Source organism: Miniopterus natalensis, chromosome 16, assembly GCF_054644295.1.
Source record: "Miniopterus natalensis isolate mMinNat1 chromosome 16, mMinNat1.hap1, whole genome shotgun sequence".
Classification (NCBI taxonomy): Eukaryota; Metazoa; Chordata; class Mammalia; order Chiroptera; family Miniopteridae; genus Miniopterus; species Miniopterus natalensis.
The window spans coordinates 3699252-3834699 of record NC_142096.1 but is presented as its reverse complement, the minus strand read 5'-3'; the positions used below and the strand labels follow the sequence as shown (position 1 = coordinate 3834699).

The 135448-nt window shown below is 41.9% G+C and overlaps 4 protein-coding genes and 1 pseudogene across 7 annotated transcripts; 4 read left to right on the top strand and 1 right to left on the bottom strand.

Annotated features, from left to right (window-relative positions):
* The first annotated feature begins 19255 nt into the window (after positions 1-19255).
* Positions 19256-62485, top strand: VIRMA (vir like m6A methyltransferase associated). Of its 3 annotated transcripts, XM_016209116.2 has the most exons (24): positions 19256-19345; positions 27076-27191; positions 27540-27626; positions 28954-29002; positions 30462-30630; positions 31978-32100; positions 34059-34328; positions 35651-36791; positions 39783-40274; positions 41225-41379; positions 43238-43320; positions 46086-46179; positions 46321-46865; positions 47410-47645; positions 48146-48398; positions 49457-49674; positions 51968-52100; positions 55298-55450; positions 55916-56076; positions 56275-56371; positions 58222-58388; positions 59628-59959; positions 61419-61562; positions 62133-62485. In XM_016209116.2, the coding sequence occupies exons 1-24, from the start codon at positions 19283-19285 to the stop codon at positions 62285-62287; spliced, it is 5436 nt and encodes a 1811-aa protein (XP_016064602.1). In that variant the 5' UTR covers positions 19256-19282; the 3' UTR covers positions 62288-62485. The 3 variants fall into 3 exon arrangements, with proteins under 3 accessions (XP_016064602.1, XP_016064603.1, XP_016064604.2); XM_016209117.2 differs by lacking the exon at positions 55298-55450; XM_016209118.2 differs by lacking the exons at positions 19256-19345; positions 27076-27191; positions 27540-27626; positions 28954-29002 and adding an exon at positions 29421-29504.
* Positions 62486-63805: 1320 nt separating this feature from the next.
* Positions 63806-63905, bottom strand: LOC148091325 (U6 spliceosomal RNA; annotated as a pseudogene).
* A 2367-nt stretch (positions 63906-66272) lies between these two features.
* Positions 66273-104327, top strand: RAD54B (RAD54 homolog B). Of its 2 annotated transcripts, XM_087825277.1 has the most exons (15): positions 66273-66340; positions 68355-68505; positions 69537-69705; positions 90526-90720; positions 91854-92132; positions 93980-94142; positions 94631-94856; positions 95123-95330; positions 96278-96417; positions 97761-98051; positions 98326-98501; positions 100477-100738; positions 102135-102201; positions 102388-102588; positions 103914-104327. In XM_087825277.1, exons 2-15 carry the CDS (start codon positions 68371-68373, stop codon positions 104123-104125), a joined length of 2724 nt encoding a protein of 907 aa, XP_087681403.1. In that variant the 5' UTR covers positions 66273-66340; positions 68355-68370; the 3' UTR covers positions 104126-104327. The 2 variants fall into 2 exon arrangements, with proteins under 2 accessions (XP_087681403.1, XP_016064605.2); XM_016209119.2 differs by lacking the exon at positions 66273-66340 and having other exon boundaries at positions 67526-68505.
* On the top strand, positions 72694-84301 carry FSBP (fibrinogen silencer binding protein). The gene is made up of 2 exons (XM_016209096.2): positions 72694-76233; positions 79775-84301. Exons 1-2 carry the CDS (start codon positions 75860-75862, stop codon positions 80316-80318), a joined length of 918 nt encoding a protein of 305 aa, XP_016064582.1. The 5' UTR covers positions 72694-75859; the 3' UTR covers positions 80319-84301.
* Positions 104328-122530: 18203 nt separating the features above from the next.
* On the top strand, positions 122531-133409 carry GEM (GTP binding protein overexpressed in skeletal muscle). The gene is made up of 4 exons (XM_016209120.2): positions 122531-123043; positions 128965-129041; positions 130152-130356; positions 132060-133409. The coding sequence occupies exons 1-4, from the start codon at positions 122716-122718 to the stop codon at positions 132335-132337; spliced, it is 888 nt and encodes a 295-aa protein (XP_016064606.2). The 5' UTR covers positions 122531-122715; the 3' UTR covers positions 132338-133409.
* The last annotated feature ends 2039 nt before the right edge of the window (positions 133410-135448 follow it).

The following is a 135448-nucleotide window of genomic DNA, read 5'->3' as shown; positions in this document are numbered from 1 at the left end:
TTCCCCCTCCCCCACGTGGTGCAGGTAAGAGACACCTGGCGGCGCCGGCCTATTGGCTCCTTCAAACCGAGACGTGGCAGCGGTGGGGGAGGAGGCCGCCTGGGGGAAGCGGGAGACAATGGCTGGATGAATGGAGAGGGGCGGCCGCGGAAGGCGGGGGGAGGCGCGCAGGGCGGGAAGAGGCGGTGGCCACCCGGAGGGGAGCTGACGCCAGAAGGGGAAAGGGCGAGGGGTGAAGGGTGAAGGGTGCGGGCCTCGGGGAGGTCACGCCTTTGCAGGCCACCGAGGGGCCTGGGGTCTTGGAGAAAGGCGGTCTGCGGGGAGCGGAGCCGGAGGTTCTCAGGGTCGGCGGCGCGGGGAGGCGACCGCGGGCCGGAGGTGAAGCCGCGGGGTGCGTGGCTGCCCAGGGCGCGGCGCCTCGAGAGGGCGAATCGCGGAGGGAGGGAGGGAGGGAGGGACGGCCAACGGCAGCCGGGAGGTGGCGGGGCCGTCGCCAGGTGCCGGAAAAGCCGCTCCCAAGCCCAGCACACCTTCAAGTGCAAACAGCGGGACCCGCGTCCCGCCCGCCTCCAGCTGGCGCCCGGGCGCAAGCGCCTCCAGACCCCAAGGTGCCGCCCCACCTTCTGGGGTGAAAGCCCTGCGCCCGGGGGCTGGATGACCAGCCGCGAAACGACGCCCAGAGAGGCAGCCGCGGCGCGCTAGGCAGCAGGGGGGTCCCCGGGGGGGGATCAGGCGCAGTGGACCCCACAGCCTTTCCTCCTGTGATTGCCACGTCTAGTTCGGTCCTGGCTGCCTGGAGACCGAGACCTCCTCCAGGGCAGGGGCGCAGCTCCTTACTGTGCCCTGAGTCCCAAACCAGACGCAGCTGCCCCGAGGACCGTGCCTCGGGCGGGAGCCAGGCCTCCCCGCAGCCCCCGGCTCTGGCCCCGCGCCCCTGCCCCACCTGCGCCTCTGTCCTCGGGCCGGTTTGGCCGAGTTCCCAAGCGGTTCCCTCTAGCTCGGCGCGGTCGGGCCCGGAGGCTGGGCGCCCGCCACCGCCCGACGGCGACGTGGTGGGACCCGCTGGGTTCTAGAGAGAAAAGCGCTCGAGGTGACGTTCCCTCGAGTTTTCCATTTCGAGCTGATCTATTCTCGGGGACACAATCCCGTCTGAATGTACTATTTCGACTCCAGGGGTCCATCCCTTTCTGTCCACGACATAGTCGGGTCGCTGCCGTGACCCGCTCCGGGTGTAGAACCGAGAACCTTGCAGGACGCGTGTCAGGGGAAGCGGGCGATCGCGCTTTCCCGACGGGGAGCACGCGCGGCCGGGTGGGGTGCGGGGGTCGGGCTGCGGGGAGAGCGCGGGCGGGGGTCGGAGCCTGGCGCAGCCGCCGCGTCTCCCGGCTACTGGGGTGCGGGCGACGCCGCCCCCTCCCGCCGCGCAGGTAGCGGCTCGGGTCCCCCGAGTGCGGGCGGAGGCCGGGCTCTGCGGTGCGGGAGGCGGCCCCGGGCCGCGGGACGCGGCGTCGGAAAGGGTCCCCCAGCCGCCGCCCCGCCCAGTCCCCAAGCTCGGAGCCACCCTCCGGGGCCGCAGGCGCCGCGGGGGCAGGGACTGGGCGAGGACCGGGCGGGGAGGGACCTGGAGAAACCACCCAGGTTGCATTGCAGCGGGCGAGGCCGCCGGAGGAGCCGGTTCCCCCGGGCCGCGCCCCGCGGGGCGCTCTCGGCGCGCGGTGCCCAGGTGCCCGGCCCTCCCGGGGCGGGGCGGCCTGGCGGGGGCGCGGGGCCGGGGGCGGGGCGGGGCTGGCGCACCCGGGCGCGTGCGGGCCGCGCGGAGGTGCAGCGCCGAGCGCACGGCGGACCGACGCGGCCGAGAGGCGGTGGGAGAGCCGGGGAGCCCTGCGGCGCCCGCGCCCCCGCCCCCGGGCCTTTGGCGGCGGGATGGACCGAGTGGAAAGCGCCCGGGAAGCGAGCCCGCGCCGGGCGGGTCCCGCAGCGCCCCCCGAGTCAGAACCGAGCCTCGGGGCTCCCGTCCGCGCAGAGCTTTGCCTTCTTCCTGTGTGAGGAAGTCGACCCCTGGGCTCTGATTCCTCTCATTTAAATTCTAATGTGCCCACCTGGGTCGCCGGCGCGCGGGCTCAGTTTTGTTTTTCTCTGCCCTCGAAGGTATTCCCAGGGCCTGGAAGGGAGCCCGACCTAGGCGAGGCGGTCCACGGATACACAGATGTATTTTATTTTTTATTTCTTGAAGGGGGGGGCAGGGCTTGTGGCTCCGCTGGCTCGCGCCTTGGCCCGCCGGCCCCCGTGCGCCCTGGCCAGAGGCGAGCGCCAGCCCTGGGCCGGCTGGGACGACGCTCTGACTCACCGGCTCCCGGCCAGGGCGCCGCGGATCCTTGTCGACTTAATTCGGGGAGCCACTCGCGTCCCTGTTCTGCAGCTCATCTGGGTTAGGGCCTAGCTCACCCCCGCGAAGGGGAGCTTCGGAAAGTGGGAGTCCGCCGGTGACTGGAGCCTCGGGTGCTTAGAGAGGAGTAGGTGCGACTTCTCAGACGAACCTGCTTTTGGAGAAATCCGACCCTTGTGAGATGCAGGGACGCCCAGGGGAGCCCTGTGGTTGCCGGCGCGTCTGTTCTGGACGCTCGGGTCCTGTTGCCCGCGGGTCCTGTTCCCGTCCCACCCGCAGAGAATTCTAACGCAGCAACCGCAACGCCCGGCCGGGGCGGGGGGAGCCTTGGGAAGAGGCGCGCTCTGCCTAGGCCTTCGCTGGAAGCCCCCCTAAAACTTCCAGAACAAATGTGAGGGTTTTGTTTTTGTTGTTTAAGTAACAGAGACCCAAATTGAGAGAGGGCTGAAAAGTAACGGGCCTGTTTTCTTAAAACTGTGAAGGTCATGCGCGAGAAACACAGGAGAACTAACGATTCCAGACTAAAGGAATTTATGAGACGTCACATCTAAACGTGGATCCTGGACCAGAAACACTCTATTTTTTTTCTTGCTTTACAGGACATTGTTGGGACAATAGAAGAAAAATTTAATAAGGTCTGTAGATTAAATAACAGTATGGTATCAGTGTTAATTGCCTGATTTTTGTAATATTGTGGTTTGGCAGGACACTGTCCTTCGTTTTAGGAAGTACCCAGTATTTAGGAATAAGGGGAATCATGTCTATAACACTTCCAAATGGTTCTGATAAAGTGTGTGTGTGTATATATATATAATATATACTCACTGGCCATATAGATATATGTATATATGTGTATAATATATACTCATTGGTTGACTCTTGTATGTGCCCCTGACCAGGGTTCGAACCAGCAACCTTGGCGTATTGGGATGGCACCCTAACCAAGCGGTAGCCCTCCGGCCACGGCCTGCCGTGTTACATCCTCACTATCTGCAGTGCAGCTCCCTCTTTATGAGGACAGTAGCAGCACTGCACTTGCCGGCTCCAGCTGATTGAGACCTCTGGGTCTTTCTTGGAGCTCTCAATTGCACGTTCTCTTGTAAGAAAACACGCTTCCAAAGTGAATCAAAGTATGAAAATGTTCTCTAATTAGACAGTGGTGATGGTTGCACAGACGTAAAATACTAAAAACCACTGAATTGTATACTTTAAAAGGCTGGGCATTATGGCATGTAAATTATATGTGTGGGGTTTTTTATATATACATGTGTTTTTATTGATTTCAGAGAGAGGCAGGGAGAGGGAGAGAGAGAAACATCAATGATGAGAGTCATTGATGGGCTGCCTCCTGCCCCCCCCCCCCCCCCCCGGATCAAGCCCGAAACCTGGGCATGTGCCCTGACGGGGAATCGAACCTGGATCTCCTGGATCATAGGTCAATGCTCAACCACCGAGCCACTCCAGCTGGGCTATATGTGTGTGTTTTTTTAAATCAAATCAAAGTAAAAGCCTGTGATGTGAGGCTGCCAAGCCATTGATATTTCTTAGTTACTTATATTAGATGCAGTTGTAAGAGAAATCACATTTTATAGTCCCTGGACAAGTCCAACCTCTTTGAAGTGAAGAGGTGGGGAGAGGTGATCGTCAAGATAACTAAATACATTATAGTTTTCTGTTGATTACTCTGTGCATTACACATATAAACAAATTACTGGTCTGAACTTTTATCATAGCAATTATTATAGACAGTCTGTGTGGACAAAGTATGGGTTTATTAATCAGCCCTGCCATTTACTACCTTGTGGCCTTGGGTGTGTTTTCTGGCCTCACAAGGACTCAGTTTCTCACCTGTAAAAATGGAGATGGTGATGATGTACACTTTCAGGGGAGAGGATATGTGTAAAGAAGTGTTTTCCTTAAACCCCCTCACCCCCACCCACACACACAAAAACCTGAGAACCAGGAAAGTTACTACTCAAGAGCAGTGATTTTAACCAGTGTGCCACAAGAATTTTTAAAACATGCAATACCTGCCTATTTAGTCAAGGACACTGACCTCTTTTACCTTATACTTTCAAATAAAAAAAATGACAACAGCCAACACTACAATAGCCATCCGGTGTGAGTGAATCAAAATTATACCTATTTTTTGGTCAGATCGGCAAAAGTGACCTATTTGCCCAACTAAGGTGACACAGCTAATTAGCAGCAGGACTGTACTTAGAGCTCAGGTCTCCTGGCTCCCAACCCAGTGCTCTTTCCCTGTTGTGTCCATGACTACCCAGATAGTATGCTCCCTCTGAGAATATAGTAGGCTTTCTAGATGGGACTTAGAGGTGTCTGTATAGCTAATTTTGGCTACAATTACCTTTCTTAAGCTTTTGGGAGGGAACAGACATCTTGATTCAGAGATCTTCATTGAAACTTAGGGGATGGAAAGAGGACTTGGGTGTTCCTTTCTGATGGGGACACACCTTTCTATTCTGGAATCTAATTCTGGAGCTACTGCCTGACACATTGAGGATTTAGAAGAGTTTTAGTGGGAGAGCAGGAGGTGGGAATGTGGATTTGGATGAGCCATTTAAGAAATAAAACCAGCCCTGGCTGGATAGTTCAGTTGGTTGGAGTGTCTCCCCGATTCTCCAAGATTGTGGGTTCGATGCCCACTCAGGCAGAGCACATACAAGAGTCAACCAATGAATGCATAAATAACTGGAACAGCTCTGCCCACATGGCTCAGCGGTTGAGCATCAACCTACAATCCAGGAGATCGTGGTTTGATTCCTGGTCAGAACACATGGCCAGGTTTGGGCCTTGATCCCCAGTGGGGGCATGCAGGAGGCAGCCGATCAATGACTCTTATCATTGATGTTCCTGTCCCTCTGCCTCTCTCTGAAATAAATAAATGGAGAAATAAAAATCCCTCTCTCCTCCTCCTCTCTCTCACTTCTCTCTCTCTCTCAAGTCAATACATTTTAAAAAATTAAAAATAAAATAAAAACTCTCCAAAGAAAGTTTAAGGGATGCATTCTTTTGATTTTTGTAAATCTCTGGACATGATATCTGCTGTTAAGGAGCTTGAAGAGGCAAAGCTCAAAGAACTTGCCTGACTGGTGTGGTGTGGACACCTTAAGGACATGGCCCCAGCCCAGAGCAAGCATAAGGAGCTTGCCGCAGCACATGGTCTGCACGGGATGCTTTCCTGAGCCCCAGAGTTGCCAGTATGGCTAACCCCATTCCATCTTCCTCATTAGACACTCAGACTTCAACTACCTGTTTCACCCTGCAGTGTTATCTCTACTGACTGACAGTCGGCCAGCAAGTTCCTCCCATGGTTTGGTGGGTGGCTTTTTACTTATTTGGTATAATGCCCTCAACTAACCTCCCTACCTCCCCTGCACTCAAAACAATGGCAGCAATAACCACATAGGAGGGGAGCAGATTATGTTTGATGAGCATCTGGATCAGGTATTCAGCATCTTGCCTCATCTATCTCCAGCCTGTCTTTCCAGGGCCCCCACCCTTTTTTTCTCTCATTTTTCATGTCCCTTATATATCAGCCATATAAATGAAACTCTTTTTTTCTTCATCCAGCTTCCTTGCTCTTCTAAGCAGAGCTGGCCACTTGTTCCTCTAGCCTCCCACACTGTCCATACTTCCTACCATATAGTATTCAAAGAATCCATAAGCCCAGATGGGTACCCTGGTGATTCTGCCAAACCTTTAAAGGGGAATTGACACTAATCATCCTTCACAAACACTTTCAAAAAAGAGGAAGGAACGCTTTCCCAATTCATCCTATAAGGCCAGTATTACCTTGATACCCAAACCAGACAAAACCATCACAAGGAGAGAAAACTACAGACCAATATCTTTTTCAAATACAGAAAATAAAGCAAACTGGATACAGCAACATATTTAAATAGATTATACTCTGTGATCGAGCGGGATTTGTCCCAGGAATGCAAGGTTGGCCCAACATACATAAACCGTTGTAATGCACCATAGTAACAGAACAAATGACAAGAACTATATGAGCATCTGTTACTATGGAGAAAGCATTTAACAGAGTCTAACACCCTTTTATGAGAAGAACACTCAACAAACTAGGAATAGAGGGGAACTTTCTCAACTTGGTCAAGAGTATCTTTGAAAAACCCACAGCTACCCTCATACTTAATGGTGAAAGACTGGATGCTTTCTCCCAAGATTAGGAACAAGACAGGGATGTCTGCTCTTGGCATTTATTTTCAACACTATACTAGAAGTTCTAGCCCAATAAGGTAAGAAAATAAAAGGCATCTAGCTGGGAAAGGGAGAAATAAAACTATTCATAGATGACATGATATTATATATAGAAAATACTAAGAAATCCACTAAAAAAAATAGAACTAAAAAAGTTCAACAAGGTTGCGGAATACAAGATTAACAGACAAAAATCTATTGTATGTCTATAGACAAGCAATGAACAATCCAAAATTGAAAGTAAAAACTGTTTAAAATCACAAAGAATAAAATAATTAGAAATTAATTTAACAAAAGAAGTGCAAAATTGGTACACTGAAAATGACAAAACATTGTTGAAAGAAATTAAAGAAGACCTATATAAATGGAAAGATACTCCATGTTCATGCATCAGAAGACTTAATATTGTTAAGATGGCAATACTCCTCAAGTTGATCTATGGATTCAATCCCTGTCAAAATCCCAGTGGCCTTCCCAGAGCCTCCAGACAGGAACTCAGTTTGGCCAATGCCGGGATTTCAGCTTCATGACACCTTGGGCAGAAACCTGGCTATGCCTAGCCGGACTTCGAATCTGTAAAACTGTGAGCTGGTACATGGGTGATGTTCGAAGCCTCTGTTTGTGATCATGTTTGTTATGCAGCAATAGAAAACTAATGCTTTCTAATGCCTCAAATATTGAGCAAAACATTATCTAACATTATGCTCAATAAACAATCATTGAGAAAACATGAATAATTGAAATAACTTTACCACCAATAAGGTCAAAATGTAAATTGGCCTTCTTTTTTATCAAAGTAAAAAGAAAATTTTTAACAAAGATATTCATTTGAAAAAAAAAAAAAATCCAAGTGGTCTTTTTTTGCAGAAACTGATAGTCTGATCCTCCAATTCATATGAAAGGTCAAAGCATCAGAATAGTTAAAACAATCTTGAAAAAGAAGAAAAAAATTTGAGTGGTCTCACTTCCTGATTTCAAAACTTACTATAAATCTATAGTAATCAAGACAGTGTGGCACTGTATATGGGTAGACGTATAGATCAACAGAATAGAACTGAGAGTCAAAAAAGAAACCCTTAAATTCATGGTCGGTTTGCCTTTTACGAGGGTGTTAAGACCATTCAATAGGGAAAGAGTAGTCTTTTCAAAAATGGTGCTGGGACAATGGATAGACATGTGGAAAATAATTAAGTTGGACCACTTCTAAAACTAACTTAAAATGGCCCATGAATCTAACTAAGAAATGGTTATATTCATACGACGTAATGTTTTCCAGCTCTATAAAGGAATGAAGTACTGATAGAAGCGACAACCTGGGTAAAACTTGAAAACATTATGCTAAATAAAAGAAGCCAGTCTCAAAAGACCACATATTGTATGATTTTATTTACATGAAGTGTCTAGAATAGACAAATCCATAGAGACAGAAAGTAGATGAGTGGTTTTTAGGACCTGGCAGGGAAAGGGGAATGGGGAATTTCTGCTAATGGACATGAAAGTTTCTTTCGGGGGTAATGAAATGTTTTAAATTTAGATAGTGATGTTGGTTTTACAACTCTGATATACAAAAAACCACTGAACTGGACGCTGTAAAAGGATGAACTTTATGGTGTGTGAATTAAATGTCAATAAAGCTGTTTATAACATAAGAACCTATCATATAGCATTAAAATTATGTCTTCATATGTATTTCTCCTCCTATAAGAATTAGACTATGAGCCCGGCCGGGCGTGGCTCAGCGGTTGAGCATCGACCTAGGATCCAGGTGATCAGGGTTCGATTCCCGGTCAGGGCACATGCCCGGGTTGCAGGCTGCAGCCGATCAATGACTCTCTCATCATTGATGTTTCTATCTCTCTCTCTCCCTCTCCTTTCCTCTCTCTGAAATCAATAAATATATATTAAAAAAATAATAATAATAATTAGACTATGAGCTCCCTTCAGCCTTACACACTGTAGGTACTCTGTGAACACAATACTTGTTGAGCCAGTAATTAATTCATTGACATCTTTGACAGAAGTTTAAGGCTTTGGCAGTTGGAAGAAAGATTATTGGTGGCTGAGCCAGAGGCCTGGAAAAGAAAAAGCACCAGGTTCGAGCAGCCAGAAAGTCCTGCCTGCCTGGGAGACACAGGAAAGGAAGCAGTCCTGATGTGGGCAGTCAAGGGGTACTACCTACTCTTTGTTCCATTAAAAAATTTTTTTAACTTAGAGAGAGAGAAACATTGATTTGTTGTTCCACTTATTTATGCATTGATTGGTTGCTTCTGGTATGTGCCCTGACCTGGGATCGAACCTGAAACCTTGGCATATGGTGATGACGCTCTAACCAACTGAGCTACCCGGCCAGGGCTGTTCCACTTTTACCTGTTGTTAAATATTGTTGTTAATTGATGGTGTTTTGCTAACTAAAAAACTTTCAGACAAAATGCTGATTCAACCTTTCTCCCCTACGCCTTTTCCTATCACCTTAGTTTAGTAAAAAAAAACTACAAGAGAGGTTGCTCCAATTAGAACAAAACAGAAAGAAAACAGTTTCATCTTTGGCTGCCACAAGCAGCTCTTTCCACTCTGGAAATACTGCTTTTAAGCCTACGGTGATCATCACGCTTCATTCACACAAATACCCTGCCCTACTTTCACACAGCTCTAAAGCCAGAAACCTACTCACACCTACCTGCCCAGCTTCATTCCTCCCTCCTTTCCTTCATTCAATAAATATTTTTCAAGCACTTACTTTTTGCCAGGTATTGTGCCAGGCACTGGATACGGCAGCAAATAAGTCAACTATGCTCTAGTATATGTCATAGTACCCAGTGTTGAGTTGAAGCATTTCTATTGGACTGTTTGTAGTGTGGACCCTGAGAAAGAAGATATCTACTAAAAAAGGCTCCCAGTGGCTACCTGGGCTCAAATTAAAAGCAAAAAAACACCAGAACCTAGCAGCCATTTTTACCCAGGGGCCTCTCTTACAAACTACACTTTAGGGAGAAGCCTGCACTGAACTATGGGCCTCTGCACTGAACTGCCTGCCTGCGCTGCATTTCTGCCATCTGAGCCAATCCTTATAAGAGAGTTCCTGGAATCCTATTTTAACCAAAAGACTGAGGCTTTCTCCATTTAGTCGAAGCTACACACATCCCCATCAACTTCCTCACTGACCAACCCCAGTGGCTCTATTCTGAGCTGTCAGGAGAGTGCCTTTTGGACCACACTGCATGGATTTGGAGTCCTTATTTGCTTGAGGACAAACCAATCAGGGAAGAGTTGCTTTAGAAGGGAAAGAGGCCTTCTAGAGCCTTGATTAAAAGGTACACTTGGGTCAGGGCACATGCCCGGGTTGCAGGCTCAACCCCCATCGAGGGTGTGCAGGAGGCAGCTGATCAATGATGACCCTCTCATCATTGACGTTTCTGACTCTCTCTCTCCCTCTCCCTTCCTCTTTCTGAAATCAATAAATATACTTAAAAAAAAAAAAGGTACACTTGGGAGCCCAAACTGGTTCTGTCTGCATAAGAACTGTGGGATCTGGAATGAGTCACCCTCTCTAAGCCTCACATTACTCATCTGTAAAATGAAAAATAATCATAGGGTTGTTGTGAGGCTTAAATGAGATATACTACCATTAGGGCAGTTAGCATAATGTCCAGTAAGTAATAGGTATTTAACAAAAATGTTATTTTCATTAAGGAACTTGGAAAGCTTGGAGGCTCTGAAAGATTTCAGGTTTCAGATGTAGAATGTGGGGGTGGGACCCCCAGGTGATGCTGAAGCATGTGCCCAAATCCCGAGAACCACATTAGAATCACCTGGAGCGTTTGCAAAAATTCCATCCCAGGCTGCACCACAGACCCATTAAAGCAGAGCCTCTAGGGCTGGAGCCAGCACAGGCCTCAATGTAGTTACACCTCCTCAGGTGATTCCAGTGTGCAGCCAAGATAGAGCGCTACCTTGGGCTCACACGAACATCATTTAAGGGCTATTATTTATTTAGCACTCATGTGCTGAGCACTGAGCTTCTGATTTATATTTACATATAATTCTCACATCAACTCTGGGACTTGTGAGTGTTATCATTCCCACTTTAAAGAAATTAATATTGAACCTGGCCAGCGTGGCTCAGTGGTTGTGCGTTGACCCAGGAACCTGGAGGTCACAGTTTGATTCCCCGTCAGGGCACATGCCCAGGTTTTGGGCTCCATCCCCAGTGGGGGGTGTGCAGGAGGCAGCCGATCAATGACTCTCATCATTGATGTTTCTCTCTCTCTCCCTCTCCCTCTCCCTTCCTCTCTCTGAAATAAAATTAAATAAATAAATAAATAAATAAATAAAAGTTAATATTGAGGTTTAAGGTTTTGCATCTTGCCCAGAGGCATAAACTTAGCAGAGCCAGAATCAAATTCAGAATTTTCGGACTCAAAATCAGGGCCACAGCTTCCTGCCCACTGCCAGATAATACAGCATTCTCAGAGCTATCACTAGTGTATGGGTCCTGGGGCAACGTGAGACTAGAGATTTCATAGTAAGTGATGGCTCAGGAGCTGCTAAAAAGAACCTACACCCCAGCCAGTGTGGCTCAGTGGTTGAGTGTCAGTCTATGAACCAGAAGGTCACAGTTCAATTCCCAGTCAGGGCACACGTCCAGGTTTCCGGCTGGATTCCCAGTAGGGGGCTTGGAGAAGGCAGCAGATCCATGACTCTCTGGTCATTGATGTTTCTCTCTCTCTCCCTCTCCCTTCCTCTCTCTAAAGTCAATAAAAACATATTTAAAAGAAAAAATAAAAGAACATACAAAGCTCGGGTTTAGGACTCAGACGAGCCCAGCTTTAATGCTGGCTTTGCCCCACATGCTAGTTTGTGACTTAACCTCCCTGAGCCTCCATTTCCTTGGGTATTAAATGGAGATTAATATTTGGTAGCGTTGCTGTGGAGATTAAATGAGACAACACCCATGAAAGTGCCTGGCCTGTACTAAGAGCCCAATAAAAGTCGTGTGTTCCTCCCCACAGACAAGCCCCTCCTCTGCTTTGACCCTAGCCTGTTGGGCAGGGCAGGGGCAGGGTATTCTTCTTGCTGTGGGAATGGGCCTCGGGAAGAGCAACTTCTCTTCATTGTTTTCCGCTCCGTACATTTTCTGCTCTTCACTCGGTGCCTGATGAGAGCCTTCTCCCTGCCGCTGTGAGTCACCCACGCACACCTTTGCCAGGGCGCATGAAAGAATCGCGTCCCTTCCCAGGCTGACAGTCACTCTGCGCTCGTCAGATCTCCCTTCCCCCTGACTGACTGCCCTCTCTGTGGTCCAGCCCCCGAGCTCTTGCTTGCTGCTAAGGAGCGAGTGTGATTACAGGGCTGGCCCGCACAGCGGCCCTGGGATGATGGCACATGGCTTGCTGGTAACTTCCCTGCCCACCAGAATACCCAGCCTCCAGGAAAGGCACCCAACAAAGTGGCCTAACTTCTCATTGCCCATCGAGATGGGCCGGTCTTCCTCCAGCATCTCACCACTCCTGGCCAGAAAGACTTGTTTCTCCAGACTCAGGCAAAACTGAAAGTGACTTTCGAGAGGGAAATTTTTGAGTCCTTTCCTTTTGTTTCGTAGGTGAGGGAACAAGCTGCTTGAGGTCAAAGTGGCAAGTTAGTGGTGGAGCCCAGACTGTAATTCAGGTTTTCTTAGGAAGCTGTTTCGTAATGGAGGCTGTTCTGGACTAGAGTTGCAGTCCTGTGACCTTGCAGCAACAACCGTTTTAGGCCTTAGTGACTGCCTTGCTGTTTTTTTTTAAGACAGGAGGTTTCACCGTATATTTTATATATTTAAAAATTTTTTTTTTTTATTGATTTCAGAGAAAGGAAGGGAGAGGGAGAGAAAGACAGAAACATTAATGATGAGAGAGTCACTGATCAGCTGCCTCCTGCACACCCCCTACTGGGGCTCAAGCCCACACTGGGACATGTGCCCTGACCCGAAATCGAACCGTGACCTCCTGGTTCATAGGTTGATGTTCAGCGGCTAAGCCACACTGGCCAGAAGCTATTTTTTCGTAGAGACTTTAAAATTCTGTGTTAATGAAAATGTGGTCATAGTAGAACAAGGTAGCAAAAAGAGGAAAATTAAAAATCACGAGAGAGACTGAAAAGAAGGTGGGGTAGGGAGAGCAGAGAGAGAGGCAGTTAAAGTCAAGTGGCAGGAGGCAGACAGAAGGAAAAGGGGGAATCGAGACTGAGGCTTGGGATGGCTGAGCATCCGGGCGCTTAGCTCTGGTTCTTTCACACAGATAATGACTTAGAGAAATTTGCTATTCCCACAAGCAACCCTAACTGCCCTGCCCCATAGATCTAGGGCTCTGTTCCTGTTCCCTTCTTTCTCAACCTTGAACACTGTCCCCATCAAAAGCTGAGCCGGAAAACTAAGGGAAAACTCAGGGTACACGTGTTGGAATAGCTGGCTCAGAAAAATAAAAATGTTGTGATGCTCCATCTAAAGTTTAGGGTGTTCTGGCTCCCAATTATGATACTCTGGAAGTTTAATTACTCTGGAGAACCTATTTTTTGGTCTGATTTAATAATACCTTCCAGAGTCAGATTTGTATATGCCCCCATCTCTAACTCACTCAAAGGGCATTGAGTCAAATTGGCAATTCCAAGAACAAGGACATAGCTCTTTCCATTACACGTGGGGAAGGAAAAGAGTTCTTGCACAGGCAAGAACCAGTAGCTAGAGACATACTCTGACTCATTCATTTTTTTTCAAATTGAAATTTTTATTGAGGTAATTACAGATTCATATGCAGTTGTAAGGCATGAAGCAGAGAAAATGTACCCTTTACTCAGTTTCTGCCAATGGTATTATTGTGCAAAACTGTAGCACAACCAGGATGTTGACATTGATGTCATCCATTATTCAGAATTTTTCAGTTCTGCTTGTACTCAGTTGTGTGTGTGTATTTAGAGCTATACATTTTCATTGCTCATTAAGGACGCATCCACCATGGCAGTGTAGATACTGAGCAGTTCCATTAGCACAAAGATTTTTTGTGTTGCTTTATTATAACCACACCCACCTCCTTCCTGCCCCACCTCCTTCCACCATACCTAACCCCTAGCAATCACTAGTGTGTTTCTAAAATTGCATCATTTCAAAAATTTCATATAAATGGAATCATAGAGCATTTAACCTTTTGGGGTTGGCTTCCCCCCCCCACCCCCTCAGCCTAATTCCCTGGAGAGTCATCGAAATTGTTGCATATATCAATAGTTTGTTCCTTTTTATTGCTGAGTTTCTTTCTTTTTTTTTTTTTACTCTGTTATTGTGAACATGTCTCTTAGAAGGACCCTGGGAATTATCTTAACCCTTCCAAGCCTCCATTTACTCATCTGTGTGTTTTTGTTACTGTTTTTTAATGGTGGCAAGTTGATAAGAGCATAGTTTCTCCCAAGATTCATATACAGATCAAATAAAGTAATAGACATAAAGATGCATGGTGAACTGTAAGGTGATTACACACGTGAGATGGTATCATAAGGCCTCTTTGAGGGAAGATCCTATTGTAAATATTGTTTTTCCTACTTCTTCCAGACAGATCAAATTACTCCTATTTTGGGATTTTCTTCCAGCTAGTTGAACTCAAGGGGTACAGAGATTTAGCTATTAGGTCTCCCTCGAGGATATTGCTTACCTGAGCAGGGATAGAGAGAGGTGGTGGGGGTGGGGAGGAAAAATGGGAGAGGGAGGTGGAGAGAGAGAGATTAAGAGGGGGAGAGAGGGAGGAGGAGATGGGAGAGCAGAGAAAGTGAGAGCACGAAGGTTTCAGAGCTCATTTCAAGTATTCTCAAACTTGTTCTGATGGCAGAGTACCTAAAAGTTATATGCATCTTGCGTAACACTGTTGAAATCACTAAAAGAACCCCAAAACAATTTCAGTGGCAAAAAAACCCTTTTAATTCGGTGTATGCTGTGTCAAATCTCAGCCATGAGCAGACACCCATGAAAAAGAGCAGACTGAGTATGGTACCTATTTCTGAGTTTTTCAGTACATATTCATTTTGTGTTCCATTAAAGTTCATCAAAAGATAAGTGGTAGCACGCTCTCATTTTTTTCTATGAAGAAACAACTTAGGGAAGTGAATTTAAAATTTGAATGTTCTACCTATTAACCCTTTTTTTTTTTTTAAGCTAGGAGAAAGGTATTGATTCTGTTTTGGTGGGAATGTTCCTGTCCAAGTCAGCTTCTACTCTAATCAGCTAAATCAGAATTATTGGAGTCCTTAAAAAATATAGATTCATTAGTAAAAATTAAATTCAAAACTAATGAAAATTATGTGTGTGTGTATATATACACAGTTGTCCCCTTTATCCACAGTTTCACTTTCTGTGGTTTCAGTTACCTATGGTCATCCGTGGTACGAAAATATTAAATGGGAAATTCCAGAAATAACACTTCATAAGTTTTAAATTGTGTGCAGTTCTGAGTAGCATGATGACATCTCTTGCCCTCCCACTCCATCCCACCTGGGACGTGAATCATTCCTTTGTCCAAGGTATCCCCGCCCCTTAGTCACTTAGCAGCCCTTTGGGCTATCAGATCCATTGTGCCAGTGTTCAAGCAACCCTGATTTTACAAAAATTATGGGATATATTCCTTGATGGGATGCAGCATTAAAGTCACCCAGATGATCACCAAAGAATTACCATCTGTGCAGCAACACCTTGATGAGTTAAAAAGAAACAGCAACTTCCAATTATAATGTTTTCCCAAAAGCTTTTGGCAAAAAAAAAGCCAACTATTGAGGATCCTCAATCATCAACATCATCTGATCCTGACAGCCAATTGTCAACATGTTATGGCTCGATGACCCAGGATCACCTGAAGCAGGTAATCCTCCTTCTGATACACTGTCCAATGGTCAATAGTAGCTTAATGCTACGTTATTTATCTCATCACGTCGGCATTGTATCACCTCACATCTTCATAAGAAGGGTAAGTACAGTGCAATAAGGTATTTTGAGAGAGAGAGACCATATTCACATAACTTTTATTATAGTATATTATCATAATTCATTATATTGTTATTGTTGTTAAGCTCTTACTATGCCTAATTTATAAATTAAACTTTATCATAGGTACATATGTATAGAAAAAAATCAATATGTATAGGGGTTGGTACTATCTGTGGCTTCAGACATCCACCAGGGGTCTTGGGAGGTATCCCCCTTGGGTAAGGGACTACTAATTCAGTAGATGTAGAAGGAGACTGGGAAACTCTCTTTGTTGTTGTTTTTTGTTTTTGTTTTTAAGTTCCTCGGTGATTCTGACATTCAGCCAGGTTGGGAATCTCTTTTATTCAGGATTTCTCTTTAGTGCCCTGGGTGGACTTTTTCCAACCTATCTGTATATGCCTCTCTTCTGGATAAACTGTTTTCACAAAAGTTTTCCTTATTATCAAAACCAGGTTTCCAGTGGGTTTTCAACTCCTCACTCCTTGGAACTACCTTTGTTAAGGTCATCATCACTTTTCCTTCTCATCTTGCTCAACAGCTCAGCAGCATCAGACACAGTGGCACAGCCCCTTAGTGTGAAGTACATTCAATTCTACATTTCCACAGTGTTGGGCTAGTAAAGAGTTAGGGAAAAGAGCAAGAAACCAAAAATTCAAAGGAGATTTACCCAATCAGAAATATCACCAACTGCCACTCACCCAGAGCAAGGCTTGCTTCCAGAAAAGCCAGTTTGGCAGCTTGGAGAGAGGAAAGGGTAAGAGTTGAAGCTTCTGATCTGAGCGTTAAAAAACATATCTGGACGTGACTTTTCTACATTTTGATCTTTTTTTGCTTACTTTACTAATCGCCAGCCTGCTTTAAGTGATTTCTGAAATTAACCTGGGCATTACATAATAACAAAATTATTCAGGCATCTGCAATGAAACTCCTTTCACTGGTTTTCGAAAATAGATGTCTGGGTATGTGCAATTAGGTTACTACCAAACTTGCATGTCTCATATGCCAGTCTATTCCACAAAAGCATAATGATTTTAAAAAACCCCACATTTTATTTTCTAGTAGTTTTTTGATAAATTTGAGCATATTCCTTTTATTAGATTCATCAACAGAGATATGAACTAGAGCACTTTTCCATAAGGTTGGGTAGACACTTGTTATAAAATGACCTATCTCCCCTGTGTCTCTACTTGTACATGCTGGAAAAGGTCCTGCTGCCTATCAGTGACAAAGTTACTGCAATATTGGCTGGAACTTTTGTGCATGAGATTATCGCCTTGATTTCTCATCTGTGAAGTGGTGGATAGAGCTCAGAATATGTTGGATTTGTCACTTTATAGTTTAGTGTTGCTTTGGGTAGCGCTGAAGCACTGTTATCTTTTCATTACCCAGGGCCCCAAAATTATTTTTTCCGGCCACTTCTGAGAATGGTCTATTTGAAGTGTAAAAGAAGCACACGTGTGAAAAGCTGAGCTCACGCTAGTTCTTTGCTACTCCATCTACTGGAGCATGTCTGTACACAAGCAGTGGTTAGAATTTAGATCCTCAGGACCTTATTTTTGCTTAGAAAACTCACTTTGTCATACTGGACCCTTAGCCACTTTGGTAGAGCAGCAGAGAAACAGAACAGGCTCCAAGTCCTTATATGAGGAAAACAGGATTGGGCTGCCTTATGTAACACGTTACCCTGTATGAGATACATGTTTGGGTTGGAGCAAGTCAGTGGTAAAGATAGTACCTAAAGAACAAAACTGCAGAGGTTCTACTGATAAAATGGTTTGAACAGTTTAGACTCCCCCTGGTGGCCACATGAGTCCAGTAGAGTAACTTACTCGGCTTTCCTCCCCATCCATTGTTCAATTTCCTTTAAATAGACATTTATCAAATTCATAATTTGCAAATATTTTCTCCTATCCTACCGATTTTCTTTTCACTCTCTTTAGTGTCATTTGATGCACAAACATCTTTAATTCTGTGAAAATCCAATTTATTCTTTCTTTAGTTGCTCTCTTTTTGTGTCATATCTAATTGCTAAATTTCAGGTAATAATTTACCCATATGTCTTCTTCTAAGAGTTTCATGGTTTTCACTTTTGTATTTAGGTCCTTGATCCATTTGAATTCATTTTTGCATATGGTATGCGGTAAGGGTCCAACTTCATTCTTTTGTATGTAGATATCCTGTTATCCCAGCACCATTTATTGAAGAAATTATTCTTTCCCCATTGAATGGCTTTGGCACCCTTGTTGAAAATCAATTCATAATGTATGTAAAGGTTTATTTCTGGACTCTTAATTATATTCCATTGGGTCTATATGTTTATTCTTATGCCACTACCACAGTTTTGATTACTGTAATTTTGTATTAAGTTTTGAAATCAGGAGTGTGTAGCCTCCAAATTTGTTCTTTTTCAAGATTGATTGGCTATTTGGGGCCACTTGATTTCCATATGATTTTGAGAATCAGATCTTCCATTTCTGGAAAAAAAAAAAAGAGGCTGTTAGAATTTTGATATAGATTGCACTGATTCTGTACATCACTTTGGGTAATACTGTCATCTTAACATTAAGTCTCCAATCCACACACATGGAAGGCCTTTCATTTAAGTCTTTAATTCCCCCCCCAGCAATATTTTGTAGTTTTCAGCGTACAAGCCTTTCACTTCCTTGGTTAAAGTTATCCCTTAGCTATTTTATTCTTCTGGATGATACTGTAACTGACCTAGGTCCGTGCAACCTATGTACGTGCCCTGACGCAAGCTCTGCGTCACCGGAAGTGCCCCGTCTCCCTCTCCTGAGCCGTTGTCGCGGAGGTTATAGGGCTGCGGGGAGTAGAACCCGCCACCTTTTGGGGTCCGGGTGACTCTCTAACCAACTGAGCCACCCGGCTGGAGACACGCAGGTTTTTAAACGCCAGCTTGCGCCTGGCCTGTGTGGCTCAGCTGGTTGAGTGTCGCCGACGCACTCGGAGGCTGCTGGTTTGACTCCCCGCAGGGCCCACGCCTGGCTGTGGCCTGACCCCCGGTAGGGGGCGTGCACGAGGCAGCCCGTCGGTGTTTCTCTCTCATTGACGTTTCTCTCTCCCCCTTCCTCTCTCTCTAAAAGTCAACTTTAAAAAGCCAAATTGAGGGGTCACAGGCAAAGCAGAGCAAACCACGTAACGAAGGTCACCACGGTGTGAAGTGCCTCTGTAGTAACGGAGCCCTATCTAGCTGGGAATGGCTGAATCACATTTTGCAGGCGAGAAAACAAAATCTCTTCGTTTTGAGACGTTTCTCTTAGCTCACTGCAGCGTTCTCCTGCCAGCCCTGGAAGGACTGCTCGCCGGGGATTCCACTGGGTATCCCGAGTTGGAAGCATCCCCCAAGGCCCCTCCGCGCTAAGGCCCCCGTGGCTTGGTAACGCAGTACAACGACAGGGTTTGGACCACTAGAGCCACCGTAGAACCCGCCCCTTCTCTGCCAGCCTTTCTCTGGCCGCCGCCGCGCTGGAGAAGGCGGGGCCGGAAACTTCCGGCAGCACCACGCTTCAGGATTGGCCAAGGCTTGCGGCGCAAGCGCTGCGTCACCGGAAGTGCCGCCGTCTCTCCCTCTCCTGAGCCTCTGTCGCTGAGGTTATAGGGCTGCCCCGGAAGTGGTCCGCCCGTCTCCCGCTGCAAACATGGCGGTGGACTCGGCGATGGAACTGCTATTTTTAGATACTTTTAAACACCCCAGCGCAGAGGTAAGGCTTCGCTTCTTGATTCCGACTTTGCTTCTCGACTTTAGGACCCTTGCAAAAAAAAAAAAAATCCTTAGGCGTGCCTCGACTTTCCCCCCGGCGGTGGCTGCTGCAGTTCCTCACGTCCACACCCCCTCCCCCAGCGGGGTGTGGGGGCCGCGTCGAGGGAGGGCAGCCGTGGGCCGGGCCGTTCCCTGCGTTGTCCCAGGCTCCCGCGTCTTTGGTTGAGTGGGCTGTTCTGTCCCCCCTCTCCCCCCCGTCAGCTTTGGGCCTCGAGAATGTCTTGCTTCTCAGGTTTGCTTCAGGTGTTGGGGAGGGGTCTCGGGCAGCTGGCGTTTGACAGGAGCTCAGGGGACCGAGCGGGTCACGTTGGCGTCGTGATTCCTAAGCCCCTTCTCCTAGGTCCCTTTTCTAACGGGAGCCAGGTTGCCCGGGTGTGCCCCTCGCTCGGTGTTCCCCAGTTTGTGGCGTTCCCCAGCCTGTCCTGAAACTTGAGTGCTTTTCTTTGGGGAAGATCTCACACATTAGGACATGAACTATTTGCTCGGAAAGACCTTTGCGTGGAGGATACGTGCGAGGAGGGGAATATTGGGAGGCTCGTAGTCAAACTGTAGCACAGTGGTTTTGAGGGGCGAGGGTGGGGAATTGCGGAGTAATCTTTTCGAAATAAACGGAGCCCCCGTGATCGTCCGGCTGGCCCTGCCACATGTAAATCGAGTATAGCCAGACAGGTTATAAAGGTTCTCAAAAGCTGGTCAAGGATGAACATTAACCCAGTCCATAGAGAAATTTAAAAAACCTCAGAACTCCCATTTTCTTTCAGTGTAAACGTAATCATTTTAGAGGACTGTTCTGTCTTTGGAAATAGTGATTGATAGTGGGTAGTGGTTATATTTTAGTTTTAATGCTTTACTTGACAAAATGAAAAGTCGACAACGTTGTTGTTTTAATTATTCTAACACATGGTTTATAGGTCTGTAAAAATAGAAACTTTGGAAACTCTAGCATATTTTGCTAACAGTGAATTCGTTTGTGGTCTCTCATTTCATGTGGGTCACTTAGCTCTGTTTGTTCAGTGATCATACTTTTCTGACTAATTACAACGAGGCTTTAGAAAACTCAGAATGGAGGCAGTAGATTTGGACCAGAACAAACCTATTATGTGTCCAGAGATAGAGAAAAGTTAAAAATGAAAGAAAGAAGCATATGGTGAGTTAGTTTAGTGGTATTTTAGTTTAGGAAAATTGGCGTTCATTCACTTATATATTTAAGGGTCTAGTATTTCTTCATTTTTAGACAAACATTGACAACCGTGAGAGGATAGGACTGGTAGTGCGGTAGTAAATACCTTCTTCTGGCAATGTTTGGGAAAGACGTAGAAGAGATCTCATTTGATCTGATTCTTGAAGAAGTAGGGGTTTGTGGGGGGATATGGAATATTGAGATCTTTGTTCTCAAGGAGTTTATAAGTAACTATTGGAGATTAGGTCCACAACATTATGATTCAAGTTAGAATGTGATGAGTGCATGAAGAGACAGAGTGGGAATTCCTCGGGGTTTATCACCTTTATTTCCAAAATGCCCATCACTTGCTGACATATTAGGACCTCAGTCAACATTTATTTAGCTCTCTTTGGTGGTTCAAATAAACGCTAAGTGATTTTAGAGGAGGGAGAGATTACTCTTCATTTGAGAGCATTGGGAAGAGTTCATCAAGGCAGTTGGCACGTGAACTTGGTCTCTGGTGCAACAAGATATGTTCCACAGCCTGGCTGGCGTGGCCCAGTGGTTGAGCCTTGACCTGTGATCCAGGAGATTTCTGTTCGATTCCTATCAGGGCACATGCCGTGGTTTCGGGCTCCATCCCCAGCAGGGGGGGCATGCAGGAGGCAGCCTATCCATGACTCACTCTCATCATTGATATTTCTATCTCTCTTCCTTTCCCTTCCTCTCTCTGAAATCAATAACAATATATTTAAAAAAAAAGGAATTTGTAGTCTGGTAGGGAAGACTGACATTTATTCCAGTTTCACAAGAGGAGTACTTACAGGGGTTTGAGGGTGCTGAGTGAGTTGCGAATTGTGTTTGTATGCCACTTTTTAAAAAAAAATGTTTTTATTGATTTCAGAGAGAGGAAGGGAGAGAGAAACATCAATGATGAGAGAGTCATTGATCGGCTGCCCTCCTGGAAGCCCCCTACTGGGGAACCTGGGCATGTGCCCTGACTGGAATTGAACTGTGACCTCGAGATTCATGGATGGATGCTCAACCACTGAGCCACACCTGCTGGGCTGTATGCCACTTTTAAAAATAAAAAAATAACGTATTTTAGTACTTTTACTTTCATTATAAAAAAACTAGAAACTATATAAAAGCAGAGGCTTTCACAGTTCCACTTTTGTTAGTCCCAGCTATTATTAATTTAAAATGTTTTTTTCCAAATCCTCTAGTAAATATATACAAGGTAGGGCAAAAGTAGGTTTACAGTTGTGAGTATGTGGAACAGTTTATTTTTTGTATTATTTATTAATTATTGTATTATTTTCCATATGAACTAAATCTACTTTTGCCCCAGCCTGCATATGCTTAAATGCATACACTCATCATCCACTTTAATGTACTGATACGTTAATATTGTTCTGTGATACCTTTTCTTACCTAACGGTGCGTAGTATATCTTTATAAGTCAAGAAGTACACCTATATAACATTTTAAAAGCAAGCTTCATTTTTAAATATTATTTCTTTTTTTTGACTAGGTAATACATGTATGAGGTACAAATTCAAAAAGTACAAAAGGGTATACAATAAAAAGTAAGTCTTTCTCTCATCTCTATCCCCAAGCCATCCTGCTTCCTTCCCTAGTCTATGCAATATCATTTTTATTGGCTGCCTCTTATTTCTTTAAGTGGTAATGCTACTTATTTATTAAATTCTCGTACAGTTAGGCTTCTGACTTTTTACAGTGATGTAATATTCCTGATGCTAAGTTATTTTTTACATCTTCAGTTATTTATTTTCAGAGTGGAATTGCTGGGTTAAAATTCATTCTTATGAGAGAGATTGATGCTAGGAAGTCCTACTTCATTTCAGAGTTCCTTTAAGAAACCAATTTGTAACTCATCTGAACAGAAGTGATAATGGAAATGTTAGGAAAAGATGAGATAGCCTTAGTTTACCCTTAGGAAAGGGTAAAAAAGAAAAAGGGGAGATGTGACCTTTAAACACACAAAGATTCCTTCAAATGGATAGGTATGGCTCAGAGTCCTGGAATCCGACCAGTCCAATCTTCACATTTCTGTTAGCTCCCTAGTTATAATCCTTCTGTGATTTCCCATATTCAACCTGTACTCCAGATATTTTAAGCTCCTACTTCATTGTAATATTGTAAACTCTGCAAATACAATTTAATAAACTTTTATTTTTATTTATTTATTTATGCGTTTATTTATTTATTAAAATATATCTTTATTGATTTCAGAGAGAGGAGAGGAGAGGGAGAGAGAGAGAGAGAAACATCAATGATGAGAGAGTCATTGATTGAGCCCGCAAACCGGGCATGTGCCCTGACCAGGAATGGAACCCCGATCGCCTGGATCCCAGGTTGACGCTCAACCGCTGTGCCACGCCTGGCCGGGCAATAAACTTTTATTAAGCAACTAGTAAAAGTCCTTTTATTAAATGAATACGCTAAGTACTATGAATATAAGAGTAAACTCAGACTCAATTCTTGTCTTTTTGAAACAACACTCTAATGGGGAAGAGAAAAGTGGCGACTACAATTTAGTTCAATAGGAGATTTTGGATATATAAGGGGAGGCACCTATCTGGACTTGCTCTGGCTCATCTTTCAAGAGAAAGTTGACATCTGAAAGGCATTGTGACAGAGTGTGGGAGGATTCTAAGCAGAGACAGTAGCATGATAAAGATGAGAAAGAGTGCCCAGGTGGCCAGTTCCTTACTATCCCTAGGCCAAATTACTTGGTCTTAAAAACAAGTCTGGGCTCTTCTCGTCAGTGGTTGAGCATCAACCTATGATCCAGGAGATCACTGTTCGATTCCTGGTCAGGGCACATGCCTGGGTTCTGGGTTCGATTCCCAGAAGAGGGCCTGCAGGAGGCAGCTGATCAGTGACTCATTATTGATGTTTCTATCTCTCTCTTCCTCTTCCTTCTCCTCTCTCTGAAATCAATAAAGATATATTAAAAAAAAAAACGAGAAAGAGCATGGTAAGTTGGGCTATATGTTTGGAGTGACGAGAAGAGCCCAGACTTGTTTTTAAGACCAAGTAATTTCGCCTAGGGATAGTAAGGAACTGGGAAGTAATACATTCATATTGTAGAAAGATCACATTGCAATAGGAGAATGGGTTGGAGGAGGGCAAGAAAGAAGCACAAAACTTTGGTACCCTATTGCTGTTTTTCAGACTGGAGTGCAAAGTGTCTAGAACTAGAGGAGTGGCAGCAGGAATGGAGGGAATCACATAGATTTGGAAACTATTTAGAGGTTTAATGAATGGGACTTGATGTTTGGATGGATGAATGATTTAGGTGGAAAAGGGTGAGGTAGAAGCGAGAAATGATAATAGTTTCTGTCTTGGCCATTGTGTGGATGGTGGTGCTATCAATGAAACAGGAGTTTTTGGACTTGCTGAGTTTGTGGTGCCAGAGGGACATTCAAATGGAGATGTCCAGTATGCAATTGGATATAGGGGTCTAGGGCTCAGGAGAGAGGTCCTAGATGGAGATAATAGATTTGGAGTTGACTTTTGGCTGCAGATGAAAATCTTATTTCTTGTAATTCTATTGCTTGTACTTAGCTACTCTGCCCTACTTTCCTCCCCTATTTTGCCCTGTTGCCATGGTGAATTACGCTTGCAATTACTTGACCCTTCCACATTCTTGTGTGCTTTCCTTTTATGCATACTTCTTCCTTTGCCTGGGAAGATCTTCTCTTCCACTGTTTTCCTTGAAGAATTAATTAGCTAAGGTTCTACTTCTTTTGGGAAAACTTCCCTCCTTCTCCCTCCCCCAAATCTGAGTTAGGTAAGTACCCCTCTGAATTTTCATAATTTCCTGTGTGAGTTTGTATCATAATAATTTGTCTACCCCAATAGATTGTTCCTTAATGGCAGAGGTTGCCTTTTCTTTGTATCCATAGGGCCTAGTATAACTTGGAACATAATAGACATTTAATAAATGTTTAGAAATAATTATTGAATGAAAGTGGTAGCACCTAATACAGAAAATATTCTATTTATAAACAAAATAGATTTTGAAAGGCTGTTTTTAAAAAGCTTAAGTTCATTTTTGTAGGTCCATAGTGACTGTACCCTAACTACTGCTAATACTGTTCATTAATTAGTGACAGGCAGGTTGGAGGAGGAGAGAATTGATAAACTTTTGCTCTAAGAGTCCTTTGTAAAACATTAATGAGAGTTTATAACCGTGTCAGTAAAGGAGCTTCTGTGTACAGTCATATGTTGCATAACAACATTCTGATCCATGACGGACTGGATATATGAGATTATAAGATTATAATGGAGCTGAAAAATTACTGTCACCTAGTGTCGTAGCTGTTGTAGTGTCATAGTACAACACATTGCTCACGTGTTGATGGTGATACTGATGTAAACAAACTTGCACTGCCAGTCATATAAAAAGATAACACTTACAATTAGGTATGGTACATAATACTTGATAATAAGTGACTGTGTTACTGCTTTATGTATTTATTGGACTATACTTTTTGTTATTTTAGAGCGTATTCTTTCTACTTATAAAATCTTTGCTGAAAAACAGTGTGCTCTAAGGCCAGCAGCAGCTTCACAGATATTCGCCTCTTGGTTGCATCAGTTTCTGTTGTGCTTCATTTAATCTCTTGTTTTTTTCCATCATGGCCCCTAAGTGTTTGTGTAGTGACGAAGTCACCTAATAACACATTTCTCAGAATGTGTGCCACCATTAAGTAACACATGACTGTAGGAGACTTTTTAAGTATAAGAGTTTCTTACAGGAAGGAAACATAGCACCGAAGTTTGAGGCAAAATGCTTATTTTATATAAACCCATTGTAGTATTTGTTGAATACCTACAGTATATTTGTAATAATTAGGATACAAGTTGAGTTGCTGTCACAAAAGTCAAAATAACAGTGGATTGGATGATAGGATTTTCTCTCAGTAATGTAGTTGTAAGTATTCTAGGGGTAATATGACAGCTCTAGGTTCTTCTGTACTGTTCCCCTGCCATCTTTAGGGTATTGCCTGCCTTGTTCACAGTAGCTTACAGTAACTTCTATGTTCTAGAAAGACAACAGGATATTGGAAGAAGAGGTGGAACGAGTTTCTGAAGTCTGAACCTTCCCATTAATGTCGTGACCCAGAGTTACCTACATTATTTTCATTACATCCCATTTACCAGAATTTAGTAATCATATGTTCACACTGGCTTCCCAGGAGTATGGGAAATCCAGTCTTTAGTTCACTTATGCCCAGTTCAGATTTCTCTTCAGGAATGGGTGTTGTAAGACAGCAATCACTTTGCATTCATCCTGTTGCATTTATATCTTTGAGAGTTAAAGCATTTCAATAGTAAACATTATATTAAGATTTCTATGCCCTATATATTTCGTTGTAATCTGAGTTCAGATTGCAAAATTGGGAAGTTGTCCTCTGTCACATATTAGGAAAGACAAACTTGAACAGTCATTTGGTCTGTTGATATGCATTATATTCTTTGCAGCTTCAAGAGAGACTGAAGACTCGGTCTTTCTAGATGCAAATAATGTGAACCATTCTTCTCTTTATGAAGTTTGACCACTAGGTAATGATGACTGACTGAACTGCTAGGAAAGGTTGATGTAAAATAGTCCAAAAACAATGTGAAAGCTTGCTTTTAAAATTATTGATCACAAGAGCTTCATTTGTTTGATCCTATGTCAAATGCTAGAAAGAAATAAGTATACACTAAATTTATGCTATTTCTTTTATTATGATAAACTTAATTTGTGTATTTTTTTCTTTTTTAAATTTCAGAGAGGGTTTATCTCAACTATTCTGTACCCAAATGGTTTCCCTTGATATTAGTTGGTATGTTAAGTTTAATAAATTAAGCTAATTTAAATACAGATCCACAATCCCTTATCTGTGATTCAGAAATTCTAAAATGGCAGAAAAATCTGCCCTGAATTCATTTGAGCATGCAGTCTGATCTGACCTGACATGATATTAGTTAGAATCTTTATTTAGTGTGAATGTTTATATATGTGACTGCAGAAATATTAATATTTTGATTACAAGGTGCTGTCCCAGAAGCTGTTGGGGGTGTTAAATAATAAACAGTATTTGTATCATATTATTTTTCTAAAGATGTAAAAAGTCAGGATTCTAAAAGGTACCTGGCTCTAGAGGTTTCCAATAAGAGATTGTAGGTCTGTATTGGCCTAAAAAAATCAGGGAGAAAAATACGCTGTAGAAAATGTTATTATACAGATGGAAAGATTTAACTAGGTACATTTAATCACGAGCTATTTTAAAAAGGAATGATTTTTGTAGTATTGTAAGTAATGTAATAGCACTGCACTGTTTTAATGATACAGAGTTTAAGATTATTTGTGGCATTCTGAATGAAACAAATTGAAGATGAGTAAATTTTTTTTTAAAGATGAGTAAATTTTGAATAGACAAAGTATTTTACTTACAGTATGTCCTTCCCCCACTCTTCCCCTTTTAAAGCAAAGTTCTCATATAGATGTGGTTCGTTTTCCATGTGTGGTTTATATCAATGAAGTCCGAGTCATACCCCCAGGAGTAAGAGCCCATAGCAACCTCCCTGACAATAGAGCATATGGGTAAGTCAACTTTCCTTTTGAAAGTATTTTTGACTAAAGGTTTTCCTAGAAACATAACTTTTTTTGTAATTTATTTTTAAAATTTTTATTGAATTTATTGGGGTGATACTTGGTGATTAAACTTTTAAAAATAATACTCAAAGTGGATAGTTGGCTGCTTGAGAATTAGATGTGAATAAAATTACAGAAAATATTACAATTAACTGTATATTTTTGTTATTTAAATCTTAGGAATATTATATTTTAATTCTAGAATTGATTTTAATTTGTATTTACTTTGCTTCTTGTTGTAATTTAGGAACTATTTATTGCAAAGGCTGACGCTTCAACTTTTTTTTTCCCCCACAGGGAGACATCTCCACACACATTTCAGTTAGACTTATTTTTTAACAATGTAAGCAAACCAAGTGCCCCGGTCTTCGATAGATTGGGAAGGTATGTACCTACTCGGTAATTTCACTAGAAACTCATGAATTAGTAAGCAAACCTTTTCATTCTTTAGATAGACGAAAGGATATATTTGGTGGTAGACCCAGGAACTCAGGGTTTAATTTCATCAGTTGGCAATATTAAAGAAATGACGTGTTCCTAAGAAGATGTTGAGTTTATTTACAAAATAAAATTTTAACTGTGTGAAACATTAGCCATCTTTTGCTTGCTTTTTATAGTGTATTCATTTCTTATACATGTCCTGATTTGATAATAACCTAATTTGGAAAAGATTGCTTTTTGATTCTTATAAAAATAACTATATAAGTACATTGAGGGATAATGTTTTGTCTGTTTTTTATATCATACTACTGCATATTTAAAATTGCATAGCCATATTTTGTAAAATGAGAATATTGTTAATAGATAACTTCTTTTTGGATTATTTAACACGTGCTAGGTATTATTAAAACTAGTTGTTTTGACGTCTGCAAAATAGTTGACTATTAAATGGATTTTCTTAGAATTCATTTATAAAATAAAAAATTTAAAAGGCAAATTAAAAATGGAAAAATTTCTGTGTGAATCAGGAATTAACAGTTTTTTTAGACTTATTCTTTCGTTGATTCTTTACTCATTTATTATTAAATTAGATTGATAATTTAACCTTTTAAGTGATGGGAAGGTAGATAATCTGAAGCAGCTAATTTTTAATATCATAGAATATTTTTCTTTTTCTTTTTAATATATCTTTACTGATTTCATAGAGAGGAAGGGAGAGAGAGAGAAATATCAGTGATGAGAGAGTTATCACTGATTGGCTGCCTCTGGCACGCCCCCATCTGGGGATCGAGCCGGCAACCTGGGCATGTGCCGTGACCAGGAATCGAACCTCCATCTCCTGGATCCTAGGTCAATGCTCAACCGCTGAGCCACGCCTGGCCTGGCTAGAATATTTTTCTTATATCAATACCTACTTGATTAAAGTAGGTGTTCTTCTTTAATTTTGATCCCAGCATAGTACAGTTTTTGAAGACTATAATGGTCTGGTTCTCTATTTTGGCTGTACATTAGAATTACTAGGGCATTTTAAAATATACTGATACCTACATTCACCTCAAAACAATTATATCAGAATCTCTAGGGGTTTGTTTTATACTTTTAAAAAAAATAACATTTTGGGAGGAGTAGTAAAACCCAAACATTGCAGTTTATTAAATCAAAATGAAAATTTATCATGATTTTATTAAAATATATGAAACTAGAGAGACTTCTTCATGAACTGTGATGTTCAGTGTTTGAGTGTGTATATTTATTCCTACTCTTTTGGCAGCCTGGAATATGATGAGAATACGTCCATCATCTTTAGACCCAACTCAAAGGTAATTGTGAAAGTCAGTTTTCAACTTGTTACTACTGTTTGTTTTCACCTCCATTCAGAGTTTTTGATCCAAATAAACCAGTGATGCAGAATGCCAGCTTATTTATTTCCAGTTCTACACAATATCATCATTACTTGTCTGATTCCTCTTGTTTCCAGAAGCTATTTTAAAATGGAGCAAAGACATTATAATGTCATTCTCAATGTTAAGCTCTTTCTGACTTGAGTCAGGAAGAGGTCAGCATCTGTACTTTCCCTTATGTTTAGGTCGCACCTTCAGAAGATGATAGGCAGGTAAATTATTAAACACTATTTTGCCTTAGTTAAAGTTTCCTTAAAAATTACATATTCCGTATTTCTCCCTTTCATATCAAAAGTATGCCTTTTTTTCTTGTTATACCAAATGCCATTCTAGAAGCATCTAGATCCCAATCATGGAAGATCTTAAATCCAAAAATAATTGTGATCTAGTTTGGGACTACTCAGCATGCTGTTTGTTTTTGGTGGGTATGGGTATTTAATCCTCTGCACTCTGTTTAGACTAAAAATTTTCTTATTTCTTTACCTTCTAATTGGATTTCTATTTAGAGTCTGTCAATACCTAGGGATAGCCTTCAAGCCTTTCTTCTTGTCCCCAGTTTCCCTTTACTAGAGGTTGCTAGAGTTAGCCAGGAGAATAATAATTTGTTCCTTATTGTGCCTCTAGAAGGGGTTCCATTACCACTTATTACTTCATCTTTACCTAACATGGTAGAGTGTAAAGAGAACTCAGAAGTCAGGGGCTATTCCAGGTTCTTCTACTGACACTCTGATTTTCTTACTTGTTGGTAATACTTGCTTTGACTACCTCTACAGTTATTGTGAAAATAGAGGAATTAATGGAGATAAATTCTGGAAAAAAATTTATAAGAAAGTATTGAAGGTTAATGGCATTGATAAAGTCTTTGATCGTTTTAGGAGGAGGTTTTGCAAAAACAGTTCATTTAATGCTTTTTAAGTACAACATGGGTACATAAAAGTTACCTGCATGTTTGAGTTGGGCATGTTAAAAGAATGATATACAATTTTATGGACTTTATAAATAATGTTGAGACTGGGCACAGTTTGTACTTTTGTGCACCTCCATGACCCCTGTAACAGTTCGGGTTTAATTCGTTAATTGGCATTAACTCCCGCTTAATTTCATTCTCATTTTTATTCCCTTGATTGGGAATCTGTTATGCTTTCGAATAAGGTTGACATAAAGTGTAGGAATGGGGACAGTCTTGAAACGGTTAAGGGAGGTAGCTCTCGAGAGCCATATAAAAGCTGTGCCTTTTGGTGAATTTTCACCAGTATTGACCTTGGCATTTTCAGCATACTTTTAAAGACTTTAGTTGAGCCACAAAGTAATTTGGTAGCAGTTTACTTCTAGCATATTAAAACATTAATTTGAAAGATATTTTCCCCTAACAAATCAGGTGAATACTGATGGTTTGGTGCTAAGAGGCTGGTATAATTGTCTGACACTGGCAATATACGGATCAGTGGATAGAGTGATAAGTCATGACAGAGACTCTCCTCCACCTCCACCTCCACCACCTCCACCTCCTCAACCACAGCCAAGTTTGAAAAAGAATCCAAAACATGGTGAGAACTTTAAATTTGCTTTTGTCAGCGACATTTATGTCCATTGTAGCAGGGAAAGGTAATTCAAAGAGCTCTTCTACCTTTTGAACCTTGCTTAAGACTTCACAAGGTATTTGTCAGTTTCCTTTTCTTTCCTGTAAGAGTTTCTTTTTATGTTGGAATGGTTACATTTTACTTTCTTCCTCTACTTTCCTAGAATGCTTTTTAAATTGACCTGAGGTTTTTTATAATTTAAATATATAAATGATAAAGTAATCCAGTGGTTATTCATGGTTTACTATCAAAATTATCTCTAAAAAGTTAAAGGATAGTACAATATCAAAACAGGAAAATTGGCATTGGTACAATCTCTAGGGCTTGTTCAAATTCCATCAGTTATACATGCACGTGTGTGTGTGTGTGTGCGTGTAGCTCTGCAGTTTATGTCATGTCTAGCCTTTCATAGTCACCACTACAATCAAGAAACGTGATAAAAGCTTGGCTGGTGTGGCTCAGCAGTTGAGCATCGACCTATGATCCAGGAGATCGAGGTTCAGTTCCTGTGAGGACACAGGCCCAAGTTGCAGGTTCAGTCCCCAGTGGGGGGGCGTGCAGGAGGCAGCCAGTCAATGACTCTCATCATTGATGTTTCTCTCTCACACTCCCGCTCTCCCTTCCTCTCTCTGAAATCAATAAAGACATATTTAAAAAAAAAAAAATATATATATATATATATATATATATTTAAAAAAAAAGAAACTTGATTATACCATCACAAGATTCCCTGGCATTACCCCTTTATAGCCATACCCATTTCACCTATCCTTAACCTTTGGCAACTACTAATCTGTTCTTTATAATTAAATTATTTCATGAATGTTACATAAATGGATTCATGCAGCAGGTATCTTTTTGAGATTGGCTTTTTTTCATTCAGCATAATTCAAGGTTCATCTACTTTGTTGCGTGTGTCAGTAGTTCATTCGTTTTTATTGCTGAGTAGTATTACGTTGTATGAGTGTAATATAGTCTAGTTGACCATTCAGTCATTGAAGGATATTTAGGTAGTTTTCAGTTTTTGATGATTGTACATAAAGCTGGTATGAGCATTCATACCAGCAGGAAAATAAGTTTATTTCTCTGGGATAATACCCAAGAAGTATATACATTACATTTTGGTATGTGGGAAGTCAGAAATTCTTTCATTAATAGAAATTAGCAAAATTTCTCTTAGACATCAGGACAGGAAAGTTGATCCATAAACCCTTAAGAGGAAAACCTCAAATCATGAGGTATTTTTGCCATGCGCTCCTTTCTCTGTACTGCAATAACTCAGAAGTTCTTTTTCTGTCTCTAATAAAACTCTAGCTGATGGGGAGAAAGAAGATCAATTTAATGGAAGCCCTCCAAGACCACAGCCAAGGGGACCAAGAACTCCGCCAGGACCCCCTCCACCTGATGATGATGAAGATGATCCTATGCCTTTGCCAGGTACAAATAAAATCAGTGCTAGTTGTTTGTTTGTTTTAACACTCTTGATTAATGTTAATAGTGTTTTTTGATTAAAGGAAAAAAATTAGATGCTAGTAATAGAATCTTAATGAATGCTTTTCCCCCCTTTCTCTCTGTGCAGGAATTCCTTCTATTTTTCTGTTGGCATATGAACTTATTTTTAAAATTTTTTTATTTATTTTTAAATCCTCACCAGAGGATATTTTTTCCATTGCTTTCAGAGAGAGTGGAAGGGAGAGAGAGACAGAGACAGAGACAGAGACATGACTGAGAGAGAGACACACCGATTGGTTGCCTCCTGCATGCGCCCTGACCAGACTGGGGATTGAGCCTGTGACCAAGGTATGTGCCCTTGGCTGAAATCGAACCCAATACCCTTCAGTCTGAAGGCTGATGCTCTGACCACTGAGCCAAGCCAGCTAGGGCATGAACTTATTTTATAAAAAAATCAGTGAATTCATTTGAAGGTGTAACAACATTGCTTTGAAAAGTGTTAATGTGCTGTAGTGTTATGTACAGGAGAGTATCAGTAAAAATAAGCACTGTGTATTGTGAGAGATAAAAATCTGTATATTTAATAGATAAGAAAAGGACTAGTTTATGGTATTATCACTATTATTATTTTTTAAAATGTTCTTATTGATATTTAGAGAGGAAGGGAGAGGGAGAGAGAGAGAGAAAAACATCGATGATGAGAGAAACATCGACAGGCTGCCTCCTGCACGCCCCCTACTAAGGATTAAGCCTGCAACCAGGGCATGTGCCCTGACAGGGAATTGAACCAATAAACTCTTAGTGCATGGGATGATGATTAATCTGCTGAGTCTAGAACATAAAATAGTATACTTGATTAATTTAGACTATATAAAGTTGTGCAGTGTATACTCTTAATATTTTTTAAAAACAAGCTTTTTAAAAAAAGTATTTATAAGCTAAGTCATCCAAAATATCATTAAGTAATAGCAGTATCCATTCCTGCTGCCTCTTGTTATTTAAATTATTAAAATAATCTGTGCCTTGAGGACCTGAATAGACCTTTTTCCAAAAGGACATACACATGTCCAATAGACATATGAAAAGATGCTCAACATCACTAATCACCAGGGGAATGCAAATTAAAACCACAATGAGCTATCACCTCATATCTGTCAGAGCGGCTGTCATTAGTAAATCAACAAGCAACAAGTGTTGGTGAGGATGTGTAGAGAAAAGGGCACCCTCATTCACAGGCGATGGGAATGTAAGTTAGTGCAGCCACTATGCAAAACAGCATGGCGGTTCCTCAAAAAATTAAAAATAGAACTATTATATGACTTCACAATTCCACTTCTGGGTATTTATCTGAAAAAATCCAACACCCTAATTGGAAAAGATATATGTACGCCCATGTTTATTACAACATTATTTACAGTAGCCAACATATGGAAGCGATCATTGAAGAGAAATGGGTAAAGAAGAGGTGGTGCTTGCATACACGGGAACATTACTCAGCCATGAAAAGGAATGAAATCTTAACTGCTTTCAACAACATGGATGGAATTAGAGGGTATTGTGCTGAGCAGCATAAGTTGGAGAGAGAAAAACAAATAACCATATGGTTTCACTTATATGTGGAATCTAAAAACAAATAAACTTATACAGAGAACACCCTGATGGTGGCCGATGGGAAGGGTTGAGGGGGTGAAAAAGGTAGAAGGGATTAAACGTCCAGGTTGCCCGTTACAAATGCGGCCGTGGGGCTGTGAAGCACAGCGTTGGGAACGTAGCAAGTGGTCTCGGGACAGCTGGTGTTGGGCGCAGACTCAGCAGGGTGGCCACTTTGTGAAGTGTGCAGACGTCTGATCACTGCTGTGCACCCGAACTAAGGTCATAGTGTGTGTCAGCTGTAGTTGAAAAATAAGTGTAAAAAGCGACCTGCACCTTACTCAATGTTTCAGTGTCGGGCGACAAGGAGGATGACGCCGCGCACAGGGAGGACTACTTTGAGCCCATCTCCCCGGATCGGAGCTCTGTTCCCCAAGACGGCCCATACTCCGATGAGGGCGAGGAGGAGCAGCCGGAAGAGGGGGACGAGGAGGAGGAGGAGGAGGGCGAGGAGGAGGAGGAGGAGGAGGAGGGCGAGGGCGAGGGCGAGGAGGACGACGAGGACGACCGGCACACGGTGGACAGCCTCCCCGACGAGGACGAGGGCGACGAGGATGGTGAAGGTGAGCCGAGGCCAGGCTGGGCGGGGATGGCAGGTGTTCGAGAAAGCCCGGGCTGGGCTGGGGGGTCCCCATCTCCGCTTTACATTGCTGTTTGTTTTCAGTCAGCTAACCTGTTCCTCCATTCACCCCACGGCTTCAGCCTCCTCTTTCCAATCAGCCAGCTCACTGGCTGTGTCTGTCATGTCCAGTGTCCTGGGAGAAAGATTCTGTGTGCCTTGGTAGCTCTGAGTTGCCCTTTGATACCGTGGGCTTTGGTCAGGGCAGCAGGGTCATGCAGCCAGTACAGTGACCAGGATCTGCCACCTGTCTCAAAGGAAGGTGTGGTGGTGTGAGCTGGGTGGACGCCCTAAAGAGGCCTGCCGCCCAGCTTTTCAGAGCTGCATTAGTGTTAGGAATTCTGGGGGAAAAGAATCTCAGGACAGAGATATTGAGAGCATGATGTTAAGACTACTTTATTTGGGTTTTGCCTTTTTTTGAAGCAAAATGTGAGAGATACTCCAGCTGTTGAACTCTTAGTTTGTCCAGAAGATGGCATATAATGTTAAAGCATTTATTCAAAATGACAGATGGTCTGCCTTGTTTTTTTCTAAAATAGTGAGGCTTATTTCAGCATCACAGAGGCCCTTTTACAAAATATAAATAGGTTGAGTAAAATTTTTTTCCAAGAGGGCCTTTTTTCCCCCCAAAGAATTGTTTATTGTTTTTTAGAGAAAGAGGGAGGGAGAAGGAGAGAGAGGTAGAAACATTGATGAGAGAGAATCATTGATTGGGTCCCTCCTTCACACCCCCTACTGGGGATCGAGTCCAAAACCCAGGCGTGTGCCTTTGACCCGGAATCGAGCCCACAACTCCCTGGTGCGTGGGATGATGCCCGACCAACTGAACCACACTGGCCAGGGCAAGTGATACATTTTTAGCTTTCCCCATTCCCAGATCATCAAATAATCCTTTTTAGATTTATTGTATTTGACTGGAAAATAGTAGTTAGATTTTAGGCAGGGTGTTTTCTTAATCAGAGGGCATTTTAGTAGAGAAGGTGAGAGAATAAGCTAGTTAATTTCTGGTTTCATTTTTGTGAGGAAAACATATCTATAGCGTATTTAGTTGTAAAGCTGAACAAATATAATAGAAGACTTTGCTTATGACGTTTCTTCATAAGTACTAGAAATTATAAATGTAATTGTTAAGATATTGAGGCAGAAGTTTATTTTGTTTAAATCATTCTTATTTTTTTCATACTATTAAATAAACTTGGTTAATTAGACTTTTGGCATTAAACAATGATGATGTAATATTTAAATACTATCCAAACTAATTTTCAGGGGATGATGGTTATGAACAAATTTCCAGCGATGAAGATGGAATTGCTGACTTGGAACGTGAAACATTTAAGTATCCAAACTTTGATGTTGAATACACTGCTGAAGACTTAGCTTCTGTTCCTCCTATGACATATGATCCATATGATAGGGAGCTTGTGCCACTTTTATACTTCAGCTGCCCGTATAAGACTACTTTTGAAATTGAAGTCAGTAGAATGAAGGATCAAGGTCCAGATAAAGAAAATTCAGGGGCAATCGAAGCCTCACTGAAGTTAACTGAACTGTTAGATTTATATAGGGAAGACAGAGGCGCAAAATGGGTAACAGCTTTAGAAGAAATTCCAAGTTTAATAATAAAAGGATTAAGTTATTTGCAATTGACAAACACAAAACAGGACTCCTTTGGCCAGTTGGTAGACTGGACCATGCAAGCTTTAAATTTACAAGTAGCCCTTCGCCAACCCATTGCCTTAAATGTCCGACAGCTCAAAGCTGGGACCAAATTAGTGTCTTCACTAGCAGAATGTGGATCTCAGGGTGTCATGGGTCTGCTACAAGCAGGAGTGATCAATGGATTATTTGAGCTCCTGTTTGCTGATCATGTCTCATCTTCTCTTAAGTTAAACGCTTTTAAAGCTTTGGACAGTGTCATTAGTATGACAGAAGGAATGGAAGCTTTTTTAAGAGGTAGGCAGAGTGAAAAAAGTGGCTATCAAAAACTTCTGGAGCTCATACTTTTAGATCAGACTGTGAGGGTTGTCACTGCTGGTTCAGCTATCCTTCAGAAGTGCCATTTCTATGAAATCCTGTCAGAGATTAAAAGACTTGGAGACCATTTAGCAGAGAAGACTTCATCTGTTCCTAACCATGGTGAACCTGATCATGACACAGATACTGGACTTGAAAGAGCAAACCCAGAATATGAAAATGAGGTAGAGGCTTCGATGGATATGGATCTTTTAGAATCCTCAAATATAAGTGAAGGGGAAATAGAAAAGCTTATTAACCTCCTGGAAGAAGTTTTCCATTTAATGGAAACCGCACCTCATACAATGATCCAACCTCCTGTTAAGTCTTTTCCAACGATGGCACGTATTACTGGACCTCCAGAGAGGGATGATCCATATCCTGTTCTTTTTAGGTAAGACTTCTGGTTTGGGAAATTATTTCACAAATCATTGGAGGCAGTTTTATGTGGTTGATTTTTTTTAAAATGTCATTAGATAATGCATATCTGTGTAAGGATATGTGATATTTCAAAATAGATAGCTGTGAGACTGGGAAGTATGTTACAGTGGGTGAGCTGTATTTTATTATCTCTTAAAGTAGTAGTAGCAACTTAAGTTAGAAATACAGTAATAACAATGCTTATATAAGCATGTCTGTGAGCAAGAATAAATGAGAAACTGCTGAGTTCTAGGAAGGTGGTATAATAGGATGGATGGCATTAGGAAGGAGAGCTTTTCTGTATGAACCTCTTTTTACCTTTATTCCTCTAATATACTGTAGGTTAAATTTATATTTTACTAACTTAATTTTATGGTCTTAGTTAAACATATCTTTAAGTTTTAATTAGCATTTGTTTCTGCCATCTAACTTTCTGTTTATCTGTTGATACATTTTTGCCATTATTAGGATCATTACCCACAGCAGATTTTAAAAATTTTCTAATCTTTTTGGGGGGACATTTTGCCTGTAAATAATTTCATAACTAATAGAAAAATGGTATTTTTATTATTTTACTTCTTATAGCCGTGATTTCTCTGTGATTAAATTTGCCTTGATTTGGAGCATAGTGCAATAATAGGAAATAGGGTATTTGTTCACTCTTAGAGTCTATGCCTGTCCAGTCCTGTTTTGAACTGAAACAGATCTTGCCTTAGTTTGAGTTCTTGTAGGAATAAGAGATGGTAATTGCTGGAGCAAGTATCTGGTAGGAGAAGAGGTCAAGAGTACAAGTGTAGGGGTTTAGCTTTGAACAAGAAAAAAGAAATCTTATAAGTATACAAATATAGATACATTTGTAGTATGGAGACAGTAAAGGAGCCAAGGCACTTCTCACTGATCATTTTTAGTAAAGTAGGAGGTAAAGTCATGCACTGAGGATGGCTGAGGGTAGTGAGTGTAGGAAAGAGGTAATATTTTCAAACAGTCGGGAAACTTGTAATTAATGACTTATTAAATATTGCTTTTTCCGCCATAGCTCGAGGAGGTATGTTTGAGTATCAGGCTTTAGGAAGTAAAGGGTCTGGAATGCTGTGTTAAGGAATTTAGATTTTGTTTTTAGAATGTGGAAAGATCTTGAAATACCTCATCTGATATGATCAAAGTTGTGTTTTTAGGTTATATGTTGTGAGATGTATTGCAGTGGAAAAGAAATTGGAGTTATTGGATAAACCAGTCTGAAGATTCTAGGTACTTGGTGTTGTGTTAAGTACTTGGCCTAAATAGTGGCACTTACAAGGAATGGAAAGACATATTGTGCTACTGTCGATAGAGTTTATAAAAGAGCAGTTATTGGGAATTGGCAACTGGACCAAGTAGGTAAGAGACAGTGAGGAAGAGCTAAAGATGTTTTTAGCTATGGTAACTATTGGAACTTTGTTGGTTTTATTGACAAAAACTGGTAAATAAGAGAGAAAGAATTTTGAAAGGAGAAATAATTGCATTTTGGAAGTATTAGTTTGAAATGATGGCAGTACTCTAATGTCCTATGTTGTGGTCTCCAAGGTCACCCTCAAGATTTGCTAGGACTCACAGGACTCAGTGTTGTACTCACAACTATGATTTATTAAAGCAAAAGGACACAAAGCACAATCATCAAAAGAAGAAAGTACATAGGGAGAAGCCTGGGGAACCAGTCATAAGCTTCTAGAGTCCTCTCCCAGTGGAACCAAACAGGACCCAGTTAATTCTCCAGAAACAAATTGTGACAACATGTGTGAAATGTTGCCTACTGAGAAATCTCGTTAGAGTCTCAGCATCCAAGCTTATTATTGGGAAATAGCTTCCTAGTACGTAGCATGTACCAGAATTTCAGACTCCCAGAAGGAAAGCTTATGTTCAGCGTAAATTACATATTGTTTGCATAAACAGTTTAGGCACAGTGAGTATTCTTATCAGCTGGGCGATGGGAGCTCTCCCAAAATCCAAGTTCCCAGGTGCTAGCCAAGGGCCAACCTTGCAAGCAATAAGCAGTCTAAGGCCTGTCATGTTAACTGTTTTCTGAATAAGGTAATGATGTTCTTAGAGCATAGTAATTATGGGGTTTTGTCTTTTTGAGAGTCTTGTTTGCCTTTATGGTAATGTTAGTAAGGGTGTTTATTATCATGAAATAGAAGCCTGAATGTAAGCAGTAACATGATTGAAGAGGCAGTTTTATACTGTGTGATTCTAATTATATATGACATTCTAAAAGAGGCAAAACTGTGGGGACAGTAAAAAAGAACAGTGATTTCTAGGGATTGTAGAGGAGGAAGGCATGAATAGGTGGAGTATAGAGTATTAGGACAATGAAAATACTCTATCAGTAGCAGTTGTGTCTATTTTGGGGTGCTGAGTAAATTCAGACTTTTTGTACAACAACCATGTATGCTACAAATGGTTCTTGGATTTAATAAAGAGTGCTATGTATAGTAGTATTAACTAGTCAAATATGAAAAATGGATAATTTGAAATATTTTTCTCTAGAGGTACTATTTTACCTATAGTAAATCCGAATATACTATATATTTTTTTATGGTACATGTCCTATGTTTTTCCTAGATACACTAATTCAGATATGCCATGGATAAATTAGGACTGTGGTGAAAAAGAAACATTTGATAAATAGCCTGGAAAAAAGGCCCAGAATTTACAGTCAGGGTTGATCCTGAGAAGAGAAAACTTGTCAACAGTTGTTTATTCAACATCTGTTGAATGCTAGCAAGGAAAAAGCCTCACAGAACTTTCACGTTTGTTTGGCCCAGTGGAGGGAAAGTTTGTAACTCACCTTATGTTTTTAGTAAAGCAGTATATTGCTGAGGATAAGGATTATGGCCATTAAAATTTTTACCTCTCCTGTCTAATGATTATTCAGTAAGTGAAGAATGTTTTACACTGACTTAACATCTATCAATTAATTTTTCTACAGGTATCTTCACAGTCACCATTTCTTGGAGTTGGTTACCTTGCTCCTGTCAATTCCAGTAACAAGTGCCCATCCTGGTGTGCTGCAAGCCACAAAAGATGTCTTAAAGTTTCTTGCACAGTCACAGAAGGGTCTTCTTTTTTTTATGTCAGAATATGAAGCAACAAATTTGCTGATCCGGTCTTTATGTCACCTTTACGATCAAGATGAAGAGGACGGTCTCCAGTCTGATGGTGTTATTGATGATGCATTTGCCTTGTGGCTACAGGACTCAACACAGACATTGCAGTGTATTACAGAACTGTTCAACCATTTTCAGCGTTGCACAACCAGTGAAGAAACTGACCATTCAGATCTCTTGGGAACCCTTCACAATCTTTATTTGATTACTTTTAATCCTGTGGGAAGATCAGCTGTTGGCCATGTTTTCAGTCTTGAGAAAAATCTCCAAAGTCTTATTACTTTAATGGAATACTATTCCAAAGAAGCCTTAGGGTAATTTCCTATTTATTCATTAAATTTTCTATTATATTGGAAAATTACATCATTAATGGACTAGTTGTTTAGAAGGTGTTGCTTGGAAAGTAAAAACTATATTGTTTTGTGTAACACATAACCTAATAATTTCAGGATTAGAATGACAGTAATTTAAAAATAGAAAAAAATGGCTGTGAAACAATGAAGTGGATCTTTTAGCACCTTCTTTCTGTTTTCCTGTGGTGTTGACAAAGATTGCAACTGTAGTGCCCCTGCTAATGTGTGTGGAGGGGAATCCTAAGGCACAGGAATATATATATACCTTAAGAGGACTATCTTGCTATCTTCTGACCTCTAAGCTATTCATGGTGCTCTGGTTTCAGAAGTGCTTTGGGTGGAGGGGATTGAATGATAATCGTTTTCAAGTCCTGTCCAGTAGGGCAGAAGGTTTTAGCATATGAGCAGAGAAACATGCTCTTCCTGGCTCGTGTCACACAGTGGCATCCAGGTAACTCACAGCTGGGTCTCAGTGTGACTCCCTGAGTTACGGGTCTTTTAGGGAAGGGCAGACAGCAGTGGTTTCTATGTCAAGAAGAATGGTGATGGCAGTAGATTGATTCAGCATACTTGTTCCTGTTTAAACATTTTAAAGGAGACCAGTGAAGTGTTACTCTCTAATCATCCATTGCTAATGAAATATATTTGTTAATATTTCATTGTTTTTCTGATCTTATTTTTTAATAGAATTTCACTTTCCATTGTGATATATGTGCTTTGTTTATATACTTTTAAGGATTGTTTTTAGGTGAATTGGAAGTGAAATTTAAAATCTCATTTCTTCAGGGAATGACTCAGGTTTCATTGTAAAATTCTTTGGTCTCTTTAAAACCAAGTAGAAAAAAATGTTTAAAATAATTCCGGAAAAATTGTTTTTGTACCAAAAACTTTAAAATCTTATTTTGTTTCAGTGATTCCAAGTCTAAGAAGTCAGTAGCTTATAATTATGCATGCATACTTATTTTGGTGGTGGTTCAGTCTTCCAGCGATGTCCAAATGCTAGAACATCATGCAGTATCTCTCTTGAAGCTTTGTAAAGCAGATGAAAATAATGCTAAATTGCAAGGTATGGTACTTGAGTTATTTTAAGCATTTAATGTGTGAAGGAAAAAGTCTTCGAATATCTCTAATTAATACTTTATTATATTTTGATAATATTCCTAGTAATACTCTGTTTTTAAACTCCCTGAAAGTACCTTTTATGAAGGTATTTCATATGGCATTAAAAAGATTTTTAGGAAATTGCTGAAAGTACCTTTTCCTGGAAAGTCATGGAAGTTAGTGGTTGGTTGAAGTTCCTAATCAAAATGGAAAAAGTAATTTAAAGACAAACTCAGAAGTTCAGTTTTGGGTATAGTTTGCCTATGTATGTTTTTCCCATGTATATATTTCTAGGTTTAACACTGTTGTAAGTACAACTTAACCACTTGTGGTTAATTAACAAGTGCAGTCCTCAAAAGTATAATGAATAATGAATATGGACATTATGTTGTAATATATATAAACATGTTGAATGAAGTTTATGGCAAGGCTTATGTGGGCAGTCTTAATGTTTAAGGTATCTAATTACAGTGTTTTAGTATTTTATTTTGGTTCCTGGCTTGCTGACCTTACCAAGTAGAAAATTTGATAACACTGAGTAAATATTGTGAATAGCATGTAACTTTTTTTCTTTTCTTTTTTAAACTTCTTATTTATTTGTTTTAAAGAGAGAGGGAGGGAGAGAGAGGGAAGATCAATTTTTGTTGTTCCACTTATTTATGCATTTGTTGGTTGAGTCTTGAATGTGTCCTGACTGGGGATAGAACCCACAACCTTAGTGTATTGGTACAACGCTCTAACCAACTGAGCTACTTAGCCAGAGCCTTTTTTTCTTTTTAGCCATCAGTTTTATGTGATACTACCAGTAAATCTTGGGTAGTAAACTCAACTTCCAAACTGGAAATAGATTTTTTCCCCTGAAGTGTGCCTTTATAAAAGGAGGGCACAGTATCTGCAAAGGTATTAATGCTTTACTACTTAATCTGGGCAGTGGGCCCACTTGTATTTGTTTTATTATTATTCCTTATGTTTTTCATTCGAGCAATATAGTCTGTGTATATGAAAGAGTTGATTTTCAAGTGAGTAAGAAAAATACTCATGTACACAGTCGTAATCCTCATAGGGGAGTATAGAACCAAGGCAGACATGACAATTTTTAGTTTCCTTTAGTCATTCCTATAAAGTGTTTGAAACTGATATATTACTTTTTGTATTAGAATGCTTTTTAAAAAACATAATTTGGTGATTAAGTATAGGTGTTGGCTATAGCTTCTAGGAGAGTTTTGAGTTCAGTTGTAAATGGTGTATTTTATTCATGTTTGTTTTATAAACAAAGTTTGCTGTTATTATTTTGGGGTGATAGTGTCTTTTTAATATTATAAGGTCAAATTAGGAAAGTGACAAAATTTAAAATTCATGTTAAGGGAAAAGGTAGTCAGTAAATGCCTCCCCAGTGGGTTTGATCTGTTAGAAATGAATACATTTTTTTGCATGCTCTTTTTAGAGTGTGGGAGGCAGTGACAGCATTAGGTGAATAAACTCTGTTTTATTAGTTTATAAGCAGTCAGTTTTATTAAAAATTTTTTAATTTTGCAAAAACAATTTAGATTGTCTTATTTAAGAATTAAAACATTTAGATTTTCAGAAATCATATACTAAGAGTGGTCACTTCTTTCTTCTAAACCAGTATATTAAGGCATTTATATTTCATTTTAAAGTTTGTTTAAGGGATTAGACATGAGTTCATTCCTGTGTGAAATTTAGATTATTGAGATCAGTATGGATCTGTTAATGTTTTTCTTTGGAAACGAGTACCTTTATTTTTTCTTTTATAAAGGCTCTTATTTTAAAACATATTTTAAATTACTCTTTTTGCTTTTAAGAACTCGGCAAATGGCTTGAACCTCTGAAAAACCTTAGATTTGAAATTAACTGCATCCCAAATCTAATCGAATACGTCAAACAGGTAAGTAAAGCTTAAAAGTGCCTGATTTTGTGAACTTTTTGGTAGTATATAGCAATATTTCATTAAATCAATTGTGTAGATAACGCAGTAATTATTAAGTGTACTGCTTGATTTACTAGACTTCTATTTACAGATTGGCACATGAATGTAGGTGGGTGTGCGATTGTGTATATACATGAACATACATGCACAGAACCTCATGTATTCTGCTTTCCCCTACCAGATTCTGTCCTTTTTTCCCTCTCAAATCAGCAATGTCACCTACCATTTTGATGACATTTACAGAAGTGTTTTAAAGTTAAATGCTATGAGAATGTAACATGTAATTGTTTCAGTTAAACTTTAGTGAAAAAGAATTTCCCACAAAATTTTTAGGTGAAAAGTGATGGAATCAATTCCAGATAATTGCAATGGAGGCTAGTTCTACTTTTGCTAATTTGGGAATATTCAAATATGCAATTGAAATAATTTATAGTCACCCTGCTGGGCCAGTGTGGCTTAGCTGGTTGAGCATCATACCATGCACCAAGAGGTGTCTGTTCGATTCTCAGTCAGGGGACATGCCTGGGTTTCGAGCTCAGTCCTCCATGAGAGGTGTGCAGGAGGCAGCCAATCGATAATTCTCTCTCATGGATGTTTCTCTCTCTTGCTCCCTCTCCCTTCCTCTTTCTCTAAAATAAATAAAAACATTTAAAAAAATTCATAAAAGGTGAAAATCATGTAAGTTATAATATTACAGTTGAAAATTTGTATACAGTTCAAGTAAATCATAATGAAAAAATCATTGCATTGTTAGTTTTGGAAGTTTAAAATTGAATACAATGTGTATGTATACACATTCAGGGCTAAAAGTGCTTATAAATGCACAAAGGTTTTGTGCTATAGGGGGAGAATGCACCTTGAGTGATCTTTCATTTAACAGATGGGCTATGTGTATGGTGTTTATGTGTGTACATGTGTGAGTGTTTGTAAACCATCTTGGTCTTGGAGTTGAAATGTATGTAGTATATTATTCAGTCTATTGCTATTCTGACCCAGCAACAAAGCGTATCATTTGGGTTTTTCTGCTTCAGAGTTTTTCTGACCGACTTGCCTTCCCTTATTTTCTCTTTTTACTCCATCTCTCCTTCGAGTACTTTCACCTCCTGTGGTATACTACCATATTATTTGTTCCTTGCTCTGTGCCTCAGATGGTCATCTGTAGCTTTCCATTATATTTAGTCTTTAATTCAGTAGCAGTACAGTAATGTCCTGTAAATTTAGATGGTCATGTGTTCAGGGTACTTGTGCATGGTCAGGAGAATGTATGAAGTAGTCAGTAAATTCCAGATGGCCTGTTAAAAGTATTTAACCAACAAGAAATTTAGTTCTAGAAATCTGAATTAATTGTATGCTGTAATTAAAAGATTTTTGATTTTTATGCAAATCCTCATCCCATTAATTATGGTTATTATAAATGACTCTCATTCCAAGATATACTAAAAACAGTTGATCTAAGACTGAAACTTCACTCTGTGGCTTCCTGCTGCCTTGTATAATTTGTGGAATTATTGAAAGTCATCGAGGAAGAGATAGAAGAAAAGATCATCTAAGGTGCAAAACTATGAGGGAAAGGACTGACTTTTAAGTTTCTCTTCTGAGGTTTAAAGTTGAAATAGTAACATTTTAATGTGTTATTTCTTCTTAGTTTTTTTAAACCATCTATATGCTACCCTGTGGGAAACACACACACGCACGCATGCACGCGCGCGCGCGAAATTTAATCATAACTATTTGTTGTCAGGAAACATAGTGCTAAGGACATAAGCAATTGTATTTTTTTTTGTCTTCTAACTATGCCCCAACTGACCATCATAACTAGACTGACTCTGGTGGTATCTTTGTTTTTAAAAATGTGTGTTATGTAGTTGTAAACATTTCTTACTGCTTTTTCAGTTGTTTTTTTAAAAATCCTCATGCGAAGATATTTGACAGAGAGGGAGAGAGAGAGAGAAAGAAACATCAGTGTGAGAGAGAAACATCAATCGGTTGTCTCCTGTGGTATGTGCCTTGACTGGGAATTGAACCTGCAACCCTTCTGGTATACAGGATGATGCTCCAACGAACTGAGCCACCGTCTAGGGCTGCTGCTTCAGTTTTTTTTAATTTTTAAAAAGTATGTTTTTACTGATTTTTAGAGAGAAAGGGAGAGGGAGAGATAGAAACATCAATGAGAGAGAAACATGATATCGATTGGCTGCCTGCTGCATGCCCCATACTGGGGATTGAGCCAGAAACCTGGGCATGTGCCCTGACCGGGAATTTAACCTACGACCTCTTGGTTTACGGGACGATGCTCAGTTCACTGAGACATGCTGGCTGGGCTGCTGCTTCAGTTTTGAAAGAGGTTTATCACCTATAGGGCTTTGTAAAATCAGAATCTGGTTCATTTTTGGGAGAGAGGATGTATAGAAAGAATATACCAAAAGGAGCTATTTTAAATTCTTATTACAGAGAGTCTCATACATTTCTGTATGTTACTTTTGTTTCAGTACTTTTTAATATATTTGTACTTTGCAATTATTTTATTTACATAATATCACATGGTACAACATATGTAAAAGTTCAAATAACCTTTATAAACTTCATTAGCCTTATTTATGTTTTAAATTTAAGAACTTTATGTGAATTTGAAACTCATATTTTTAACTTATGCCTTCTCTGGAATTTTCTCTTTTTCTGATAGGTAACAAGAAATTAAACTTTGTTTATTTTTATTTTTAAAGAATATCGATAACTTGATGACTCCAGAAGGAGTTGGCCTTACCACTGCTTTGCGTGTTCTCTGCAATGTGGCATGCCCACCACCCCCTGTTGAAGGTAATGTGGCTACTAAACTTTTAAAACTACCAGTTTTTAAGCCTAGTATGAATATCATTTATTAAATAAAATATTCAAAAATGTTAACTGATTATTAACATATAAGTAATTCGCTTTTTTCCCCTCTTATCTTATATAAAGGTCAACAGAAAGACCTGAAATGGAATCTTGCTGTTATTCAGCTTTTTTCTGCTGAAGGAATGGACACCTTTATTCGGGTTCTGCAAAAATTGAACAGTATTTTGACTCAGCCTTGGAGGCTCCATGTCAACATGGGGACTACTCTTCACAGAGTTACTACTATTTCAATGGCTCGCTGCACACTCACTCTTCTTAAAACTATGTTAACGGAACTCCTGAGAGGTGGCTCCTTTGAGTTTAAGGATATGCGTGTTCCTTCAGCACTTGTGACTTTACACATGCTCCTGTGCTCTATCCCCCTCTCAGGTCGTTTGGATAGTGATGAACAGAAAATTCAGAATGATATCATTGATATCTTACTGACTTTTACACAAGGAGTTAATGAAAAACTCACAATCTCAGAAGAGACTCTGGCCAATAATACTTGGTCTTTAATGTTAAAAGAAGTTCTTTCTTCAATCTTGAAGGTTCCTGAAGGATTTTTTTCTGGACTCATACTCCTTTCAGAGCTGCTGCCTCTACCATTGCCCATGCAAACAACTCAGGTATCACTTCCATATAACATGCATCTTATAAATGACTGCAGTAACACTTTTTTAAAAGCCAGTGATTTTGTTAAAGGAAAAACTAAAACGAAAACAATCTCCATCCCCTTTCCCTAAAAAAGACGTAAAATAACTGGATGAGGGTGAGATAAAACTGAAGCAAGTTGGTCACTAAGGAAATACGGGGGTGACATTTAAGTTTTTGTTAATGTGAATTTTGTTATGCTGTTATGTATTCTTGTACTTTTGTTATTTTTAAATCCTTTTTTCTCCTTTATTATGTGTTAGACTTTGCCGTTTACTAGGTTTCTTCACCAATGGACTCTGCTCTACTGACTGCTAACCTGAGAACAATAAGATTTTTTTAGATGCATTGAATTCAAGCAAATGTTTAATTGTATAATAGATGTTTTAAGCATCTTAAATGTTTTCAGCATGCAGTAAAGATGTTCCTTTCATAATAGTCCTTCCTGAACAGTTTTTTGTGACTATAAATAAATACGAAAAAAAATCTACGAACACATACATTATACTTTTTTAACAGGTTATTGAGCCACATGATATATCAGTGGCACTCAACACCCGAAAATTGTGGAGCATGCACCTTCATGTTCAAGCAAAGTTGCTCCAAGAAATAGTTCGCTCTTTCTCTGGCACAACCTGCCAGCCCATTCAACATATGCTACGGCGTATTTGTGTTCAATTGTGTGATCTTGCCTCACCAACTGCACTTCTGATTATGAGAACTGTGTTGGATTTGATTGTAGAAGACTTGCAAAGGTATTTTTCATTTTGCATTAAATTTTTTTTCTTCAAGTTGTTCTTGACACACATACATTTTTTCTCCTTAAAACTTGGAAACCAGGGTGTAGAATGCTTAGATAAGATGTATACGTACTAATATAGACCAAATATATGCATACACACATATACATACACACCCACCTATACAAATATGAATATATATATATATCTATATATAGATAGTTAACTTTAATTAGAAAATTTTATTTCATTATTTCATGTGCAAATTGCCTTGTAGGCCTTGATTTTGGGTGTTTGAAAGGTGAACCATAATGTATTTTGATTTAAGGAAATACATTATTGAAAATCTAAATTTATAAAATTTTACAGTAATTGTAAAATTCCAGAGAAGTTGTCATTTTGAAATGTTTTATACAAGATTGGTATAGGTTGATATGTGTTGAGAAACAAATATTAGTTAAATAATGCCTTAACATCAAGAACTTTGTTTATTGAATGTATTGATTTTATTTCAGCACTTCAGAAGATAAAGAAAAACAGTATACTAGCCAAACCACCAGGTTGCTTGCTCTTCTTGATGCTCTGGCTTCACACAAAGCTTGTAAATTAGCTATTTTGCATCTAATTAATGGAACTATTAAAGGTGATGAAAAATATGCAGAGATATTCCAGGACCTGTTAGCTTTGGTGCGGTCTCCCGGAGACAGTGTCACTCACCAACAGTGCGTTGAATACATCACATCCATTTTACAGTCTCTCTGTGATCAGGTATTTATAGTTACTCATAAATTTTGTGTGTGTGTGTGTGTGTGTGTGTGTGTCTAAAAGCTGTTGATGTAATTCTTATCTGTGAACAAGGAGATCTCACCTGTTTTATTACTCCTGCTATTGTTCAGGGAGATGAATTTGACTAGAAACCAACGATAAAATGATTTGGTGCTTCAAAGATTTCTTTGGGTTTGTACTTCACAGGTTTCTTTGAAGAGCTCTTTCCTTTTCTTTATGAGATTGTGTCCTTGGATAGTTGCCTTATGTGACACAGTATTTTGGGGGGTTAGTTATGTCTAACTCATTTTCTTTCCAATTATATACCAGTTCATTGTTGAATTTTATAGCTTTGTGATTGGTTGAATTAATATCATATTTTCCTGTTAGGGCAACTTTTTAATACATTAAAAAAATTTTTTTCAATTACAGTTGACATACAGTATTATATTAGTTTCAGGTGTACAACATAGCGATTAGACATTTATATAACTTACAGAGTGATCACTCTGATAAGCCTAGTACGCATCTGACACCATACAGTCATTACAGCATTATTGGCTATACTCCCTATGCTATACTTTATATCCCTTTTGTGATGTTTTAAGTTCAAATATGGATATATTTATTAAAATTTATTTCTCTGAATAATTTCTTTGTAAGTTTAAAAATATTCAAATGAATGAATAGTGCAGTGATCTAAAATATTTTAGTACCAAAAGTACTTCACTCAACCAGTTGAAGATACAAACTATACTCAGTGCAATACAGAAGGAAAATTTTTTAAAAGGCTGTTCTTTTAAAGTAAAAATATTATAAAATAAAATATTTAGGTTTTTATTTCTTTAGGTATATATACTTACCTTAACTTCTGTAGTAGGGCAGAATGATTCCTTTGTTTTTAATGTGTTGGAATCTGTGTTTAGGATGGGATTGGAACAATATTTTGATGAAATAATGACTAAGTATTAAATGCTAAGTATTTCTGAAATAAAAATGCTAAGTGATGGTGATAATCATTTTTAAAAATTATTTTTTCTTATTCCCCACCTCCCTCACAGGACATTGCACTTATTTTGCCAAACTCTTCTGAAGGTTCTATTTCTGAACTAGAGCAGCTCTCCAATTCTCTACCAAACAAAGAATTGATGGCCTCAATCTGTGATTGTCTACTGGCTGTGCTGGCCAACTCTGAGAGCAGTTATAACTGTTTACTGACGTGTGTTAGAACAATGATGTTTCTTACAGAGCATGATTATGGATTATTTCATTTAAAAAGGTAATGTTTAATTTAATATACTCTTGGATTTAATTTTTCTCTCTGTCACCCCCTCCCTGATAGTAATTAATTCATAGCTATTGCACAAGGTTGAAGGTGTGATTTATATTTATGGAGAAGATTTGTTAGCAGTGGAATGTGCTAATAATAATGAAATTGGGATTAAACATATAAATTGAATAGACAGACAAATTAATGTGGACATCTTAGAGTATTTAAGGAAATCTTATTATTCCAGGGATGCTAATTCATGCTTTTAACATATTTGTTTTGTGCTGGGCCAATGTGGCTCAGCAATTGAGCTTTGACTTATGATCTAGGAGATCTTGGTTCGATTCCCGGTCAGGGCACATGCCTGGGTTGTGGGCTCGATCCCCAACAGGAGGCGTGCAGGAGGCAGCTGATCAATGACTCTCATCATTGATGTTTCTCTCTCTTCCTCTCCCTTCCTCTCTCTGAAATCAATAAAAAAAGAAAGGAAAAGAAAGTGTTAATGTGCTATAGTATTATGTACAGAAGAATACCAGGAAAATAAGCACTGTGTATTGTAAGAGACAAAAATGTGTATGTTGCCCAGCCGGGCATGGCTCAGTGGTTGAGCGTCGACCTAGGATCAGCTGATTGGGGTTCTATTCCCGGGCGGGGCATATGCCTGGGTTGTGGGCTCGATTCCGAGTCTGGAGCGTGCGGGAGGCAGCCGATTGGTGACTCTCTCATCATTGATGTTTCTCTCTCTCTCCCTCTCCTTTCCTCTCTCTGAAATTAATAAAGATATATTTTTAAAAAATCTGTATGTTTAATAGATAAGAAAAAAAGGACTAGTTTATGGTATTTTTATTATCATTATTATTTTTAAAATATGTTTTTATTGCTATTGAGAGAAAGGGAGAGGGAGAGACATAGAAACATTGATGATGAGAGGGAAACAGCGACCGGCTGCCTCCTACACGCCCCCTACAGGGAATTGAACCAGTGACCTCTTCGTGCATGGGACAATGCTCGATCCACTGAGCCATTCCGGCTGGACAGTTTATGGTATTAGAACATAAAATAGTATACTTGATTAATTTAGACTATATAGAGTTGTGCAATGTATACTTTTAATATTTTTTAAAAGCAAGCTTTTACAAAAAGTGTTTATAAGCTAAATCATCCAAAATATCATTAAGTAATTGCAGTGTCTAATCCTGCTGCCTCATGTTATTTAACCTATTAAAATAATCTGTGCCTTGAGGACCTGAATCGACCTTTTTTTTTAACTGTATCTTTATTGATTTTAGAGAGAGGAAAGGAGGGGGAGAGAGAGAGATAGAAACATCAATGATGAGAGAGTCATTGATCGGCTGCCTAACCCGCAACCCTGGGCATGTGCCCTGACTGGGAATCGAACCCCGATCTCCTGGACCCTAGGTCGATGCTCAACCGCTAAGCCACACCTGGCCGGGCTGAATAGACCTTTTTCCAAAAGGACATACACATGTCCAATAGACATATGAAAAGATACTCAACATCGCTAATCACCAGGGGAATGCAAATTAAAACGACAATGAGCTATCACCTCACACCTGTCAGAGCGGCTGTCATTAGTAAATCAACAATGAGTGATGGTAAGGATGTGGAGAAAAGGGGTTGGCAAACTATGGGCTACGGGCCAGATCCAGCCTACCACTAGTTTTTGTAGTTTTATTGGGAGTATAGCTGGTGTTTTTGTGTTTCTATGGCCGATTTTTCACACCAGCAGTTCAGCATTTGTGACTGAAACTGTATAGAGAGAAACAGACTGTGTATAGACTACAAAACCTAAACTATTTACCATCAAGCTCTTTACATAAAAAACTTGTTCACACATGCTCCACACCTTTCATTTCCTTCTGTCAGATTATGGAGACATAAAGATAGTTGGTCTCTGTAGTTATTAAGCTTTTTGGTCAGGTTTCTGAGATAGCTATAACTTCCTTATGTTAGAGAAATCCTCAGGTTATAAAAAGTGTAAAAGGGAACCTGTAAAGTTCTTTCGCTAAGTTTTATACCTTTATTATTTGGTGGAAGGTTTTCTTGTTTTTGTGTGTGTGTGTATGTGTGTGTTTTTTAAGAGCTTAAAGCTTATCTTTAAAGGAAATGTCAACTATAAATAATGCTTTGTTACATGGTTTGTGTACACAGACATACCAGAGTACTTTTTACTTTTTTTTAAAATAGTGGACTAAGTTTTATTCTGTCTGAACTGAGATTGTTTCTCATACTAGATTAATATGCTCAAATTGTAAGAGTTTTTTCTATTTAAAATTTACAGTTCTTTAAGGAAAAACAGTAATGCTCTGCATAGTTTACTGAAACGAGTGGTCAGCACTTTTAGTAAGGACACAGGTGAACTTGCATCTTCATTTTTGGAATTTATGAGACAAATTCTTAACTCTGACACAATGGTAAGTAGATATGTATATTATATGTATTTGTATTTCTTAAAGTTATAAACTTTTTATCATAAGTTAAAACTACCCCTTGGGTTCAAAAAAACCTTGGAATAATGTTTTTTGGAACTTGGAATTTAGAATCATGGTTTTTGTGTCCTCCCCTCACTATAAAATCAGATTGTTTATTTATTAAAAATGAGATGTTTGAGTAGTCTTTATAGAACTCTGATTTATTAGACATTATCAATTTATGAATACTTGCTGATTTTGCAACTTAAATACAGAAAAATACTATCTACAGTGTATTTTTTACATTGAGTTACCTTGCTAGGGTCACCAGAATAGTCAAGTTTTATCAGCCTCTAATTAAGTATTTATTTACTTCATTTAAATGAGCATTTACTGATTGTGTTTTGGTTGCTGTGATTTTGGGGTGAATGTAAAGTTTATTATACTAGACTATTTTGGATTCATGTTAGATATGAATTAAAGGTTATTTAACTCTAAAATCTTATTAAGAGTTTCTCTTATTAGTATTTTACAAAATCATGTTATATATTGTGGACACATTTCCAGAAACCATTAATCGGCCTGCCTTTATTTTATTTTTTATTTTATTTTATTTTTAAAATTTTATTTTACTTTATTATTTTATATTTTATTTATTTTATTTATCTTTTATATTTACCTTATTTTATTATTTTATTTTATTTCTTATTTTTTAATAGGTCTGTCTTTAAAAAGTGTTTGTGGTCAAATAAGTTTGGAAATGTCTCCCCTGATGGAACTTAACTATGCACATTAGTATATTACAAGCTCTAAAAGGTTCCAGATAAATAGAAATTTGCTTTACTGCAACCTAACCCAACTTTGTCCAAATGTATTTCTTGCAAAATCCCCCTGTGTGTGTGTGTGTGTGTACACAGCTGTTAACATTCCATGGGTTAGTATTCTGTCAACACTTATGTAAGAAATTTTGCTCATGTTTAAGATTTCTATTTGGGAAGAGGTGTAGGGGACCTGTTTAGTACAGTGTTACCAAAGTAAATATAATATGGAAGGATTTCATAAGAAAAAATTACGTTTACTGTTTAGTGTATTTCTCTTATGCATATAATTTATGTTGAAAATATTTACTCCAATAAACCCTTCTTGGCTACCTATTGTATTTGTAGCTATTGCTGTGCCAGTTTTATTGCTAAATTATTGTTTGTTTTGTGTCACAGGTAGTTTATTAAAGTAATTAAAGTTGCCAGATGCTTTGATTTTAGAAGATTGGTATATTTAACAGTAGGACTGTGGCTGCTCTGAAGAGATATGAGTTTTACTTGTTGGAAGACTACTTATAGTTTCATCAGATCATAAGTGACATGTTGCTGAGTAATCAATATAGTCATTTTCTTACACATATCATCAGTTAAACAGTTCCTAATAAGCAGCCACCCACCAGTTTATTCATGATCCAGAATCTGCTGGGCACTCAAGCACTGCTAACTGATGCTTTTATTCATCCCTCATCAATGCATTTTTGTTTCTTACCTCCTTCATTAGGAAGATTAAGGCTATTTTAATTTTTAAATCCTTTCACTCCCCCCTAATTGTTTCCCTGTTCTTTTTAATCTCGTTTCCTTCCTTAATAGAGAAAAATGTTCCCTGCATTACTTCATTTCTATCTATGACGTAGATCTCTCTTCTAATAGTCTACCTGATTCCTTTTCTCTCTTCTCTCTTCCTCTCTCCTGCCTTTGCTCATAATGGATAGAATTTCTGAATGTCCAAAATAAAATTAATTATCTTCCCCCATAAACTTGTTTCATGTTTTTATACCATTTATCTTCCCTGACATTCAAGATAGAAATCATGAAATAGCCGGTTTTCCCTCTTTTGTTCATCTCCAGGGCTGCTCATCTTGGGTAGTTTACTCACAGGCCTTTCCTACTTTTGTCTTCTGTTGTGTTTCACGTGACCTTAGATTTTTCCCTTCTTGCTCCTTTTTTGGTAACATTTTGATTGAGATGTAATTCACACCCCATAAAATTCTCTATTAAACTGATGATTCAGTGGTTTTTAGTATATCTATAGGATTGTGCAACCATCATCACGATCTAATTTTAGAATGATTTCATAACCTACCAAAGAGCCTTTGTGCCCATTGATGGAAACCCCCTTTCTCCCTTGCAGCCACTAAGGGAATTGTATTCCATCTGTAGATCAATTTTGGGAGTATTACCAGTAAATCTTCATGTCCATGGAAATGGGATGGCTGTACATTTGTTTGGGTCATCTTTAATTTTTTTCAACGATGTATTGTTTTCAAAGTATAAATCTTATACCACTTTTAAGTTTATGCCTCTTATTTGGGAATTTTTTTAAGCTATTGTAAATAGAATTGTTCATTTTTTTTCAGAATTGTTCTTTGTGTTCAGAAGTACATTTTATTTTTGTATATTGATATTGTGTCCTGCAACCTTGCTGAAGTTGTTTATTGTTTTTTTTAGTTGTTTCCTTAGGATTTTATATATACAAGATCATGTCACATACAAGTAGAGGCAGCCTACCCTCTTCCTTCCCAGTCTGGATACCTTTTACATATTTTCCTTGCCTAATTGCTCTCACAAGAACCTCCAGTACATGTTGAATACAGATGACAAGGGTTGACATTTTTGTCTTGTGTCTGATCCTAGGGAGAAGGCATTCAATCTTTCACTATTAAATACAATGTTAGCTATAGTTACTCATACATTCCCTTACAAGGCTGAAGACATTTTCTTCTTTTTGTAGCTTGTTGAGTGTTTTTATCATGATAGTTACTGTTTCTTTAGTTGTGTGACTTATCTCCAGGAAAATAAATTCAGGTTTCCTCAGTTCTTTGTTATAGCAGACATTTTATTAACTTGAGTATCAATCAGTATGTTATGTGTCCTGCATGTACACTGGTATTTTCCATTGGATATTTTTGTTGTGAAATCTTGGTGCCAGTATATTGACTGCATGTGTTTACCTATTTATTTTGTGAATCTTACTCAAAGAAAACTTTTTTCAGTTTTGAGCTGACTAAATCCTTCTTGAAGCTAGCCATTTATACTAATGTAAAACCAAAACATTGAGGGGAAGATTGCAGCAAAAATGGCTTAAATATCTAAATAAATTTGGAAGCATCTTTGCAAATTTCGTTCTTCTCAAATTTGATTTGTGTGTGACATTTACAGGGATGTTGTGGAGATGATAGTGGTCTCATGGAAGTAGATGGAGCTCATCCATCACGGACGATGAGTATTAATGCTGCAGAGTTAAAACAGCTTCTACAAAGCAAAGAAGAAAGTCCAGAAAATTTGTTCCTTGAACTAGAGAAACTTGTTTTGGTAAAAAATAAAAATGAAAACAGAAATGAAATGAAAACTGCATTCCCAAGTCATATTTTCTTTTCCATTTGACTAGCTCAGGTTTTTCTAGTGACTTTTTAAAAATAGTGAATCCTTAGTTGGGTATTTATACCATTTGAAATAACTCTTTGAGTTAATAATTTGGAGTGAAGTCCTTCATACTGTTAAGAATCTTAAGGAGTAAATGAAGGCAGTATTTTTGGAATTGTTTATTGTTTGAATGCAGTGCCCCCTGCTATCATTCTTTAGAAATAAAATGGCAAGTGTTTTTGGTGTTTGTTTTATTTTAATATGTTTAATGTTAAGTGGATAATTCCCTGATGGTGCTCCAAATTTCTAAGTAATGAAATAATACAAACTTTTCTACTAACAAGTTAATAGATTTGGGGCATAAATGTTCTAGTTTTACCTGCACCTTCTTACTCTGTTTTTGTTTGTGTATAGGAACATTCAAAAGATGATGACAATCTGGATTCTTTGTTGGACAATGTAGTTGGACTTAAGCAGATGCTGGAGTCATCAGGTGATCCTTTACCTCTCGGTGACCAGGACATAGAACCAGTACTTTCAGCTCCAGAATCTCTCCAGAACCTGTTTAACAATAGGTAAAATAAGCAGTGTTTTGTGGTTGACTAGAAATAGTGTATTTGATGGCTGGGGTGTAGAGAGAGCCAGCTTACTATTTTTAATACTTTTACAGGGTAACATTTTTTAATTGTACTGTACACAGCTTTTACTTAGAAGATAAGCTAAAAATTTGATTTTGGAACTCTTCTTTTTACCTAATACTTTTCCTGTTCCAGGACTGCATATGTACTAGCTGATGTCATGGATGATCAATTGAAGTCTATGTGGTTTACTCCATTTCAGGCTGAAGAGATTGATGCAGACCTGGATTTGGTATAATTTCATTACTAAATATTTAGAAAAAAGTTGGTTTTTTTGTTCTTTGTGTATTGTTAGCTCTAAAATAGGTTACTTCTAATATAGCTGTTAAAAGTTTGGGGATCAAGTACCACATACTTTTTATGTCAATCACCCACTTAATGGTGTTCAGGACTCAGTTTTTATGCTACTTGTGTTTTTTGTTGTTGTCGTTTTTTAAATATCTTTATTGATTTCAGAGAGAGGAAGGGAGAGAGGGAGAGAGAGTTGAAACATCAATGATGAGAGAGTCGTCATTGATTGGCTGCCTCCTGCAGGCTCCTCTGATTGGGGATCGAGCCTGCAACCCGGGCATGTGCCCTGACCGGGAATCCAACCACGATCTCCTGGATCCTAGGTCGATTCTCAGCCGCTGAGCCACGCCCAGCTGGCTATTGCTACTTGTTTTAATTCTTTCTGGTTAGTGATCTGTATATATGAGAAAGACATTTTAGGGGCAAATCCCATTTTTGCATAAGTACTCTGAAGTACTTTGTTTTCTTATATTTTTAGGGTAGAGAATAAATTATCCCACAAAATTATAATTATTCCTGTATTTGTGTTTAAGGAGAGAAATGGTGTTATGGTATTTTTTCTTAGTTTGGGGAAATGCAGAGAATGTATTTGTTAAACAATGAAGTACTAATGGGAATTGACAGCCTTAAACATAATGCTGAGTAGGAGATGGTATAGTTGCACTAAGACTAAAAACTCAGTGTAGTCTGTTTCATGCTTCTTAGAGGTGTATTAAGGAGGATGATTCAGCCACATCTTACGCGGTACCATATATGATTTTTTTTCTTGATCAAAGCAATAAATATATATTTTTTTCCTGGTCTAAAAAAAAAAATGCTAATACTCATCATGTTCAATAAAACTAAAAATTTGATCCACACTTAAAGTGCACTTAATGTATTGAGGGTTCTTTTTCATTCTTTAAAAGATCACATACAATTCAATTTAAATTTCATTAGAGAGTTAATTTTTTTCCCATTGGAAATTGGTCATTGATTCTTTAGAGCTGTGCTCTCCAATAGAACTTTATGCAGTGACAGAAATATTCTATATTCTGTCCAGTACAGTAGCCAGTAGCCTCATGTGACTGGTGAGCAACGAAATATTGCTAATGTGATTAAGGAACTGCATTTAATTTTAATTTTAATTAATTTAAAATTAAATAGGCACATGTGGTTAATGGCTACCATATTTGGCATCACATAAAACATTTGTGTTACAGATTGTTCTTTTTATAACTTTGTTTTGAATCACAACTGTGTTGCAATGATCATTGTGACCTTACATGGCCTAGGTCTTTTAGGTTTGATAAATTTGAATAAAACCTAAGTAAATGTAATTTTCATTTTTCAGAAAGTAGACTTAGGTTGGAACCTCATTAAATGCATGGAACTTTGAGATCTGTGGCACAAAATCCTTTTATAGCACATATGTTGACTACAAGGCTTGCAGAGTATGTAATTTTTATATTCTTTTGGAAAAGTTCTGTAGATACTACTTGTTAATTTATATAGAGAAATCTTGCGATTTTTTTTGTCAGGCAGCAGAGGTCTCTTAGATTAATATCACTTTTGTGAAAAAGAATGCCAAACCTTTCCCCTGGCTGAAAAACCCCACAAGTGAATTCCTTTTTTTTTTTTTTTTTTCTTTACTACCAGTGATGTTGCTTTTTCAAAAGATGAGGGAAAGAGGCAGGCCTATAATTAATTTGAGTCATATAGTTTATAGGAAATAATTTCTGTAGTCAGATGCTACATTAATAGTTACATTTAAAGTGTATTTTTCATTTTGTTTAATTTTTATGACTGCAGGTGAAAGTTGACTTAATTGAACTCTCTGAAAAATGTTGTAGCGACTTTGATTTGCACTCAGAATTAGAGCGCTCATTTTTGTCAGAACCGTCATCTCCAGGGAGAACCAAGACCACTAAAGGATTCAAACTTGGGAAGCACAAGCATGAGACCTTTATAACTTCAAGGTAAAATTTATTCTACTGAGGATCTTTTTATTTTAAATGTTTTTATTGATTTCAGAGAGGGAGAGAGAGAGAGAAACATCAGCGAGAGAGAGTCATTGATTGGCTGCCTCCTGCATGCTTCCAACTAGGGATTGAGCCTGCAACCCGGGCATGTGCCCTGACCAGGAACTGAACTGTGATCTCCTGGTTCATGGGTCCATGGATGCTCAACCACTGAGCCACACTGGCCAGACTCTATTGAAGATCTTGATTGTGGGTCGTGTAAGCTTATTTGCTTTAATATATTTTAACCCAGATACATGACTAATGAAGGACAAAGGGAGCCCTGGCCGTTGTGGCTCTGTTGATTGGACATTGTTCGTGTACCAGGAGGTCACTGGTTCAATTCCTTGTCAAGGGTACATGCCTGAGTTTTAGGCTTGATCCCTAATAGGGGGCATGCAGGAGGCAGCCGATTGATGTTGCACTCCCACATCGATGTTTCTTTCTCTCCCTCTCCCTTCCTCTCTCTCTAAAAATCAATAAACTACTAAAAATGAAAGGATAAAGGAAGTTGACATAAGGCTTGAATCATGAATATCGTTTGGAAATTTTTAAAAAGATAATTTGGCCAAGACATATCCAGTATATTTGTTTATTATTTTACTTTATGAGAGTTTGGAAGGTTTGAACAAGAGTAAACTGGATTATTTTAAATAATTGTTAGTAATACCAATAAAATGTGAGTACCATTCTTAGCTAGTTTTGTTGTATTTCCATCGCAAGTACAGGTATATCTTGGGAGATATGCAGGTTTGGTTCCATACTACCGTAAATAACATAATAAAGTGAGCAACATGAAATTGTTAGTTTCTTGGTGCATATAAAAGTTATGTTTACACTATACCATAATCTATTAAGTGTTCAGTATCATTATGTCTCAAACCCAGTGTATATACCTTAGTTAAAAACTACTTGATTGCTAAATAATGTTAACTATCATTTGAGCCTTGAGTCATAATCTTCTTGCTGGTTTATGATCTTGCCTTCAGTTTGTAAAAAATGCAATATCTGTGAAGTTCAGTAAAGTAAAGCACATTAAAGCAAGATTTGCCTGTCGTAGAGATATTTGCAAAGTAACCACAGTTGGAATAAGAAATAATTGAAATGTAGTTTTCATATTGCAAAGAGTGACTTATATTTTCATTGGAAATACATATTTTTAAAAAATGCTTTCATGGAGTATTTTTGTTTTAATAGTGGAAAATCTGAGTACATTGAACCTGCCAAACGAGCTCATGTTGTGCCACCACCAAGAGGAAGGGGCAGGGGAGGATTTGGACAGGGCATACGACCCCATGATATTTTTCGTCAGAGAAAACAGAACACAAGCAGACCACCATCTATGCATGTGGATGACTTTGTTGCAGCTGAAAGTAAAGAAGTGGTCCCTCAAGATGGAATACCCCCCCCAAAACGGCCACTCAAAGTATCACAGAAGATTTCTTCTCGCGGTGGATTTTCAGGCAATCGAGGAGGACGGGGAGCTTTTCATAGTCAAAATAGGTTTTTCACACCGCCTGCCTCAAAAGGTAATTACTTATATGTGCGTGCCTGCCTGCCTGCCTGCCTCTCTCCCTCCCTCTCTCTCTCTCTCTTTCTCTCTCTCCTCTCTTTCTTTTTTTTTCCTTTTCTTTCCTTCCCTCACCCAAGGATATTTTTTCCATTGATTTTTAGAGAGAGTGAAAGGAAGACAGAGACATGCACAGGGAAAGAGAGAGAGTAAAACATCGGTGTGAGAGACAGAGACACATTGATTGGTTGCCTCCTACATGTGCCCTGACCAGGGCCAGGGGTCAAACCTGCAGCTCAGATAGGTGTCCTTGACTGGGAATGGAACCTGTGACCCTTTGGTGCTCTAGCCCACACTCTAATCACTGAGCCACATCCGCCAGGGCTATATATTCTTTTTGATAGGTTAGAATGGTGATTTTCAACCAGTGCGCTACAATCATTTTTAAAACATTCAATACCTATTTAGTCAGGGGCACTGACCTCTTCCCTTAGATTGTCAAATAAAAAAATGACATCCGCCAACACAATAGCCGTCCAGTGTGAATGAATCAAAATTACACCTATTTTTTATCAGATCAGCAAAAAATATATTTTCTGGTATGCCACAGAATTTTAGTAATTATGTGTGCCATGAGATGAGAACAGTGGAAAATTGCTGGGTTAGAATATTGGAATATTAGAATGTTTAATAGAAGTGATTGAGATGGCAGTGATTCAGGTAAAGTATTTTCCTGTTACTAAAATTAAGCTGCCTCTTGACCAGTGGTTCTATTTGCAGAGTACTTTATTGGATAGAAAAAAATTCTTTTTTATATTAACCTTTGCTTGATTGCACATTTAGTGATGAGTTTAATTAAGTGTTGGGTGATTATTTTTGTTTTTACATTGAGAATTGTATTTATCCTTTCTGAATATTTATGCATTATTTTTGCAGTTGTACTTATCAATAATTTTCTTAAGATTGTTTTATATCACCATTGATTCTCTTATGTACTTGCCTCCTAATGTTCTGTTTAATATTTTAAATGGTTTCAAGATTTTAGAAACAGAATTCATTATAGAAATCATACTTTACCAGTAGATTGATGACATGTTTTCCCGCTGTTGAGTGCAGAAGGTGAGAGGGAAGGAGAATAGGAGTTCACACTAATAGCAAACACATAACTGTCAGGAACTTCTATAAGCACTTGACATATAATACTCTCGCATCAGCCCCATGAGGTAGGCTCTGTTAATACACCCACTTTACAGAAGAGAAAACTGTCAGCTGACCAGGACACATAAGTACAAGTGGTAGAACCACTATGTGAACCTGGCAGTCTGGCTCCAGAGCTTCTGCTCCTAACACTCTACAGTATATTTCATTTACAAAAAATTCAGTTTACCTTCCATTACTTTTGAAGGTTAAGGCAAACCTGTCAGATCTTTCTTAATCCAGTTGAAGTCCTGAAAAAAGATTTTGATTGTTACCTTTAGGAAACTACAGTCGTCGGGAGGGAACGCGAGGCTCAAGTTGGAGTGCTCAGAATACTCCTCGAGGAACTTACAATGAAAGTCGCGGAGGCCAGAGCAACTTTAACAGGGGCCCTCTCCCGCCTCTGAGACCACTTAGTTCTACAGGTACACTTTCTTCCTACTTGATATTGCTGAGGGAGGTGAAGTCTCACTTTCACATTGTGGAATGTCATGTACTCTGATTCTGGGAGAGAATATTTTAGAATGAGATGTGCAATTCTAAAGTGAGTTAATTTTATATACGAATGAGTACCTAATGTACGTTTCTGTAGAAATAATCAGAATTTTAGTTTCTGCACTTTGTGTAAAGTCTGAGCAGTTTCATGGTGATGTGCTCTGTTTTTATATTTCAATAGTGAAAGTGAATCCTTAAGGTATGTTTTTAATAAGAGGTATCTTCATAGGGCATATTCCATTTTTAGTTGCAGTATTTTATTGTGTGTGTAAGCATATGACCCTTAATAGCTTTGAGATGTTACTCTCACATATGAAACATTTTACCTACTTAGGACAGTTCACACTGGTCTTTAACACATTCCCAGGACTTACACTTGGATTTTAAAGGAGCAAAGAGTACTTTCTGTCTTGGGTTTGTGCTCAATGTGATAGACGAGTATTCATATAATGGGAAAGGAACAGATGTTGCAGCTAAATACTGTATTCTTTCTTTTACAGGCTACCGCCCAAGTCCTCGTGACCGCGCTTCCAGAGGCCGTGGGGGACTTGGACCCTCATGGGCAAGTGCCAATAGCGGCAGTGGAGGCTCAAGAGGAAAGTTTGTTAGTGGAGGCAGTGGCAGAGGTCGTCATGTACGGTCCTTCACACGATAAAAGTTATTTTGGGAACATCCTACGTGTATATGAACATTTTATGACAACAATAAAAATAAAATAAGACATTGAAGGACCAATTTAGACTTTTAGCAGTTATCTGGAGACTCTGAGAGAATATTTTTATCTGAAGAAAGCAGATTTTGTTTGATACCTAACACAAGATTTCAATAAAAATCCAAACTTTGTATGTTTTTATATATTTTTTCTCCTTCTTATATAAGACTAGAAAATTTCTTAGGTAGAGAATGAATGATGACATTACTTTTAGTGTATACCTTCCTACACCACAGATGTTCCTGATACTTTCTCAGCTCATGGTGCCCTTTAGTGTTTCAGGAATTTTTTTTTAATAGCACATCTAGGACAAAAGAAATGCATAATACTTCCATTTATTAAGCAGTCAAGTCCAAACAGCTTAATAAGAATTAATACCATAAGCACTAGTAACTGTAGACCCTGTACAGCTCTCATACCTTGGAACCAGCTTGGATCCTCACTATTGCTCTCATTTTCTATTCCACTATACTTTTTGCACAGTAATTGTTTTCACAGCTGCTAAAAACCCAGATTTGGGAAAGAAATAATAGGGCTATCTAATATTGAAAGTGTAAACTACCTCAAACTAGTAGTTTGTGTTATGTCCAAGAAATGTGTTCCCCTCAGAAATTTAAACTGGCATTTGTGCTAATTTACTAGGGTGCCCTGGTGCATAGAAACACAACACTCTTCTATACATTAGAAATGTGTATGTACTTTGTGTTTCAGCTTTGTATCTACATTTGCTATTTTATTACAGTTATTTAAAGCCTAAAATGAGGTGTGTCCTAATAGTTATTTTGAGAATCCAGAGTATCTAATAAAATCTGGACTTCATATACAGAAATAAAGTTTATAACAGAAAATAGCCTTATTTTCCCCAAGAGATAACACATGGAGCTGACATAAAATATAGAGTTCTCTTTAAGAACAAAGGAGTGTATGAGTCTCATTTCATTCCTTTATTATTGTTTTGCTGAACTATTTGTGAATGAATAGAAAGTTAGGTGAACACCAGTGAATAAAATCTCAGCTCTGAAGATTCTGATGTTTAATTGAAAAGTAAAGGAAATCTTCCCATATCCCCAATCGCCTCAAAAAACCCAAGAAAACCTAAACCCCTTTCAATTTTTAAAAAAAATATATATCTTTATTCTCAGAGAGAGGAAAGGAGAGGGAGAGAGAGAGAGAAACATCAATGTTGAGAGAGTCATTAATCGAGCCCGCACTAGGCATGTGCCCTGACCGGGAATCGAACCCTGATCACCTGGATCCCAGGTCGACGCTCAACCGCTGAGCCATGCCCGGCTGGGCCCCCTTTTCAATTCTTAAACCTAATAAGCTCACCTCTAAAGATGCCTTAATCACATTAGAATTTGAAGTTTGCCCCCAGTAGCTGATGCAAATGCATGTAATAATTGTTTCTTAAGTAATTACATTTGTTAAATAATAAGGACATGTGACTATATGTACAGGTTTTTTTTAATGGAATGCTTCATGAATTTGTCATCTTTGTGCAGGGGCCATGCTAATCTCTGTATTGTTCCAGTTTTAGTGTATGTGTTGCCGAAGCGAGCACTACATTACATTTTTTGATTTTTTAGCTTTAAGTTGAATATAATCTTTGAGAAATATCAGAGAGTTGTTTATGCTATTTGACTGTTAGTGTAACACTCAGGAATTAAGGCCAGCCAAAGTAATAAGTTAGTACTGTAGAAGCAAATTAATACTAGGCAAATTAAAAATGTCCTGATTAAAAATCTTAGATAAATAAGAAACTAAGTAATTTAGCATGTTGACCATCCCTTTCATGCATATATTACTCAGTCTTTATAACAGCCCAGGAAAGGAGGTATTACCCTAATTTTACAGATGTAGAAACCTGAGGCGCTTGACTCAAAAGTGATTAAAACAGGCCCGGCCGGGCGTGGCTCAGCGGTTGAGCGTCGACCCTAGGATCCAGGCGATTGGGGTTCTATTCCCGGTGGGGGCACATGCCCAGGTTGTGGGCTGCGGCCGATCAATGACTCACTCATCATTGATGTTTCTGTCTCTCTCCCTCCCTCTCCTTTCCTCTCTCTGAAATCAATAAAGACATATAAAAAAATTTTTTTTTAAAAAAGTGATTAAAACAGGATTTAAAACCATGTTGGGTAGCTTCTGAATTTTAGAAAAATAACTTTATTTTTCAATTACAGTTGGTGTGCAGTATTGTTAGTCTCAGGTGTAAGGATGCTCAGTGAGTTTTCTACCTCCATTTTTGCTTTTATCTCTCTGCTGAAGTTCTCATTAAGTTCATTTACCCTCCCCCTTAATTGAGCATCTCATAACCAGTGCTTTGAACTCTGCATCTGGTACATGGCTTGTCTCCATTTTGTTTAGTTTTTTTCCCTGGAGTTTTGTCCTGTTCTTTCATTTGGGACATGTTTCTTTTCCTCCCCATTCTGGCTGCCTCTGTGTGTGTTTCTGTGTATTAGAGCTGCTACCTCTCCTGGTCTTGGTAGAGTGGCCTTACGTAGAAGGCGTCCTATAAGGCCCCGTGGGGCAGCCTCCTGGGTCACCTGAGCTGGGCGCTTCAGGTGCTTCCCTGTGCAGGCTCCCTTTACCCTCCTGCTGTAGGTGAACCTTGGTTGCTGTTGTCAGGTCAGTGGGAGGGCTTTACCCAGCCCAGTTTCTGTATGGACTAGCTGAGTCCACAGCAGAGGATCAGCTGTGCAGGGGCCAACCCTGCGGAGCAGAACTCATTGCAGCAGGGATCCGGTGCCCCTGCTGAGCTCACCCCTGGAGTATGTCACTTGCTGGAGGAGGTGGTCGGGTGGTCCTCTGGCCTGGTCTGAAGCAGCCTAGGGCAGGCTGGCTCTTGGGCCTCTCGCGCACGAGCTGCAAAGCCATCTGCCCCTGGCTGCTATTTGTGCTGGGCTTGGGGGTGCCTGGGAGAGGCCACGCTGAGAACCAAGGTCAGCTGCCACCGGTGCTGGGCCTGGGGCCACTCAGAAGCACTAGGTGAGCCTGTGTGTAAAAGGCCCCGAAAGGGCTTGGGCGGGGTCTCAGGGAGTCACCAGCGCGGGGCGGGCAGTGTTAGCCAGCTCGAGGTAAGCTAACAGGTGCCAGCCTGGAAAGGGGACAAACATCAGCGTGAGAGAGACACGCGGGGGGCTTGCCCCCCACACGGCCGGGGGACCCATCAAACCAGCCCAGGTAGGTGCCCTTGACCAGGAGTCAAGCCCGCTGCTCTTCCATGCGCAGGCCTAGCTCTAACCACTGACCAGCACTGGCCAGGGCCAAATTTTTTTTTTTAAAAATGTTTTTATTGATTTTAGAGAAAGGAAAGGAGAGGGAGAAACAGAGACCTGAGCGTCCCCGATGGGCTGCCTCCTGCACGCCCCTTGCTGGGGATGGAGGGGCTCGTCCCCGACCCCCTGGAGCACTGGCCATGGCTCAACCAGAGGCCACGCTGGCCAGGCCTGCGCCAGGCACTTTAAAGGGATATATTATTTACACAAAGTTGATGCAGGCACTTTATTACTAAAACGCCAGTATAATTTAAGAGCTTTATAGTAAAATCTGTTTCATATGCATAGTTTTTTCCAAAGCAAAGCGTGCTGTGCAGACCACCCAACTGCGTGGACGGCCCACGTAGGTGTTTCTCGAAGTGCCACCCATCTGTTCAAAGGCGAGGTCCGCAGCCTCGGACCCACGCTGCCCGACGGCGGGCACAGTGCAAATGCCTTTTGGAAACGCCGAGCGCCGCGCCGCGAGGCCGCCAATCAGCGTCGGGCTGCGCGCGGCGGCGGAGGCAGTGCGCACGCGCGGCGCGCTCGCCCGCCATTGGCTGCGCGGAGGCGGGAGGCTTGAGCTCGGGGGCGGGGAGGTGCGGGCTGCCCGGGTCCTCACGGCGGGTCCTGCGCTGCCCCGTGTCCCGGCCGCCGCGTCCCGGGGGCGAACCGCCACCTGCGGGCTGGTGCGGGACTAAGCGGGGCGAGGCGCCCGAGCAGGCCTCCGAGGGGACGGCAGGTAGGCGGTGACGCGGCCGCGGCCGTTTCCTTCGGGGGCGGGAGCGACCTGAAGTGCGCAGCTCGCCCTCGCGGCGGGGCCGGGGGGTGGGTGGCGAGGCCGCGGTGGGGGCGCGTGTGCGGCGGGTGGCCCCCGGCGGAGGGCCCTGGGCCAGGGACGCCCGGGCGCGGGCCCCGCGGTCCGCCCGCCCTGCGCCGGTGCGCTCGGGGCCCGGTCCCGGGGCTGCGGCCGCGCGAGGTAACTCACGGGAGGTGTTTGGTGATCGGTTCGGCGCGGCCGTGAAGTCGGAGCAGCGCCTTCAGCCGCGCGGTGCGGAGGCAGCGCAGGGGCTCTGCTGCTGTATTCGGGTCGGTCGGCGACATTCCTGCTCCCAGAGGCTTGATGATCGCGCCCCCTCCGGCCTTCAGAGCCCGCACAGGTCCCCAGGTTTTAGTCCTGCTCCCCTCTGTTAACTACGGCCTTCCCTGTCCCCCCTCAGGGCACGTTCCCTTCGTCGTAGGACCTCCCTGTGTAGTAAGCGTGCAGTAGTGATTAGGCGCAGTGACAGTACAGGGAACCTGAGTGCTGACGACGAGCGCGCTTTGTCCCGAGTGCTTCCAGCGTTTCCTTGAACCGCCGCGCCCCAGGAGCTGCCGCGTAGGGCGCACGACAGACTGTCTCACCGCGGCGGGAAGGTGCGCGGCTGGTGCGCGCACGGGGGGGGCCTTCAGTGTGGGAGGCAATGGGGGGCTCTGGTTAAGCTGGAGTGAGTCAGGCACCGAGGGGCGGAAAGGCATCCCCAACACTGTAGGAGCTGGTGCCGCGGCCACGGGGGAGAGAGAACTGTCTTGTCGGGGAAACTGCAGTACGAAGGCAGTTGTAGTGGTAGGTGAACGGAGTGCATTCTGTTGTGTGGGTGTAACATAATTTATTTATCCACTAGTACGCCCCGCTCGCTATAGACAATGCTGGCATAGATTATCCTTATGCCTAATGCTTTTTTTTTTTTTTTTAATATGTCTTTATTGATTTCAGAGAGAGGAAAGGAGAGGGAGAGAGAGAGAGAAACATCAATGATGAGAGAGTCATTGATCGGCTGCAGCCCGCAACCCGGGCATGTGCCCTGACCAGGAATCAAACCCTGATTGCCTGGATCCTAGGTGGATGCTCAACCGCTGAGCCGGCGGGCATGCCTAATGCTTTGAGTATCTCTTTGATAATTCCTTAGGGTGAATTCCTGGAAGTAGAATTTCTGGGTTAAACAAATGCTTTTGGTAGCCATGCACATCCTTGGTGATGGCCCTTCTTGTTCAGTGTTCTGTGAAATAGCTGCGGAGTGCTTGCTGCTGCCCTTTGCAGAAGCGTGGCCTGTGTACCGAATGATGTTGTCTTCATGGCTTCCCCTGTCCAGTCCTGGCGGAAATAATAATGAGGAAAAGTTAGGAAACCTGGTTTTAGCCTCTTGATTTATATCGTTTAAAAATTCCACCATGTTACAAGGAAGTAGGATAGTAAAAATAAATTGAATTGTAAATTTGTCCTTTGAATTGCCAGGACTTCATTCATTCAGACATATTTGTTAGTAGTTGTAATGTGTCTGGCATAGTCGTTGATGCTGCTTATAGAGTGACGAAGAAAACAAGCTGCCATCATGCCCCTTATGGGTCAGTGGGGTAGGAAAAAAAGCAACCCGCTTGATATATGTATGTGAATAATTATGTTTCCTTTGATTTTGAAACTACTGTCTAAATCCCATTTAAAGACTATATTATCATATCTAACCTATAGTATTATCAAAATTGATGTAACGTATGTTCAAGTTTACACCATTCAATTTAAATTTAAATTCTTTTCAAAAGCCCTTTGTGATGGAAAATAAAATCTTACCAGCTGGTGAATTTGTTTTTTAAACCTACTTACAGGCTTATTCTCTTATATTTTAAAAGATATGATGGTTGTAGTAATGAGCTATTTTTATATTTGGAGGTGATTCTAATCAGATTTATGGATGATTTTTGTTTTTGGTATTTTTCAGGTTGGTTTTGCTGAATATGAGACGATCTGCAGCACCAAGTCAGTTGCAGGGGAAACCCTTCAAAAAACCAAAGTTTATACCACCAGCAAGAAGTAATCCAAGTCCAAATGAAGAGATTACAAAGCTGGACCCAGATACAGAATTATCTGAGGTAAAAAAAAAAAAAAAATTAAAGGAAGCATAATATAGAGAAGCATGTATCTATAGAAAGTGCCATCTAAAGAGTTAAAAGTACTTACTGCCTATAGGAATTTTCAGCATTTCTGACAAAGTCTTCCCAAAACCTTAGAAATAATTATGAAAAATTTTTAAAAAGGAATGACATGCAGTTGGGTCCATAAAATAAAATTTTGGTAACAGTAAAAAATGTCTCTGTGAGTAAAGGGGTGGAGATTCTTGTAAAAAAATTATTCTGATGAGTGTTCTTTTTTTATTTGTTTTTTAATTCTCACCTGAGGATATTTTTTCCATTGATTTTTAGAGAGTAGAAGGGAGGGGGGGCGGTGAGAAAGAGAGAGAGAGAAACATCAATGTGAGAGAAACACATCGATTGGTTGCCTCCTGCACACACCCCGACTGGGGCCAGGGATTGAACCCACAACTCAGGTAGTCGCCCTTGACCAGAAATCAAACCCATGACCCTTCAGTGGACCCATGGGCTGACTCTCCAACCACTGAGTCACACTGGCCAGGGTGATTTGTGTTCTTTTCAAAGATACCATATCAATAAATGAAAACTTTAGATAAGGCAGTTTAAAGAGAAACATGTAAATAATGATTTAGGTCACTATTCTGGACATTTCATTTTACTTATAAAAAGTAAATGCTTGCCTGACTGGTGTGGCTCAGTGGTTGAGAGTGGGTCACCAGTTTGATTCCCAGCAGGGCATATGGCCGGGTTGTGGGCTGGATCCCCAGTAGGGGCGTGCAGAAGGCAGCCGATCAGTGTTTCTCTCTCATCGATGTTTCTCTCTATCCCTCTCCCTCCCTTTCTCTAAAAAAAATCAATAAACACACATTTTTAAAAGTTGAATTTTAAATTTATTTTTAAATATCTATTCCGTATTTATATGTAGAGATACTAAACTGGTACCTCATGTTTTAGATTAGTCATCTATTATGTAAATATATGGAACATTAGATTGACTTTCTGCATAAAATATATATATTTTGTTCTTTTAGGTTGCTGCAAATAATACTTTTCTCCAATCACAAACTGATCCCAGAATATACAGTTTAAATCTTCTGCCTGCTGAAGAAAGTGGTAGAGAAATGAATCATGGGGATAATTACAGGGGAAAAGACTGTTTTGAAACATCTGCAATGCCAACATTAAACCTACATCTTACAGGTAAGACTGTACTTTTTATTAATCAGGTTTACACTTGACCAGTTTTATTATAGCGTTATTTAAATTGATTACTTATAAGGATGAATATGTTACATTTGAAAGTTTTTGATGTAATACCAACTAGATTGTTGGCAATTCAGATTTTTTGTTATAATTGATTTTTAATGATTGGGTTAATAACTATGTAATTAAGATTTTATACTTTATATTAGGTGTATGTCTACTACTGTTCATTATAAATGTATTGGTCAAATATGGTCTTGGCCTCAAGTACCAAGATACGTTTAAAGATTTGAAAAATAAAATTCCTAAGAAACATGTTAACATTACTAAAATCGGAGAGGCGAACTTGAAATAAGTAAAATTGTTCATTCATTATAGTCCATGGAGTAACTTCAGATCAGTTAGATGGGAATTATGAAGGTATATAATTGCAGGAAAACCAAGCATTTAACAAATGTTCCCTGCCCCCACTGTTCAATTGAGTTAAAATAATGGCTATGGTTCTTTTTGTATCTATAATAGATCAGTATTTTTCAGGTAATTAAAAAAATAATTAGGATTGTTCACAGATGTTTATTTGGCCTTGTGAAAGCCAACATCAAAACTACATTTTTCCAAATTGCATTTTATTAATTTTTGGTTGAATAAGTATATTCAGGGAGCGAGCCCCAGCTGCTGGTCTGTAGAATTGTAAGTGCCATCCTAAAGATACCAGCATAAATCAGCAAAAAGTGCCTTAATTGCTTAACCCTTTTGAAGGAACTTCTTGAGCTTGGTGACGACTAATTAATTTTACCTAAAAATGGGTTCCTTTCTTGTTGGGGCAGAAAGGAATTCTTTATTTTCCCAGCTGGCCAGGATCCTTGGTACCATTTATGCTCCTCATAACTTAAAAGTTGGGAAGGACTTTTGGAGCTGGTACCAATTCAGGGAGATTGGTAGAAACAGCTCTGGGCCTGGCAGTTTAGCTGCTCCCATGTTTCACTGATTTGCTCTCCTTATTTCTTTCTACCTTACTTTCCTCCTTCTTTTCTTCCATCTTAGTTAGTTGAATATCCTATTTTCCCATGTATGCCTGGTTTATTTTTGTGGGTTTTTTTCTATCATGGTAACTAATCTCTTCAGAGAATGATATTTAGACTCTACAGTATATTACATTTCTTGTTACTGATTTGGGGCTTCATTTGTGTTCTACTATGGTTTCTTATTCTCTTCCCTGCTAAATAGAGGAGAGAGTTAAGAGTTAAGGTAAGTTGGAGAGGGAGTTAATTTACTCTAACCCTTAATCCCATAATCCTTCTCTGATTTAATACATTCACTGGACTGGGGAACCTGGGCCAACCTCCTGATACCCTCCTGCCTGTCATTCAGAGAGAGAGGTTAACTGGGGAAAAGAGCATTGTATTTTTATTTTTTAGAGAGAGGGGAAGGAGAGGGAGATAGAGAGAGAGAGAAACATTGACGTGAGAGTGGAATATCAATCAGCTGCCTTGAGCCTGCAACCTGGGCATGGGCCCTGACTTGGAATCGAACTGGCAACCTTTCAGCATGTGGGACGATGTTCCAACCAACAGAGCTACTGGGCCAGGGGCCTGCTCCTTCCTTGTCTCTTGTTACAGCCTTTGTTTTAAAGTCGATTTGTCTGGGACCCTAGCTTTTATTTTTGTTTTTATTTTCATGCAATATCTTTTTCCATCTCTTTACTCTCAGTCTGTGTGTCTTTTGATCTGAAGTCTCTTATAGACAGCGTGTGGAGGGGTCCTGTTTTGTTACCCATCAGCTACCCTGTGTCTTTTGATTGAAGCATGTAATACATTTGCATTTAAAGTAATTGTTGATAGATGTATATTTATGGTCATTTTATTCCTATTTTTTATCTTTTCTCCCTTCAAGAAGTTACAGTGCTGGTTTGGTGGTGATGAACTCCTTTAGCTTTTTCTTGTCTGGGAAGCTCTTTATTTGTTCTTTCGATTCTAAATGATAGCTTTTCTGGGTGGAGTCATCTTGGCGGGCTGGGGAACCTGCAACCCAGGTACGTGCCCTTGACTGGGAATAGAACCCGTGACTCTTCGGTGCTCAGAGCAACCAACACTGTAACCACACCGGCCAGAGCCCTGTAACATTATTTCAGTTATTGTATTCTTCATTTTTGATTGGTTGTTTTTTATGTTTTCTATGTCTATTTTTATGCTTCCCATATTTTTAAGTTCTTACTACGTCCATTTACTCTTCCCCTGAGTTCATGTGGGGTCCTTATAACCAGGGCGTTAAACTGCATCTGGTACATTGCTTGTCTCTGTTTTGTTTAGTTCTTTCTCTGGAGTTTTGTTCTGTTTTTTCATTTGGGACATGTTTCTTTGTCTTCTTATTTTGGCTGCCTCCCTGTGTTTGTTTTGACGTGGAGTTGCTTTGTCTCCCGATCTTGGTAGAGTGGCTTTATGTAGTAGGTGTCCAGTAGGGCCCAGTGGTGCAGCCTCCTCCGTCATTATAGCTGGATGCTCCAGGTGCTTTCCCCGTGTGGGCTGTGTGCACCTTCCTGTTTAGTTAAGCCTTGATTGCTGTTGTCACGTCAGTGAGGGGATTTTCTCCCTGGTTATTCCCTGTGGACGACTGGCAGTGACCATAGCAGAGGATCAGCTGTGCAGGGGCTGACCTCATGGTTCAGGATTCACTTCATCTGGGCTTTGGTCTGCCCCTTGAATGTGTTGCTCGTGGAGGTGGTTGGGTGGTGCTCCAGTGTGGTCTGAAGCCGTCCACCAGATGGGCTGGCAGTAGGGCCTCTTGGGCATTGCAGGCCAAGGTCAGTCGCTGCCTGTGCCCTGCCTGCAGCCCCTGGGCATGAGCTACAAGTCGATGGCTGCTACTTGTGCTGGGCTTGGAGGTGCCTGGGAGAGACCAAGCTATGAACCAAGGCCGACTGCTACTAGTTGTGTGCTTGGGGCCACTCAGCAAGAGGTATAGGGCATTCTGAGGCCAGTTGCTGCTTGTTTCGTATTTGTGAGCCTTTGAGAGATTTTAGTAAAGTGTATACCATGAACCAAGACAGGCCATTTGTAATTTTGAAATGGTTTCCGGAGAATGTGAGTACTGCATTCATCTATGCCACCATCTCAGCCAGAAGGAACACTGTGGTTCTCAGGTGTAGATACATGCCCTCCATTTGCCTTCCCTCACTGCTGTTGATGTGTGTCCAGAGAGTCAGACTTGATTCTTGGCTAGATGTGTGTAATATCTGGACAGGGTCTTGGTCAGTCTGTACTTCAGGATTATTCTTCCTTAAAGTAATAGCTAAGGAGCAATGTTCACAGTTTACCAGGATAAGGGAAGTGATCCCCTGGCCGTCCTGCTCTCTGCAGGAGTTGCTGCCATTGCTGTTCCCGCCAGCCAGACTCTGAACGTTCACATAAAACTTGCCTTTCCAACAGTTTAACTAATAGCCTACTATTGACTGGAAGCCTTACCGATAAAACAGTTGATTCACATGTATTTTGTACGTTATATGCTGTATCTAATAATAAGGCAAGCTAGAGAAAAGAAAATGTTAAGAAAATGATAAGGAAAATACATTTACAGTACTGTATTTATTGAAAACTGCTGCATGTAAGTTGAACCACACAATTCAAACTTGTGTTGTTCCAGGGTCAACTGTAATTTTGTTGTACTTGTTTTTCATCGTATGTTTTGGAGCTTGTTGTATGTCAATACATAGAAGTCTGATTCTCTTATTTTAACACTGCCTAGTGTAGACCATAGTATTATAAAAAAATGATATAAAGGGAGCCATTTCAAAATGGAGTTGCAGCTGTAATCCCACAGGTACTGCCTTGCCTGTCTGATCCTCAAACCTTTGGAATGTTAAAACTGGGCAAAATAATACTTGGTCTGAGCCTAAAGCAACATTGTGTTCCCAAGAACTATTTGCAGAGATAATAAGAAAGCAGTTATTATGACCACTGTACCAAAAATTAAAGACATTTTTAAGAATCAGCATCACTGTATTAGCTTATCTGCACCTACAGAATTTCCCTCCTTGGCTTATTAGCACCATTGATTCTATTCCTGTAATTATTCCCCTTTTCTGTCTCATCAGTACCCCATGCCTTCCCCTCCTTATCGGAAGACTTTGGGTTTCTGCCTGAATCACTGCTTCCTGAATAGCTATTGTTTTAGTTCTCAAATAAATGCTTGTTACCTATCACTCTGGTTATTTATTTTTAGGTTAACAATTTTGGAAGGTTTTACATGTGTAAAATATTAATGGATACTCCGAGATCGATGTCCAGAGTACTGTTTTAGATGCCCATCGACAGTACAGAAAAGTGCTCTTGGCCTGCCCCTTAGCCACTCTTGTCATTTTCAGCCTCTAAGAATTTTGCCAATCTTGTGGATGAAAACCATTTTTAGTATACATTTTCTTTTAATTTAGTAAGATTGAATGTTTTTAAAATATTTTTATTAGTATTTTGTTTCTTAACACAATATCTGTATTTCTTCCAAAAATAGTGAAATATTATTTAAAGACAGTTTATATCTTGTGTTCTCATTTTCCTTTGCATACCTGTGGTCAGGTTGCTGGGGCTGGTCAATTTTTCAGTTCTCATCTCTGTGGATGGTAATCGGGTGCATTACTACTTGCTACAATTTATTGAGCAATAAAACTGTCCAAAGGCAGTGAAAGGCTAGAACTACTGACAAATCAGATTCTCAGTAGGGTGCGGCAGACAACACCTAGTGTTCCATAGAACACCTGGCAGTCTTTCACTTTTTTCCTGACGGACACATTTAAAGCTTCTTGCACATTGTGTGGCTCAGAGTGAGGGCTTAAAACATTCAATTTGCTGCTCTTCCATTAAAAGAATGAAAAACAAGGAGTTGAAAATTTATGGCATTTCTGCATACCTACACTTTCCTGGATGGGGCTGTATCAGCTAGATGCACCTTTGTTTTCCTTGGGCCTGGCACAGCACTTGGGAGCAGTTATAATGGGTGTTCAGTAATTGTTCAGTTGAGTGGAACTGTGTTCAGATATGTTCTAATTCATTCTTCTATCTGGATAAATATATGTGTTTATATATATTTAAGGAGAAATTAGGCTTATTTTGCTTACATTGTTATTTATCATATTTTCAGACAGGGATTAGAAAATATATTCTAAGCATGCAAACTGGTAGCCTTGCAAATGGCTAGACTGGCTGTTTCCTTTCATAGCCGAGATTGTGTGAGTATGGCTAAATAAAAATCCCACCCTTAATAACAGCAAATGTGATTTTGTTGTGTGCAGCCTTAAGGCGAGATTATGCAGTTCTCCCCATGGATGGAGATTTTACACACGATAGAGCAGGCTGGCACGTTCACGTAGGTTACAACTGGAATGATTTCCTTGCTTTAAAAACATATTTTTTATCTGCTTCGTAGATTCATTGTTTGACAAAAATTTCTTCTTAAGTAACTGGAAAAAACAACAACGTAGTGGATACTGTAGATTGTGAAATGAAGGGGAAGCTTAGCTTTACTGTGGAGTCTGAGTCTGGGTGTAACCTAACTAGCTAGAGGATATGCAATTCCTGATTGACAGCAGGACCAGCATTATGCAGATTTTGTAAGAGAGAGGAGCAGCTCAGAAACAGTGATTAGGGCCCTGCTCAGTTAGGAGTCACTACACCACCACTCCTATCTTTAGTTAGTCATTTTCCTGTCTACTGGATTTGTAAACAAATAGGACTAAACAGTTCCTCTTTTGTTATTAAAGTCATACTGCAGTGCAGATTCAGCCTATCAGCTGGGCATACACGTGTGGAAATCTGATCTCACCAAATTAGCTGATTTTTAGCTGGGTTCCACGCTTATCTCTAGACCTTTGTGTATTAAATTCCATCTCGAGCTGTTCTCTTTATACACAAGTGTGTTTTGCTTGTGCCTTCCTGTCTGTTTCAGTGAGAAGCTTTATGTAGGTCAGGCTTGGCTTAAGCAGATTTCCTGAACCTGCGTCAGCTTAAGCTGGAGGAATTTTAATAAACCCTCCCCTGTAGGCGTGGGCCTAAATGAGGCTAGCCTAGTTAAGCCTGATCTTTTTCCGCTGGTGAAAAGAGCTGAGCAGAGCTGAGGGCTGCATGGTGGTTTCAGACACTGCCTCCTTAATTTGAAAAGAACAATGGTAGGAAAGGCTAGATCTTCCAATTTTACCTTATCTGAAAAGCTTGATTTGCTAAAGCTTGTGAAGCCATATGTGAAAATTCTCGAGGAACACACTAACAAGCATTCAGTGATAGTGGAAAAGAATAGATGTTGGGATATCATAGCAGTTAACTATAATGCAACTGGAGTAGACCGCCCTCCTCGAACAGCGCAGGGCCTGCGCACCCTTTACAAAAGGCTCAAAGAATACGCCAAACAGGAGCTGTTGCAGCAGAAAGATACCCAGTCAGATTTTAAAGGCAGTATTTCTGAGCCAACCAAGAAAGTTATGGAGATGATTCCCCAGATTTCCAGTTTTTGCCTGGTCAGAGACAGGAACCACACACAAAGGTAAGCTTTATTTTATTTCATTGTGGAAAATTATGGCGCCTCCTATCTGCTGGGCTCTGGCTTTGGCTGTGGTAGAGAGATGCATATTAAGCATCCCCACACGGAGCAGCGAATGGCGCCTTTGTTTTGCATTCTAAAAAAACCAAAGTGAGGCTATAAGGAATTTGCTGCTGCATTTTATTTAAACCACTTTTTATTGTCTTCCCTTCCCCCTACCCTGCCTCTGTAGTTTCTAAAAAATAAAGGTTAGGGAAGAGTAAATGGGATGGGATGAAATCTGTGGCATCAGCTCATAAACTTTTTAAGCTTTAGAATTAAATTATTTAATTAGCTGAGAGAGAGGCCTTTTAAGATTTCATTTAAGATTACATTTCATTGCAGTTCTCAGGTTCATAAAAAGTTAGTTGCAGGAGAAGTGGAACCCTTGCTTTTATATGAAATTGTCACGGTCTCCACTTTTTGAATATTCTTTGAGCTAAAAAACTAAAATCAGTAATTAAGTAAATTTATTAATGGTGTTATTGCATATATTAAGACAGTTTAAATTATTTTTCTAACTTATACTTAAAATTAAAAAACACAAGAAAAGGAATTAACGCCTAATTAGGAATTCAGATTACTTAATAAAATTCCAGGTTTTTGTGTTTTTATTAATTAGTGTTATAGTTTCACTTTGATCTTGGGTCACATAGGAAAGGGCAGGTTTTCACAAATTGGTTTGCAAGAATATCAAACTATGAATTTTAATATACCAGTAAGAGCAACTGGTTTCATAAAGTGTTGGAAACATTTTTGTTGTTGTTAAATTTATGCTCTCCATAACTACTTGCTTGGGAATCTTAGAAACTATTATCTTACTACTGATTCAAATTTTAACCCCTGGCAAAAGATAAAATGGCAGGCACATTCTTCTGAGCCATTTAGGGTAATTTAAACAAGCTGTAAACTTCTTGTTAGTTGAGGGACCTCAAACAAAGCTTTACAATGCGCTTTTCTATTAGTGGAAGAGTCCTCATATAAGCAAAACTATTGATCACCTGTGAAATCTTTTTGAAGTTAGGAGAGAAACACGGCGGGGGGGGAGGACTTTTTAGCCAAACATATTTGTTATTTTGATAATTTACTGAGCCCAGGTTCTTACCATATACTGCTTATTTCTAGTTGACGGCATAGTAAACAGTTGTATTAAATCATGGGGCCACTGTCTAAAATGTTCACTGTGATGACAAATGATTAAATCCTGATATGCTGGATGTCCAAAAACCTCCACAGTAAGACTGATTTATGCTGTGTTACTTATTAAATTTTTTTCCTCCTCAAACTATAGAGGAAAGTGGCTTTTGCATTATAGGTATAAACCCATCCTTTGGGTATTAAGTATAGGCTTTTATAATTTGAAAACTACACATAGAAACTGTAGTTTTAGTTAGTTGCATATTTAAAAAATACAGTGGGTATAGAAGAGAAATAAGTTATAAGTATCTGTTAAATTTTAACCATTTGTATCATATTTGAAAGTGAAGAATATTAGAAATAAGCCATTTAAATGCTTGCTTATGTTAGTGTCTACACTGCCATTTTTTCTTTATTGGTGTTTTCATGTAATATATTGATATACTTAATGTGCTTATACTTATTTGACACCATGAATCTCAATAATTGTCTCAGTTTATAATTCTATAATTTTAATCATGCTTCTGTATAAACATGCCTGTTAATCTCACCAAACTCTCCATTCTTAATAAGGAAAATCTTACTGTTTATATTATCTAAGGTATTTAAAACTATACGCCTCTTTGGTTTAGGCTATCTCTATAACACATTGATTTATGTCTTTATTTTTACTTCTCTCTAGTATCAAATTATATTTTGTGTTTTTGTAACCCATTTGATCCTTAAAATTCATAGTTATAAATTTTAGAAGTCTTTCTGTTTATCACTTTTTGACTTTCTCTAAAGCATTTTTTATATAATGACCTTGTAATGTTTCAACTAAAATGGAATGGAATATTCCAGATATAAGGCATATTGTTAATTTACATGAGAATATAATGTCTATGTCTAATTGTGAGTATTATACATACTAATATGGAATAGTCACAGTGTAAATTTAAAAAATTTAATTTTCATCTGTAGTAATATTTTTACATTCTAGGCCTTAGAGATGTTAATAAAAGTAAATCTTACTAATTTGAATTACATTTATATTCTGTTGCTTTGCTTTTCAAAATCATGGGATGACAAAATAGTTAAGAGTGAAAATGAATGAATTTACGTAATCTACAAATTGGTTTTTCATCACATACTATATACCTTATTATTTCATTTGTATCTCTAGACAAATATCTGATATTTTTGGCAATTTTATGCCATTAGTAAGTGACATATGGGGATTTTAAATTTTTTCCTATGTTCTACTTCAGCTTGTTTCAGCATATTAATCATGTCCATGTAGAATATATCTTAACTATGTTACTTATCATTTGTAAAATGTTATCTAAATAATGTTAATATAGCACTTTCCCATTAATATTCCAATAATCTCTTTCCCTTTTCTAACTTTTATTTTTAAGTAAGAAACAAGATTATATATTCCTGATTAACAGTTTCATGTTATACATGAAACTCTTCTAAAAAACAATAGAATTTTAAGGTACATTGTATTTACATCATAAAAAATATTGATAAGTTATGCTAAAACTGTAGGTGCCTGTACAGTTTTATGGAAATTACATGTAAACTTAATAAACTTTCAATATATTATTGTATATAGGCTACTTAAAAACATTGCATTAAAAAAAATTTCATTTACGTTTAATCATTCCGCATTTGATGAGCACTTGCTAGGTTTCAAGTATAATCTTAGACTAGGTCTGGGGATAGAGCAGTCGATATAAACCCTTGGCCTGTTAACTTTACCTAACCAATGGTTGAAAGACTGAGAGAACAACTGGTATAGGACAGGTAAGACTAAACATTGGGTAGTCAGGATAACCATGATAGTCAGACAGCTGAAAGCCATCCAGAATCTTGAGGGCTTTTTTTGACAAACGTAGAAAACATTGCTTCTCGTAGATGGCCTTCCATTGTTCCCCTAGAAGCCTGGGACCTGGGTGACTTTTAGGTCCGTCTAGGAGAGCAGAAGCGGATCAGGGCTGAGGTGAGGAGTAGCAGGGCCCAGAAGGCAGTGAATGAACTTCAGTGCCATCCAGACGGCCAGGCTTACAGGGACAATTGGTGTCTCTTGAGACCACTGGAAACGGCTTTTCTTTCTTTGCCTACTTGTCCTTGCGTAGTGTTTGTGATTTCCTGCCCTATCGAGAGCCCGATTTTAGGTTGGGAAAGAGCTGTGTGTCCATTATTAAAATCCTAAGTTTAGTCACTTTAATTTGCTATTCTGAGGGTTAACCTTTTTTTGTGTCATCATTTTCTTTACAGCTTTAAAGCTTGACAGTTTAGTGTGTGTTAGACGTGCAGCTGGTGTGCGTGTGCTCTGGCCTTCGTTCGATTGAACTTGACAATGCCTTTTTGTGTGCTGTAGCGCCGGCTGGGGCGAGGAAGCGGAGGCTGGCACCAGCTCCCTGCAGGTAATGTTGGACCGCCACCCGGTTGCTAATACCGTGGAGGTGAAGCAAGAAGACGAGGTGAAGCAAGAAGACGACGTGAAGCCGCCACCTCCACTAGTTTTAAGTTCTGAACAGAGTTATGCTCTTGAGCAAAGAGAAGAACACGTGCTAGGCCATGCTTTGGAAAGTTCCGTGTCGCCGTCCCTGTCCTCTGTTGATATGAGTATGACTTTGTCTCCATCTTCCCTCCCGAGGAGAGAGGATTTTTTTCACCATGAGAGTGGGGGACACTTTAGGTCACAGTTAGGATGTGATCCTCAGATTCTGCAAATGCTGAAAGAGGAGCATCAGATAATTTTAGAAAATCAAAAAAATTTTGGATTATATGTTCAGGAGAAGAGGGATGGATTGAAAAGAAGGCAGCAGCTAGAAGAGGAGCTGCTACAAGCAAAAATTGAAGTGGAGAAGCTGAAAGCAGTTCGCTTACGGCACGATCTGCCTGAATATAATAGTTTCTAAGTTTTTTTTCAGTCTCAGAATATGATAATATTAATTTTGGCCAAATTACTTTTGTTTGGGAATGTCCTAAAGCAGAATATGTATTCTTATAAAATGTTGTTAATTTCTATTATGAAAAAAACCTTTTTGGCATTTTCTAACTATTTTCTTTTGAGATATGTTATAATGTATTGATTGAGTGGCATGGTTATATTTTTTTGATTTCCCTGAATTTTTTCCTAAGAAGTTTAATTGTTGGCCTTACAGAAGATGTTATATTTTGATCATTAAAATATAACATACATAAATATATACACAAACACATACACATTTTTTCAAAGTTCTGAGTCTTCAGCATTTTAAATTAGAGTTTGGAAAGCTGTAGTTCAAGGTTTTTAATTCAGTCTAATTTAGAAGCAGTACTAGCCTACTGACAGGAGCTTGTCTTTATGACATTGATTTTTATGCTTTCATTTTTTGAAGGCATAAGTCCTATGATTTTAGTGATAGAAGATATTTGGAGATCACTTTTTCCCACCTCTTCAATTTAGAAGCTAATAAAAGGGGTCCAGGAGAACTCAGTGACTTACTTGATATAACAGCTGTTTATGGCAGAGCAAGAACCAGCACTGAGTTTTTGTTTGTAACCTTTCCTCCTGCTATTCCATAGAAGTAAAGGTCCATTGCATACCCTCGATATTAAACAATTGGAAGTGTTTATTTCATTAAAATTGTTTTTAAAGATCAGGAGGTTATAAAATCGGGGATTGTGTGAATTATCCCATCTTCCCGTGTTTCTTTTTGGCCAGCAAAATAAGATTTTCTCTTGGAGCTGTTATATATCTTGGCTGTAAGATTTAATGTCTTAATTCATTTTTAATGTCTTATTCTGAAAAAGATTTCACAGTAAAAATTTTAATGAACAAAATTAAAATTTTACATAGATTAAAAATAGCAAAAAGTATGTTAATAGTTTATGATATAATCTGTAATGTGTTTTTTTAAAAAAAAATTGCTATTTTAGTATTTGTGGGAATAAAACCTTCATTCTTAAAGCATACATATTAAATTTAAGTTAAATCTTTGATATGTATATTAAGGATTTCTATTTTTGCTGGGCCTGTGTTGAGGAAGGATTTTTAAGCCAAGCTTTAGAATTGGGTAGGTAGAATTTTAGCAGTGTAGTGGAGAAAGGATGTTTCAGTCAAAGTGAGCAACATGAAAAAGGCCTAGAGAATGAGGGAAAGTGGATCATGGTGTAGAAGCACAAGTACAGTGCTAAACCAGATGATTTTACATGAATATACTGTAGAGGGCCGATGAGGACAGTGGTAATCTGAACTAGTACATCTTCCTTGACTAAATGGGGTAGCAGCTGTTTAGCTCCAGGATAAATTTTACATGCAGGAATAAGCCAGAGATCTACATTTTATGTGAAAATTTCCCAATTTTAAAATGTTTGCAAATCAAAATGTTTAAAACACTACACAGACAAAACGTGTGAGTGGGCCTCATTCAGCCAGTGGGCTTCCTTTGTGGCCTTTGGAGTAGATCCTGACCAAGAGTAGATCCTGACCAGCAATATCAGCATCACTTGAGAATTTGTGAGGATTGTAAATTCATGCCTTTTGAATCTGAAGCTCTGGAGGTGGAGTCCAGCAATCTTTTAACACACCCTCTAAAGTTTGAGAACCATTGAAATAGAGTAGTTTGGAAGCCAGCTTGGTGCCTAAATCATACTAGATTCTCAAAAAGTTTGTTGAAAAAAGTAAAGGTGAATGAAGGGATATCAATTTGGAAGTTGGTTGGTGCCAGATTATAGACTGCATTAAAAACTTCTTTTTGCCCTAGCCAGGTAGCTCAGTTGGTTTGAGTGTACTCTGGATAAGCCAGGGTTGTGGGTTCAATCCTTGGTCAGGGCACATACAAGAATCAACCAATGATGCATCAATAAGTGGAATAGTAAATCTGTTTCTCTGTTTCTCCCCTCCCTCTTCCTCCCTCTCTCTCAAATCAGTCAATAAATAAAAAACTTTTTAAGGAATCAAACTCAAATGTACAATGGGAAGCCATTGAAGACTTTCGATTAGGGGGATGTAAATTAGAGCTCCAAGTTAGTGTTATAATAGCATCTTTTAGGGACGGGCATTGTGGTGAGAGTAAGGAAGTCTGAAATTTAGGTTATGACTATAGAAATAATAAAATTAAAATGGACTGTTAGTTTATTTCAGCTTGTTGATTGCTTAATTTCATCGACATTTTATATGTGCTATTATTTTATAAAAATGCCTTGAATATGTAATATGATCTATCCTTTTGACAATTTCATCATCTTTAATCTGTACTATGTCTTCTTTGAGTCTAATGAATTTTATAATTCTAATTTGAGGAAATGTTTTTACAATATAATTCTAGTAAATGTATTCTTACAATAGTCAGCTTTAACTTTTTGAGATTATTGAAAGCAAATTACTATATATAAAGTAATTTATACTACAATCTCAGCATGTTACTACTCAGAATTGATGATGAATGTTTAATTTGAATATTGACTCTGTGCAGCTAAATCAGTGTTTTCCAAAATGTGTTCTGTGAGATTATTTCTGTGAGATGTTTCTAGGAAAGAGTTTTGTGTTCAAAAAAGTGTAACATACATCTTTTTTTGGTAATTAGGTTCTGAAATTAGTGTTGAAGGTAAACATGTATATACAAAATAGCCCTTGACAATTCTTTTGCTGTCCATAAAATAGTTGTAAACATAGTCTGCTGTAGTCAGATTTTCCTCCAGTATTGTTCAAGATTGTTGTTTTTTTGGTTGTATCTGGTGGCAAATTCATTAGCACTTAGGGTCTGAGTAGAATAAAAAAACCTTATTTTTACATATTTTTAAACACCAGAATTTCACTCATTGCAGTGAGTTTGCAGTAGCAGTTTTTTCCAGTCTGTCTTGTGTAATTTTAATTTGCAAAAAATTTTAAACTTATGATTCTGCTTCATTGTATAATCACTTCTACATACATGCAACTGTAATTAGCATAGTGTAGTTTATGAAAATTCCAGTATAAAGAAAACTCATTTGATCATTGAGCTCTCTTCGGAGGTGTTTATTATCATTTTGTGGCCTATCTTAGGGAACTTTTGAGCTAAAGATTTTTTCTTTTTGGTATTGAGACTTTTGAGTTTTTTGACTACTTAGCAACTTATATTAGCAGGTTTTGCTGAGGACAGATTTTACTAAGGAGAATGTATAAGGGCAAATCCTGTACCAATGGAATACAACTGAAGCCACCGGACATTCTGCATACTGTAGAGAACTGTTGGGGGCTGTGAGCTTTACCTACGCAGTGCAGTGCTGGGAAAGCATAGGGAAAGAGTGGTTATAGTTTTGAAATGTAGACTTGGTTCCCTAGAAATATGTTAAATTTGAAAATACCCTAAGTCAAAACATTATTTCATCCAATGTGTTATACTTTAAATAGTGGATAGGTTATCTTTGCTGCTTTCCTATATCTCTTCTTATGTGAACTTAAATGATACCTTTTATTTTTCAGGTTGGTTTTTATTTTTTATTTATTTATTTTTTATGGTTCCTATTTTCCCTTTACTTTCCAATGGGGGTACGTTGTTATTTTTACAACTTATGATTTTCTAAACTAGGTATGATTTGTAATGACATCCTGAAAAAGACAATGAAGCTCTTCCTTTTCTAAAGATGCCAGCAGATTTCTTAAAATATTTAGATCAAGTGCTTCTGTGTATACTAATGAGACATCAACTTGGAGTTATTTCATTTTTGAAAGAGTCACTGTATCCTGTTGCATTTTTACTTATATAGAAATGTTTAAAGTATGAATTATTTTCCATGTGCCTTCTATTAGAGTAATGTCAAATCTTAAATAGACATGTTTAAATAATTTGGAGTGTGATAAAAATGTATTTAATATATATTGTCAATAATGGCTGAATGTTTTGTTAATACATGTTCTTTTAAATACAGAGTAACATAATACTGATTTGTGTACTGGTTTTGTGTGTCATAAGACAAAGCATTCAGTACTGTCGAGGTAAAATCTTATGATGAAGCATAATTGAAATAAATTTATTTACATGATTGAGTTATAGTAGATACCAGATGTACCATGTCTAAATATCATATTTATTTTTCAAATATTAGGATCCACAAATTCTCAAAATCAATTAAATATTTGAGAACAAATTTGATTATAAATACTTAAAAATAATTAGATGAAATATAGTTGCTGTACTTAATACAAAAGATTAAAATCTTAAAATATGCAACCTGATCATTAACAATTATGCTAACTCTTTGCATATGATTTTGATTTGTTTGATTAAATTAGTAGCTATGATTTGAATTTACATTATTTTTAGTTTTCAGTTGCTTTGTAAATAGTGGAAAGCAAAGTAAGTAAATAAGATAAAAAATACTACCCAAGGCAGCTCAGACATTTTAAAGTGTATATATTATTAGACTTATACTTTGTTAGTACATCTTTCATATTTTAAAATTATGTGTGAATTCACTTGTTACAAAGATTAAGAAACTCTTCAAACATACCAAAAAAGTCAAAAGCAATTTACAGTAAACTTGTCTGTCACCTAAATTCTATAGTTAATTTTTTACTGTATTTCCTTTATCCATCTATTCATCCATCAGTCCATTTTTAAAAATACATTTTTATTGATTTTATGGAAAAGAAGGGAGAGGGAGAGGGTAATATCGATCTGCTGCCTCCAGCAGATCCCCCTGCTGGGGCTTGAGCCCGAAATGCAGGCATGTGCCCTGACCAGGAATGGGACGGGCAACCTCTCAGTGCATGGGATGCTGCTCAACCAAAAGGCCACCAATTCATTTTTAAAGGAAAATTATTACTAGTTTTTTCTTTTGTGCTCAATTCCTCCATCCCCCCAATCCCTCAGCACCCCACCAATTACAGGCCAGTATCCCTGATGAACATAGATGCTAAAATCCTCAACAAAATATTAGCAAACCTGATCCAGCAATACATTAAAAAAGATTATACACCGTGATCAAGTGGGATTTATTCCAGCATTGCAAGTTGGTACAGTATCCACAAATCAATAAACATGACCCCGTAAAGAAAATGAAGGGTTAAAAACCACATGATCATATCAGTAGATGCAGAAAAAGCACTTGATAAAATCCAGCACCCATTTATGATAAAAACTCTCAACAAAGTGGGAATAGAAGGAACATGCCTCAATGTAATGAAGGCCATATATGACAAACCCACTGCCAGTATCATACTCAAGAGGAAAAAACTCCAAGATTGGCAACAAGACGGGTATGCACTCACCACTCTTGCTCAGCATGGCACTGGAAGTCCTGGCCACAGCAATCAGGAAGAAATCAGGCAACCAAGTTGGAAAGGAGGAAATAAAACTCATTTGCAGAGGACATGATACTGTATATAGAGAACTCCAACGAAAACTTTAGGAAAAACAAATTGATTTCAGAGAGAGGAAGGGAGAGGGAAAGAGAGAGAAACATCAATGATGAGAGAGTCGTTGATCCGCTGCCTCCTGCATGCCCCCTACTGGGGATCGAGCCCGCAACCTGGGCCTGTGCCCCGACCGGGAATCGAACTGTGATCTGGATCCTAGGTCGATGCTCAACCGCTGAGCCACGCCCGGCCGGGCAAGAAAACTTACTTTAAAACAAGTTGCAGAATTAGAATACTAAATACTTCAGCATGAGTATTATGAACTGGAGTTTAGTATTTATTTGTGTATGTGGTTTATTTTTTTTAAGTTAAGATTTACAAACTGAAATGCACAAAACTTAGGTGATGAGTGGCAGATAATGACACCTTTGTAGTTTAAAACCCTCTCAAATTCAGAACATTATCTTCAACCCAGCTAGTTTCCTCTTGTCCCTTTCTAATCAGTCCTCTGGCAACCATTCTAATTTTGTAAAAAATTCATGAAGAAGTTTTAGAACTTCAGTACTTGGAATCATATAGCATGTACCCTTTGTTTCTGTTTTTCTTTCACCCATCTTAACATTTTTAATATTCACTCAAGTGCATCCATCTTGTCAGTAATTCACTGCTTTTTGTTGCTGAATAGTATCCGTGGTGTAAATAAATATACCACAGTTGGTTTATCTAATATCTTTTGATGGACTTCTGGGCCATTTCCAGATTTTGGCTATTATGTATAAAAGTTCTGTGAATAGTATTGCATAAATTTGTTATGGCCATAATGTTGGATTAGGGAAGGTATACAGTTAACTTTCTAAGAAACAGATTTTCCCCCAAAGTGATTGTATCATTTAAACTTCCATTTACAGTGTGTGTGTTTTTTAAAAAAATAAAGTTTCACATGTTCAGTGATTGGAATGTGAGAATTGAAATGGATGAATAATTTTTATGATATTTAAATGAAATGAAATTGCTGGGCAGATGATTAAATATGTGGAAATATTGTAGTTTTATTCATTTTTTTCTATTTTGGCACTTACTGCGTATAATGCTTTGACGAGGTGTTGAGAAATATGATGAGATGTATAGTCCCTGTCATGCTCATAAAATATCATTCTGAAAGTGACCTTTAATGCAAAGAAATACCCTCTAGGTTTATTTTATATATAATGATAATTGTCCTTAGTTGACATTCAGTCTCTTATTACATAAAGAAAACTGTGGTTGATTACCAGTTTCAAGGAATTTGTGTATTAATGTTTGTATATTTTTAGTGTAATAAAAACTGTTTCAAATCTTAAATTTATATTGCAGTTATGTTAATGCATATTAAAAGTTCTGGTATGTTTTGGTAATTTTAAAACTAAAAAAAAAAATACAGCTTGCAAGAGTACTTACATTCTTTATTGAACTTGATAATATAAAAAACATTTTAACTTTCTTGTGCTCACTTGAAAACAGCGTATTTATGTAGAACTTTTGGAAGGAAAGAAAGATTATTAAAGACTTGGGTTTATGCAGTGCGTAATTAAGCCACCCAACCCTGGAGTGACTGTGCTTATGAATCATTAAGATTATAATGTCCACCATCAGTATTAACATGAAATTTTGTACCTCTTTTTGTTTTTTCAAAGAATGGTTTTAAGCATCTTTACCTTGTGAGTCTTGCTGATGGGCTTTAAGTCTCTTGTTTATGTTGACCATTTTTTTGTTACTGATTTGGGAAGACTGGGTCAAGGGGGAAATAGATCAGAACCAAGTTTAGAAATGAAAAAGTACTGTTATGGTGGAATTGTTAGGGGTGGTTAGTCTGGGATGTTTCAAACTAGTCAATATTTTATGTAAGACAAGTAGGGTAGATATAAGAGGTGATGTTCGATATATGTTTTATTTCCACTTGTCTTCACTCTACTTTTTGGAATTCCTTTTCCTTTCCTGCCCTAAGTCCTACAGTTAAAACGGGACTAAGTGGCAAAGGCAGAAGGGCCAGATGATGATGATGATGGCAGGTAACATTTAAGGAGTACTTATTATATGACAAGTCCTGTTCTAAGTGTTTTACATATATTAGCTCATCTAATGCCCACAAGTCTGTGAGGCAGGTGTTAATATTATATTTATTTACAGATTCATAAATTGGCATAGAGAGATAACTTGTCAGGGTCACATGGCTAGTAAGTGGCAGACTCAAGATTCAAACCCAGTCAGATTAGGTCTTAATCCTGCTCTTCTGCAAAAGAAAGATATATCTAAGTCTGAGTAGCTTATGGTATTTCAAAGTTAATTATAGGTAATTTCTGAATTCTCAGAGTTTACTGTCTTTTGTTGTATTCTGTTTCTTGTTTGTTTTTTGGCAGGGGGTTATAACAGTCACTGTTTTAGGTCCTAGGAATACAACCATTTGATGAGGACATTCCCCCCTCCCCCCCTCCCCCCCTCCCCCCGTTTTACAGCAATCCTGAGGAATTACATTTTTCTCTTGCCCAGTATAAAACAGGAACAAATTTTTAAAATGCAGAAAGATATCATCAGTCTTAGATATTGTCAGTCTTTTATTTAATGCACAGTAACTGCTACTGGTAGAAATAATGCAAAAAGAAAACGAATAGCATACCACAAAGCTTTTTTAGAGTTAAAAAACTAATCAAAACATCTGGGTTTTTTTGTTAATGCTAAAAACTTTATCTGGGAAAATCAAGGTTGGTAAAACAACCAAAATCACACATGACAGCTATCAACTTATCTAAAAACTGGTAAGTTTTCTTGACTAAAAACTGATGGAGTGATAAATTCTGATAATATTTAGGTATTCAAAATTTGACTTAGCAAAAGTGCATTTGGTTAGGGAAGTTTTCGGTCATTATCTCTTCAAATAGGTTCTCCATCCCTTGGCTCTTTCTCTCCTTGTACTTCTGTGATGCAGATGTTGTTATGTTTCATGTTGTCCCAAAGGTTTTTAAAACTGTCCTCATTTTTTAAAATAATTTTTTCTTTTTGCTGCTCTGATAATGTGTTTTTCTATCTTGTCTTCCAATCACTGATGCAGTCCTCTGCTTCATCCCACCTACTGTCTATTCCTTCCAGGGTGTTATTCATTTCAGATATTATATTATTCATTTCTGGCTCTTTTTTTATGGTTTCTATGTTCTTTTTCATGCTGTTGAGCATCCTTATAACTATTGCTTTGAACTCTATATCTGATAAATTGCCCGACTCCTTGTCATTTAGCTCTTTTTCTGGAGATTTCTCTTGTTCTTTCATTGAAGCCTGTTTCTTTGTCTCTCCATTTTGGCTGTCACTGTGTGTTTGTTTCTATGTATTAGAGCTGCTGTGACTCCCAGTCTTCCTAGGGTGGCCTTATATAGTAGTTGTCTCTTGGGTCCAGTGGTGCAGTCCTCTTGATTGCCTGAGTTGGGTGCTCCAGGAATGTCTCTTGTGCAGTTATGTGGGCCCTCCTGTTGTTATTGAGTCTTGATTGCAATTGGCCTGTTCCTGCTTGGGATTGACCCTGAGGCTGGCTTACTGTGAGGCTCAATGTCAGCCATGGCATGCAAGCTGCCATGCAGGTGCTGGCCACACAATGTGGAATTTGCCTCCGCAGGGTTGGGTGCCTGCCAAAATCTCCGTTTGGATATGCCACTTGTGAAACTTATTGGATCCTGCTCTGATGTTGTCTGAGGCTAGCCACTGGGTGTGTTGGTTCTGGGCCTCTTGGGAGGGATTCTTGTGCAGGATTCTTGTAAGACACTGCCTGTGGCTAGCCCTTAGCAACTTGTTTGGAGCTACAGGGGAGCCATAGGTTGTGACTGCCTGTGCTGGGCCTGGGTGCATGTGGGAAGGACCAAGCTGCACACAAAGGCTGGCTTTTTCTGGCACTGGGCCAGAGTCAGGTCAACAAAAGTCCTGAGGCACTCTGAGATCCGTGTGGCCTTCTTCCGCCCGCTGGCTGCCTGTTAGGCTCCATCACAGAAAGAGCCTCTGGCTGTACTCCTCAGCAGGGGTGAGCTCCACAGGGTGGGTGAGAGGGAGTCCAGCAGGTATTGCATGTTCTAAAAATTCTTGCAACATACTGGTTGAAAATCTTCGACACGTAACATTATACTAATTTCAAGTGTACAACGTACTATTTTTTATATGTTGTGAAATAATCACCACACTAAGTCTAGTTAACCTTGGATATGTGTTTATAAGGTGATTCTGGAAGTGCTTTTGAGAAAAGTACAGGCTTTTGTAAGAAGGAACTTAGAGCCTTAGAATCAGTGGCCCAGCCCGATTACTCTCTAACTGGGATGCAAAAGTATTTTAAGGAAATTGAATCTCATTGCTACTTTGCTCTTTTACATTTGTTCTTATTTGAAAAAACTACAGATTTTTCTTTCAGAGAAATTTGTGATCTTAGTTTTCCTGACTTGTATCACTATTAAGTCAGTTGTTCAAAACATGATTTTAGATATTTTCCCATGGATGTTGAAATATTATTTTAAATTCTTAGAGTTTTAAAATGTTTGCAGTGATTATTATGTCATTTTACTTTAACTGAGTATGTATGAGTTTGAGATAAGAAATTTACATTTATTGCACACATGGTAATGCGAGCACCTGATTTGAGTTTCTCAGTTTATAAAATGCTAACATGATATGGTCAAATATTCTTTCATGCTTCTTGATGCAGTCTGATTTCCTTTTGTGTCTTTTTGTTTGAATGGTTTTACTTTTAGGTATTGAAGTGATCTTTAGTAATGTCGTTTATATTTTTATTCTAGTTTACTCATCATCTAAAGACATAACGGTGTCTAAGGAACAAGAAGTGGAACCTGATAGTGTGGTTAAATATTTCAGTGTTGTTTGGTGTAAGGCTTCAAAGAAAAAACACAAAAAGTGGGAAGGTGACGCTGTTCTCATTGTCAAAGGAAAATCACTTACATTGAAGGACTTGGGAGGCAAAGACATTGGAAGAGGTATTGTGAAATTACCTAATGTTTGTGATTTGGCCTAAAATTAGTATATACCTTTGGTTACATAATTGAAATCTGATTGGGTTTTATAAAGGGGGTAGATTAAGATGATCTTTTATGCCTAAATTATCTCATAAACATAAACTTTTCTCATACTATTTAGTCTTATGTATATTAACTCAATGAGGCAAATCTCATCTCATAGTTTCATTTTCTCCAAAAATTGATTTTTCTCAAAAAAATCAAATGGTCAGCCAGCTGTATATAGTTTGGCATTTTTCTGAGATGAAGCAGTTTGTCCTAGTACACTTCCCCCCCTTAGTCTTTGCAGAATGCTAAATGATTAAAAGTGAAAAAGATGTTATCAGGAGTGGAATAAAATCTAATTTCAATAATTTCAAATGAAAATTTAAAAAGAGCAAGGAGATAATGGCTAGGCATGACCTAGATTGTACATTTACATTGGAGGTTGCCATTATGTCTGTTATAAAATGTTGCCAGCGTGATTTAAACTAATACAAATGAGCCCGCAGATTCAGAATGCCTAACACCAGCCATGGTTTTTTGCATTGCTGCTTATTGTTAATTTTTTTTTCAATCCTCACCCAAGGCAACACTTAATACATGTCTGTTGAATTAATAATAATTCAAACAGGCTTGATTTCATAAAATAACCCACTTTTTAAAAAACATTTTTTTATTGATTTTAGAGAGAGAGACATATATCTGCGGGAGAGAAACATTGACCCGTTGCCTCCCGCATGCACCCTGACCAGGACTGAACTGGCAGCCTGGGTATGTTCCCTCACTGGGAATCGAACCTGTGACCTTCTAGTGCACAGGGTGATGCTCTGACCAACTGAGCCACACTGGCCACAGGTAAAACTTGGCTAATTTTTATAGCTATATTATTATTTATTTTTTCTGATTTCCCAGGGGTTTTTTTGTTGTTTTTTTTGTGTGTGTTTTTTGCCAAGATGAGAAATTATGTTTTCATTCTGGCTAATGGGTTATACAAGGCTATTTGCGTTCAAAGCACAGTTTTTCTGTACAGTTACAGGGAGGTGACTATGGTATCACTAATTCAGTCGTCTTAGAGTGTCAGGAAATTAACTGTCTTTGTTCTCAATTTAAAGGCACTGGATATAAATGCAAAGAGCTTGAGAAGATCGCAGAGGGCCATACGATGGTGATTGGTGGGAAAGAGGTAGAAGTCATGGGTGTGATCTCCCCAGACGATTTCAGCAGCGGCAGATGTTTCCAGGATAGAGGAGGAAGTCCTGCTGTATCAAGTTCTCCTGCTGCCCAGAAGTCTTTTACTAACCCTTTAAAAAGTGTCTATAAACCAAATTCAAAGGAAAATAGGCAGAACAGTCTCCAAAATTGCAAACCTCGCCACGATCCATGTGCACCAAGTAAGAGCTAAAAAATAGTTTGAATATTCTGTCTTTCCTGTCAAAAGATTTTTGGTATGTGAATTTAAACTTTAAATTTTCTTTTAAAGTTTTTGGGTGCAAGTATGTATATAATTCTTCAGATGCACAATCTGATTTGTAAGAGAGAATGTTGATGTTGAGTAACAATATAGTTAGTGAATTACAAGAAACTAATAAAAAATTCTGTGCATTGAGGGAAAATATGCAAATTGTAGATGTAAACACTCATATGTGTGTGGTTTGGGATAAAATCTGACATTTAGGAAGGAGGAAAATTAGTAAATTCATGAATCGGGATTATTTTTTTTACACTTCCATTTTGAAGACTATGTTTTGATTACCTGCATTATCATATTAAAATGTTGAATAATGAGATGTCACATAAAGAATTCAAATTTTACTTGAGAATTTTGCTCAATTAGTTAATTTTCACATTAATGAATTTAACTTGAAAATCACATTAAAAAATGAAACCTAGTCTGTTTTTGATTAAAAAAATAAATTGATTATGTACTCAGTAAGTATTTCCTGATGCCTTTTTTGTACGGGCTCAGCGGTAAAGCTCGTCAGAGAGCTGCTCATTCGGTGAGGACACGGGAACATTTGAATTGTGGCACGGTGGGGAGGTTGGGGAATAGAGTGGGCTTGTTTCATAACAGGAGTAAAATGAAAGTGTACAAAGTGGCATAGTTAGGTCTTTTCCTTTCTTGCAAGTATCATGGAAACAGTTTTTGAAATAAAGGCGCCTTGGAGGTCGTGGAGATGAGCTACTTCACTTTGCATTGGAGGAGGTGAGGCAGACAGATGAGCTGGCGCACCTAAATTCAGACGTTATTGGCATAATTGGGGTAAACACCCCAGCTTAAAAACGTCCAGCTCTCTCTGAGCCTGTTGAGACTCAGTTGAAATATAGACAGTGGAAGCTTGTGTTTCTGCTTTTTCCTTTATCCAGATACTGTGTCCCTCCTGCTCTTTTAACAAGCTTCCTCCCTCTCCTTTACCCTTCCTTCTCTGGACTGTGCTGTTGCGTGGCAGAGGGCATGGGGAGTGGGAGAGAAAGGCGCTTATTCGGAGACAGAGAAGTATATTCAAAAAGTCACTTGGATGAGTTTATTATGCCTTCAGATTTATCTAAAGTTGGGACCTGCTCTCTATTTATATTTGATTTTGATTTTTTGGTGGCATTTTAATAAATCTTTTAAACCGTATTAGCATACCTCTAAAGAATTACTTAATTCTTCCATGGTTACTTCATGCTGCTTTGCAAAGATTCATTAGTTTGACACTCATGAGTGTAGTGATTAACTTGAAGCAGATAATGGTGGCGAAGCCAGTGGAAAGCCCTCAGATCCTCTGATTGATGGGAGTGGTGGTCATTGTCCCTGTGCGCAGCACTGGAACTAAAGAGAGCCTTCCACAGTAAGAAGCCGCCGGCATTAGCAAGTGCGTCTTGGCAGGCTTCCAGCCTGTCTTTCTGTTGGGTAGAATAGTTCTCTTTGCTTTGACTGAACTATTAAGTGGTGTGGCCTAGTGGATTTCTTATTAGACAATGGTGGTTTCAGAGCACTTTGAGTAGATGAAGTTTAGAAAACTCTTTGTAATTCTTTGCATGAAGTCTTACATCAATAAGGCATGAGATTTTATTTTTAAAATTTTGTACCCTTGCTTAGGGTTAGTGTTAGTAAATTTGAAGGTTTTTGTTTGTTTTTTTGCCACAGACGATGGCAAACAGTTCAATCTGATGCATAATTAAAGCAAGGTAATGTAGTTGCCAATGAAGCGAAATTGCAGTTCATTTACAGTCACTGTTTTACCTTTTTCTTAAGATTCCCTTGTGATGCCACGACCCAACAAAGACCACCAGAGGATGTTCAATAAGAGCGGTTTCCCTGTTGTGGATGTGGTGATAGATCCTCACCTTGTATATCACCTTCGACCACATCAGAAAGAAGGAGTCATGTTTCTTTATGAATGTGTGATGGGAATGAGGTAGGAAAATACATAATTCATTGAGTCTAATCTGAGTTTTGATTTAGCCTGTAACATGATGGTTTTCTAGGAAGAGTCTGATACAGTGATTCTCAGGGGATCCATCATGCATTTAGTTGGAATGATGAGTGATACTTAATGTGTGCATTTATTTCAAAAGTAGTTCTTGATGGATACCATAGAACAGCCATCCTGCTAGGAGCTGGGTGTGCAGGAGCAGGACCATAGTCCTAGGAGCTGGGCACCAGGGCCTCACTCTTGTCTTGTTTATTGTCTAGTAATTTCGTAGACAATAAATATATAATGAATACAGTTATCAAAGATTCAAAGGAGAGATGTTGTAAATCAGATGAATGAAAAACTAGAAAAAGTATTTAGGGGGGTAGGATTTGTTTTAATTGCAAAATATCAGCTTCTGGTTCTTGACTAATGAGCGATGATAAAATATTTTCCTGTTGTGATTAAAGGAGTGTAATTATTTCTAACAGAGTGACTGGCAGATGTGGAGCTATTCTTGCTGATGAAATGGGTTTAGGGAAAACACTGCAGTGCATTTCACTCATCTGGACCCTGCAGTGTCAGGGTCCCTACGGAGGCAAGCCAGTAATAAAGAGGACACTTATTGTCACCCCTGGAAGTTTGGTGAATAACTGGAGGAAAGAATTTCAGAAATGGTTAGGAAGTGAGAGGATTAAAACATTTACTGTCGATCAGGTAAGAGACTTAAAAGTCTAGCCTCTGTCATTTTCTAAACCTCTAGTTTTCCAAATCAACACTGCAATTTTCACCCTCTAATGTGGCAGCTTTTCAGCGCATGTGACTCTCCACCTCCTTTGCGGAAAAATGGAGCCTTAGCATACAGTTTGGTTTTGAGTGAACTTGTTCTAATACTTGATTAGTGGCTGTGAGAAATATGCTATTTAATTTTCATTTCATACAGTTTCTGCCCATGATTTGTTAAATATTTCCTTTTTTCTTAGGACCACAAAATAGAAGAATTCATGAGATGTCCATTTTATTCTGTTCTGATTATCAGTTATGAAATGTTACTCCGTTCCCTGGATCAGATTAAGACTATGAAATTTGATCTTCTGATCTGCGATGAAGGGCATCGCTTGAAGAACAGTGCCATTAAGACAACCACGGCCCTCATGAGCCTTGCTTGTGAGAGAGGAATAATTCTCACTGGTCAGTACTCACTTTTGGGTGGATGTGATGGACTTGTTGCCCATTGAACATGTAAGACCTGTAATATGATGCTTGGCACCCAAAGAACCTGTGGTGTTGGATGGGGTTCATACTAATACACCTGTGATAACTGAGCCTTGGTAAGACTGAATTTTCAAATCCTTGTGTAATTTTCTGCAACTCAGATTTTGGGTTTTTGAGGAATAAACAATGGTCCGGCAAAGAATGTCGGAGATGGGGTTGGACTGCCGGTGCTTGACTCCCAAGTCATATTTACAGCTGTGCAATGTTGGGCAAGTTACTTAACTTATCCATGCCTCAGTTTCCTTATCTGTGAAATAGGGATAATAATACCGTCTACTTCACAGAGTTGTTGTGAGGGTAAACGAGTTGAACTACGTCGATGGTGTGTGAGACTGTGTCGGGCTGGGAGCTGAGGTTTTTGTGAATCTAGGAGGGTGGATTGGATGAATCCCTGGGGTTGTATGTGTGGTTTTCCACAAAGATCTGAGTCTCTTCAGTAATGGTTCTGCTCAGAGCAGATCCAGCCTCCTATCTGTTCCCCAGAGCATTTCCACATCCATAGAGCTCAACCAGGGGTGAAACGGGTTTGAGGTTCTGCTTTCTAGAGGGTGTGCCCCATGCCCTTTGGTACCTTGTCTACTACTTTGTCATGGTCTCCCTTCCTGTTTTTTTATTAATATAGCCAGTAAAGTTTTGTTTGGTGCTAACAAATACAAAATTTACCATGAAAAATATCCTGAGTTTAACTGAAAGAGCTAAGGCAGTTTGTTCAAAGTCATACAGTTATAATAAGAATTACTGCTTTGCCCTCAGCTATAGGGACTTGGCTTACATTTAGCTCTCTTAAGGAAGACAGTACAAATTTCTATGTAGACCTGTGATTGTAAAACACAAACCTGACCTCATCGCTTTCCTCTCCTTAGGTACTCCAGTTCAGAATGACCTGCAAGAATTTTTTGCATTAATTGATTTTGTAAATCCAGGAATATTAGGCTCTTTGTCATCGTATAGAAAAATATATGAAGAACCCATCATTATTTCGCGACAACCTTCTGCTTCTGAGGTATAATTTTTTAAAATAAATTTAGGTTCAAAAAGAACAGTATGAAAAAAATAAAAAGAGCAGTATGTTTGGGAAAACTATGTATAACTTGGGTAGTTTTAATCTAGGAGAAATTATATTAGTGTAGTGAATTTTTCCCCCCCTCACAGTCCTTCAACTCCTGTATTCCTTATTTTAGGAAATAACATCACTTTTTAAAATTTCATAAATAGGTACTTCATAAAGAATTATAATTGACAGTAAACATGTAAAAATGCTCACCCTTGCTGGCATTGAGAAGTGAACCAAAGTGGCCCTCGCCGGCGAGTTTCAGCTGGTTGGAGCGTCGGCCCGTGCACCAGAAGGTCATGGGTTCGATCCCCGGTCGGGGTGTGTATGGGAGGCAACCAGTTAATGTTTCTCTCACATCCGCGATTCTCTCTCCCCCACCCCCGCTCTCTCCCTCTGTCTCTCTCTAAAATCCATAAAAACATATCCTCGGGTGAGGGTTAAAAAAGGAAACCAAAATAACCATGAAGTAACTTTTGTACTTTCCTGTAGATGTTTTAGTTGGTTAGATTTTCATAGTAATAGCAAGTGTATATGAGTGTAGTGGCCTTTACTGGTCGGGATGTAAATTGGCACAAACAGGATAGTTTGGGGGGGGTGTATCAAAAGCCTTAGAATGGTGAATGCCGTGTTGCCTTGTACAGCTTTTAGGAATTTATTATAAAGAAATAATCACAGATATGCTTAAAGATTTAGTAGTAAGGGTAAAAATCAGAAATGTACTAAAGGGAACAAACTAATTGGAAGTAAATGTTTCTGAGGTAAGAAAACAGAGTCTACATGTTGTGCATACTCAGTATTTCATTAAGTCCAAGATACTAACAGTTCTAAAACGATCACTATTATGTATATCAACAAGAGAAACATGCTATCAGTTATTACTGTAAGAAGTCACTAATTATAAAAAAGCGTTCTATTTAAGAGAATATGCAGTGTAAAAAAGTATGTCTCAGAATTAATAAGATATGGTAATTGGTCAACAGACATTTATGGAACATTTCCCTTGGAACAGAAACTGTAAACACAATGGTTTATGCAAGTATTTTATAGCATGGAGAATGTTTATGATGCATTACTGAAAAATAAATCACATGTATTTATTTACCCAACATATATAGCAAACCCTAAAGCTGGCCAAATGCTAAATTTTCCTTTCCCAAACTTGTATTTCATTTATTCTGTTAAAAAAAAATCCGAATGGAAGTAACTAGTTGATCATCATAAAATATTTCATGTTCGTTTTAACGGCAAGTGTTTTTATCTTAGCACTACTTAGGTCTGCTACTTTTTCACAGGAAGAGAAGGAGCTGGGAGAGAGGAGAGCAGCTCAGCTCACTTGCCTCACAGGACTCTTTTTCCTTAGAAGAACCCAGGAAGTCATAAATAAATACCTTCCACCTAAAATTGAGAATGTGGTCTTTTGCCGACCGGGGGTGCTACAGATTAAGCTTTACCAAAAGCTGCTGAGTTCTCAGGCTGTCAGGTTCTGTCTGCAAGGGTCGTTGGAAAGTAGTCCTCATCTGATATGCATAGGCGCTCTTAAAAAACTGTGCAATCACCCCTGCCTTCTGTTCAACTCCATAAAGGTAAGTGTTGTGTGAGACTGTCAGGCTGGGAGCTGAGGTTTCTGTCATGTGCATCTAAGAGGGCAGAGTGCACTGATCCCTGGGGTCCTGTGTGTGGTTTCCCCCAAAGATCTGAGTCTCTTCAGTGTGGCTCTGCTCATGGGTTTGAGGTTCTACCTTCTCGAGGATGTGCCCCATGCCCTTTGGTACCTTGTCTACTAATTTGTCCTGGCCTCCCTTCCTGTTTTTTATTGATATAGCCAGTCAGTTTAGTGTCGGTCATTCTATTGAACAGGAAAAAGAATGCAGCTCAACTTGGAATGAAAATGAAGAGAAGAGTTTATATGAAGGCTTGGCCAGTGTGTTCCCGGCTGGTTATGACCCTCTCATGTTCGCTGAGGAGGAGTCAGGAAAACTGCAGGTGCTGGCAAAGCTCTTAGCTGCCATCCACGAACTTCGTCCTACTGAGAGGTAAGTGGTCAATGTGATCCCTGCTTGTTAGTGCTCGTGGAGTTTTGGCTTAGAGTATGACCTCACTCCCGTCCCTCCTCTTTTCTTTTCTTTTCTTTTCTTTTCTTTTCTTTTCTTTTCTTTTCTTTTCTTTTCTTTTCTTTTCTTTTCTTTTCTTTTCTTTTCTTTTCTTTTCTTTTCTTTTCTTTTCTTTTCTTTTCTTTTCTTTTCCCCTTCCCTTCCCTTCCCTTCCCTTCCCTTCCCTTCCCTTCCCTTCCCTTCCCTTCCCTTCCCTTCCCTTCCCTTCCCTTCCCTTCCCTTCCCTTCCCTTCCCTTCCCTTCCCTTCCCTTCCCTTCCCTTCCCTTCCCTTCCCTTCCCTTCCCTTCCCTTCCCTTCCCTTCCCTTCCCTTCCCTTCCCTTCCCTTCCCTTCCCTTCCCTTCCCTTCCCTTCCCTTCCCTTCCCTTCCCTTCCCTTCCCTTCCCTTCCCTTCCCTTCCCTTCCCTTCCCTTCCCTTCCCTTCCCTTCCCTTCCCTTCCCTTCCCTTCCCTTCCCTTCCCTTCCCTTCCCTTCCCTTCCCTTCCCTTCCCTTCCCTTCCCTTCCCTTCCCTTCCCTTCCCTTCCCTTCCCTTCCCTTCCCTTCCCTTCCCTTCCCTTCCCTTCCCTTCCCTTCCCTTCCCTTCCCTTCCCTTCCCTTCCCTTCCCTTCCCTTCCCTTCCCTTCCCTTCCCTTCCCTTCCCTTCCCTTCCCTTCCCTTCCCTTCCCTTCCCTTCCCTTCCCTTCCCTTCCCTTCCCTTCCCTTCCCTTCCCTCTTTTCTTTTCTTTTCTTTTCTTTTCTTTTCTTAATATATCTTTATTGATTTCAGAGAGAGGAAAGGAGGGGGAGAGAGAGAGATAGAAACATCAATGGTGACAGAGTCATTGATCAGCTGCCTAGCCTGCAACTCAGGCATGTGCCCTGACAGGGAATCGAACCCCGATCACCTAGGTCCTAGGTCCGTGGTCAACTGCTGAGCCACGCCCGGCCTGGCCCCGCCCTGCCCCTCCTTTCGAAAGAAGAAAACATTAGCAGTAAGTAGTTTTCTTTGGGGGCATGATCAGCTCCTAGTATTTGTTAAACTTGTCATTAGCAATGCGTCTGTAAGTTTTTATTTAAGAAAAAACAAAACATAAGTACATATATTTTAAAAACCCCTAGAGATGACTTTTGGCATATGACACCTAGCTTGTACCTTAATCTCTTTGAGGGCCTTTCCTTTACCATCCCGTCAGTGTTGATTCTCTTCAGCCACCTCCGTACTCTGAACACCCTTCCTGGGTGATCGCTACTCCCCGTAGTTTTAACTGTCACCTGTATAGTCCAAGTCTGTCTCCAGTCAACCCTCTCTCCTAGTTTCCACACCCTTCATTCTGTGTAGTGGACATCGAAATCTGTCGTGATGTCCTACTGGGTTTTAAGCTTCGCATGTCCTGAAGCAGCATCATTCTTCTGCCATTGCGAGCCCGTCATTTTTCATCATTCCTCAGCTTGATGAGTGGGACATAATGCAGACAAAAAACCTTCTCATGCTAGACCCCCTTTCTCTTCTTGTCCTCGACATCGTCAGTAACTAAGTTCTGTTGATTTTATTTCCTAATCTCAGGAATCCATTTCCTTCTGGTACCAAGGTTTTTGTTTTGATTCTTATAATTACTGATTTGGGTTATGATAGTCTATTATAAACCGTTTATTTCTCTCTTACTTTCAACCCCATTACATATCAACAGTGCCCTAAATGAATTTCTAAAATAGAAATAAAATAGAAATGCGACACGTCAGTCCCTTTATAAAAACTGTTCAAAGACTCCCAGTCGTCTTCCAGAAATGTCTAAATGCTTTAGCACATTGGGCAAGATTCTTCATGACCTGGCTGGCAAATGCCTCTTTTTCCTTCAATTAAAATAACCTAATATTGCCTTTAAATTGCATATATCAAGTCTTTCTTTTTGATTGACAGGGTGGTGTTGGTATCCAACTACACGCAAACTTTGAATATTTTACAAGAAGTATGCAAGCGTCATGGATATGCTTACAAAAGACTTGATGGACAAACACCCGTCTCTCAGAGGCAGCACATTGTTGATGGCTTCAACAGTAAACACTCTTTGGATTTTATTTTTTTATTAAGTTCAAAAGCTGGTGGTGTGGGACTCAATCTTATTGGAGGATCTCACTTAATTCTCTATGACATTGATTGGAATCCAGCCACTGATATCCAGGTAGGACTATTTTTTATGCATTAAATAAGCCTTATAGAATGCCCACTGGGGATGTACCTGCTGGGGATACGGAGATGGTGATGTGTGAGAACTGATGTTGCATCAGGCACTCTGCTAAGTGCTTTCCATCTACTCAGTCTTCACAATAACTCTTGCCAGTGTGCATAGCCCCATTTTGCAGATGAAGATATGGAACCTTGCTCTAGGTCACATAACTTACAAGAGGCAGAGCCAGGATTCAAACCCAAACCTGTGTGTGTCTGGGCTCTAATTCACTGCACAGTTGGGACTTCAGGATGCTTATGACCACCAGGGGAAGACAGTCAAGTATTGCAGTTGCTGCGATCAGTGATTGTGCAGAGTACAGTAAAGATACAACATTGGCTTATGTAGGGAAATATTTCAGAAGAAGCCTTTGCTATTCTTCAGAGTACAGCCTATCCTTATGTGTTTTGAGATTTCTACTTATAGACTTGCACCTCTGTTGGGACCTGTGTTTTTATTACAGCGAAAAGAGACAGACTAAAATCAGTCAAGGTAAAGGGTACATAGGGCAGAGTCCAGAAGAGACCAGGCAAAGCTTCCAGTTTTCCTCCCCTGTGGAGTTGTATGGACAACACTTAATTCTCTGAGAATCGATGAGTGACACTATGGATGGAGTATTGTCAAACAGAATCTCCCTTGCATTTTGGTGTCCAGGGTTTCTGTTGGAGGTTAGTCCTGTGGACACGAAGCACTTGAGTGACTGACCTTAGTTACTCCGTCTCCAGTACCACCAGTGGGCACACTGATGGGACAGGGCCCAAGGCCCTTACCTGAACCGCTTGTTCGCATAAACTGTCTGGTGTGGCACAAAGCCCCAGGTAAACAAAGACCCTCTTATCCGGCAGGATATTCCAAGGGCAGAGGTTATCTCCTAGGAGCTGGTTGGAAGGCCAGACTTTTCTTTGGAATGTGCAAGTTTTGAACATGAACCCTTTACTGCACAGTATCATTGATCCTGAAACCACATGAACTACCTAGAGCCTGAACTGGTTGCAGGCATCCTCGTGATTCTTTAGGGAGGAATCATGAGCTACTGGGACTGGGAATGAACCCTCCATGCTCATGCTACATGAGGCCCTTTGCATTCTTGCTGTCTAAACTCACGGTGCCATTCAGTGATGCAGGTGGGCGCTCTCACTTTGCTGCCATCCCGCCACTATTTTACGGTACAACAGTGGCCATCCATCTCTTCTTTTTCTCAGGAAGTGGGGAATGCTTTGACATAATGCTGGGCTTTGGTTTTTGAAGCTATGAGTAAAATCTAGAATTCCTAGTCTTAAATGCAAATTGCTTATGTGGAAAAGGCCATTTGTTTCAACTGTACTCTCAGAATTCTCATTTATTTCCCCAGGCAATGTCTAGAGTGTGGCGAGACGGTCAGAAACATCCGGTCCATATTTACAGACTCTTAACCACAGGTAATAACCCTTCGATGAGCCTAAAAATGTATTTCCTTTGAATAATTAAAACATTTTGTTGTTGTTAATCTGTGCTTCAGTGTTAGTAATTATTCTTTTGTTAACTAGTATGCTAACCATATTTTACCCTACAGAAATAACAGACGTAACCATCTGGAGTAGACCTAATGAGTGTTTTCTCCTCAGGTACGATAGAAGAAAAGATCTACCAAAGGCAGATCAGTAAGCAGGGCCTCTCTGGGGCCGTCGTAGATCTAACCAAGACATCGGAACACATCCAGTTTTCAGCAGAGGAACTTAAAGATTTGTTCACATTCCATGGAAGTTCGCCCTGTGTGACCCATGACCTGCTTGCCTGTGAATGTGCCGGAGACCAAGACCACACAGGTGGGCTGTATTTTAGTTCTGTGATGATGGTCGAGTTAATTTGTCTCTTCAGCAGTCGAAAATATGTAAATACAGAATAACTAAAATATTTACCATTTGTATACGTTACTTTTTCCCCCTTCAGGTCACAGGCAGCTATTTGAGAAAATATGAATCAGAGCCTCATTCTCAGTTTTGCTGCTTATTTCTGAACCAGCTGTGGAAAATTTAGCTTAGAGAAATCTTTCAAATCCGGGTATAATGGCTTCAGCGTTAGAAAAATGTTTTCCTGCTTATTTCTGTTTCACTGAAAACATACACTTGATAGGATGGTCTTGCTCTTTGTTTATTTTCTGTAGCCCTTAATCATAACGGGCGTCCTTTCCGAGGCGGTTAGCGCTTCCCATACTCGGTGAACTGTGAGTGCTGGTTAAGTGAAGCTAAAAACATCGGTCCCCTGTAACTAACGCCATTCGTGCAGGCACTGGATCACCACTGGGACTTGAGCAAGCGATGCTCAGGAGTTTACGAGGGCAGCGGCGTCCTAACTCCCAAACCAGATAAAGACACTACAGAGAATGGAAATGAAAGGCCGTTACCTGGGTTCCTTCCACCCTGGGCTCTGCCATCCCCTTAAGCATTAGGGGTCCCTTCTGGGACCCCTGCATCTGCCTGCCAGCGGGTGGGAGGAAAAAAGAGGTAGAAAACCATGTGGTGGAGAAGATTTTTATAGGCCAGGCCTGGAATGGCCTAGATCACTCCTGTCCATGTTCCACAGGCTAGACCTTGGCTGCATTGAACTGCAGTGGAAGCTGGAAGCTGTGGCTCCCTGCCCTAGGAAAGAAACTACCTTTACCTCTGTTTATAAGGTAGTAAGTAGTCCATAGTCCTTTGTCTTCAATTTTGAAATCTAGAAAATTCGAAAGACTAAAACCTGTTTTCTCTTTATAAATTTGCGACAAACTCATTTGGTGGCAAAAACCTTACCAAAATTGATGTGAATTTATCAATAGCCTTTAACCCATTTCACAGGACTATTCATAAGACTTGCTGCAGAATATTAATGGGCTTGATCATGGGGTGCTGTCCCAGATTACTCCAATTATATTCTGAATTTGGAAATACCTCTGGTCCCAAAGGTTTTAGATAGGGGAATGCACACCTGTAACTTCTCTCTTTGGATGATGATTTGTTTACTGTCCGTGTCTCCCAGTAGACCCTCAGGCCCTCGAAATCAGAGAAGGATATGTAATAAATTGCATAAACTCGTTATGTCATAAAATAAAAAGTACTGTATGTAGCTGAATTTTATCTGGTTTAGGATTTTCTCCTTTTACTCGTTGCAGGTGATTCATTGAAAAAACTCCCTGTCTCTAGAAATTGCCAGCTCGGTCCACACAAGTCTGACCTCCTGAAACCTCTCTCCATGTCGCAGCTGAAGCAATGGAAACATTTTTCTGGAGACCATTTAGATCTCAAAGATCCTTTTCTCCAGAGAATAAGAGAAAATGTGTCATTCTTTTTTCAGAATATAACCAACCAAACTGCTGCTCTGTAACAAAAGATTACTTCATGGCATTTCCTTGCCCCCCTTAAAAAATAACAGTAACTAACTGGAACTTTTGAAAAGGAATAGACTTTTACATTACAATAATCAGTTTGTTGCAAAGTGCATCATGGTTTTGATACACAGTCAACTGTTTAATTTTTTGTAGATATTCTTAAATGTTGAAACAGTAAAGACATCTATCTTCATGCAATTGTTTATTTTTAATTCCATAATTAATGCACTTTTATCAGGTGCCTGCTAAGGAATTTTCGTAGGGAATATTTTAAAAGGTAATAGTTACAAGGGAAGCAGATCCTTAATGTTAATTGGACGAATATAAAATCAGCCTCGCCGCAGGGGCCAGTCAGAGCTCTGGCTTCCGAGTCAGTGATCTGAATTGAGGGTTCTGTCTACGGCCATACCACCCTGAACGCGCCCAGTCTCGTCTGAATTGAAGGTTCTAGCCAGAGCTCTCCCATTGATTTGGGTTCTGATTGTACGGAAGTCACTTAATTTTTGCACTTTCTGGTAATAATAATAATAATGAATCAATTGCTGATCGCTTACTATGTGCCAGTCATTTGCTGAATGCTTTATATTTATGATGTCATGTATTCCTCTTGACACTCCTGAGATTTTATTGTCCCCATTTTACAGGGATAAAACTTAGGCCTAGAAAAGTTAACTACTTCCCAAGAGCACAGTGCTGGTTAGTGGTAGAAGCTGGGTCTGATTCTGTCCGATGTGGTTTTAGAATTCACTTGCGTGTGCCAGCCCTAAACCTGTGAGCAGGCCCGCCCGTGTGAACCTGGAGTGATGGTTCGATTCCTGGTCAGGGCACCTGCGCAGGTTATGGCCTCGGTCCCCAGTAGGGGGCGTGCAGGAGGCAGCCGATCAGTGAATGTCTCCCATCATTGATGATTCTGTCTCTCTCTCTCCCCCCCTTCCTCTCTCTGAAATCAATAAAAACATATAAAGAAATAAATTTAAAAAACAACAAAGAAAACCCTGTAAGCTAGAAGAAAATTTAAGGAGCATCTTGTAGTCATTCTGAGTGGTAGACTGTGGACCTCTACCTCTTACCCAGAGCCACTTGTTCTCAAATTAAGATACATTTGCCAGAAAAATAATCTTAAAAAAAAGCAAGAATTATGGGGCTCAGGAAAGGAAATGAAAGAAGGAATAAGAGAAGGAGGCAGACTAGGTCCATTTCTAGAAGAAAAGGTTACGCACAGTGTATTTTCTAAAACTAATTGTCACTGAGAATACCTGCGAAAGAGATTTGTTATTTCATCTAAGGATTAGGTGGGCAAGAAATATCTATAGATGATGAGTTGGAAACAAAGGGGAAAAGATCATTTTGTGAGCGTGACCTGCTGGTGGCAGCAACAGATCACAGTTGTCTCGTCGGATCAGGCATTCCGGGCACGTTTAAAGCAAAGAGCTTTCTGTTTTCCTGAGAGTTGAGACTGCAGGCTGCTGTGGTGAGAGCTGTAGAAATGGGCAAGTCATTCTAGCTGTCCATAGGGCTGACAGGATTTTTTTCAAGAGCATTTTATATCGCCAGAGTTTTATACTCACTTCCCCATGGGGTTGTGGGGGTAGAAGGGGGTAGGCGTTAAATTATAAATTAAAAAGTGAGCAACCTTTGAAAAACCGATGGAATGAATAGACTGTTGAAAGCAGTCACCCCTTAGTTGTAAGGTAAAGATGGGTTTAATAAACTGACTTTTGCACAGAATGAAAAATTTATTTTACTGAGAATGTTTTGAGAAACCTTCAGGAATGATTTGTTTCTTACGTGGTTCTGTTGATGATGGACAAGAGGATGTCAGGGTAAGGGAGAGACCAAGAAGTGGGGGAGCAGCCCCTGGCGCAAAGTGACAGTGAATTCCACTGGCCTAAATGCGAATCACTTGCTTGTAGGCTTATTTATACCAACGGCAACCCAGGAGATGTGTGAACAGCTGGATCTGCTTTGTGTTCAGTATGTTTTCTTTTAATCTTACCCATAGATCATGAGTATTACATCTTCCCAGGAAACTTCTGGGTATAAAGACCCAATTTAAGAACAGTGGTGAGCCCAGCTGGTGTGTCTCAGTGGTTGAGCCTCGACCTATGATCCAGGAGGTCAGGGATTGATTCCCGATCAGGGCACACGCCCAGGGTTGCGGGCTCGATCCCCAGTGGGGAGTGTGCAGGAGGCAGCCGATCAATTACTCTCATCATTGATGTTTCTTTTTCTCTCTCCCGTTCCCTTCCTCTCTCTGAAATCAATAAACATATTTTTGAAAAAAACAACAACAGTGTTGAGAGATCGTGTCTGACATAAATCCCACGGATTCCACTGACCACCAGCCCAGCAGCGGCGCCCTGGCTGAGAGGCCCCGGGACTGGATCTGCTCTGCCTCTCCCGGAGGCTGGTGTTAAAAGGATTTATTTCCAGCCTGTTCCTGAAACGTGCCGTCCGTCCGTCCCCGTGGCCCTCCCTCTGGCCTTCTGAGACGTCTCACCTGGAGGCGTCAGAGCTCTGCTGTGTCTCAGGCGCTGCGGGCAGCCACCCCGGCAAAGAATGGTTTTGCTCCTTCATCTCGAGGTAGAATTGTGACTCGGGTATAACCTCCAGAGAGACCATACACTCGTCTGTGTCCAGCTGAGGAGCTGGTCACACAAACTGCGGGTTGCGAAGCAGCATGACACACACTTCCTGAGCTGCCACGGTGGCCGGCCTGCTCTGTCGGTGACACATGGGACATGCCCAGGGAAGTCCAGAAGGGTCATACGGGGTCTCCTTTCGTTTCGACCCCAAGTTCTCCTTTTTTCCTTTCCAAAACCCTTCGGGTTGGTTTCACACTTTGTAATCAGGAGTGAAGTAATGAGACACGGACGAATGGAGAGGGGGCTGGTCCTTTTTAATGCCGACTGTCAGCTGAGATACCAACATATCTGGGGTGTGTGTGTGTGAAATGCTTCACGTCTGCGAACACCCACGGCCAACTACTCGTTCTTTGGGTTTCAATTTAAATATCCCTTTCCCCCCAGAGCTCCCCAAGACTGGATTAGGTGTCTCCTGGCATGGGTATTTTTGTTATTGTTGTTTCTGGTTGTTAACACCCAAAACCCCTACTGAATGTTGGGAGGAAGCCTCCGCGTGCAGGACTCGTGAGGTCCCTTCCTGTTCTTCCTGCTGAGGAAGCTAAATGGGGGGAGACACCCCCCAATCAACCCAAGACTCATCCAATTAAATTCTACTTTCTGGATTTTGGATCCTCTAAGTGACACAAAGACAAAAGAGGTGCCTAGAATTGATTTCCTGCTTCCAGTGGCAGGGACAGCTGCCTCCCCGAAGGGTTATTTTTTCCACATCACGTTTGAAGCCTTCTGGGGTCCCCACCTTTTCCTGAGCTTCCTCCAGCTCCCCCTCAATCCTTTAAGCACCACATAAGAGAACCCCATAGCCTTCCAGGGGAGTCTTTTGGTCTAAACCAGCCAGAATCCATCCCCAAGCTTGACCCAGGAACGCTGAGTGAGCCGCTCTTCTAGGTGCTTGCAGAGTCTGTGTTAATTCCCTACGGCTGCCATAAAGTATCTCAGATTCTGTGGGTTCAGACAGCAGCAACGTATTCTTTTAGGTCATAAGTCTGAAATCAGTGTCACGGGGCAGAAATCAAAGTGTTGGTAAGGCCCTGCTCCCTCCAGACAGGAGAATCTGCCCCTGGCCTCTAGCTCCCGGCTGCTGGGGGCAGCCTTCACGCCTGGGCTTTGACCTGGGCTTGGGTCACCTGGTCTCTGCCCCTGTGGCCACACTGTCTCCTCTTTTGTATGGGTCAGATTTCCCTCCGCATCCCTTTCGTAAGGATATATGTGCGCGCACTTACATTCTTTACTTTGCTCACGACCTGGGTGCTTAGACCTGTCTGCGCAGAACCTCAGGGCCTCAGAGAGACAGGCTTGGGAGGTCCTGAGAGCCTGCCCTTCGTCAACACCCAGCTTCAAGTGAGGACACTGAGGTCCTCGGGAGCGAAGTGTCCTGCAGTTGTCAGCGTTTGAGCTCCATGTGTGTGTGTGTATCTAGCTGTGTGACAAACAGAAGGAAGGAACTGAAAGGGAATGTATTCTGCAGAAAGCTGAGAGCAGAAAATGATAGATTGGAAACTGGGAAACGAAGATTTGACATGGAAGTAAATTCCCAAACTGTCTCTGTTGTCTGGCCATTTGGGTCAAAGGAATGATATTAATAGTCCAAAGGGAATATTAACATGTAGCACTAGTGTTAGGTGGGTAACATGGTAGAGATTTTTTTTTTAAAAAAATGTTTTTGTTTTTTGTTTTTGAGAGAGAGGAAGGGAGAGAGAGAGAGAGAGAAACATCAGCGATGAGAGCCATTGATCGGCTGCCTCCTGCACGCCCCCCACTGGGGATTGAGCCCGAAACCCGGGCATGTGCCCTGACCGGGAATCGAACCCTGATCTCCTGGTTCATGGGTCGATGCTCAGCGCCTGAGCCACAGTGGCTGGGCACATGCTAGAGTTTTAAGGATGCAACAGATTCTGGATGACTTCTGGAAACCACAGGCCTAACACAGTCCTGGCACAGAGCGGGGGCTGAATAAATGGACTCAGGGAGGACTGTAACAACTAGGCCTGCTCCGAAGTGTAAGGACAACCTCGCACAGGGTGTGCAAACTTAAGAGGCTGTGATTCCTGCATCTGTTTTGCAGGTCTCTGTGGGTACCAGCCCGGGTCCTGAAGGTCACCTTTCTTCTCCGGGCCTCCTGTCCTTGATGTTTTCCATCAGTGAAGAAGAGCCTCTGTCTGCCGCCAGCAAAGCCCGATGAACTCAGTCCCACAGTCCAGACATTCTCCGTGCTCGCTGCTTGTCAGTCCTTCCTGGAGAGCAGGACTCGAAGGAACGGAAAGCAGAGGCAGGCCTGACGTCCAGTTTCTGTTGAACCATAGCAACTGGCAGTAACAGTATTTTACAGTCCGCACAACATCTCACGTTTTCTCATCCAGCGACCTCAACAAGCCCACCAAGCCCAGGCTCCCCTGAAAGAGCCAGGCTGCTCGTGCCCAGGTCAGTGCCTGTTTCCTGCCCGCTCTGGGTTCTTTCAGCGCTGACCACCTGCACGATTTACCCCAGCACCTCCATCAGAGCCTTTCCTGGGTGCCTCTGGGTCTGTGCACCCTTGGGCAGAGCTTCCCTTAGGGCTCGAATGCCCGCGAGCCCTCCCTTCCCTCGGGAGATGTTCCGTGCCCAGGGGACATGACTCAGAAGCTACAGGAAACTCCTGGCATGCTGCCTGCAGGCTGAGAGGACAGCGATGCTTTAGAAGTCGTCTTTGGTGAAGGAGAGGGACACGAGCAGTGAGAGCAAAGTTTCTGGCTGGGAAACACCTGCTGCTCCACGGGGAGGTCGGGCCCTGGCATGGCAGAGCCCTACACGGGATCGTGGGCCCGCGGAGTTGGCACGGGCCTCTCCCGTGTTCCTCCCCCTCACTGAACTTGAGTCTCCTGGCCTGCGTCCGGTGCTCTGGATGCTGATACTTCCCCCGGGCTCCTGCCTCAACCTGCCGTCCTCCGGACGCCACTGTGGATTTGCTTCCTCCCTTCCTCATCGGATCATCAGCCTTGTCTCCGCTGGATCGAGGAGGGGAGCTGGTCGTACCGAGTCTCCTGTAGCCTTACAAGGGCTGTGCTATTAGGAGGTAGTTAGCATGCACTCAGTTTTTCAAGCAGTGACTATTAAGATTTTAATAGCAAGAGCCCACTGGGTACTGGAGCCTGGGATGCAGTGGGAAGCGAGTAACACCTTCTCTTTACGCTGATGGAGTTTGCAAGAAGGTCTGTTTTGGGGGCAGGACGGACCGTTAAACAGGCAGTGACGACACCACATGCCCGAGGAGGGGAGTGTGCCTCGGGGCAGTGGACAGGAGCATCTGAGTGCTTATAGGTGGCCTTACGGCTTCTTTCTTCAGACGGGGAAATTTGATGGTGGATTTTCAGGCAGCAGGGCAGGTTAGCCCCGGGAGCCACGGGGCCCAGTGCCAGGCTCGTTCCTAACTAGCTGGGTGGCTTTGGCAACTCTGTGTGCTTCCTGGTCTTGTTTTCCTTCCCAGTATGAGAGCGTCGGTCTCCACGGTGTCTACGGGCCCTGCAGATGCTGAAAATGTTCTTACGGCCTGGCTGCATCTGATTTTCTTTGGGAGGCTGATACTTTGTCAATTTTATTTTATTTTTGACTTCACTGAGGAATAATTGAAAAATGCAGTTGTATATATTTCAAGTGTGCAATATGACGACTATATATATATGGATGATTACAAAGTTCAAGATAATTAGCCCATCCATCACCTCAGACAGTTACTCTTTTTTTGGTGAGAATGCTTAAGATCTGCTCTCAAGTAAACAATACACATTAGATCCTCAAAACTTGCTCTTATAACTGAAAATTTGTACCCCATTTCCCTCTCCCCTCATCCCCTGGCTACCACCGTTCTATTTTCTGTATCTACAAATTTGGCTTTTAAAAAATTTTTAGATTCCATATACAAGTACTATTGTTCAGTATTGTCTTTCTCTTTCTGGCTATTTCACTTAGTATCATGCCCTCCGGGTTTATCCATCCATCCTGTTGTAGCAAATGGCAGGAGTTCCTTTATTTACTTGTTTACTTATTTATTATTTATTTATATTGATTTCAGAGAGAGGAAGGGATGGGGGGAGAGAGAGAGACATTGATGAGAGAGGGAAACATCCATCAGCTGCCTCCTGCACGCCCCCTGCTGGGGATCGAGCCCGCAACCCGGGCCTGTGCCCTGACCCGGAATCAAACTGACCTCCTGGTTCATAGGTCGACGCTCAACCGCTGAGCTACGCTGGCCCGGCAGGAGCTGCTCCTTTGACGGCTGAATAATATTCCATTATGCGTATGTGGAATATGGAATATATATGTGTGTGTATACACACACACACACACATATATATATAACATTCTCTTTATCTTTTCATTTATTGAAGGTCGTCTAGGTTTCTGTATCTTGGCTACTGAGAATAAGGCTGTCATGACCATGTGTGTGGGGAGGCTGATTTTTAACCTTTTTGGGTAATGGATCCTTTTGAAAACTGTTGTTTCTCCCAAGGAAAATGTCCTCAAGCCACACAACATCTTGCATATAATTCCAGGCGACTCTCAGCGTTAGGCAACACTTGGCGCATTTCCAGTGACTTTGACACAAGGGCAGTAAAAGCAAGTGTTTGCCTTTGTGGGAAGTAGACACCAACCCTTAACGGAGATCGGGGCGTCTTGGAAAGAAACCCTGGGAAGGGTTTGTGTCGGGGGCTCTCTGCCTTCGGGGCCCTTGAACTCCTCCGAGGGGCTGAGCGGGGTGTGAGGAGGCGTGGAAGTGTGCGCACTGGGGTGATGCCGTGTGTGTGTTGGGGGCGAGGGTGCAAAGCCTGCCTCTGCCACGAGCTGGCTGGGTGATCTTGAGCAGGTTACTTAACCTCTCTGTGCCTCAGTTTAGCCACCTGTAAGCGACAGGATAATGCCACTTGTGGGGTTGTTAGGGGAATGACATGAGGTGAACCCAGGGTCCGGCACATAACGGGACTCAATGAACCTGAGTGACCGTCTACACTAAAGCAACCCTTGTGTGTCGCTCTCCTGTCTCCTAGGTCGGGGAGAGAACCTTGACTGAGACATGGAGGGTGGATCTAAAACTGCCACCTCCATCCTGACTTTATCAACCGCAGGCATAGAAAGACCCAACAAAAATGGCTCATACAAATACGGACGTTGGGTATTTCCTAGAACAAGGTGGTTCTAGGACTGGTTAATTTGGAGCCGGATGGGGTTAACCATGACCCGGTCTTCTCCATCCACCTTCTCAGGAGTCTTTGGACAATGGCTTGTTGTTGAGTCTGTCTCTTCAGGGTCAGGTGTGGAGGGTCACCTGGCTGAAAAAAAAACATATTTCCTTCCACGGATCTCTTTTAATTTGGGAGGAAACACCCTTCCATGAAACCCCTCAGCCCCTGCTTCCCCAGCAGACATCACCTGAGGACGCTCTGGCCAAGTCGGGGTCCGGCCAGGGCCTGCTCTCCAGGGGAGGCCGCGATGGGATCCGAAGTTTCGGCTGCAGCCCTGCAGTGTCGGTGCCCTCCACCTCCCTGACACTGGGGTGGCCTTGGCCCAGATTCCTCTCTCAGCAGCATTCCAACCCTACCCCTGCATGTCTCTTCCACAAAAAACCTGTCTTCTTTTTAATGTACAATATATTAAATTAATAGCAGCCAGTGAAATCGATGCTTTGGGAAGATGCACCTGGGGTACCCCGTAGCTTCCACATCAGTAGGTCCATGTGGACCCCAGTTGGACAAATCCAGAGATAATGAATTTTGGTGAAAATACATTGCAGAATTCACTGAAAAGCTTTCCAAAAAATGGAGGGATTCCAAGAGAAAACTGCAAACCCCCAGATTTTTAGGATCCAAGCTCCTTGGGTGGAGGCGGTGGTAGGGAGTGTGGGCATGGTGGCAGGGGCAGGATTTTATCTGGATGGAGGGTGGTGGGCATGGTCAGTCCTTGACTGGGACGTGATAGCCTGCGGTGCAGCCCCCGGGTTCTGCTGTAGCAGGAGTTTGGCAGCTCAGAGGCCCGCCGTGGGGGGGGGGGGGGGGGATGGCACGCTGGGAAGGCCCGTTTGTTTTGTGCACATCTGGATTTGATCAGCTGTCGAGTGGTTAATAAACACTAAAGTGCCCGCAGAAGATGTCTCTGGTTTACCAGTTTACTGCTGGGTGAGAAGTGCCTGTGTTTTGCCACCCTGGGGCATGGCATTTAATCACGGTGGGGGTGGGTGGTGGTGTTTTTCCTTCTAGAGATTGGCTGGCAGTTGGTTTTCCAGGGGATAACATTTCTTTTTTTTTAAACTTTGAATCAAGTGGTTCTTTTCAAACAAGTACCTCCTCATGGCCAGGATTTTTCTCCTCTTGCCAAGGGAACAACTCCTCCCAGGGTTTCTGACAGGCCCCTCCTGTAAGCGCTGGAGATGATTCACGGGAGGGTCTGGCTTCAGGGCCAGGAGCTGGGGAGTGTGTGGTGATGGGAGCTGGGCTGGCAGCTTTCAGGCGACAGGCCAAGCTTCACCCCTGTGCTGGAAAGGGCCTCTGACATTTTTTAAAATTTATTTTTCCCCCAAGTACCGTATGGGTGTGTGTATGTGCATGTGTGTGTGTGCGTGAGCCTGAGAGGGGCATGATTGCCCAGGAGTGTGATATTTCTCAGTTGTCTTCCTGTCGGTGTTCTCTAGAGTGTATACGGATATAACACTGCCTGCTGTGGGGGTGCTGAGAAGCAGAAGTCCGAATCCCTGTCGTCTTGAACGAAATAATTTAGTTCAGAAGGCAAGACGCATGCATCCGCAGTAAACTGACAGGACGTAGAGCGAGAGCCATCCCCTGCTGAAACATACCTACCTGAGGCAAGGTCCAAGACTTTAGAAGGGAGGCTGAGCTTCGTGTGGTTGGGGGGAAGCAGGAAGGCGGCCAGGGAGGGCTTCCAGAAACATACCAGCTACGTTGGGCTTTACAGACGGATGGAACTGGGACACTTGGATATTAGTAACAGTAACGATGGCAGCCAATTAGTGGGCTCTCACAGGTACAGGCATCCTGCTAAGCATTGTTCAGATATTATTCAGTCTACAACAACTTTATATTGAATGTTACTGGATCTATTTAGTGGATGAGAAAACTAGTTCATAGAAATTAAGAAACATGTCCAAAGTCACACAGCTAGTAAGAGGGGGCTCTAGGATTTGAACAGAAGTAAGTATATCACCAAAGTCTCTGTTGCTACCTTCTGAGGTTGGTGGGCATTCCCCATGCATCTGCTGAGTTTCTGCATGTCTTGTGAGTAGGCACCGGTTATTCTTTGGCTACTCTTTGTTTGGTATTATCTTTTCAAAGATGTTTGTACAGCAAACAGTCTTGGAAGATAGCAATGTTGTCTCCTTCCAGAGCATGACATAGGCATGCTCACTGCTTGTTATAAAAGATTCAGGTTCCCTAAGCATTGGGTTCCTCTCCTGTAGTGCAATCCCTGTGTGAGCAAGTGGCCCTCTTCACGCTGTCCTGTGGGAACTGGAGCTTGGGAAACCAGTGCTGAATATGCTGATGCTCAGGCCTAAAGTCCTTTGTTTCTGACCAAGACGTCTTGTGTCTTCTGCCAGCATCCATGAAACTGGTAGACTTAGTTGTTAGCTTGCAAGTAGGGCAAAATCTCAAATCCTTCATAATTCTTGACAGTGCAGTGTGTGTGTTTCTCCCTCATCGATGTTTCTATCTCTCCCTCCCTTCCTCTCTCTTTCCTTGTAGGGGATGTCACAGGTCTGTCAGGCAAATTACCTTCATTAGTTAGTGCTGACCAGGCGATTCCTGGTTTAAGATTCCATTTCTGGGAAAGCCAAAACTCATTAAGACTCAGTTTGGTGACATGAAGTTTAGTACACTTACCCATTTGGGGCCTGTTGTTTTATTTTTTAACAATATTTAAATGATTCTGAGATAACTGTACTCATCTCTCTATTTCCAGTACTTAGCATGGTTGGTGAGCGACAGATAGGGATTGAACGAGTGAATAGATGAACGAATAAATTCACCAAAGATGCTCAGACACTATGGATGCCTGAATTAGGATCAAAATTCGATTTAATTCCCTGAATTCAAGCCCCGTGTACTCTCTTCTGGATTTGTTACAACCTGGGTTTAGAGAGGCCATCATAAAATTTGGTCATTAGGGAATTGTCCCCAGCCCCAGGGCCGATTCCTTCCTGAGCTGGCTCCTGATTCCAGCCAGGGTCTGGTTCCACTGTCTCAGGGCTGTTTACAGAGCCAAGCAGAACCATCCCTTAAACAGTCTCTTCTTTTACAGCCTCCATAATTAACAATGGAGAGGCCGCTGCCGGGGGAAGAACATTCTCAGGAGCTGTGCTGTGGCTTGCCTGTCCTGATGCCTTGCCTCGTGGCGTAGGGAACGGCTTGAGAATATTGCCAAGACCTGGGACCAACATGAAGATAATTAAATAAAATCTCAGAATCTTCCCAAGTAACAAACAAAACCTTTCATAAGGGACTAATTGTTAGAAAATCTGAAGGTACTTTGCAAGTCTTAGTAGCTGGTTCATGTTAGCCTGGGCTATTTTCTTTCATTGCTTCACTTCGGACATCGACTGTTTCTACTTAGGTCTCCCTGCCTCCCCCCTTTTCTTTCACTCCCAAGGCAACAGTTGATTCAACTCACTTAAGATTTTACCTCCAAGAGTCTGCAGAATATGAGGCCCTTTGTGGGGACGTGATGTAGGTTGTGGCATTGCCCTCAAAGGAATGGGTACAATGCTGCAGGCAAGCTTCTAACAATTTTACATGCACCATTGTGTTTGCTTTCACAATGGCCCTAGGAAGTCGGAGCCTTTTTGTTTTCACTTTACAGACAGGAAAACTGGGTACAGAGTTCCAATGGCTTGTCCCAGTCGCACGGCTAGGATTCAAACCCACATGCATATGGCCTCAAAGACTGAGGTCTTCGCTGCTGCGTTGTATTTCCCTCTGGTGACCTGTCTATGATTTACACAATGAAATCTGAGCATATAAAGACACCATGCAATAAAGTGTTACATGAATACTTTAATGCGAAACTATTAACAGATGAACCTTTATAATCATGCATAGATATAGCTGCAGAGGTTTTCATTTGCATTTTCAGTTATTTGTATGTTATTTTTCAATTACAGTTGACATTCAACATTATTTTATATTAGTTTCAGGTGTAGAGCATAGTGGCTAGACATCTGTATAATTTATGAAGTGATCCCCCGATAAGTCTAGTACCCACCTGGCACCATACATAGTTATATTATCTGTGCTGTACTTTATATCTTTGTGACTATTTTTTAACTACCAGTTTGTACATCTTAATCCCGTCCCCTTTTTTACCCAGCCTCCCAGCCCCCCTTTCAACTTGAACTGTCAGGTTGTTCTCTGTATCTATGAATCTGTTTCAGTTTTGTTTGTTTATTTTGTCCTAAGGGACTGTCCAGTTTTTGCAATGAAAAATCGAGATGAAATAGCCGGTGTGGTAACCTGGATGAAATTGTGCTCCGTGAAACCTAGAAGGGCAGCTGTCAAGGTTTCTCTCCTCTCTTACAACAAGCTCCCAGCAGAGTATTTGTATTTTCTCGCAACTTAGAAGGGACTGACCAACAAATATACCTGAAGAATCTGACATGTTGGAATGAATGGAGTTAGATCTTCAAACACCAAATACCAATTTCTATTTTTAGATACTTCTGCTATTTTTCTTCTCATTACTTTTACTTTGTCTATGGCTCTGCTCCTGGAAGGCAGGGTCTTTCTTGGCACCACAGGAATGGGGAGAGCCCCTGCTCAGGCTCAGAGGTCCCTCTTTCCCCACTTAAAGTCTCACTCTGATCCTGCCGTCTGTGCCGACAGGGCTTGGCCTTCTCGGTGAACAGACACCTCAGTACAAAATGTGGGTTCGGGGATTGTGTTTATGGGGGGCGAGGACTGTGTTGCTGCCATTTGTTTACCCTGGAGCCTAGCACCTGGCCCAATCCCTAATAGGCCCTCCATCAAAATTTATGGAGTGAAAGACTGAATAAATTGCTTTTCTCAATTGCAGTGTGAATGTACAAAAAAACACACCAGAATATAAAACCTGAAACCCAACCACATCGTAAATTATAAAACCCGGGCACACAAATAGGTAGATGCCTAATAAAAGTCTTTAGGATGTTGATTACGATGATGGTATCTTCGCTGTGCAACTTTTTAATCCTCACGGTGCAAATCCCTCACGTGGGAGCATAGAGAAGAATACTGGGTCTGTGTGTCATTGCGGGGAATTTCCCCCCAGACAGTGCTTTAATTTTGAAGGCAAAGTGGCAAGCTCAGTTGCCTCTGGGTTATGTATCACTCCTGCTGAATTCCCCAGGGGAGATGACTTCACAATTTCTCGGAAGCTTTTACTTATTTCACTTGTCAGAGGAGCGTGTTTAGTTTTAATATAAATTTTAATGGGCAGAAACATCTGTTCCCCATCCAACCGTGATGTTCCGTGCTGGGTATAGATGAGAATTCCTTGGCCCGGCACCGGCCGTGTACACCGTGTATCGGACGCTCAGAGAAATAAGGCAGAGTGAGGACAGAAGTGGAGAGGAGTGAGGCGGGCGGTGGGTCGGTGGGTCGGTGGGTCGGTGGGTCGAGGAGGAGAGAGGGAGCGGCGGAGGGAAGGCGGGTGTTGGGCAGGAAACCTCTCGGGGCTCTAGCTGGAGGCGCTGTGTGTGGCTGTCCCTCCTGGGTGGCCTCACTGGTCCTGGTGGATCCCAGGCCTCCCTCTTCCTCTGGGAGCACAGCCAGGGGGCCGTATGAGCCTCTTAGCTCCGTCTTATGGAGCTGTCCCCTCCTAACATTGGAGGTGCCTCTTGCCCCCGTGTGAGAAAGAGTGGCACGCTCAGATAGTGAGTGAATGACTGAATTCATATGGTGGCATTTTATTTATCTCTTATTTCTCCACCAGACCGACCCTACGTTGCGCGAGTGGCACAGGCGCGCGTCCTGGCGCAGGCAGAGGCCAGCAGTTACTGCTGTGCGGTGAAGGAAGGAGGGGGCGAACTGCACAGGGAGGCGCCCGGGCCTCCTGAGACACGCTCCGGGTCCGCGCCCCCTGCGGGGTTTTAGAAGGACCCCTAGAGGCCTGTGGCCGCCCGGCTAAGGAAATGGGGGCAGAGTGACAGCTGCAGATTTTTCTCAATGGAAAATTAAATCTGTTCAGCGGAGTCTGATGAGAATCAGGGGCTGGCGGAAAGGAGGCTGCGGCTGGAGGGAGTGTCCGCGTGGACCCCCAGGCCCTGGGTGCGGGAGGTTATTCATAGCCACCCTTCCTTCAGTCTCTATTTTCTCTTAATCAGGGCTCTGGGTGTGGGAGGTTATTCATAGTCACCCTTCCTTCAGTCTCTATTTTCTCTTAATCAGGGCTGTCTTGATTTTGCAATGGGAGCTTCCCCCCCTTCTGTAAGCAGTGATTTTCCATACAGTCATTCTTTCCTTTACTGTTCCCAGAAGGGGTGGGTGGGTTTTTTGGGGCTCGAACACTTTGCACGTTCCCTCGCGCTCGGCCCCTCCCCAGCCCCAGGGCCGGTGGACACCAATTCTGTGCGCCGGAGATTCGGCCCCAGCTCCCTGCTTGTCTGCCACTCTCCTTGCTGATTCCCTCTTCTCACTAACAGCAATGTGAGTACATTTCCCACCCTCCCTCCCTCTGCTTCGTGTGTCCTGAATTCCGCTGGATTAATTTAACTTGAGTTTTTACAGGCAGCACAGCCCAGGGCAGGCGGCCAAGCTCCACTCCTGGGCTCCTGCGTCATGACCGTAATCGCTCGCATTTCCGCAGTGCCCTGTGCTGCTGACCAGGCACTTCCACAAGCGGGGGGCTCTTTAGTCCTCAGGACGACAGGAGGCACGGTCCTTGGGGTTTGGTGATGTCCTCCAGCATCCGGTTGCTAGGACGAGGGAAGGCCTAGGGTTTGAACTTGCTTTTCTGGTGCTAAATCCCCAACATTGTTTTTCAGCTCTTGCGGGGCTCACAAAGCCAAATGCCCTTGGGGCCAGGTAGATCATCTAAAGGAGAGAAGCTGAGGGGCAGCAAGCTTTGGGGAGTGGCCAGGGTGTGGGGAGCTGGAGAGCTTGCCTCGCCTAAAGGCCTCAAAACGCAAAACGTTTCAAAGCAATTGAAAAACATTTCAGTCTTTGTTGGTGGGAGAGGGGCACATGTGAATGGCTCACTCTACCGCTGAGTAGCCTGGTCAGGTTTGGCCGGGGCTGTGTGAGTCCCCGGTGTCCATGAGGCAGTGTGGCACGCTGAAGACTGGGTGAGTGGTGCCAGGGCTCATAGGACGGTGTTACAGGTGTGCAGACCCCGGGCCTAGAGTTTCCAAGGGGTGAGACTCAAAGGGATGCTATGTGAATGGCTGTGAGTCCCTGATGCCCTACCCCACAGCCTGGTCAGAGATTTGCCTCTTCCTTCCCCACCTCCCCTCCCCTCCTGCCCTCGCACAAACCAAGGAAAAATAGCTCATAGTGAGTGTTGCCTTATGTGTAGAATTTGGGTCTTATCAATGGGCAAAAGTGCAATTGAGAGGTTATGTGATATGCTTAAAAATTCTGATTTATTCTTAATTTTTACCCACATGATGTTTCTTTTGAGACCAGTCGGCAAAGCAGGAGGCTCGGTGTGGAAAGAGCACGGGGAATTCTGAAATGCAGGTGATCCACAGGTTACTTTCCTTGCGTTCTAGCGTGGAGTCAGCAATGCACCCCTTGTTGGTCTTTCTCTCTCCTCAACCCCGTTGTCCCCCTTTTCTTTCCCCACATAGGTTGTTATTTCTTCCTGGCTAAGCCCAGAAGAAAAATTGATCGAAGTGAAGGGCACCACCCAGGAAATTATGATACCCACGATCCAGTTCCGGCTCTGCCATCTACAACTCAGGGCTAGACATCCCTCCGGGTCTCAGCTTCCTCGCGTATAAAATACGCAGGAGGCTTGGGTCGGGGCAGCTGGAACTAAAGGAGCTCTGAGGTCTGTGGATTCCACCTTTGGGCCTGGCAGGCCTCGGCAGCTGAGGCTTGGATAAACCCCAAAGCAGGTAATTGTCTGCAGGACAATGAATTGACTCTGGCCACTCAGATAGATGCGGGTGCCTCTGGCTGCTTCCTGCAGCCACCAGCCAACAGAGACGAAGCTGTCTGGAAAAGAGAATGGAAGTGTTGGAAAGGCCACTGTCCTCTCTCCAAACAGCATCTGGGAGGTGCCCATGTCCCCAGAAAGGGGTCACTCAAACCCTTCAGCTGGCGGCACAGTGCAGAGTCGGGCAAACTAGGTGTTAAATCCTGACTCTGCCACTTACATGGGCTGTGTGAGCCTCGGCGGGTGCTCTGGCTGAAGGTCATTTTCTCCTACGTAGAATGGGGTGGCAATGTGTCCCCCCCATAGGACTGAGGTGCCGCCAAGGCCTAACCGTACCTACTGATTACAAGCACTCAGAGGTACTTAGAAAAAGGCAGTTACAGTTGTTGTTATTATTATTATTATTATTATCTTGTGCCCTTTAGGCACAGGAGTCTCTGGGGCGCGGGGGTGGGGGGCAGTGGGCCCCAGGGACGGGCCCAGCGCTCTCCCCATGGCTGGGAGGCGCTGACTGGCTCCAAGCCCAGGCCCAGACTCCTGGCACAGAGACCTTGCTGGTTCCGACGCTGATTAAATTCCCTGCTCGAGGAGCCTCAGCATCCTGACCGGGAGCGGGAGGGCGGACATTAGCACAGGCTGGTGGAGCCTGATTCAGTTATCTTTCAGAACTGCTCCTTTCCAGGTCTCGTCCCCTTTCCTCGCCTTTCCCTGGTCCCTTCTTTCTGGGCCCCTGTCGGAGAAGGGAAACGAACTAGTTCGGGGCTTCCCGTCCTGTCCTGTCGGCCGAGAAGGGGACAGGGCCGCGCACAGGCCGGGGTCCGCGCGGAAGGTCCGGCGGGCACGAGCCTTGGCTGCGCCCCTGCGAGAAGCTCAGGTCTCCGCGCCTGGGGGACCCCCGTTTTTTTGTTTCTGTGTTTTTCGGTGTTTTGTTTTTTTTTTTTTTTTGGCAAAGCTGGGCTCTCAACTCAAACCTGCCTAGTGCTCCATCCCGTCAGGACAGTTTGCGAGCGCTCTTTTTGCGGCCCCTTCTAGGAGCTCCACGAAGCGGCACTTAGTGTATTTTCCCATCTTCCCGCATCCGGCAGGTGAAATAAAACAAAATGTAGCAGCGGGTGTGTGTGTGTGTGTGTGTGTGTGTGTAGGGGGACTGTCGTTATTTTTCAAAAGGGGAGAGGGGTCACATGACTTTGAGTAACGGATTGAGCGGAGCCGCTGCAACTCGGGGTTTGCTGCAGAGCCCCCCCCCGCGCTGACGTCACGGAAAAGCCCTGCGCGGCGGGCGGACTGGCGGCTATAAACTGCCGGGCGGCTGCGGGCGCGGCGGCTGCTCCGGGCGGGACCGCGCGCTCCGCTGCGGGCACCTTGGCGCGCACCCCCGCACGCGCACACCGAGGCGGGGATGCCCACCCGGCCGAGCCAGGTAAGGGGCTCTCTGGGGGGCCCTCTGGCCGTCCGGGAGCGAGCGTTCCCAGCCCCCAAACTAAGTTGAGACGCAGCCCCTGGAACGTGCCGTCGGCGCCGGGGTTCTCCGGGTGGAGGCGGGTTTTAAGGACCATTTGTCAACCGCAGGTTCTTGTTCAGTTCAGTTCAGGGGGAGGGTCACCTCCTCCTGCGGGCTGAGGAGCGGTCAGCGGCGCTCGGCGTTGGCTGTTTGCGTGCGGAGTGCCCACGCGGGCGCTGCGTCCGAGGTTGAGAAACCCGCCGGTCATCGCGGCTGGAGGCCGGCGTGTGGGAGTGTGGAGTGCGGGGCGGGAGTGGAAGGGAGTGTCTGTGTCCCGCACACTTTCGCGAGCGGATGTCGCTGGTGAATGTGAGACTTCCCTGCGCTTAGCTCAGGCGGGCGGCGCAGTGGAGCGCGGGGTGGCGCGGGGCTGGCGAAGGCAACATTGTTGCCAGGTGGCCGAGTGCGGACGGTGGAGCCGAGTGCGGGGCGGCGCGGGGCTCGCGAAGGCAACATTGTTGCCAGGTGGCCGAGCTCCGTCGGCGAGGGTCCTGCGCCTCCTGGTTCGCTGCAGGAAGGTGGAAATCCGGGTTGGATTAAAAAACTCCAGGAGCGGGCGTGGTTTAATAGGAATTAAGCCTTTTCTTTTTTTTCCTGCCAGTGTGATAGGTCTGAACGTGAGCAGGTCATTTCCCTGCCAGAAGGACAAGGCTTGGGGCTGGCATGGTTTAAACGTGGGCAAGAGGGCAGAGCTGTGGCTTAAACCTCAAACAGGGATTCTTTATTCCCCGCCCCCAAATAATAGCTCATTTAGGCAGCTGGAGAGCATCAGGGCAACTTTACTAAACATGGAAGTCCCAATAAGTGCCTGTCCAGCCCGGCCTGCGGGAGTGATGTCATGGCCACGTGTTCCCCACCCAGGCACAAACCCGCTGGTGCAATTAAGAGCCATGTTTAGACAAGAGCAGCTAACCTGGCACCCTGGCTCCCAGCTCCATTAGCTCCTGGACTTTCCAGCCCTCCCTGGGGCTGCAGTCCCTTCTGGCTGCCTGAGTGCGGGCTCCGAGTGGGCTCCCAGGGCTCCCTTGAGGATGGAGGCGGCCCCGGGGCGGTGGGCGCTGCTAACGGTACCTTTTTTCTCTTTGCAAATGATGGATGGTCAGCGCAGGAGCTGGTTTCTAACTGTGCATGTGTGTCTGTGCGTGTGTCCAGTCGAAAGCCTGTTGGATTTGGGGGCTGTTTCACCGATGTTCTTTACGTTAGGACTACTGGGGTCTCGCCCAGTTAATAGAATATCACTGATGACCCACTGTGCGTTTGAGCCCCCTGAGCTCTTGCCCGTGCTTATTAGAACTGCTAACATTTTGGCCACTTTGCTCTCCAGGACCCCACGATGACCCTCAATAATGTCACCATGCGCCAGGGCCCGGTGGCTGTGCCGCCGCAGCAGCGCTGGAGCATCCCGGCGGACTTCAGGCACCTCGTGGTGCAGAGGGAGCCCCCCCAGCGCAGCCAGCGCAGCCGGCACCCCGCTCCCCCCGAGGAGCCCTGCCGCCGCAGTTGGTCCTCTGACTCCACGGACTCAGTCATCTCCTCGGAGTCGGGGAACCCCTACTACCGGGTGGTGCTCATAGGGGAGCAGGGGGTGGGCAAGTCCACTCTGGCCAACATCTTTGCGGGCGTGCATGACAACGTGGACAGCGACTGCGAGGTGCTGGGAGGTAGGTGGCCCGGCTCCAGGGCGCTTCTGTCCGTCCGTAGGTCAGCAGTGGCCCAGAGTGGGTCGTTTATCTGCAGAGTTGAGAACTGCAGTTATGCGTTCTTGGCACTGACCGGGGAGCTAAGTCCCCAGAAAAGCATTGGCACAGGCCTGTGGGACAATAAATGAAAACGCTTATAGATAAAACAGAAGGGGGGTTTCTTAGATTCCAGCTCTAACGGGTCTGGGGGCACCGATGGAAGAGGGCAGAGCTAGAGGGTAAGGCTCCCACCTCTGGCTCCTGCCAACTCTGCCCCGGACCTTTCAGGAGGTCACTGTAGATGCAGCTTTTTCCCCTGGTTAATCCTGAAACTAAACCGATTTGAAAAACCGATTCATCAGTTTATTTCCACCAATATTAGAGTGGCTTTTGAGGGTGTAACATAGTTTAAAATCTGTATTTGAAATACTACAATGTTTTTAAACATTTTTTAATTATAGCAATAATGATACATATGTTTGTATAGAGTCTTACAGTTTTTCAAGAAAATTTTCCCTGTATGATTCCATTTAAAATGTTTAAGCCATGTCTGGTGTGTGTGTTTTTAATGTATCTTTATTGATTTCAGAGAGAGGAAAGGGGAGGGAGAGAGAGATAGAAACAGCCATGATGAGAGAGTCATTGATCCGCTGCCTCCTGCACGCCCCCGACTGGGGATCGAGCCCGCAACCCGGGCCTGTGCCCTGACCGGGAATCGAACCCCGATCATCTGGATCCCAGGTCGACGCTCAGCCCCTGAGCCACGCCCGGCCGGGCACCGTGCCTGGTTTTAAAACTGATTTGAGGCCACACACACCGTCTCCACAGTACACGTGTGCCTCCAGTCGTGGAAAGCACAGCGCTGTGTTCTGGGGACTGACGGGAAGATCCTGATTGTCCATGGTACTCAGACTGTGTCTTTCGGCCATGGTTTCCGTCCTCGCCTGCCTGGCCAGGGTGGCTGCATGTCCCTAGTCGCAGCCGTGGAAATGGAGGAAGCACCTTGCCCGAGTGGCACGGGCTGTCTGAATTTCACCGGTGAGCCGCAGCTGAATCACGGCTCGGGGGAGGGGGGAGGTGCTTAGTGATGACTCAGTTCTGCCCTGCACTTGTTGCTCAGGAGTCTTGCTCCGTCCCTGGTACTGTCTGCCTGCTTCCATGAGATGTTTATTCCCCTGACTGTCCCCTCCGTGAGGGAATCCACTGCTCCGGAAGGCAGGCTCCGGACCTGGCCTGTAAGTGATGACTCATCGATCGGGACATTGATTTCTCTCCGCACGCTGGACGCTCGGGGACTGTAGCTAAACAAGAGGCAAGGGAGAGGCAGAGTCAGTGTCCTTCAACGGCTCTTTCCTTTCCTTTCGAAGGCCGGTGGACGACTGTGGCTGTAGGAGGGAGGGAGTAACTAACATTTAGATGCACGTTTGCACCCTAGCCAGTTGCTCAGTGGTTAGAGCTTCGGCCCTCGGACTGAAGGGTCCTGGGTTCGATTCTGGTCAAGGGCATGTACCTCGGTTGCAGGCTCCAGTCACGGTGCCCATGGGAGGCAACCAGTCGATGCGTCTCTCTCACACTGATCTTTCTCTCTCGCTCTTGCTCTCCCCCCCCCTTCCACTTTCTCTGGAAAGCACTGGAAAAAGTATCCTCGGGAGAGGATTGAAAAAACAAAAAGACAGAGCGCACATTTGCAGTGGGGAGGCACTTTATGTGGGTGCCTTGTCTTTGCTGCTGTTTATTTTGGTCCTCACAAAATTTTTGTGCTCACAGGAGTAAACTGAGTCTCAGGGATACCAAGTGGGTTAGCAGGGATTAGAACATGGGGCTTTATTGTCTTGGTTTGATATTGTCTTCATTCTGTCATTGGCAGGGAGCCTGTGTGCCAGGCGCTGTGCTAAGTACTTCCCGTTAACATTTTTGATAACGCGTATCAAAACTGAACCAATTTGGTACTTATACCTGTTTTACAGGTGAAGAAGTGGAAGCTTAGGAAGCCAGCGACCTTCCCAGGGTGGAAAAGCTAGTCCGTGGCCTGGCAGGCTTCAAACCTCGTTGTTGAGCCCAAATCCCGCGTGTCTTCGCTGCACCCTGCAGCCCTTGGATTTGGCGTCCAAATGCTTTTAAGCGCCACAGCACGTGGGGCCGGGCTTGGCCGCGCCTGGCTCCGGCTGAGGCTCTGTGGTGGACCAGGCAGAGCAGACCCTCTTGGGAAGCTGCTGGTACCAGCGGCTGTAATCCAGGGCCGGGCAAAACGCGCAAATACCTTAAGAAGCAACAATGAAGTGCTTTGGGGATTAACCGAAGGGAGGGATTACCTGAAAGTTTTTTTTTTTTTTAAGAGGGGGGAATTGTAAAAGTTAGTGGATAGCAGACTTTCAGAAATGTTTGTCAGAGTGGAGTGGTATTTATGTGGAGGGTAGTTTTCCCATAGGCCCAGAGGGTTCGGAAGACCAGCTCCTACCTGGGATTTGGGAGCCAGCCTTCGGTATTTGGAAACCTTTTCGTTTAATGGGGGAGAGGAGGCAAGACTCATTTCTTTACCTCTTTAAATAGAGAATCTTTGGCATCAAGAAGCTGCTCAGGTGACCCATCTAATGCGTCCTAATTGAGCAACTTAATTTGTCCCACCTGGGATCACCTCCCTGCTCTGTAGCTGGCTGTTGGAATCGCTAGTGGGCTTTATGTTCCCCAAGATGAGGATTTTCTGGGGCACAGCCCTGTGTTGTTGTTTTCAGCATTAACCTTAAGAAAAAAATCTGCACAATACTCTCATCACTACTTCTCCTGATAAAGATGGGTGCTGTGTGGTTACGTTGGAACAGCCTTATGACTGTGTGCACATTGAATGCCCTTCACGTATTTATTCATTCAGCCGCTCAGTCATCTCTGAGCAGTTACTGAACATACACCGTGGAACTGGGTGGAGACTGTGGGGACAGAGTTGTGGGTTTTTCCCCGACGATGCTTATGGCATATGCCATGGAGGTGAGAGCAGGGACCCGCCAACCGTAACTCGAGGGGCGGTGATAAGTGTCTGGAGAGATGTACAGGGACAGTGCTGTGGGAACTCAGAGGAGGAAAGACTCCTTCTGGCCGTGGAAGTCAGAAACAGGGTTCCTAGAAGAGGTGGGCTCTGAGCTGGACCCTAAGGACGAGCAGGATTTGGGGGCTTCCAGGCAGGTGAGAAGGCACCGCGCACACGGGCAGTGCCCGAATGGGCACTGGGCGCGCGGCCTGCTGGTGTGGGCTCGGTCCCGGCTTCAGCGTGGGTCAGCTGCGTGCTCTCGGGCAGGATTCCCCATTAGTAAAGGAGAGAGAATACCTGCTTCGTGGCACTGAGGGGCTTAAAGGAGGTACCGTCGAATGCAGGTAGCGTAGCGCCTGGCACGTGGCGAGTGTGAGGTGAACGTCCGTCGGCTTTTTTCCTCAGCTGTGGGAACACGGCACGTCCCTGTTTCAGCCGCCAGGGACTCAAGCAAGTCCCTTGTACCTGTTTTGAGCGGCGGGCTGAGGGCAGAGAAAGGGCTCTGCTGAGTTTTCTGGGCGCAGGGAGAGCTTTTAGACAAAGCCCCCACCTCCCCACCTGTGCTGCTTCGGTTCCGATACAACCGCTTGGTTATATGAATTTGCTTGTTGCGGTCACGAGGCCCCACTCTCCAGTAAGCCAAATGGTGCACCCACGGTGATCCGACTCATGCTGAATATTGTGGGAGGCAGACACGATGGGCATACGGATGGCTAATGCCCCAGGGGGAACAGTGACCACTGATTAGAAGAATGACCCCTGAAGGCGGCGGGGAGACTGACAGGAAGACAGAGCCAGTCCTCCCTGGTTCCCTTTCTCCTCACGGGGCCCATGCTTGCTTTGCTCTTCCTTCCCGATTCTGGTTCCTAGATGGAGGAGTGCCGCTTTTTAGAAACCCCTCACTGTAATAAAAAAAGAAATTGCCCTGGTTCCCCATTGTAGTGCTTTGTTTTTTTAATCCTCAACTGAGGATATGTTTTTATTGTTTGTTTTTTTAGAGAAAAAGGAAGAGAGAGAGAGAGAGACATCGGTGTGAGGGAGATGCATCGATCGGTTGCCTTCCGTAGGCACCCCGACTGGGGATTGCACCTGCCACTTAGGTATGTGCCCTGACTGGGAGTCGAACCCACAACCTTCTGGTGCATGGGACAACACTTCAACCAACTGAGCCACCCGCCTGGGCCCAGGTGCTGCCTTTAAGCTCCAACTTAGGTACAGCAAGAAGGGCCGAGAATAGCAAGAGCAGACGGCCCCCATCTGAGGAAGTGATGAGAGCAGCTAACGTTTACTGCATTTCTACTTTCTGTGCAGGCATAATGTCTGTAATCGTCAGACAGCCCTAAGACGTGGATGCTTTTGTCAATCCCAGCTCATAGCTGAAGGGCCAGAGAGTTTACGTAAGCAGTCCAGAGCCACACAATTAATAGAGGGTAGTGCTCGGATTCTAATTTAGGTTGGCTGGTGCTCACAGCCGCAGTGCTGTCTTTATGACTCATTCATTCATTTGATAAGTATTTACTGAGCACCTGCACTGTCCCAGGCTTTGTCCTGGGTGCTGGGGGTTAGAGCAGTCAACAGCACAGATGTAGATCCACGCCTTAACATTCTGAGCACAGGGAGGGACATTAAATAATAAAAGGAATACATTAAATCGATTGCATGTTAGATGGAGATAAGCACAGTGAAGAAAAATAAAACAGGGGAGTAAGGAATGTTAGTAGAGAAAGGTGTTTGAATGGATGGTCAGGGCATACATTGGAGGGAGAGATTAACCAAAGAACATAGATGCAGAAATGCATAACCCATGGACACAGCAGTGGGCAAGGCCTGGCGAGGGGGCGGGGGGGAGGGGTCAGTGGGGGGGAAAAGGGACATCTGTAACATTTTCAATAATATAGATAATACAATAAATAAATAAATAAATTATAAATAATAAATAGATGCCTCACCCAGAAGGTGGCCAGATATTTGAGGGAACAGATTCTAGGCAAAAGGAACAGCAAGAAAAAGGATTAAAGAAATAACTATAAAAATTGTAAGTTTTAAATGATGAATGTGAAAATAGAGTGGGATGGGCTCAATCATGGAGGTGATGGGAATCTTACCTGCAAAACTTCCAGTTAAGTCAGTTAACTGCCCCTCCGCCCCACTGATTTTTCTGGGCTGGAGCTGCCTTGGCCCGTTACATTGCGCTCACCCTTCATCCACACGCAGCCTGGGCTCAGATGCAGGGAGGAGCTTCCACGACTAAGCAGAACTGGAGGCTGCACTTCTGCTGTCCCTAAGATAGAAAAACAAACCTGTTTAGTCCTAGGGAGATGTGTTTTTTAAGGAAGAAAACAAAGCAGGGATAGTCTCAAGATTTTTATTTTATTTTATTTTTTTCATGTCTCAAAAGAAGAGAAGTGTCTCTTCGCTCAGAGTTCCTGAAATGGCCAGTGAATGCTCAGTGATCACCCACCGAAGGGTGCAGTGATTGTAAGGCCTATGAGCAAGGCTCACAGCTCCACGGGGCAGCTGGTGTCTTCTCGTGGCCTCGGAGCTCGAATCCAAGTCTAAAGCTCTCCAGTGGGTTTATACTCATGGATGGTTTTCTATAGCACAGATCTAGGCATGAGGAAAAGCGGGCCTCGCACTGCAGGCGGTCCAGTGATTCGTATTCAGAGGACGCAGGCGTCCTGCCTCTAAGGACCGGAGGAACATACGTAGAATGTTGTTGAAGGTGATAAAAGAGAGAATCTTGCCTTTATGAATACGGGGATATTTACTTAATTAATTCCATATTTAGAATACTTGTTTTCTAGTCTATTTTTTGCATGGTCCTCTTATATAAAAGTGTTACTGATTGCTGACTCCAATACCACTGTTCTTTCCTTCCTAGAAGACACCTATGAGCGAACGCTGCTTGTTGATGGGGAAACTGCAACTATTATACTCCTGGACATGTGGGAAAATAAGGTACGTGGAGCCCGGGGCTCTGTAAATTCCCTCGGGGCTTGTCTTCCGAAGGGCTGCTGGGCGTGAGGGTGACCTTGCACTTCTTGGTTCCGATGACGCAGGTTGGTTTTTGTGATCAAGTGTTTGCTTCAAGTATCACAAGATCTCACTCATATGTGGACTCTAATGAACAAAATAAACTGATGAACAAAATAGATCCGGAGACATGGAAGCATGGAGCAGACGGAGGGACCTCAGAGGGAAGGGAGGGGTGGGTGGGGGGAGATTAACCAAAGAACTGACACGCACAGATGCATAACCCATGGACACAGGCAGTCCTGTGGGGAAGGCCTGGGGCGGGGCAGGTGAGGGCTGGAGGGGGTCACTGGGGGGAAAAAAGGGGCATCTGTAATACTTTCAACAATAAAAATAATTAAAAATAAATAAGTAAATAAAATGACTTAACTTCCCAAATCCGAAAAGAAAGAAGTTTATTTCTGAAGCATGAGAGAGACTGTTCTAATGAACAGATCATTCACAGGTGAGCTCTGAATAATAAGCAAGTTGCAGTGATTTGCCCTTAACTCTACTCAAAAATACAAAAAAGTGCATTCGTTTTAGGGAAAGTGCTAACAAGTATGAATGGTAATTTTAAACTGTATCAAGCCACATTGTATGAAGTTGACAGTCTCAATACTAGCCTTCAGCATTTGGGCTTCTGGGCATATACACTAGACTTTCTGTTTATTGAGAACCCCTCTAATTCTCACAAGAGGATTCTTAATTTTTTCACCTGGGAAAGAAGGGAGTTTTTTGGAAGTCAGAAAAGGCACATTTTTAGTAGTTTAGATAAAGAGTGGAAATAATGTTTGGCTGAGTCACTGTATAATTTATCAACTCAATTGGACAGTAGGAACTTTTTGGCAAGTACTTTATGGGCTAGCAGTCCTTACAGCCACCAGACATCTTGCAGGCATGGAAGACTGATGCATTTTGGGGAGTTGGAATAAGTTTTCTTTCTTTCTCGTATCGGCAAGGGTACTTTAGCATACATTTATTGTTCCTTTTGCAAACTGATGCCTCATTTACCAGTCCTACGTGCGCTCATAGGAGACCTTCTCATTTCATTAGGGGGGGAATGAGTGGCTCCAGGACCACTGCATGCAAGTCGGGGATGCCTACCTGATCGTCTACTCCATCACAGACCGAGCCAGCTTTGAGAAGGCATCTGAGCTGCGAATCCAGCTCCGCAGGGCCCGGCAGACGGAGGACATTCCTATAATTTTGGTTGGCAACAAGAGTGACCTGGTGCGGTGCCGGGAAGTATCTATCTCAGGTAAGAGGAGTGGTGCTAATTCCATAGAAACAATCCCTGGGTCACCTGCATTTTCTTTCAAACAGCTATTCTTCCTTTCCTCTTTCATGAACTTGGAACCGGGGACTCATTCAGATGCTCTGTGGAGCTTTATGCGCACCCTGTATTCCCAGCCTGTCAGCTCTGTGCTGGGTGCTGCTCCTTTGTTCATCTGGCCTACCTACAGGATTCCAATCTCCCCACACCCCAAGGTTTCCCTGGAATTCCTTCAGGGAAGATATCATACTCAGGGGTTACTAGCAGTCCCAAACCTTTTCTCCTGGTCCTTTCTGTTTTCTAGGGAGATCTCGAGAGTTCAGAGAAGTAGAAGTAGTATCTTCGTGCAAGACAGATGGGAGCTCTGATTTAGGGGAACTGTGAGAAAGATGTCATTGAGAATAAGACTTCTATTCAGGCTGCCTCTAGTTCCTGTAGGCCCTAGAAACACCCTCCTACCCTTTGCTTCCTAAGTTTCAGTTAAGACATCTTTTTGGGTTTGATACAATGGTAGAAAATAAAATACTGCATTGCCAGGCTCTGCTCAGGAGAAAAGACACCTATTAAAAGTTTGATGGACACAACTTGTTGGGACTGTCTTACTCTTAGGAAATGTTGAGCGTCTACAGGAATCATTCCTTTCAAGCCAACCTTGGACACGTAGCCATTAAACACAACAGAACATGTGCAACTGAGAGAGTTCCAGAAAAGCTTATTTGTATAGTTTGCTGTAACTGTATCATATGTTTGTGAATGCCTCAACATTTTTTCAAAATATCTCATCAAAACTTCAAAAAGTAAGGGGGCATGCAGGAGGCAGCTGATCAATGACTGTCTTTCATCATTGATGTTTCTATCTCTGTCCCTCTCCCTTCCTCTCTCTGAAATCAATAAAAACATATAAATTTTTTTTTTTAAAGCTTCAAAAAATTTTTTAAAGAGAGAAAGCCAAGTAGTGGGATTCTTATTTTCAGTTCAGGAAACTGAGTCAGGAGAAAGAGTTAAGAATATGAGCTTGAGAATGAAGCAGCCCTGGATCACAGCTGCCACTCACAGGCTATGTGAACTCCCTCAGGTTTTTAAAAGGCCGCCCTTCCCCGCAGTTTCTTTATCTACCTGAGAGGGATAATATATTTTTCAAGATTGTGAGCATAAAAAATGTTTACAAAGCAGTTCCCAGCGCATAGTAAGTGCAATAAATTAAGGCTATGGTTTTTGCTGTCATAATAAATAGTGCTTTTTTGATGAAATGGCACCTTCCTGCAGTGAGTGTGGCGGACCAGGTCTAAAGCCCACCTCTCCTGCTTCCAGGAACCCTCCTGTGAGACTCCTTGCTTCTGTTTATGGCCTGGGAGGACATGTGCCACGGTGGCCTCGCATGCTCATTGCATGTGGGACTGACTCAGAGTTACTGTGAGGACCATTTAAAATCGGGAATCCTCGCCCAGCTGGTGTGGCTCAGCGGCTGAGCACCGACCCATGAACCAGGAGGTCCCAGTTCGATTCCCGGCCAGGGCCCAGGCCCGGGTGGCGGGCTCGATCCCCCGTAGGGCGCGTGCAGGAGGCGGCCCATCAGGGACTCTCTCTCCCTTCCTCTCTCTGAAATCAATAAAAAAAATAAAAATAAACTGGGGACCCCTCCAGCTTGGCCGAGCCCTGCAGCCCCCTCTTCCCTCCGCCCCTTGCAGAGGGGCGCGCGTGCGCCGTGGTCTTCGACTGCAAGTTCATCGAGACGTCGGCCGCCGTGCAGCACAACGTGAAGGAGCTGTTCGAGGGCGCTGTGCGGCAGGTGCGCCTCCGGCGGGACAGCAGAGAGAAGAACGACAGGCGGCTGGCCTACCAGAAGAAGAGGGAGAGCATCCCGCGGAAGGCCAGGCGCTTCTGGGGCAAGATCGTGGCCAAGAACAACAAGAACATGGCCTTCAAGCTCAAGTCCAAATCCTGCCATGACCTCTCTGTGCTCTAGGCACCCGGGGTCACCCAGATGCCCCTCGGTGGGCATCGCTGAAGGCCACTGGGACCGATAATCTATATTAGATTGACTCCTTAAATACTGTTAGACGCGGCTTCCCCTTCTGCGGCTGGGAATTCATGTGTTAGCCTTATGGGCAACTAAATGCTTGGGCAGTGAGAGATCTTCGCAAAGGGTCAGTATTTACTTGCAGGAAAAGCCTGACCTTGCTCCTTGAACACCCGAGACTCACTAGAGGATGTGTGTGGTGTTCACATGAGTGTCCTCTTTCCTTTGGAGAGTAGAGAATCGAAGCCTTAAAAGAATGCCTAGAAAAAGAACTTTGCATTATTAAAATTTCCCCCAGTGTTCTGATATGGGAATTTGAGGCCAGTGGGTCATAACCAAATATAAGGACCAGTGAAAGGGTTTATTCAAAGGAAGAAGTACCTTGTATTCATGGAGGTAGACTGTGGAATTGAGCTCATCGTGACTATCACTGCTCCATCAAGCTGTGAAAGGAAACGATGGACCTGGCTGGAAACTAAAGCTTGCAAATAGTTTTTGTTCAGTGCCCGCAGTTGGGGATCCAGAAATTTGTAGAATGTGGGAACTGACTCATGTACCACGGTGGGTTTCAAAAATTGTATCTCTACTTCTGTGTCTTATAATTTTGTATTCAGGGGAACTTATTTTAATCAAATTCAACTTAGTCAAATCACTTTTTATGTTTCATTATTTTTACAATCATAGGGCCATCCTAAAAATATTTTGAAAATCTGAATTATTGATAAGCTGCAGTGCAAAATGCCACATTTTGAAATATAATCAAAGGTCTGAATTTTTATAAAATACAAAACATAAACACTTCCAGTACTTTGAGTTGACCCTCGTATGCCACAGCTCTGCTCTATTTATTGTTATTTTGCAAAATAATAACCATTTTAACATTTGATAAAGCATATTTATGACATGTTTCTTAATAAGAAAAATGTCCATTTTATTATCATTTTCTATCTTTTTTAGAATATGCAAGTCTTTACCTATATGTCTTATAATAAAATAAATAAAATCTTTGGAAAAAAGGCATTCTTAAATGTTTTTCCTCCCCAAACAAGGCGGTGATGATTCATATTTTGATATAGCTTTTAGAATAAGCACATTCTAAACAAATATACCTATTACTTTATTCCTCTTTTTCATTAGCAAAGAATGCCCCTGACATCCCCCCTTTTGGAACCATGATTCACAGCGATGCAGAGTTACTTTTGGCAGGTATGGTTGCAAAGTATTGGGGGGTCATCTAAATGATATGTTACAGTAAAAGCCAGGTTGATTTTTTACTTGTTTGGCAAATTCCTGGCTGAACAGATGGGCCTTGCTTTGCTCCCTGAAGGCTCGTGGTCCTAAGATGGGCTAAAGCATTAGAGGAAATTATAAAGGATTAGGAAGAAACAGAAAAAAAAGAAACTGGTGATTTTCAGCCCGAGGTCTAGCCAGGCAAGGCTTTAACCCAGTGCCTCTCTCTGATATTCATGTGGTTTGACGTTAATCACGTGGCTTCTGTCCGATGGCCATGTGTAACCCTTTAGCTGGGATGGAGCTTCCTCGGTGCCCCTTTCACATCTCTGGCTCTCACGTGTTCCCTCTCTGACTCTCTCCCCTTATCTCCCCGAGGTTGTCATCAGACACACTAATAGTGACAATCACAGGGCCTCAGATATTGACTAAAGTGGCACAGTTTTAAAAGATGTCTCTGCTCTGCTTTATGTGGCCTGTCTCCTTTTTCCAAGTTGAGAGCGAGGGCTCCCATCTCTGGGCGCTTTCATCTTTGACTAGCACAAGGAAACAGTACGAGGAATGATTCAGGCCATACAGGCCTGGGCGACTCTTGTCTGAGCCAGTTAACATTAGTGTGTCTTTGGAGTAAAGATTAAGCTATCCATCAGTTTTCTCATCCACAAAATGGGGTTGCTAATAACACCTATCTTTTATTTAAAAATTTTTTTTTAAATCTTACAAAAGGGGAGAGAGAGAGAAACATTAATCTGTTGCTTCCTGCACACGTTGTGACCGGGGATCAAACCCACAACCTGGGTATGTGCCCTGACCAGGAATCGAACCCGCAACCTTTTGGTGTCTGGGAGACGCTCCAACCAACCGAGTCATACCGGCCAGGGCATAGCACCCATCCTTTGACCTGCCATACTATACAGAGCTCAGGAGAGGTCAGTTTTCTTTGCCGACTGTCTGCCACTGTACGTAAAGTAGAGCCTGCCTCCTGCAAGTGGAATGGGACCCCTGAAAATCAGGGGCCACTCCTCTTCCCTTTTCCTCTCTCCTCTCCTCTCTCCGCAGAGCAGCGCCTCGCATCCCTGGAGCCTCTGTAGTGTTTCATCTTGAGTAGACTCTCTCCAGGGCCCCCAGGCTTGGCAGCCCATTTTGCAGCCAGCGTGTTAGGATCAGTGACTCGTCCAAGTTTTCCAGCCGTTTAGTGTCTGGGTCGGGACTGGAGTCCCTGACAAGTGTGACTTGCTCAGGGTGACTTAGGAACCCGGCGCTTCAGACCCCAGCTCGCCGTCCCACAGGAACAGGTGCTCTGAGCCCGAGCCCCCGGCGGTCAGGCAGCTGCCTCCCTCCAGCTCAGAGGGGCTCGGCCACCCTGCGGGCCTCCCGCTTGCTCATGCCAGCCCCGAGGCTTGGCCATTCTCAGGGCATCTCTAAACTTCCCGACACGGGCTCAGCTTCTGCGAGCAAAGGAATGTGTAAGAGGTGTTGATAACTGCAGGCATCTTGCATCCAGAGCACACTGGGCTGGGAGTTCAAAGCCTCAGATGCTGGTCCTGGCCTTGCTAATCACTAGTGAGCTTTCCAGTCCTCACATGTAGAATAAGGAACGTGATACCAACCCCACGGGGCTTTTAAAATGACAGGACGAGACAAATAAGAGTGCTTGGTAATGTCCCGAGAGTATTCACATCTACGGGTTCGTAAAGGGCTGTGCACACGTGAGGGGGGTCGGGGTGGTTTGCATATCAGTGGCTACAGCAGTGCTGGGGGGGTTACAGGTGTGTATCTCTTGGAGCAGGAGGGTCTCTCAGGCCCACCCCAGCTCGCCCTCGGGAT

What these genes read in the sequence shown, in the direction of transcription:
- GEM (XM_016209120.2), top strand. Translation starts at nt 122,716, where the DNA reads ATGACCCTCAATAATGTCACCATGCGCCAGGGCCCGGTGGCTGTGCCG. An exon ending in TGGACATGTGGGAAAATAAG is followed by an intron (nt 129,042 to 130,151) that starts GTACGTGGAGCC and finishes TCATTTCATTAG; the next exon opens with GGGGGGAATGAGTGGCTCCA. An exon ending in CCGGGAAGTATCTATCTCAG is followed by an intron (nt 130,357 to 132,059) that starts GTAAGAGGAGTG and finishes CGCCCCTTGCAG; the next exon opens with AGGGGCGCGCGTGCGCCGTG.
- FSBP (XM_016209096.2), top strand. Translation starts at nt 75,860, where the DNA reads ATGGTAGGAAAGGCTAGATCTTCCAATTTTACCTTATCTGAAAAGCTT. An exon ending in GACAGGAACCACACACAAAG is followed by an intron (nt 76,234 to 79,774) that starts GTAAGCTTTATT and finishes TGTGTGCTGTAG; the next exon opens with CGCCGGCTGGGGCGAGGAAG.
- RAD54B (XM_087825277.1), top strand. Translation starts at nt 68,371, where the DNA reads ATGAGACGATCTGCAGCACCAAGTCAGTTGCAGGGGAAACCCTTCAAA. An exon ending in TTCTGTTCAACTCCATAAAG is followed by an intron (nt 98,052 to 98,325) that starts GTAAGTGTTGTG and finishes TCTATTGAACAG; the next exon opens with GAAAAAGAATGCAGCTCAAC. An exon ending in ATCCAGCCACTGATATCCAG is followed by an intron (nt 100,739 to 102,134) that starts GTAGGACTATTT and finishes TTATTTCCCCAG; the next exon opens with GCAATGTCTAGAGTGTGGCG.
- VIRMA (XM_016209116.2), top strand. Translation starts at nt 19,283, where the DNA reads ATGGCGGTGGACTCGGCGATGGAACTGCTATTTTTAGATACTTTTAAA. An exon ending in TGATCCTATGCCTTTGCCAG is followed by an intron (nt 32,101 to 34,058) that starts GTACAAATAAAA and finishes TCAATGTTTCAG; the next exon opens with TGTCGGGCGACAAGGAGGAT. An exon ending in AAATAATGCTAAATTGCAAG is followed by an intron (nt 41,380 to 43,237) that starts GTATGGTACTTG and finishes TTTGCTTTTAAG; the next exon opens with AACTCGGCAAATGGCTTGAA.